The following is a 125,357-nucleotide window of genomic DNA, read 5'->3' as shown; positions in this document are numbered from 1 at the left end:
GTTGTCGAACTACCACCTGCTGGAGGTGGGTGCAGATCCAACATCCCAGTAATTCCCTTTCCTTGATCTTCTAGGCACTCCTGGTTTACTCACTCGAGCTTCTCTAGAACATGGAAATAAAGCAGCTACCCACCTAAACTACCAAAATCCAACACTGCTCTCTCTCTCTCTCCTTTAGTAAAGAAGAAACTGAGTAACACCTCACGTTTGTTTAGTGGCCCTTGGCACCCTTAAAGGTCCACGCTGCAGATGGGAGTACTGACCGCAATGAATGTGGTATGGCCTTTGCTGTGAGAACACCTCCTATGAGAAACAACAGTTTGGAAGGAAATGCGATTTAATTGAGAGCCCTAAAGTGAGACCACATGGGTCCATTGCCTGTGAGACTGACAAAAGGGGGACAGACTGGTTCTCCTGCTGGTGGCCGCAGCACAAAGGAAATGGGTAAAACCAGCCAAGCCCCTCCAGAGTTTGAGGCCCAGTCTGGTGGTCAAGTATGGTAAGAAGGGCTGCTGGCTTCTGTGCTGGCTGGTACACCGCAGTGATGGTCCCAGTTAAGAGCCAAGCACAGTTCACTGCAAGGCCCATGGTTTAGGGGCAAGAGTTGAAGGCCAGGACCTGCCAAACTAACAGCTAGCATTTGGGCACTGCAGCCTCACATTATTAAAAAGCACAGTTTTGATCAGCATACCGCCATTTTTCCGTAACAGCTCACATGCAAGATAACATCAGTAAAGGCCTTCTACAGCACAGTGGTGTTGTAATATCACCATGACATAAAGGTACCAAAGAACTACAAAAGTCCAGAAAAATTACATGTTTTTAGGCACAAAATGAAACATGCAGCACCCAGCATCATCTGCAGGGTCAGGATCTTCGCTTACCATCATTAATAGGAAGCACATTACATTGCACTATGGCCCCTGGGATTTTCCTGTGAAGTTAGAGGGTGAATGCTCGATGAAAGAACAGACTTCAGGCTACAATCACGATTCCCCAATTTAGATGAGATGTCCCATTCATGCCAGCAGGGAGGGAGGTTTGAACAGTGAGGAGTGGAACAACCCCCTCCCACCTGCCCAGGTTTAAGTAAGAGTGCGTATGTTTAAAGCTGTTCTACAGCCCAGGGTCTCCCCTGGGCTTACATGGTCCTCACATGAGCAAGCACCTCCATAACGGTGCACTACTCTTGGACTTGCAGGTGAAGAAGATAACAATCATAGAATCATAGAATAGTTAGGGTTGGAAAGGACCTCAAGATCATCTAGTTCCAACCCCCCTGCCATGGGCAGGGACACCCCACACTAAACCATGCCACCCAAGGCCTCATCTAACCTGGCCTTGAACACGGCCAAGGATGGAGCATTCACAACCTCCCTGGGCAACCCATCCCAGTGCCTCACCACCCTAACAGTAAACAATCCCACTGTGTAGTCTGTTTAAAACAAGTGCACCTACTTGCACAAGGGTCTAATCTTACTGGGTGTTGACTGACAGTTCCTGTCCCTTTATCCTGTATTTCCACACACAAGGTTTTTATTTTATGCTGCACACAACATTGTCTAAGTGGCATTATTCAGCCTGGCATTGTCTCAGGCTCAGCCTGTGTCCATTTTAGAGTGCACTGTGCTGCTGCAGCAGCTGCTGGTGGTGTAATGCTGAGTGTTCAGCAGTGCTGTGACAGCAAGCCACAGCATCTCTTCTGCTGGTGACTTAGCTCTTTCACAAGCTAAATCCCATGAATGTTTGAGAAGTGAGAAATACTGCAGGACTTGCCCTCACCATTAAAGTTTTTTTGTTCATATTCAGGACATTGTTGAAAGGAAATTAAAATCAGAAAAGGGGAAAGAGATAGCGAGGGGGCAAGGAAGGCAGAAACTGCACAGATCAGCTAGGTTACATGTTTGAAATTGCATGTAACAAATTTGCCCGTGATATTAAAACTGACAATTATTTGTACTACATCAGAATACAGGAGTGTTTCTGCATCAGCACAGAGCCTTCTGAGGAGAGGCTGCAAATGCAATCTTGCTCTTAAGGGAATAAGCACAGGATAGCACAAATTGCCAGTAGGGACTGCACTGACACATATAAATTGCAGTGCTTTTCTGAAAAGAAATGAACACAATCAAAACTAAGCTCTCAGTGAATATAAGATCACAAGGAACTGGCCACAGGTTGCCACTGGAAGAGTTTTATGTCAGTGGGAGGAGAAAGAAGAATTGACCTAAGTATTCTGGAGGAGCGAATGAATCCTGTCACAACCTGCAGTGGGATACAAGCAAGCAGCATAGACAGGCAGAGCAGGGCAGGCAAGTAGGGCAGGGTGGGCAGGCAGGGCAGGGCAGACAAGGGAAGAGGGCAGGCAGGAGAGGAGGCCAGGGGTGGGGAGTGGTAGGGCTGGCAGGATAAGCAGGGAAATCCTCTGGATCCACTGACTCTTTTTTGGCAATGCACCCAACCTCCTGTCCATCTCCAGCCACCCCAGCTTGCCTCACTTGTGCACTGTTTTCAAACAGTTCTGCTAAAGCAGAGGTTTCTGAGAATGCCTTTGTTCTATGAAAACAGTCTTGAAAGAACAGTTGGAAGCTAGCTGTGCAACAAAGGCAGCTGAACTGGACAGACTGCAGCTGTCTATTTTGATTCTCATTAGTTTTAAAAATATAACTTTTTACTCAATGCAGTTTTTTCCTTGCCTTGACATTTATTAGTTGACAATTTATTGACAAGTTATTCAGTGATACCTCCCGTGTGCTAGACTGACCAGGATCCTTACACTGTCCACTGCCTGCCCTCCAGAACCTGCTTGGCCTGCTCTCCTGGTGCTGTCACCTCCCCACACATGCTGGGGCCTCTTTTTTACACACAGTGCAGATTGTAACAGTGGAGATAATGATCTGCTGAGCTATGGCTATGGTGCATAACCTACCATATTGACTGCCCGTCAGATCAGGTATCTTTGTAAGAGTTCTGGTACAACCTCACAAGACAGCTCTGTGGCTGGGGAAGGACTCTGACTTGTGCAATGCATGAGGGCTGGAGTTAAATCCGAACACATTTTCATAATGATCCCTTTTGATCTCTCAGCAAATAAGAGAATAGCTTTCATTAGGCACGTTCAAGAACAGGTTAGACCACCATCTGTAACTGATGCTATCGACATAGCTAAAAGTGCCTCAGTGTAGATGATCTCTTCCAGCCCTGTATTTCTAGGGTAACTATATATTTTCATAGCTTTCTGAAAAATAGTTCAATTAATGGTTTGAACTCCAAGACACAAAGTCATTCATGTCCGATTTCACAACTATGTGCCCAGGGCACAGCAAGTATGTGGCAAGGCTGCAAATCAGGGATTCACCCATGAAAGTCTGTTGTGTTTCTCACTGAAAGCATTACAGTTCATTTAGCTTTACCTGGACACCTCCCTGCTTGTGCACTCCATAGCTTGCGCACCCAAGTTGCCTCAGACTGCACTCAGAAATGTGGGACTTCTGCTGGGGACTTCTGAGGAAGCCAGTTTACCTCTTATTGAAAAGAAACATTATGCCTGACATTTATTAAGCAGTTGGAAAGAAAAATATCTTTCCTGAGTGTCCTTGATGAAAATACAGCAGAAATACTTAAAATGTGATTATTTACATAAACCAGCAACTTCAATAGTCTTGGCCAAAGATACAAAAAAGTTACAAAAGCTATGGAAAGGTTTTAGTTTTTTGAGGTACGTCAGAAAAAGCCTCCTTTTCAAGGAGTGGCGGTCCTATTTGCCGTGTGGGAATTTAATGATGTTACCTAAGGGTACTTTTGTTGTTAATCAGTATGCAGATATTACTTCCTTAGAGTTATTTGGAGCTATTCATTGGTACAATGTTCCACCTCAGCTTGGGCTATTTTTTTTTGGTATTGTGACAATGACTTTTAGACTACCAGTGCTCCTAAACCAGAATCCAGTACTTTCCCATGGCCATTTTGAGGGCTGTTGGCCTGCTCAGATAATAGCTTGCTGAGCACAGCAGTCCACTTACTGCAAGAAAAGGGATGTGCCTGCATCTACAATCATGCAGGGTGAAACACTGTGGCTTCACAGGGATTTGAATGTTGAAGAGACAAAAGAAGAGCAGGCAGATGAAATTAGACAACTCCTTTTCCATTAACACCAAGTGGAAGGTGGATAGAGACACTTAATATTTTGGCTGAACAACTGCAAAGAATTTGAAGCCTATTATCAAGACATACCTTACATCCATTGTAAAGATACAGGGCATCAGCCGTAAAGCACCACTTTGCCATATCACATTTTGTTTCTGCAGATAAGGCTAAAAGTTGAAAAAGGCGAAATAAGACTGTGGTTTTAAGGAAATCTGTAGTTTTTGTCTCACTTCTCCCAAGGCTTGTGCTTTGTCAGTCTGCTGTGTACTGGTTTTTAACTACATAAGCCCCTGGACCCTGGCACCAGCTGAAATGGGCACTAAATGGCCATTATCAGCCAGGTCCTTACCTCTGTTTTGACTTTCTGTCTGATGCTGTATCCTAATGGGAGATCAAAATCCACAATTAGGCTAAAATACGCAGCTCAGTGACTCAGCTCATGTGGCTATAGTGAGAGGAAAACACCTGTAGGCGTGATGTGGTCACATAGCCTAGAATACAGTAGCAACAGGCCACAGGCTTTATGATGATTTTGTGAGGCCTCAGGGCTGAGGCTTGTCAGGATTGCTTTGTTTGAACTTGCCTTAACCTGCCTTGAGCTGTCACTTTGTTTAGCTGTGAAAGCAATTTTTACAATTTTTTTACAATGACTAGGAAATTCAGGTTTTTTTTTTTAGGAAATTGTAGGATTTGAAGGCCCATTACGAAAAACAAGATAGAAAGTTGATAGCAAACCTAAAAATGTCCCCAAGAAAAGAAAAAAATAAGGAAAAAGAAACCACCAACATCACTCATCCTAGTGAGGGATCTGGGATGTTGATGAGTGGCAGAATTTCCTCACTACCCCCATTGCAGCCTTTGACCATTAGACCTGGAGCATCAGTGCAAATGTGAGTATAACATTTAAAAAAAGAGGGGGTAAATAGTAGGAAGTGTGCATAGATTGATTTTACCTTGTTGGGATTTGTTTTTTTTTCCTGTAGTGATGTAGTTGTAGTGTCCTCTCTTCTTGTCTCTCCTCTCTTGTAATTAGATCTAGACTAATAATAATTCATATATTAGACTGTTAAAATCTGTTACACTAACAATAAATTCCTGAATTTTACATACAAGGTGTGTCTCCTTTTTGCTCATAACAAGCTTTTGAGTGTAATACTAGTTCAACTACAAGTGACTAGAAAGGACAGTGGTACAGAAGTGCTATGGTGGCACTGGCACTACTAGAAGGGACCCCAGCAATGTGTTCATGTGCTGCTGACACTGCAAAAACTCACCTCCTCCACAGCAAGTGCTCAGCTGCAAACTGGCTTTGCGTCAGCGGGTTCACTATCCACGACTCCCCTAATGGCACAGTCTCATGGATATTGCAGGCTTAATGAAATAATCCTTGGTCATGCATCCTGCCCATGTCCCTGTTTTCTGACAGGCCTTTCAGATAGTTGTGTTATTTGAATTTTTTATTTAGAAGGACAGATACACATTTTGCCAAAGATGATAGTCAAGCCCAGAACCTCAGAAATCATCCAAAGAAGCAGTATGGAGAAACCATACTTGGAAGGTTTCAATGGCTACTTTAATTCATTAATAATATGGAAAATGGACTTTCTTGGTTCTCAAGTATCAAAAGCCAATGTCTAAAATGGAAAGAGTGATTATGCAATAGCAAAGGCTTGTAAGAGCAATGTCAGGCTAGTCCCAGAATAATGCAACATAAAAAAAGTGTAACTCATGCAATCAGCTGGTATAGTTAAAAACCTGACTACTGAATATTACAATTTGGTGCCATGTTTAAAACATTTGCCTTGAAGGAGAGGGAAACATCTGTATTGCAAAAGCCACTATAAGGTGAACAAACTTGAATTACCCCAGTGCAATGCCTCTGTGCAGACACAGCCTTAGAGTACAGACTCTGTAGGCTTGACCTGCTTCAGTACAAGTCAAGCACACAATAAATCATGGTAAGTGGAAATCCCAGTGACACTTCTGTGGAGTCACCACATAGTAAGCAGTGGGAGGGATGCATCTTCCTCAAAGGCAGTATTAAACATGCTTCTTCAGAAATGCAAATTCTGTGCTTGCATCCTTTCAGTCAGTATTCAAGAAAGCATGTAACCAGACATGCAAATGTGTTGATCCCTATTCTGTCTAACATACTCCAAATCTGTCTTCTGTGTAAATACAGAGCCATAGAATCATAGAATAGTTAGGGTTGGAAAGGACCTCAAGATCATCTAGTTCCAACCCCCCTGCCATGGGCAGGGACACCCCACACTAAACCATGCCACCCAAGGCCTCATCCAACCTGGCCTTGAACACCGCCAAGGATGGAGCATTCACAACCTCCCTGGCCAACCCATTCCAGTGCCTCACCACCCTCTCAGTAAAGAATTTCTTCCTTTCATCCAATCTAAACTTCCCCTGTTTAAGTTTGAACCCGTTACCCCTTGTCCTGTCACTACAGTCCCTGAGGAATAGCCCCTCCCCAGCATCCTTGTAGGCCCCCTTCAGATCCTGGAAGGCTGCTATGAGGATAATATATTTAATAATATTTAAATATTATTAAAATGGCTGTACGTCTAAACTGCCAAAGTCAGTGTAGTTACTTCACATTTAATGGCAGAGAGGTTATAATTTCAGTTCATGCTATGCAAGAGCACAGAAAACATCCATGCCCTATGAAGTCACGACTGTATAAAGAACTTCATGGAAATTACTGGCAGATGTTAAAAAAGAAACTTTGCTTAGAAAATATTCAGCCCATGCACTGCTTAAGATGAAACAGGTAAGTGTGTTGATATTGCTATAGTGGAGAATTTGTACTGAATGCATTTCACATGTTTCTCATGTGTTTATAAGTATTTTTACACAAAGGAAGTAAATAAATACAAAGGTAAACTGTTTTTGCTTGAAATCTACGTGCTATCTGATAAATCTGTGATGTAAATGCTAAAAAATAACTGGTCAAACAGAGCACGGTTTAACACATGATTTATAAAGACAATGTAACAAGAGGTATGCAACACACTGTATTTCATTCCACAATGTATACTGCTTGTTTAGCGAAGTGCTGAAAAGCTGCATCCCTTTGTGTTTGTTAATGAATTAGTTTCTGGTGAGTGTGCAGGCAAACGATAAAAAGGCATTGGCAAACTGGAGGCTATTTTAACCACACATACAAAATGGCTATGTAGTTGCATACAATGGTAACACAGAAGTAAACATGGAAGTGAAACAATTTCAAATGTCATTCTCTTTTTACAAAATGTCAAGTTCCCTAAAGTTGAATAAAAGAGAGGCCCTTGTGGAAAGCACAATGTCAGCACTGTTCTGACAACAGTGAAACCAGGAAACCTGCTAATAAGACCAAGCTAGCAAAAATCCATAGTATGCAACAACGGAACTTTCAGAAATGTCTATGCAGTTACTGTGAACATTCAGGATGGTAACAGTACTCGAAGGTATCAGTATGGACAGAGGGTGAAAACACAACACAAACAACAAAAAGCTGATGCCATAAATGCATTTGTGGTGTCTTCCATCAATCTCTGCATTTCAAAATGCTGTAATAAGCATTATCAAGGGGGATGCTGAGACCTACATACTGTGGAGCTGATGATGGGAAAAAAAGAAATCCTATCTTTTCAAAATCTTGTAAGTCCTGACAGTTAACGACTTAAGCATAAAATTCTGACCAGCATTCCGTGCACAAGTTAACATGCCTTTAACTTTCTTGTCTGTTCAATGATATGCATCCCCTGGCACAGAGAGGTGCTGAATGTTTGGGAGAACAGAATTCCTAAAAGGTAAACAGGGAAGAATGAGACAAATAACATTACTTTATTATGAAGAGAACTATCAAAACCTAGTACTTAGAAAACCACTGTTGAAACAAGTGTGTTGGGAAACTAACTATAGATGGGGATTTTCAGGCTTAATCACTGAGGGACAGAAAACAGCTTCACTGCAGAGACTTTTTTTTCCCCTTTGACATTTGTTGATGAAATTTACTCAAGAAAATGTATGGAATTTCTATTTTCTTCTGAAAAATTCATTTTTTATTTAGGCTGACTGCTAGAAACTGTTCCTTATGTGTCGTCATAATGGAATTGCAAAGTCAAAGATGAATTTGTCACAGTAGATTTGCTTCAAACACATAAACTGGCTGCATTTCGATCCCTCCTCATCGGAACACCTTTCCTGGTTTAGTATGGTTTCCCTTGTAGGCCTTTAAAAAGGCCAGACTCTTACCCTACATGGACTTCGATTGTAATCCCATTTATACAAAACATTAATGCAGATCTTGGATTAATATTATTAAGATCTCTGTATACTTCATATACTTAAAATCTTCCTAAGAGCTTTGAAACAATGATCACCATTTTTCAACAGTTTAAGGCTGTCAGCATGCTCTGGGGTGGGGACAGATGTGATCCTGCAAGCAAGATGATACCACTAAGGTTTAAGGACAGGTCAAGAATATAACTGCACATGGCTTTCCAGGTCAGGTTTCTCCAAACACAGTTCTGCCTGGTTTAGTGGACGAAAATTGCTATGTTGTGCCTTTCTCAAAAAGCAGCTAAGAAGCATGAATGAAAGCATTAATGAAAGATGGGACTGCATAATTTTATCTTGCCTCCAACAATTTTGTTTTGATCTGAAAAACACAATAGCTACAAAGAAACCAGCTGCATAAGGGAGGATAAAAACTGGTTAAAAATTTGTTCAGTTTAAGAAGTCTTCTGATAAAAAAGAAGAAAAAGCCATTTTCTAAATTATTACATAATAATACTGTCCTTCTTCCAAGAGCTTTTATAAAGAGCTTTTCAGTAAATGAGCTTATGAGGGAGGCTGAAATGGAACAAAGATCGATCTATACTGTTGGCATCTGTGGTCTATGCCTACTTTTTCTCTGCTCCTGAGAGAACATCTCCCTTTCACCTGACCCACCAAGCATTTGTTTAAGAACACAGCATATATTTCAGTTTTAAAATGAAAAGAAACAAATACATACAAAATTCTTCTTTAGAAATTAATTTTAAAATCCGTAATTTGTTCAATTAGTCATGCTGCTTTGTTGACTGTTGGTGAAACAGGAGCCGTAAGCCATTTTAACATTCAGTTTCTGTCGATGCATTTTCTTGCCTAGCTTTCTGTTCTTCTGTTGCACTGCCAAATGCTACCACCAGATTAGTTACGCTGCTGGCATGTCCTGGTCTATTTAATTTGTCCTTTACAGACTTGGCTTTCCGAGAATGGCTGTGCAAACTCTTCGACCGTACTGAGGGGAACCCAGAAGTCCTCTCTGGCTTTACTGATAGTAAATTCTCTTTCTCAGCCTTGTAAGTGGCAGGCATAGAGGTGCAAGAGGCACTCACATCTGCCTCACCAACATTACCATCATCATCTGTGTCCATCTGTAACTGTTTCTGCTCTGCTTGCATTTCTGCTTCAGAGATAAACCCAGGGTATTCTGGAGGAGGCTCCTGAGAAAGCTGCTGCTCAACTTCATATTTCCACTCTGTGGCCCACTGTTCAATTGTAGAAGGGCACACCTGATCCATAATGGTACTGTATTCTGTGGTCCAGTTGCTAACTCCTCCAACCAGCTTCCCACCTTGTGCAAATATAAAGCTCCTTGATTTCATCATAGTGGTTTGACAAGCACTGAATGTTTCAGGAGGAAAATAGCGCATTGCTTTAGATTTGTCCAAGGGATAAGAGATGGTTGCTTCTAACTTGGTACGTTCTAGTTTTAACTGAGTGTTCTGAAAATCTGATCTTGGTACTGACTGTCTGTTTGTTACAGCATCCATCTGGTTTATACTTTGAGGAACCATTCCATCACTCCTGAAAATCCCCTGCTTTTCATCCCCAGAACCACCTGAACCAGAATGGGGTCTGGAAACATTCTGTGCAATTTCGCATGTAGATTTACTGTAATCTGCTGTAGTGACTGCATTAGCACTAGAGGTACAATGGAGACTGGTGTGGTGTTCTGGAACCAGCATCCTTGGGTCTACTCCATCTTCTCTGGTGCCAACCGAATGGGCTTTTTTACGCAATCCCATAGCTGGTGACATAGGAGTGGTATTCTCATCGTACGCTAGCTCATCACCTCCGACATGGTATCTGTACATGCTGTAGCCATCAGAGCTGTTAACACTGCTTTGCCGGAGGAGATAGGCAGCATCACACTCAGACGAAGCCCGTGAACGTGTATACGTGAGCTCAGATTTGTCAATACCTGCCAGCTTCTCAAGAGCATTCACCATCCGACCAGATAGTTCTTCCAACTGAGAGAGTCGAAGGTCAACTGTTTGAAGAGAAGCTTTCATAAAGTGTTCTCTTTCATTCACTTCTTCTAGCCTCATAGACATATTTTCAACTCTGTTGGGTATAAAAGAGGAAGCACAGAACAGAAGCTGTGGAATGGTACAGTAACCTTTCACAGGTACTCAGCTACTGATTTCTTTGTAAGGCAGAATTTTGTGCTGTGTATCATGTATCACGCTTTTTTCCTATGTGTAGCATACATGTGCATTTTCTTGTTACCTATACACCATGTCAGAGGGCTAGTTGAACTTTGCCCTTATTTACATGCCATAAGAGTATAAAAGTTGCAGCCCTTAGGGACAGCCTACTACTAACATTTCCATTTGCCACCTACTTCATGTTTAATTGTCCTCTTTCACTGTGAAGCATTGATTTATGATATGAAAAATACTTTCTAATGACATGCTCACAAGATGACTTAAAATAGCATCAAGGCATGTTGTAAAACAGATTTTGTAACTGTGTGAGAGGGAACATATGCTGGTGTGTATGGAATTACTTTAGCTCCTGAAATACCTTTCAATTATCTATCAGCAGAAGGGAGTGGAATTACTGTCTAGTTCAATTAAAATAATACTTTTTCCCATTTTCTTTTATCATTTATATCATAATGAAAGTGATGGTACCAGAAGAATGTATATAAAAGTAATGCATTAGAATGTGACTTAGAGAACATACATTAGTAAAGCAACTGTGGAAATGAAATTAAAATTCTTTCTCTCTCACACACAAAAGATGCCAAAGTATCTGGAGCAAGAAGCTGTGAGAAATAAGCAAATCTACTTTGTGCCCATAGACCATAGTGAATCAGTGAGGCTTACCAGCCCTGCTTTATTCTCCACCACAATACCTAGGATTTTGACAAATTGCCATGGATAAATAGTGCAATAGAAACTACTCAAATACACGTAGCATATTTCATTTACTTCTCTATTCTCAAATTTCACATATAATAACACAAAAAGATCAGGGTCTCCCTTCAAGAAAAAGATGTTTATCTATTAAAGAATTATATGGGTCACAGAGCTACTTCATAAGAAATATTGAAAGGAAGGTAAGTAGAAATAAGAATATTCTTCATAAGAATAAGAATATTCTTCATAAGAAATATTGAAGGAAGGTAGAGAAATTGATATGGAGTAGTTCATCATCAGAATACCACAAGGTAAATGAAGGTGAAAGTATTTAAACTATGTATCATTTTCTTCACAAGGAGAATTTTTCATTATTTCAAAGAAGTGACTAAAGACCCTATCTTTTGACTGAGAACTACTAACAGAATAGGCAGAGCTTTGGGAACAGTCCTGCCATGTGACCTGGTAAAAAACTGCTGCTACCGTTATCACTGTGCGCATACACAACAATAGGCAAACATTACCTAGTCCTCAGAACAGCTTAATGATTTACATGTGAATATTCTGCCTTTTAAATGGGAAAGTTCAGACTGAAAAACTAAATGCTTTGTTCAAATTTTCCAAGAGAATCTGTGGCAGAGAGTAAAATTCAGCAGTTGTGAGTGCTGGACCCTAACGTAAACCATAGGTCCAAGGGAAGAATACTCAGTGCTTTTGTCATTAAGTCTAACATGTTTCTCTTGGTTGGATGAGCTGCTGGAAGCTCAGCAAGCCATAATTTGCTCAAACAGAAAGCATAAATGCAATAGGCAGATGGGTGAGAGGTCAACAATTTACCAGGAATAAAAATGTTCTCATACCAAAGCCACCCAAACCAGCAGCCTTAGTGACTTAGTGTCATATCAGCAGGAACCACACAAAGCTTGCTCTCATGAGAGATGTACCCTCACAAGTATTTACTCAGGATTCAGATCAGCTTCTGAACTGGTGGTGATTTTCTTCAAGATCTAAATCTTTTGTACTTTACCTCAATTTTGGTTATAATGAAGACAAAAAACCCACTACTGTTCCAGTTAAGTGGTGTGGGTTTTTTCTTGTAATTTGTACCTTTCAGAAGTAACTCTAATGCGTTCATCATTAGATGACTGCTCCTCATCCTCTTTTTCCTGGAAGTATTCTTCTACACACTGCTCTTCAAACTCATACAGCTTTTTTAGCTCTTCATCATTCAGAAATAACTCTGTGCAAAACAGAAGAACAAAATACGAGTTTTCTTTTTCTGAACTTCTGGCAGTCAATTTAAATCCAATTTAGCAGATTACCTTGGACATACAGATACTGCAGATTCTATTCCTGCACTAAAGGAACAGATGGTTTTGTAAATAGGGAATGAGCACTTAGCCAAAGAAGGCCACAGTCATGAAGACAACGTAATGCATTATGACCATCACTGCTTTTATGACATGTATTTTCTCAATGACCTGTGCACTTTCTAACAGCTGTGCTACATGTTGAACAACCTGACTAGATTTTACTTTATAAAGACTAGAGCAATCTCTGCCAGTTTGACTGTTCCTTCATTCAAATATTGTTCTTAAAATGATGCCAGTTACAGGCAGCAGATAATATAACAGATTGTTTCCCAGAGATTCTTTGGATAAGAGCTTCAGAAAATTATAATAATGTAAGGAAAACCAAAGGGAAATGTATGCTTTTAGGAACATTTCATCCTTCTTGGAATTTGTCTCTGTATTTGGAGTGTTACATTTACTTTTTTCCCCTTTTTAACTCAATCATATTGTGCAGCAATGTTCCTGTGAAATGTACAAATACAGGGATAATTGTGAGCATCTGATTATTTTAGCGAGGCATATAATGAACATAATAATCAACAATTAGAGAGTATGATAGAAGACATCCTCGCTGTTGCCCTGTGAGATGGCAGATAAATCTCTAACATGGAGAAACGGAAGCAGGGATACTCTTAGACATAGGTTGCTCACAATCACAGAGCTGACACTACAGGTGACATTTAAAACTGTGATCCCTTCTTCTCAATTTCCTGTTTGCCCCTCCCAACATACGAACTTCACTAGAACCTGGTAGAACTGCATTAAGTAGATGCCATCTCACTGTTTTAAGGAAACATGTTAAAGAAAGTCAGCAGCAGCGGCACAGCACTGTATTCTCAAGAGCCCTCAAAGCTCAAGAGCTGTGAATGTGATACAAATTTTTCCCATACTGTCTTCTGCAAATACTCTTGACCATTCAGCACTGGAACAGCTGCTGCTTTCTGCTAATACAATGGAAATTGCTCAACACAGTGATTTCATGCATACTCAGTCCCCTGTCACGCTCATCCTGGTCTCCTTCACCCTTCCTGCAGCGACAGCAGATTCGCTTGATGATTATGTAGATATGGCTGAAGATAATCATTGGTGGTGGGAGGACAGGTCTGTCATGGAATGTCATGATCAGCTGATACCGCTGGAACTTCCACACTTGGTTGGATATTGATTTTACCTCAAAGAAGGTATTGCTGAAAGGGAACAAAGGTTCTATTAGGCCCTTAAGTTTACTTAGCACCAAGCAAGTATTATGTTGAAAAAAGCAGCAGCTAAATAACAACATAAGGGGACACTGCTTGCTTTGGTTCAGCTCTCTGTTGATGCTGCTGAACTTGCTGAAGTCATAATTAGCTAGAAGTCACGATTTCAGTACTCTTAAGTGCTCTGCATCCCTTACACACCACCCAGAACAGTCCACCTCTAAGACTATTTGCTTCTACTGTACAAAGTCCTTTAGGTGTTAGTGAAAAGAAACTTGCATGATTTATCAATCACATAATTGTTATTTTGGGGTTTCGTTATAAACTATTTATTTGACACATACCAGTCTTTGATATTACAAAGTATTAAATCCATTAAAGGTATTTTGTATGCTAAACCCAGAAGCTTCATATAGTTTGCCTTTAAAATGCTAATCAGCTCGACCTACATAGAAAATTTCAAGTTTTCACAAAATGTCTTGATTTCAAACTTTATTCACTCACACCTCTGACTTGAAAACATGGTGCATATTCTTGTAAAGGAATTTGTTCTCGGAAGCCATGGCCTCATCATTTCTACACCAAAATAAGGTGTGGTAAAGCTGTTTCAGTTTTTAATTCAGTGGATACGAAGAAGTGTAAGTGACAGTATTCAATTCAGAGATAACAACAGTCATGGTTATGGAATACTAAGAGAAAGCAGACTTAGACAAAACTTTTTGAACTATTTTAAAGTACGCTCAGACAGCTCACTCCACTTCTCTGATAATTCTGATGATAGTGGCACTTCCTTTTTTACATTTTCCGCCCACTTCTTTTCTGACTTTCTGTGCTCTAGAGTATCTACATTCACAAAACCAGCTAAAGTATCTCTTTGAAACCAGAGAATTCTTGAGTACACAGGTTTTGGTTTCTTTTGGCTAAGCATACATGAGATAATATATTTAACAATACTAAATGACAATCTGCCTTCATTCTGTGTCTTATGCATAGCAGGAATTCCCCAGCTAGGTCTCACCCCCTTGCAGTCATGGTGGGATGGCAGGAGTTAATAGCATGACCTACTTCCCAAACTGCTGATTCCTTGGTCCTCCAGCCAATAATAGCTACCATTGTAAGATTCCTTCCCTTCTCCCTAGCAATCTGACTGGCATTTAAGCACTTGAAAATTCATGACCTTTAAAGCTACATACATTAAATGAAAGACAGGTTTTCTGAACTGTAGATTTCTGGGCACCAAATGAACTATTTTTGTGGTTGTGACACCAGCTACCTATGCCAAAAAGCCCTCCAACACTACATATTTATGGGCATCAAAAATGGATCACCTGCTTTTCTCAGGTGGACTGTTCAGAAAGTCTTACCAGTAGATATTTCAAGTCTTTTTTCTTTTCTTTTTTTTTTTTTATTCCAGATGATGAAGTGATAAGAGCAAATGCCTCCTGCTTTAGATGCTCAGATTTCATCCTGTCACTGAATCATGTTTGCTAGTGCCTACATGGGCTTCCCTATGTATGTAGGTTTCATGGATTCTGTTTCTGACCTTTGCAGAGCAACCTTGAGGCCTGTCACTAGCCACTAAATAGTGACTGGAAGCAGCCAGATTCTCTCACATGCATTACTGCAATTGCTGGCAAATTCAAAGCAACCTTTCCTCCACTCTTTCCCAGTGTATACACCATGCCAAGTATTTGCCAGTCATGTTCATAGAGTCATTAGATTCTGGGTGCAAATGCAAAGCCCTGCAAAACCAGTTAACAGGCTCTCAGAGAAACTCTCTCACATTAGGAAAGTAAAGATAATGTATGATTATTTACATACTTGAAGACAGCAATCAGCAGGTTTACCAACAGGATATTTGCTACCAAGAGGTAACAGGCCATAATAGCAGGAGTGAGCCAGGCTCCTGGTATACATGGAGGGAGGCGTTTACCATCATCATCATAAAGATTGTCCCCACAGGGAGCTGAAGAAAAAACAGAAAGGTTATTTTTCACAAGTTGCCTGATACTTACAAACAACATCCACATTTATTTAATGATGACAGAAGCATAAAATTTGCCAAGGTCAGTTTATTTCCAGTAGCAAGTATGTGTAATATCTACTTCAAATCCTGCTTCTAACTACAGCATACAAAAATAATTTCCCATAATAGTGAACAGAGAGGCAGCTCCAAGTTCGCTGTATAGTGTGGCTCTCTCCTCAAATTCAGATAGATTTTCTCACAGTAACAGTCTAGAACAAGATCTTAACATGCACATGTACACATTAATAGCAGAATTAAAAAAGAATTCTCATCCAAACTTGTGTGCATACCCTGCCAAAGATATAAAGAGATCCACTTAGTGATCCCAGATTGCTGAGCATAAGTTAAAACTTTTACTGGGGCCCTGAGCATACTAACAAGGCCTTAACGGTCCTGTCCAGCTTCACCTGGGGTCTGCAGGACACCCCTTCACATACCTGTCCCTGCCTGAGCCTTGCCAGTGTGCAGGTCTCAGCCCTGCCTCCTGGGTGGACCTGGGACCTGTGCTTGTTCCCTGGATGGACCCTTCTTGTGGTGGGCCCTGACTTCTTTTGCCCCTGCCTGGACTCCCTCAATGGACCCTGCACTGGCATTTGTCTTGTGCAGGGCTATGAAGTCACCCATGGGTGATCCTGCTGCCACTTCAGGGACAATTTCCATTTTCCTTATTTTTCACAGTAATTCTAAATTTTAGATGAAATTTTAAACCAAAGAGATAAACATATAAAATGAAAATGATACAGTGACAGCAAAACAGACTGGTGAGAATGATACAAAAATTGAGACTATTGATCAAACTGAGAGAAAACAATTGCCTGAAGTAATCCTGAGGATAAAGGTGGTCCTGGGGTGAGAGATGTCCTTGAGGTGGGTGAACACAGCCAACTTGTTCTAAGTGCAGTGCCAGCATGTCTGATTTCAAATACAAGGCCAACTTTTGGAACCACTTAGCAAGTGAAGTATATATCAACCACATGTTCTTTAGCAGAAACCTCAGGAAATACTAAGCCTGACAATGAGTTCATTACAGACTATGATTAATAAAATAGATTTTACTTGCTTGTCAATCATCAAACTTACATTTTTCCTGTTTAGCCTAAGCGTAACAGGAAAGGCAAGTGAATCAATGAAAGTACTGCCAAAGAACACAAACACTGTATCTAGGTAATCAAAGGGAATTAATTATACCATGACACTTGTACATCATGATTTAAGAGAACTGTCAATGAACTAGAAACAAGACATAGCAACCACAGACTTGCAATCTGGATTAAAATCTTTTTCCTCTGCTTCTTTTCAAATGAAACTGTTACAGTAGAAAAACAAGATTCACGCCTGAATATTGGATGAGCCCTATAATTAAAATGTTGGTATCTAGTGAAGATTAATGAACATATTCAGCTAAATGAGATGATTGGCTTTGCACAGAGACTTACGATTAATTTCCATGGCATAGACTGAAAAGCATTCCAAGGGAATGAAATAGAAGCGGAGGCAGGGAGAGAAAGAAAGAAAATAGAATAATATAGAAAAAAAAAAACCCAAACAAAAAAAAGATGATTGCAAATACAGTTTTGCCACCAAGCAAAGATAAGCAATTCAAGAGTCAGAACATTAGAGACATATGCTTAGAAACAATGTCTTGGTTAAAAATGCACTGCATTCTGCAATTCCCTTTTCATGTTGTTTTCCCCAAGTGTTATATATGGCAGTGAGTTCATACTAAAAATAAATCACAAAATGCTTCTGGCAGATGATCATTTAAATATACGCAATATTTTAGGCAAGCAAACAAAACTGGCAGCCACCACGAACACAAACCAACTCGAACCTATCACACAAAACCATTCCTTTAGCTATTATGGAAACATTTTCTCCTTTTTAAGAACCACCCTGGCTTTGGATTTGCCAGCTGCTGAATAGCTGTGTTTCCAGTAATAGTCACAGTAAGGGTATTCCAGTGAACAATATCATTAAACTCATTTTGACTACCGGCACAAACACTTGCTTGCCAACACCTAAACGGTGACTGTAAGAAAAATCACGCTACTGAAGGAAACTCAGCCAGGCTTCTCTAGTGTTAAGAATATGTTGCAGTTGAGTTCCAGGTGCCACAAACTTGCTCGTGGGCATCTAAACGGAGTAGCTAAGAGCATCCTGGGTTGCATTAGGAAAAGTATTACCAGCAAGTTAAGGGAGGCAATTAGTCACCTCTACTCAGCTTTGGTGAAACCACATCTGGACTTGTATGTCTAGTTCTCCATAGAAATCAGACACGGACATACTGGACAGACTCCAGTAAAGGGCCACAAAGATTTAGCTGATTGGAGCATCTGACAAATGAGACAAGGCTGAGAGTGCAGGGATAATTTAGCCTGGAAAAGAGAAGGTTCAAGGGAGATCTTACCAATGTTATAAATACCTGATGGGTGTGTGGGAGTAAAGTAGACAGAGCCAGACTTTTCTCAGTGGTACTCAGTGAAAGGAGAAGAGGCAGTGGGCAAAGATAGAAATACAGAAAATTCCATTTACACCAGGTTGTCCAGAGAGGCTGCACAGTCTTCATCCTTCAAGATATGAAACACCTGACAGGACGCTCCCTGAGCAACCTGCTCTATTTTACCCTACTTTGAGCAGGGAAGTTTGACTAGATCATCTCCAAAGGTGCCTTCCAAACTCAACAATTCTGTGATTTCTGATCTTCATCTTTAGGTGACATCTTATCCTCAATGAAGCTATGGACAAAAGTCCAACTACCTTCTTTCAGATGGAAAACTTGATGTAATACTTTGTCCATAAATTGTTTAAACTTGTGGGTCTTGGCAATACTACCTGTAAGCACTCGCCACAGAGTCAGGTTAGACTGCCCAAGCAATCATTCCCCCGTGACTTCTGAGGCTGCTTTTGTGGTGTGTTTACAGAGAACCACAGAAAGATCAGAGTAAAAATTTCTGATTGAAAGCAAAGAGATCTTCAGAAGTCATTCCATAGACTTCTAGATATAAGAAATGTACAGAATAATTGTAATGCAGTCTAGTTCTACCAATAGAACGCCCTGCATAGCCATTTCTATTTCAATATTAAAACAAGAAAACAACAAAACCACACATCTCCAAGTTAGCTTATGTTTAAGCTACTGACACAGCGAAGCTTCCAACATGGGAAGGTCAGTGGAACAAATATAGCTAGACTGAATTTGTGTTAGTGCAAAGCCTGAACTTTTCCCCTAAATCTTTCACACTGCTGAAGAAAGATTTCTAGCTCAAAGAATGCTGAGTATATAACTGAGAAACAACAGACTAATGACCCATTTTATTCCTTTCTAAGCAATTAAAGTACACTTGAATTACATTTGGTACTAAGGTTTTTCATGCTCACAGATTTTTATAGGTTTTGAACTTAGATGTAAGTTTCTTCAGCCTTCCACTCTACTAAGCCATATTTGTAGATGGTTGAAATAACACATACACAAAGCTGAAGGAACAGCTTGTATTATTTCAAATAAAGTGCAGACTATGTGATACACACTAGAGGAGGCCAGCTGCATGTTTGACTGTCCAAATTTCAGATATTAACACAAAACTAGCAGTAACGTGACAGTTTCCATCTTCTCTAAAATACAGTTATTGTTTAAACTGTTCAGCTTTTATAGAAGGAAGGTTACTTCCACACCCAAAGCTAATCAGGCAGAGTTTTCCTTTTTCATTTTGTTTTCTACAGCTGTAGAAAAAAAGAACACCACTGATTCATGAAATGGAAACATTTCTGGAAAATAGATAGATGTATCAATGGGAGTAAAAATGTATTAGCTCATTGCCTGTCCGTGGGTTGGAGATGAAAGGGTGCATGTATTTTCATCTCCTGGTCAAGGTATTTAATCTTTTTTTTTGAACCTATCAGTAAAACACTGGTTCAAAAGAATGTTTCAGAATGATCTCTGTTGATCCCTGCAAGTAAACAGAACACTCATGGACAGTAGAGTATTCCAGACTGTATCACTCTCAGTGTTAACTAATTTTGAATATAAACTGAGAGAGGACATGCAGGTGGGGAACAGAAAATTGTTCAGTCTACGGAGTCTGTCACAAGAAAACAACAACAACAAAATACTACTTCCAAATTAAAACCAACCATTAATTTGGATCTGATCATCTGCCTCAGAAACAGGAAACAGACTCTTACTATGAATTCTACTCTTACGGTCTATCTGGTCTGCGAACACCTCTCCATAGATCATCCAGTAGGGCATATAGAAGATGTTGCGAGCTAGTCTCCAAGATGGCTCTTCATCCGGGTGCAGGATAGCTTGTCGGGCTACTCCAAAACTCATCAGAACCACAAGCATGATGACCACAAAGTAGAGCATGTCAATCATCTGCCCGGAGAGACCATACAGGTATTGTCACCAGGTAGTACAGCAGCACCAGCATGCCAGTTTGCCAGCAGGCATTAAAGTAAACAAGAAAGTATGAAGAGAACAAACAAATTTCCCTGGATAATTTTCTTGGTATTATGCTTTAACTACTGCTCATGAATTGAGCATATGCAAAAATGCAGCTAAAACACTCATTTAAAGGAATACTAGATAGACGTTTACAAAGACTTAATGCTAAAGCCATTGCTATCCCTACTTTGTTTTGCATCGAGTGTGTGAGGCTGTATTTTCAGAACAGTCCTCTTCTGTGGTTGCAAAGAGGTGCTATTATCATTGCTGTATCATCTCCTGTCCACAACTGATGGTTTTGTGAATGATCCCAGTGTATCACCACTTGTTATTGCTATATGGCTTTGGGAGACAGCAGGCAGGCAAAGTGAACAGGTTTCCAAAGGCTGGCTCAAAAAAAAAAACCACCACCAAACAAACCAAAAAGGACAGAAAAAAGATTCCCTCTCAAATGAAGCTACTATTAGTAGGAATATTAGCAGTAGCATCTCGTGTGTGAGAAATTCACATGGCAACCTTGTCATAGCTTTTATTCATAGTCCTACTCAAATGGAAACCCTGTTTTTAAAATCAGAACTGAATTTAGTTTCCCATGAAGTTCTGAAATACACAATTTACAGCACTTTAGGCACTAACCATTTTTCCAATCATCATGACGTAAGGTCCCAGGTATTTGTTAACACCAAAGATATCCAGTACTCTAATGTACCAGAAAATGATATCTACACAGTAAATCACTCTTCCATAACCCATGTAAGGCTGGTTCTGCAGGCGAAGGATTGCTCCTATCATAAATACTGAAATAGCCACCAAGTCGGTAATATTCCAGTACTCCTGGAGCCAAACTTTCACTTTTTGGCTCAGCTTGCCAGGCTCCGACATCAGAATCTGAAACAAAAAATAAACAACAAAGAAATTATTAGGAAAAACACTAAGTTACATTTTTGAAGTAATGGTAATGAGAGAAGACCAATTTTGTTGCATTCAATAGGTGTCTGAGACCCCCTCTATTGCCAGCAAAATTTGTCTCAAGCCGCAATATTTTTAGTCATTGGTAGGCAGAATTTCCTTTTCACAGAAACATAGACTAGTTTGTGTTGGAAGGAACCTACAAAGCTCATTCAGTTCCAACCCCCTGCCACAGGCAGGGACACCTTCCACTAGACCAGGCTGCCCTGTCCAACCTAGCCTTGAACACTGCCAGGGATGGGGCATCCACAGCTTGTCTGGGCACCCTGTGCCAGTGTCTCACCATCCTTATAATAAAAAATTTCTTCCTTATGTCCAATCAAAACCTTTCTTCTTTCAGCTTAAAACAGGTAGCTGTCCTGACAGGGCTTGGTAAAAAGCCTCTCTCTTTCTTATAAGCCCTTATTGAAAGGCTTCAGTATGCTCTCCCTGGAGCCTTCTCCAGATTGAACAACCTCAACTCTCTCAGTCTTTCTTCACAGAAGAGCTGTTCCAGCCCTCTGATTATCTTTGTGGCCCTCCTCTTAGACCCCCTTTTCATCTCTGTTTCTATTTTGGCTTTATTAAGCTTTTTTTGTTGTAGGTTTTGATCAATAGCATTTAAACCAGGAGAACTGGTTTACTGACTTGGCATCCATATTTATCTCCAAATGCACTTAGTATGAGATGGGAGAGTTGTGAACCAGAGAAGGATAGGCTAAGTGCAAACCATGCTACAGCATGTGAACACAGAACAAGTTTTTATGTTGTCTTCCTCACACAAAAGTTATGAGGTCAGTCTGAGAGTACTCCTGGCTAATCTCCAAAACACCTCTCTGCCTGTAGTTCTCACCAAGAGCTGCATCAGTAATAAAAGGACAGTACCTATGGAGATGTCCTTCATGGTTTATGGCCCTGCCTTCCTTTGAAATACACATAAGAGAATGACTGACCTCAGGGCATTTTTGCCTCACTTTTTTGCTCAAGAAGAATTTTCCATTGTATGGAAAAGGGTTATAAATGAAACTCTCTCCAGTGAGGGGCATTTTGGGACTCTGTGGCTATTAGAATGTTCTCTGTCAAGTATGGCTTCTCAACACTCTGGCACAAGTCCATGCTATTATTACCTGTAAGAGTGAGCTTCGTTTTAAGGATTACGAGATGGTGGTATAATCAGACTTTACCTCTCTTACTTTCTCCAAAGCCAATGTCACGATGTAGGAGATGACAATCCATTCCTGGATTGATGGCCACCGTTCCATCCTCACCAAAATGATATAATTAAATAGCATCAAGTAACCGAGGTATGATATCTACCGAAAAAAGAATAAAATCATTTATGGACTTCAGGTGATGGAACCCAGGATCCTTAAACAGTTAGGCATTATTCCATTACTTGAGATGACTTAGACACACACACATGAAATCAGGCTCCACTAATTTCCATTAGGAAGTTCTGGACTAGTAGTGTAAGTCAACAGAGCTACCACTCTGTTCTCTGTAACAGCTGGTGAGAATGTCAGACTGGTGACGCTTGTGTCTCCATGCCTCACAGCAGTCTTTGATGACCAGCCATAGTAAAAACTTCAGCATTCTTGAAACTCTAGAGTTAAGAAACCGAAACAGATTGCAGGATAAAAAAAAAGGAAACAAGGCAGTAATAAACCAAAAGGTTTTCCAGGGAGAAAATTGAGTTGTCTAAAGAATGAGATAATCAATGTGAATTTTTTACCCACCATCCACCAATAGATGTAGAACAGAACAGGGAGGGATGGCTGGGAGTAGCACATGACTGGAGGGGTAGGGGTAATAAAGTCCCACACAGGCTACCTGCTTTTCTTCACCCTTTAATAATGTGAGTGAGACCCTCTAGGCCGAATGTCCTCTTTATGTGAAGCCAGAAGCATACAGACTTCGAAGACCAGTCACTACACCACCTCATCCTATACTTGTTACTTAAACTCATCTGCATGAACAGTATGTTTGCAGATAATTTGATTACTTTAAGTAGTCCCAACTCTCAGGAGCAAGTTTCTTGCTGAAGCCTAACCCACTAAAAGCAAAAAGGCTGTATTACTGTGTCAGAGAATAAACATCAAACAGAAGGTATTTAAAACCCTCTTAGCCTGAATAATGCATGAAAGTGAAGCCCACCCTAATTCTGACATTCACATGAGCATGTATGAACACACACACTGAGGCTATTCATGAAAGATTCAGCTGTTGAAGACCCTTCCTTGATCAGTTTCTCTGAAGGAAGCAGGCCTGCTGCAATGCCTGCTGCAATGCCCTCCCCATAGCTGCCATGCCCACCAGCAAAGGCCATGGCCTCCAGAGTGGAAGGAACGCACAGATGATCCAGGCTGCTGAAATGACCTCATTTGCTGGAAGAAGCAAACCACCAATTCCAAAGGACTCTAAATCAGGCCCTTTGCACCAGCTGTTTTTTTGATCTCATAAAATGTAATTTCTTTACACTGTGAAACCATGTTAAATGCTTTTCTTTGAGATTAAGTAAGAATTTTGCTTTTATATTATTAATACAAGCAGCAGAGAGGCATCAGTATAGTGTTGTGTGATTACAATATGCAAAAACTGAAAACCTACATCATAATCTGACATACTAGGTATCTGAAGTCCTAACTTTGAATAAAAAAGAAACCAGTATCCGTTTTATAGGGCACACAAAACTTATGAGTAATAGCATGAGTACTTTTTCTGTTTTATTAAAACAGAATTTAGAACCAGATAATTCCTGATGCACTGAAGAGAAAATCAGATATCTTTCAAAAATAAGTATTTTAGTTTAGATTGGTTTTAGTTATCTAAATATAAGTACCTATTAAATCTTAGCAGACTAGAATCTGTGCTTCCATGTAGGTTGCGCTCATCTGAGCCTAACTGTCAACAGAACAAACGGTTAGCACTGACACTATTGCATTAATTCTTGGAACCTAAAGTATATTTCAACATGGAACAGGAGCTGGAGACTTTAGAAAGCAAGAGAATCCAGCCTACTTTGGATTGAGTGACTGGTCTGTGGAGCTTGGCATGTGATTAGCCCAACATCGCCTCCTTCAAAGTGTGTAGCAGCTTTAGAGGCTGACAGCATAAGTGCCAGTTATTAATTCTGTTTCAATGCCTATGCATTTTTCTCTGAATAAAGGTAATGCTTTACTCATCAGATTCCATGAAAGTCAGTACTATTTACTTACTTATTACTTCGTTATTATTTTTACACTGAAACCCCTTAAGTTTCACGGGTGTGAAAAAAATAAATGTTATCAGTTTAATCATCACAACTTACTGTGTAGAACCAAAATTTGACAATAGGTGCATTATAGAATTCATAAATCTTTGTTCCAATTGGAAGGCTCTTTTGCTTTTTCTTTCCATTCTCTTCATCTCCTTTTCGGGAGCCTGTATCCACATTTGCATCCTGGAAGACCAAAGTAGTCAGTTTTCATCAATATAATAGTAAAAATAGTAATTTTCCTCAACTACAGCCCCAGTGAACTGTGAAATGCACAATGCTTCCTCTGAGTAACAGTTTCCTCTTTTGGAAAATGTAAAAATACAAAATCTGAGCAGCTACACAGGTAATTGACACATCCTGAGAATCCAGGCAAAACCCTTCCAAAACTCTTCAGATTTTCATCCTACAAAAACCATTGAGATTTTAACCAGGGTGACCTATAGCATTATCAGAGAAGTAACTACACTGAGCATTCCTGAGACAGTAGAACTTCTTAATGATTTCCATTACTGACCACATTTTCCTCCTCCTTTTCTCTGCTTTCATCATTTTCTTTTGATGTCTGGTAAGAATAATCATCGTAACTCCGAAACTCAAGGAAAAGGATGGTGGGAGGGAAGAGAATCCCCATTATAACCTGTACAACAAGAAAGAATTCAATACAGGTGACAATATTTGGTTACGTTAATAGCTACCTTAAGGCAAATCCCATAAACAACATTTTCTTTTGTACAGCATTCAAGATATTCTGCTATTGTCAAACCTACAAAAATTAGTAAGTAGTACCTATGAAGCACTGGCAATAAGGTCTTGTATGAAAGATGGCACCATAGAAGGCTTCCCATCTCCACAAATACACTGCAATTAAGAAATTCTGCTCTAAAATTAAAGGTATGCAGAGAAATTCCATGGAACGGACAAAGTGGTGGTTTGAAGAGGGCTTTGGGTTTGTTACTGGAGTTTATAGTACTTTAGTCACTTACTAAAATTAGTTTTAATAGTTAAAAATTGTTTACAAGCAATGTAAGAAGCAAGTGTCCATGTGTGGTTCATATTCTCTCTATTCCCCTTGTGTGGACCCCTAATAAAGATCTTTTTGCTTGTAGTCAACTGATTTTTAATCAAAGGTGTATGTTTTCAATGAACAGATCTCATAATTCATTGAAAGCCACAACTTCACTTCCAGATTCCAGCTATGAGAAGCCTTTTATAGATTTGTATTTTCCTTTGTCATATGGTAATGTTCCTTAGATATCCTGAATTTGGAAACCAAAAAAAATTAGCTTTAGAACAGGCATGTTCTTTAAACTTCTGTAATTAGTAAGCCAATTTGTTCTATGCATACAGTATGTATAATGGAGTATTATATGGAACAAACCATACATTTGAAAACAACTGCAGAACAGAAATACCTTAAGGCCTGGGTTTTTCCGCATGCGTAGTCGACCCATCCACATATCTGTTAGGAGCATCTGGCTGCATGTGTGAGCAATGAAGTCCCTGTGTTTAGCTGCCACAGCCAATTTCAGGCAAGTAGAATTACTCCAGTTTTTCAGCTCGTAGGTCAGAAGTTTCATGGCAATCTGCTCATCATGTTTATAGGACTGATCCAAGAGTTCAACAGCCAGCTGGCCAAAATCTCTGGAAAATGCAAGGTAAGTCCAGTGAAGTTTGATTTAGAAATCAGTGTCTGCTTGCATTTGGGGTTTTCATTCTGCTCACAGGGGATCATGTTTTTCCCACATACATGTACAAGAACAAGCACAGCTGAGTCTCAAGCTTGACTTGGGACAGCCTACAAAAGTTCCCAACAGGTTTTTATTGACCAGAAAGAATTAGCTTAGACTAATAACACCTTAAGGCCAGTTCATGTATATCATCAGATAGCCCTTTATGTGAGTAAACCCTGAAAATAACTGTGAAATAAAACTAGCTAGTTTTACAGAGAGAGAAACTGAAGAATGTGTTGTCAGAAAAAATGCAAGTTTTCTCATTGCTCATGTTGCCTTCAGATTCTGAGATGACATTTTAGCTCATTTACTCTTGATAAATTGACTCCAAATGGCATTCTGCAAACACACATTCTAGAAATCAATTGTACTTTACTAGAAGTAAAGCTTCTCAGCAGGTCAGACAACCCCCTATATCAAGTAGATACAAAGTCTGCTCTGCATCTACTAACTTTGAGTTGTTGTCCAGATCCTGAGAAATGTCATCCACCAGCTCACTCTCAGAAGACTCATGGGCCATAGACTTGTAGAGTTTGCAGGCCACCAGTGCCTTGGCCATGGTTTCCTCTCCTCGCTGCCAAAGGAAAAGTGCCATCTTTTGCCGTTTCATCAGCACAGCCCACACCATCAGCTCATGAAAGGGATACTGGAAGCGGCTGACTTCTGGGTCATCCACATCAATATCGATCTCTTCCTCCTTCTTCTTCTTTTTCTTCTTCCCTTTGGCGGGAGGCTCATCATCCTGGGGAGAAAAGGAGAAAAAAATGTTCCCATTAATTTTTTACAGCTTACCTGACAATGACACCATACACAGAACAAGTATTTAAAGGACGTATTAATAGTTAAATATCTAGTTTGTTTTTGCTGTTTGCTACAATGAATGCTAACAGCAATAAAACTATGAAGAACATGTAACAGAGCATGCAGTAGGCCAGTATACACACAGCTTACTATTTTATTCAGAGAACCATTTCTTGCATACTTAATTACAAGTCACCCATCTTGGATAAGTACAGTAGAACCCTATTGTACTGAAGACATCATTTTATACTGCATTGGAAATAGATCTCTTCCACATGTGTAACTGCAATTTCATTTGCAGTAAGTTGTTGCAAGTTCATTTGCAATAAATTAATATTTAATGAATTCCTTTGCAGTGCAAATGGAACTTCAACAAACCTGAATTCACTATGAATAGGTTCCACTGGAATTTCTGATTTGATATGTCTGCATCTATTCCTGAAGAACAGTGCTGCATATCTTACAGGTACCAAAGCAGTTTTCAGATGACATGCAGGTGGAGAGAGTGGTAACATGCAAATTGAGAAGACAAGCAGACAGCATCCTTAAGAACAGCAAGATACTAAAGGGAGTCTTCACCTTTGAATAGCAATCTCCTCTTATGTATGCAGTGGAAACGGAGGGTATAAGTATCCCATTTCTTAAAGGGATAGGGAGGATAGGCCATTACTACAGGAACCAACATGGAAGTAACTGAAGGGAAGTACTGACAATGAAGCAGGATCCTGAAGGGAGAAAAGCCAGGATTGGGAAAATTAGGGCTATAAATAATGTAGGAAGAACATTGCATATATAGGTGCAGACAGAGCTCATCATCACTGTACACCTTGATTCCAGACTCAGAAGAATATTGAAAGTAAAAGCAATTACCATTCTCCAAAATTAGTTCCTGTTCAAGCAAGTTCAGCATAATGCACTATTTTTCCCCAAAATAAAAACTGAAATGCAAACTGAGGGTTCAGCCTCACACCCCACGTTTCAAAGACAACTCTTCAGCTCAACAATGAAGAGCTCTCTCTTCCAGCAGTTTTAAGAACTGCAAGTGGTGACTTCTGTCTCTTATGGAAAATTCAGGAGTCTCTATTTGCATGCACATGAAGAGTGGTAAGCATCTCAAATGGAGGACCAAGGATTAGGTCCTCCTCAAACTAAAAAAAAAAAATCAAATCAAAACAATACCCTGGGTAAGAAAGACAAAGTTCTGAGGAGACTAAATTTCCTGGTTTAGGGCTGTAAATCAAAACAACCTCAACACTTTGAGTCATGTCAATTTACTGACCGCTTCAGCAAAAGAAATATCAATTTTTCTTTTCACTTTTTCGTTCTTTTGGAAGAAAGGAAAGGGCTACAGCCACTGACAAGTGGAGAAAACACTTTGGTTTGTGCCATGTAAGCCATTTCTCAATGAGAGAAATAGCAAAATCGACTTCTGGAGAAGCACTAAGCAACCTATATGTGATCAATGCTGATAAAAAAATGGTCACACCTCAAGGGCTGAGCTTTTGGCCTTGAGCCATTAGAAAATAGGAAGCTGATCAGAGAGTTTAAACATAATTTGGACTTCCTCCATAGAGAAGAAAGCTCATCTGCGTGGGGAAACAGAGGCTTTGTGGTGAGTTTAGTTCCCATCAAATGTGACTCAAGCAACAGGTACATACACTCTGTTCTAATACTATCACTGTGTTAATAAAAGCATACTTCATGAGAAATGTACTTAGCGTTTTTGTGTAAATGATCTATGATAAAACTTCATTTACACACACATTGTTACTTCATGGTTAAAGGGAGTATGACCATAAGCACTGCTGGATCACATTTTCTTTTCAATACCATAAATTTTCACATCTGAATGGTTAAATCTACAGCATGCTCCAACACGGAATGTGTTATTACATAATAGTGCTAAAAACTGCCTAAAGACTGTTGAGCAAAGCTTTAAGCAGCTCTCAAAACCCTACCCATTAAAAACAGTCCAAAGTATCTCATAGGCTGTTTTCAAAATAGATTTTGTCTAGTACAAATTTACTTTACAGTAATAGTGCAAAAGCTAACAGCAAGAGCAGAACTTCACCAAGAAATGCTCTGATAAAAACCAGTGTTTTCCCATAAATCCAACTTACCTCCATTCCTAGTAGTTTAAGAGCTTTTGGCTGAATATTAAAAATAAAAAAGAAAATTAGTTAGATGGGAAGGAAAATTCGAAGACCAAGGAAAAACATTTACAAATGTACAGTATTTATTATTAAATTTACTATTCTAAATAATTGTACCAATAGTGGTACATTTAATTAATCTCATTCTAAATTGTATTTTCAGGAAGCCAATGGGTTAGGAAATATTTTCCATCCTGCACGCAAAGACTTTGATTCACATGGAAGAGTTAACTGAATCATTCCAGAATATACTGCTTTGAGAATGAAAATCACCACTTGATCACAAAAGATTGATAAAAATAGTGCTTCTAAGCACACATGGGTTAAATATACCCATTGGGAACAGTAAAAAAATATAACAGATCTTGAAACCTCTCACAATCTCCGACTAAAAAAAAAAAATCCCTCTGTTCAATTGCAAAATCTCTGGTTTACATTTTCTCTAAAGGTTTATTTGTCTGTTCCATCAGATAATACTACACCATATATGTACTATACATCAGCTACATGAGTGGCCTTCTGATCATCTGTGGGACTTTCTGTAATTAGGAAGCTTCACTTGACCTTCAAAGCTGAACCAAACAAATAAATAAGCTAATGAAGAAAATTATTCTATTTGCTTAGAACAGACTTTTTATCAAAGCAAGGACTATGCTTGATAGTCTCAGTATTGGTACTAAATATACTAAAATTGGTACTAAAAATACTAAATATACTAAAAATACTAAAAATTGGTACTAAATATACTAAAAATACTAAATGCCCTACTGAGACTGCAGTGGCTTCCATACAGAACAGTTCTTTACATGACTTCGTGTAACAGCTCTTCTGTATTCTGATGAACACTCTGCCTCACCCAAGCTAAGATGCTGTTGGCTAAGATGACTTGATCAATAGGCCTGGCTTGATCAGCACAGTTTACAGGTATGAGAGCTACACCTTCAAGTAGGAGTAAGTAACTATGCAAACACCGCAGTTAGAAATGCTTGGATTGTAAACTACTGGAATGGGAGGAAATTCACCTCCAGATCAATGTATTTACCACCTTTTGGGTCCTCCCATCCTTTAACATGTTTTTACAGGTTCCTTGTACCACTTCGCTACCAGAGTTTCAACTTCGGTCTTGCAGCATTTGTTTAGAATTAACACGTAATGTTTCACAAAGACAAAGAACAGTGTTACTTAGTTTTTATCATCAGCACGATGGCCACATCCAGAATGAACTCATTCTTACCCTCTTTGGTCCAAATAAATTATTATAAAGAGTCCGAAAACTTTTTCGTGTATAGTTGCAGCGGTAAGCTCCACCCATGAGATATTCAAGTACAAGACCAATATCTATGAGGCTGATATGATAATCTGGTGGAAGATTTCCCTACCAAAAATTAAAAAAGAAAAAAAATAAGGACTTCGGATAAAAAAACATTAACATACATTAAAATGCAAGGCTAGACATATAAGTCATGCTCAAGTTGGTACATGGGTATTATTTACAGCCACTGGTTTCAGCCACTGAATGTTTGTGTGACAACTGATTCACATAATAGAATTGGAAGGGGCAGAGTTTTTTTGTTTTGCTGTTGGCAGAATTTATAGTTGAGGCCAAATTTTCATTTGGTTTACTTGTACAGTCTGTCAGCGTCCATACATGCTTGAGTTGTTTGCAAGGGTTATATTGATGAAATAAAATAACTTTGTATTGATTACCATTAATCCAGTATAAAAGCATAACTTAATTTCATGATGAATATCAGGCATACTTTACCTCTTACGGTAACTTATGTTTCACCATAATATTATCTACAGAGTTAAGATTACAACGCAGAATATGATTTACATTAATGTGCAAGCCAGAATCAAAGAAAAAGGGAGACTATAATTTCCATCGTTACACTTAAAAACTGGATAGTGGTACTGACTCTGCTAGAAACATGAGCTGAAAACTGCTCCATTGTTCAAGCTACATCCTACAACAATAACTGATTCTACAGCACCACCGAGCAGTTGCTATGATGAAAAAACTACATCCTAAGCAGACACATCACCTCCATGTTAACCCAACCGAATCCCCGAGACTGCCGCTGAATGAGTATGAATGCAATGAAAAGGAGACAGACAGAAAGCAGAACGCAGAAGAGCATTAGTAACACTCAAAAAGACAAACACTGAGTGAAGTATTGTGCTATGAAGCAGATGAATATGAATTATACATTAACTCAGTACTTTGCAATTCCCACATCTAAACCTCCCTGGAATAAATGGGAGTTTTCCTTGCAAAAAGGAATACAGGCTATTCATGTAGCTGAATTTTACTGAGTAAAAGCCCCAAACCCTCGAACAGAGCAAATATGACAACAAATCTTACAGCGACCCTATTCATGTATAATGAACAGATTTACATGCAAGGGAAACACATGTATAACAAATTTAGGATGTGTAGCATTGAGAAACAGAACAGATTTTCTCCCAGGAAAAAGTAGGTTTGATGGGAGAAAAGTAATTAAAAAACCCAAACCACAAAAGGACACAAACAAAAGGAAACAAATTCTGTGCTCATGAGTGGGGCTTCTAGTTAACCCAGCAGGCCTTTCATTCCACTCCTCCTTTGGCTTAAACCATGACAATGCTGCATTGGGAGCTTCTTGTAGAGAAGAAACAGTATCAACCTGCATCTCACATGACATATTACACTGATAGGAGCTAAACTTTCATTTTCTTTGTTTTTAAATTCCTTGCAGAGCAGGACAGCCATACCTGATTTAGACTGACATCACTGTTTGTCAGTGTGATGTCAATCACATTACGATTGACATCGTTGTCAATCTTTCCTTTTCATAACAGCTGCCATTTAATTTCAAATGTCTGCTTTCCCCCATACTACATTTGCTTTTGCTGTTGACTCACACGGTTAATGTAACCATGCAGATGTAATGCTAGGAGTCAAACTTACCTTTTTCACATCTCTGACTAGCAAATGTAGTGTATTTGGTGGACCCAATCTCTGAAACAAAAACCATTCACAGTCCATTAGATCTTCAATTCTTTAGATTTTTGGCATACACAAATGTAACTGCTGGGGGAGTGAGCGAGTGTCTGTGTGGTTCTCAGTTACTGCCTGGCTTAACACATGACAGGCTAGAAGGAATATTGATGATGAGTTCTGCAACATGCTAAAAACAAAAGTTGTCATGTAAATACTTTCCAAATTTACAGGCTTATTCAGTAATATTGCAACATATACATACAGAAAAAGGAATTGAGATTAAAAGTACATGGCCACTACGAGCTGGTATTAAACTTTTACTATCTACATTAGTTCTTTAAGTGTTCCAAAGGTGCATTTTAAATACATCACTATATTTACACAGCAAATCACAATAGCTTCTGAAAGTTGATGTATATGTGTATATGTAGAGATACAACAGAGCACTGTATGTAGTAGCAACATCTCCCATTACTGCTATCCAACAACTGTGTATTGTCAGGACTCGGAACTTTTTGGGGAAAAAAAGAAAGCGTGTCTCAGAAGGAGAAGAAGAAAAAGAGCAACCCTGTGAAATATAGTAGCAAAGATATCACAGTGCATTTTATTATTTCTGCTCACTTACAGTATTATAAAGTTCTTCCAGTCGAGGAATAGTGAGGAAGTGCTGCATGTTCACTCCATTCTCAATAAGGAGTTTCACAAAGTCCACCCGATCCAGAACCAGTGCATCCAGCATAGCCTGCTCCAAGGAGTTCACCTGCATTGCAGAATGGAGAATGTGAGACTATGTGAGCACAGAAGAGCTGGTTGGCTAACAACCACAAACATTTTCATTAGGATATTCCCAAGTTCCCAAATATGCTGATTAATCTGTAAGTGAAAACACCATTTGACCCATATGCAAGTCGATGCAGATGGTAGAGTTTTCCAACAAAGTCTTGGGCAAGAGGAAAGCAGTGAAATAAACCTTTAGCAACACAACTGTAGCTTTTAGTTTAGTATTTTTAACTAAATGAGACATACCATGTTTGATACATTACGTGGAAGAGATCTGCTTGCTCAACATGATAAAAACAAGTTAGAATGTAAGGAAAATGCACTGTATATGTTTAAAATTATGTTGACATAATTTCCCTGATAACTCACATATGTATCATCTACTCAAACTGCTGCCTCCCAGAGAAAAGACAGCATATAATGCCAAAATACTCAAATCATTTGGAAAGAAGCACTTCCTCTTCCTTCACCAACTTAGCTTTTCTTTTGGAAAATGTTGGTCAGGAAGCCTAATGGGTCTTCCCTTACTATATTCTAAGAGGTTAGAACTCAATAGGAGAGGAAAAAGCCCCTTGAGCAGCAGTCCCCTTGACAGATGAACTTCAGACAACAGACCAACCTAACCTACTGCAAATGGAAAACAAAGCACTTAAAAACAGAGATGTTTCAACTGCCTTCATTGGAGAAATAGCATGTACAAGACAGGATAAAGATGTTCACTGGTGTTCTTCCTTCGGGCAAGCGCAAGGAAGAAGATGAAGCAGACAAGCACTGAGTTGTACTGTTGTGATATGGCTGCATATGGTGCACATAGGATGAGAGAGGGTTTCCTGGCTCAGAGACTGAACAGTATCCTTTGCAGTATCTACTGCTGATCTTGTAAGAATGCGCAAATGATCATTCTATGGAAAGAAAATGTATATTTTCTGTCTCTCTTTGTACTCCAGGATGAAAAAACCCAACAAAGATTAAGGAATTCTTCAACAGTCTTAACACAAATACTTTCACCTCACCCAGTTCAGGAGCTCAAGCTTTCTTGGGTCTGTTTCTTCTTCTGGCTCTTCTTTTGTCTTTCCTCCCTTTTTCTTCCCTTTTCCTTTCCCTCTGGCTGCTTTAGTCTGAGCAACTGGAGATTTCTTTTCCTTCTCAGGAGCTGTACCATCAGGAGCTGTAAGGCTACCTATAGGCTGTATTTAATAATGCATTAGAAGTGACTCTTTCTTTGAATACACTCCTATTGAACTTGCTCCCCAGTCACCACTTCCTGCAGGCAGTCAACTAGAAATGGTAACTTTTTTCAGAATAAGGACCTTTTCACATAGTCACGGCTTTACAGCTTTTTAAGTCTGTTATGTCTAAGATAGTCACCAACACAGAAAGTCCCAGTAGAGAAGCAGGCAGGCTGCGGAGGATTTATCTCATAAAATCAGGGCAAGAGGACTAATACACAGGCAAAGACACTTCAGTTTTGTGACATTTCAGTTCCTTTGCTCTCAGTGAAAGCAAAAGAAGCAATAGTTGTCAAATAGCAACAAGCAGGATAGGAACTGGACAGAAAGAGCTTAAGACGAATGTTGCCAAATAGCATCCATGCTGTGGAGACAAAAAGGAGAGGAAAGAGAGCCGCTCTCTCTTCTCTCTTTTCTCAAAGGAAATGGTCCATTTACATTCTGCAAACAAGATTTCTGTTTATACCTCTTCAGACATGTTTACTCTTTGCAATGTTCTTCCCCCTTCCAACCTGTCTGCCCAAGACGGGCAGGCAAACATCAAATAACTTGACGCTACTTGTCTGTGATTTGGAGGCTTAACTTGCTCCAGCTAATGCTTAGGTTATATAACCTCCAGAAACACAAAGTGGATTATAACTACCCATGCTCTGCACAGAGAACCACAGAGCTGAGCCTTCAGCAAGGCTTGTTTTCTGTGGTTTTGTTTATCCTGAAAAAGTAATCTCTGCCTAGCTCCCATAAATCCATTTGCAAGCCTGGGCAAAACTGCAACTGCCAACTTGCACAGCACAGGCTAGTCTGAAAGCAATCATCATGGATTTGAATCCCAAGTGGCTGATACTGTTTCTACAAATTGCTGCAGAGTTTAAGTGTAAAACAGACCAAAGCAGTAGCTGGCTTCAGCTGCTAGGTGGTACCTCTGAATCTAACCACAATAATATAGAGATTAGAGTATTCTGTCAAAATAAATGTTATCTAGTAATAGTACGTCATCACTTTCAGGATAATTAAATCCTCTCTATATAAGCATTTTAATGAACCTTGTGTACCAGAAACACCACATTAAGTGAAAGACTGGAACAGCACATGCAGCAGTATTTGTTTAAATGTAATTATATGGGCTTCCAAATGAAATAAATCCCATTGTTATTTATTGCATGCATATGAACGTGAGAGAGGCGTATGTAAAGGATTTTAGTTATACAGATGAACAGAGGCACTGCAGTGTTTCACCACTGACTTCAGCTGCTGCACAATCAAACTCCAATAATTTGGAAAATAAAATCCAATTTCAGGACCTGCAGGTTTACTGAAGATCTGCTTCTTAGTTCATTTGGCACAGCTCTGCCTGTCAGAGGCCTATTTTTCTGCAATGGTTTCTTCTGGTCAGCAGGATTTTGCTCCATTAATCCAAATAGATATTTTCACAAGCTGTTTACTAAGCAAGCAACAGAATTCCTTCTCAGCAGCTCCATGAATTTCCAGGCCACATGTTTTTCTTGGTAGCTGGCGACCTTGCCAACTACTAGCATATGTCCATGACACCAAACCCTAGAAGGACTCTGAAATAAGGTTATTTTCCTGCTTGTCATGAAATTGCTTTTCTTTCTCTCACAGAGTTTAAATTATTGTTCAATATTTGCCAATGGCAGTATAAGGTAATTTCAAAACAAATAGGTCATTCTTAATTACTAAGGTATCCTACATCAGTTCAGCATAAACCAGAATGTAATATTGTTTCTCATGCCAACAAAATTCAAGCTGGGAATATTCTACCACTTGTTTTAAATGTCTAACAAACAATATGACTGGGAAAACTTTGTCTTACTGGCCAGTGGTGTCCAAAGACAAAGATCTGGCTGCGTGCAATGTCTACACGATTCCAGGCCAAAGCCAAGCTGAGCTGGTCTGGAGCAGATGCATTGGTACCTGAAGAGAAACATGCAGATGTCCAGTATTTCATGCCTGGATTCATCAAATCGATTTATAGCATCTTCCATTTAATCACATAATCCTAATTTCAAAAGGATTAATGAGATTCTCTCTCTTTTTTCCTTAAAACTCCACACTGACTTTATATTCTGATGCAAAGATAGACATCTAACTGTTCTAAAAGACTGCTTCTCCCAGCTCCTCTGGCTGATGCTGTGAATAGGAGTCCAGTAATTCCTTTATTTTTCAGCTTTGGGGACTCCAGTGATCCCATATTGAGCCCATATCAGCTACTATCTACCTGCAGACAAAAAACAGTTGTTTCAGCAAACATAACAAACTCAAAATAAATATGGAACCGATCATAAATTTTGCCCTAAGGCTTATAGAGCACAATCTGAGATCTGGGAGAGTCCAGATAGTCTTTTAATCTTCCCACCTGTTTTTCTAACTTTATTAATACAGGCTAGAAGTGCAATAAAGTGTGTTGAAATATGAGTGGTAAAGCTGTTGCAGCATTCCCATCCCAGGCTTTCAAGTGAGGAAAGCCACACAAAACTTTCAATACAGATTTTATGCCTCAAGCTAATCTGAGCCTTAAACCAAGCATGTTCAGGTTACTAGCTAGAATTCAAGTGAACAAATCAAAGACTTAAACATCAAGAGTGAACCTCAGAGTATAGGACTCTGAGGTTCTTAGGATCAGTCTGTGCATTCTTCCTAACTGATTCCAAAACCCACCTTTTAGGAGAGCAGTTAGGATAGACATCTCAATGTCCTGCTGCCCTTCAGACCCCATACGGAACACAGTAATCTAAAGGGTAGCATAAAACCAAAACCACACAATTACAACACATAAAAGAGAGAGACTAAACATGTAGGTAGAAAAAAAGAGAAAAATGGTGAAGGTTTATTTTTTTTTAAGACGAGATTTTTCAAAAAGCACAGCTCCATTCACTTTTTTTTTTTTTAATGAAATTTCATTGTCACAGGAACATTTAATTAAATTCTTCCAATAAACTTATCGTCAAGTGTCCCTGCACTGGTAAACATGACAAGTTTGACTGAATTCTTCACCATACCAGTGAACTTTGAAAGGTGGTGCTAAAACTGCCATGCCAAACTTTTCTCTGGCAGTTCCATTATTTTCCAGTAGTAATGGAAATGTCAGCTTGGAAATGGAAATGCTAGGTATCCAAGAGCACTATCATAGCATTAATTTTATTGACAGTAACACTCATATATGTTTAGTTGCAGGATACGCTACATATTGACAACAAAATAAGCAGAATCAACTAATAAAGAAAAGCAATTATTCTTTCTAGGCACATCTGCTGAATCTGTTACAATTCACTGATTTTAAAAACATTAGTTTGTATAAAGCTTAGCCAGCAGACTACATATTAAAAGATTAATAATTCAAAAGCAGAATAACCTCATATTCTGAGTTAATTAAGTCAATCCTGAAGACAGAAAAAATAACATTCTTCATTTCCCAAAAGCACCTCTTCAAAGCAGATGCTAGCGTTAAGTACTGGGAATAGCAATTTTCTGAACAGTTAGAATTAACCTTGTATGAACACAAGATGCATGACATTAGAAGAGACAAGAACTAAAGGAAAAAATATAATTACCAAGAAAGCAAAAAAAATTATCAACAAATGCAAACCATAAGCCTGTTTGAGATGCACAGTCTGAATTTTGCTGAGTAAATCAGGCCTGCATAGGAAGTGGAAAACTATGTGTTGAAATTGAATTATTTAGTTGTTATCTTGACATGTATAGATACGTAAGTAAGCACTTCCTTGGCAGCCGAGAGCAACACTTTAAAGAAAAGTCAGAGGCATGAGCCAATGCCCATCATAATCTCTGGGAGAAGGCCAGCTTTTTGGAGCGTGGAGAACATAAAAGTGGTAGAAAGTCTGCAGACAACCTGATGATTGCCTGACACAGATTGCCATCCCAATCCTACGTCATTTCAATTGTCACAGGACACCCTCCTGAAAGGTGTTGAGAATGCCTTTGTAGATTAATTCTAAGAGCCACTGATGTGTTTTCATGTGTTCCTTGACCCAGCCAAAATCCCCTAACCTTACTGAATATTTTGTACCAGCTTTACCTGAGAGAGACTGGGTTCTATGGGCATGTCTATGGCAGCAAATATGTAACAGTAGAGCTGGCACTAAACTTTGAGAAATAATTTTAATTAATGTTTGAAAATTTTCAAAACCTATTTTAGTGTCCATCTCTCCAGATCAAGAGAAGGAAAAAATAGCAAACATCATTAAACTTCATAATGTAACCTTCCTTATGTTCTGAATTCTTTGTTAGCCATCCTTCTTTTGATGTGAGACTTAAAGTTGTTGAAAAGTAGAACAGGACATCTCAGAGTTCATTCAGTGGATATGATGAATGAATTTCTGGAGGCTTTTGTACTCCTCTCTGTTCCTTGACTGGAACATCAGGCATAGTTCTAATCTGATAAAAGTGATGGCCTTATTTCCAGTGTCTAATTACTCAAGAGTAATGTAAAAATTATGCCTTGATTGGCACTTTGATTGCTGGGAGCAGCTTGTATAAAAAAAGAGGACTAGTACAAACCTTGATGCACAGATTTGAGGAAATTTCTTTGCATTATGCTTAGTACCCATGTGCTGAGTTCAGCTGTGTGTTCTATCACTCTAAGTGGGGATCAAGTGGTCTTTCTTGTGTTAACCCTTCACTCACTAATAAACATCAAGTCAGTATGAAACCACACACCACAAAAAGATGGAACCAGAAGCATGCCTGTGCATGGTAGTGCACACTTCTTTGGGTACCAGAGCAGGATTTATTATCTGTCATTGAACAAACAAGCAATTACTTCTACAAATCAAAGTTTTGCATCATCTGTTGGAAACAGTATTAAACTTGGGAAGACCAGAGTTCAGAGTTTGTCTCCAAGCAGATCAAAGACAGGAAGTCTTTGGAAGCTCTCTGGAAGTAAAACACATTTAGTTTTAAGGGAGCTTGAAACACCATTTTCCTATGAACTCAAAAAAACCCTCCCTCTTTTCTCAGCCTCATGACGCAAGTTTCATCTGTCATTCAAACAGTTACTTTACAGCTTCTGTTGCTCTAGATGTCACTTCGTTAGTGATACAATGAGGCATCTTGACGAGTGAAAATTCCCTGCATTTCGCACTGTAATTCAGTAGCAAGTTATTTGATTCCTTACACACAGTCTGAACATCAGGCTGTGGTAGTTCTCTTGTTTCTATCCAATAGAAATACACAACTCCATAAAAAAAGATAAAAATATCAGCCATGCCAGTTCCAGCTGTAATTAAAACAAACAAAAAAACCCCCACAACCCCCACAAAATTTCCACCAGACTGTTCATCTGCTATGGGAACAGCTGCTTAGGATTTGCATGAAAGAATGAAATTGAATTATACCAGGACTCCACGGGGAGGTCAGACTTACAAAAATTCACTAAGACAATCACTCAGAGGAAAACACTCAAAGATTCATTTTCCCTGCAAAAGCATAGGCACAGTGAACACAATACAAGATACTGTTCACAGACAACACATGAGAATGTTAGAGATTTTCCTTTCCTGAACACACTTTTCTCTGCAGCTGGGATATGGCAGACAGGCAGGAACCTGAATGAGTGGTACAGTACATACAGCAGGCCTGCAATAGTCCAGGATCAAGCATGGCTGGGATCTTTGAGAACACTTAATGTTTCGATTTTTTCTGAAAAACTTGAGTTGCCCATTTTAATTGAATTAAAGGTTGTTAAAGAGTAACTGCATCAGAAGACCAAAATTGTGCTGATGCCCTCTGAATGTGCACTGCACCAAGGAACCCTTTCCTCAATTATCTTTCCTCTACTTTCTGCAGTTGGTCCTGGTTTTAGTACATTCACCTCAGTGTCTTAGTCTGCCTTGCTGAAGCCCATGAAAAAAGACTCCTATCAACTCACATAAAAAAGAATCCTTAGAGGCTTTCCTTTCTTGTCCTGTCCTTATGAATGAATGATTGTGTACATTTATGGAGCTATAGGAAAGAAAAAGGTTCAACTGTAACCCTGGGAGAACAGCACTTAAAAGGACTCTATGAAGTTTGCTCACAGAAATTATCTTTGTGAACTACTTTTAGGAGACTTACAAGTTCTTTTTTTTTCATGCATTCCATAAGAATGATGAACAGCTGATGAGCTTGATTCCTGTTGTAGTTAAAGGTTTTCTGGATGGTAACTAGAAGCTGGTCCCTAAGGGATTCGCTTATTATCCTAAATGAAAAATGAGACATAAAAGAAGACATTGCCAGGATTAGTATCTATTCAGGCAGCTTGGTGTTTGAGAAACGAATTTTCACCCACCAGTGCAATGACTTTATTTTGAAATAAATAAATGAAAACACACAGCATTTTTGCATTCGATGCAGGTAAGAATGAAGAGTTAACAGCAACCAGGAAATTCAAATCCAGACTGGCTCTTGTGTATCTCAGTACTTCAACATCGAGTAAAAACCTGGCAGGGAACTTGAACTATCCTTTCACCCTGGAATAAATAAAGGTAGCTCTTACTCCTGTTATGTATTATAGATACACTTCTGTTAAGAAGTTCAGTCTTCAGGATTTCAGCAGTACACCTTACAGGACCCCTACCTATACCTCTAATATATTGCAAGGCCCTTTGCATACAGCTAAAACCCCCCAAAGTATTTCACATTACTGGTATGTCACCTTGGTTGTCTTGGTTATCTTCTTAAACAGAGGATTTAAATTGCTAGTGTATCTGAAACCTCATAATATCCATGTAATTAAAGAAATTAGATCAAAAACATTCTAGAAAGGTCAGAAATGTTTGATGTCTCAAAGCAAACTGAAACAGAGCCTTTCAGTCTTCATCCATTTCCTAATACAACACATGTATTTTCAGGTGATGGTGAACACAACCAGCAGGCATTCAAAGCAGTGGGCAGCTCAGCCTGTGAAGTGCAGTAAAATTAAAGCTCATTGTGAGAAAATTATTCATTTAGACAGCAAAGTTCACAAAAACTTCTCACTGCAGACTTGCCTTCCCAAATGAACATATTTATCTCATCAGAATTACTGGAAAGGGAAATTGGACACTGCATCAGATGTACTGGGAAAGGAGGAATGAGAAATCAAAAAAAAAAGTAGGAAAGTTTGATCTAAGCTAAGGAGCTTGGTCAGCAGAAAGGGAAACCAAATTGCTGAATAGTAAATACTGCTGGACGGATTACATATGTACTGTGTGTAAACATCAAAATAATCCAGCATTAGACTGCCCTCCCAATATATATTCAGCAAATAACATCCACACTGCTCAACAATAGTGGTTGTCTGCTTAATATTTAATCCAAGCTAAGCTCCAGCTTCAGTCAAGGAAGTAGGCTGTTTCTTCAGTGCAAGACAGGTGTGCTGTACCCTAATCAAGATAATACACTTGGGTTTTGCCTGAGTTTGGCAAATACTGATATTAACAATGACTTGTCTGAAAGAAGCAGCATTTTAAATTAAAAATGCGCTCCACTTAAGAGTACTGTTAGGCCAGATCTACTCTACAGAGCAGATGAGCTTAATGCTGCTAGTATAGGCTTTGTATCTTCTTTAAACTAACCATACTTCTATCAACCACAGGGGCAGACAACCAATCATACAAACAACAGGCTCCAGAAAACTGGATTAGAAGTGACTTTTACAGATTCATTTGGGCAATGGACAGGAGGGCTGTGGAGTAGAATGCTCCAGAAAACATACTCCATGTTCATGACATCAGGCAGCACTGCCCTGAAGAACCATCACAGACAAAAAATAGCAAGAGAATGGAAGGCAGCCCAACATTTTTCCAGCTGGTCTGGCACTCTTGGAGAATGAAGCTCATCCACACAACACTAGAATCAGCCAGCACAAACTTTGCAAATACATGCACTAATTAACCTCAGCCCTGGCCTGAGAAAAAGAGTAATTCTTGGCAACCGTTTGTTCCTTGCTTCTAACATGCCCAACCCAGCACCAAATACAGTGCAGCAAAAGGTGACAGAGCTTGTGTGACAGTGTGCTGCCCTGAGACCACGCTTATTTCACTGAGACCATGCTTTATTTCAATGGACTATCAAATACATTCCAAGTGGCAACAATTCCTACCCATTAATGCCAGGACTAAGATCAACAGGCAACAAAAGTTGACTGACAGCAGAATGCCTCTGCTAGCAGCATTTTTGAGCTGGTTTTCTAATGAAGCTTTAATGAAAGCAAGGCATCTAGTCCTACACTGTCCTCCTCAGCAAGACACAGCTTCGGTGAAGATCTCGAAATCTTACCCTCCTTCTTCTGAATACTTGTGTGCAAACGACAGAATATCGGATGCTCGTCCACTACCATCACATATCACGACAGGGAGAGGGGGTTCTTCTCGTAGGCACTCTAATACAATGGAGATCACATTGGGACCCCCTTCCACTATGAGCCCAACTACTGGAACACCTTGTCCCAGCCCTGCAAAAACAACAAGAACAGAAACAAAAAAAGTAGTGTCATTGAAACCGAGTTTAAGAGGTTGAGATATTATAAGGGGATGCGATTACTTTGTTACAGCATCACTTCAGACCAGAGCAGTCAGGAAAAATTATGCCATTTCACGGCCAACACCAGGAAAAATGTCCATATGCCATTTCATAGCCCCAAAGTAAAAAGGGAAGATGTCTCTCTGCCCTTGCTCTTCCGTTAGCTACATACTGATCATTTATTCACTGAACGTTGGTGAACCATTTGAAATCTCTTTTGACAGATAAAACAGCTAACACGATTCTCCTATTACTTCATTAGCTTCACTGTTCACTTCGATGGCTCCCAGCTACTGTGTCTTTGATACTTTAACTCTTCATTGGTTACCTACAGGAAGTCTTCATTAAGTTGACCCATAGCTATGCTTTCTCCCAAGATAAAACATATGAAATTAGTGCCTTTGTCATGAGGCTGCAATGGCTGGCTGATGGAAGAGACGACAGCTGAGCATCCCTTTGCTGTCCCTGCCTCACTGTCATCTCCAGGCATAGGATGACAAAGGGAAGCCCACAGGTCACATGGTCTCAGTAGCCTTGGTCACAAGATACTTGGGCAAATGAAGGACAAAACATTACCTGAAGACTGACTAATCCCACTAGTATAAGCATTTGAATTCAGTTCTTAACCTGTAAAATGAGCACTGCTTTATAAAGAACATGCACATTTTGTATGGCTGAAAACATATGAAAGAGTTTGTATTTTCAACCTTCATTCCTCTTTGAAGAACAGGAACATCATGCACAATAACAGCAGAAGCTTCCTGATATCCTCCTGTCAGTATACCCCAGCTCTGATAACGACGAGTCACAGAGCATGGGTTGACTTGTGTGTCCATGAAATCCTTAGTTATTCCTGATGAGATTTCCAGAAGAGGTGCCTGTGCTTGAAGTGATTAAAAATAAACAAAACAACTCCCTGTATGTTGTTACTAGTAGGTGTACTGCAGCCCTTCATATAACTCTAAACTCCCACATGTATTCCAAACTTTGCCCTTCTCATGACAAAAATCACCAAACACTACTTAAATCAGAACCAACATCCTCAGCCCCAGAAGTATTAAAAGAAATGATAGAGAACATCTTGCCTCTGGGCTTGATTTCCTTATCTTCCAAGCCAGTGCTCCCTTTTACAATGCTAGAGCTCTTCCAGCACTTCCACAGAAGACCAAGATAAAAAAAAAAAATCATAGCTAAGGTTAGCTCTTTCTAATGTCTGTGGGCAACAGTGCGCAGCACTGTCTCCACACTAAAGGCAAGGGACATCACTTTGGCAAATACAGTTTCTTAAGCTTACTGTAGGCAAAAAGCAGTACTTTAATACTGTCCAGAATGGTGAGATGTCTTGTGGCTGATGGTAAAGCCTTCTGGATTTGATTGGTACTCTACTTCATTTTTCTGCTCTACCTATAAGAACACTTACACCCTATTAGAAACTTCTGTAGAGTTCAATACAACTCTCATTCTGAATGCTTGGTTTTTCTTACTTATACAGGCCTATGCAGGCTGCGTTAGAAGTCAGAAAGAAGTCAGAAAGGCAACTGGTAGAACTGATGTCTTTTCTCCAGCAATTCTTAACTGAAGTGTGGATTCAAAGACTATATAATTTTTATTGGACAATTTTTAATCAGATTGTTAGGTGGGGTTTTTTAAGCTGCAGCTCTTAAAAACATGTATTTATTTCATCTTCAAAAAAATTTTTTTTTTTCTACAAAGATGTTAACGAAAAAATGCCTTCTGAATTATATTTTTTTCTACATAATGACAAAAAGAATTCTAGAAAGTTGTTTTAGAGAGGCTGTAGCAACTGCACAGAACTCAAAATATGAAAGCACTGATGTGAAATTGTCTTGATAATGACTTCATTAAAAAATAAATCCCAGCTGAGTTTATCTGAAAGATCACAGAATTCTGAGTGTGATGTTTCGTTTGAAACAAATTTGTATCAAAGAGAAAATAAACTGTTTGTATTAACTTTTGGAATCGTGAAACACTGAGCTGCACAGAATTCCTGTAAACAGGAACTGTACAAATTTATCCATTCTGTTTACTGATGCTTACAAATTCTAGCTAGAACTGCACAAAACTCTTTACATTTCCATTTCCTTAAACTCTTATTGCTTTGAAGCTTCTCCTCGCTATTATCTGTCAACTTTTCTTCCTCCCTTCATGCAATCCTTACTTCTCTGGGTTTTCCATGTTAGATGTGGGCTCTTTCATCACTTACTAGACAACATATGTTCAAGTTTAGTCACGCAGTCCTGATCAAATTCGTGCTACAAAGATCTGGAAGAAGCATTTAATTTCAATACCTTTAAATACTACTTCATGCCCTTGTTCCCTCCCTTCCTAAGATGTAATGTTTACAGCTGTACTTACGTGTGTTAATTTTCTGGAGGGAAATGTGTTTTTCCAACTGACGTCGTAACTTTACTTCAGCTCCATATTTACCTAGTGTTCCATTGTCTGCCAGAATGAAGTGGGTATGGGAACTGTTGAGCACAGAGAGCTTACTGAGAGGGTTTGACATTGTTTGGTAAACCCGTGTTACCTGTGTGTCAAAAGAACAGATACACCCAGGTTAGAACTAGGAACTAAATGTGGTAATCCCACACACAGCCCAACAGAAGCACATGCCTTATGAGGAAACAAACCAACCAGACCTTTATAACCACAAATAGAAGAGAATTAGACATGGAGCTTGCTTTTCAGTCAACACTTGAACTCTTCATTGCAGTGCTTTTTTTGGAGGATGACAGTCACATCCCTGCAGTCTCCTGAGTGCTCCCCTAAGCTCATTAACATACTCTCCTTGATCACGCACTGTGTTACATGATCCTCTTACTGAATTAGAAAATACAGTCTCATTCAGAGTTTGTAGTAATTAATATGCAGCTGCAGAGTACCCAACTAAAATAAATGCCAGTCTTGTATGCATAAAGGCCCTTACATGATTTACAGAAGTCTCGGAATGCCATACTGAAGTTAGGACCTAAACCTCTGTCACCACAGAGAGTTCTCTACTACTGAAAGCAATGGAAACCTCACTAGCTTCATATTTAATTTGAAACCGTATATGACAACCTGACAACAGCTTTTCTTCAAGAAATTGTTCAATTTCAGTTCTTAGAGATGTTTTAGAAACAGTGAAAATATTAATACTCTGAAAAGATAAACACCTGTTACACAGCTGACATTGCTAATTACACAGGAGTTTCCTTAAAGACTTACATCTTTTCCTATCAGATCTTCCTTATTTTCTACAATGCCCCATGGTGCAATTCCTATGGCACATATTCGTCCTCTGGATTTGGAAGAATGATCTTTCAAGGCATCTCCCACATGACGAATAACACCTATAAGTACAATTAATTTAGTTCATTCTTAGCACTTTTGAGCAATCACTGAACAACACATTCTTTTTCTTGCCTCCTACAGAGCTACCTGCTTTTCTGGAATGCCCTCACTCCTGAACTGGTATCTCGGACAAACCATGCTTTCATTCTGTAACAGTTGCACGTAAATCCTATTGCCTTTTCACATCTTTGTTCTGAATTCAATGAAGTCTTTGAAAGATTTACCTGGTTCTTTAACTTGCGATGGTGTATCTGTACCATTGTTTGGAATGATGTTATTCATTGTACACAATCTGAACACATATGGAATGCTATCACTGAGGTGCAAGCAAGTAAAAACCCAACCCTAGAGTTACCCGAGAAATATTTTTTCCACTTAAAAATTATTCTGAACAGCAATCATCACCTCCCCTCAAAGAAATTAGACCTTTGCTAGTGTAAATAAAGGTCAAAGGAATCCATTCTTATATAGTTTTCCAAGAAATAACTTGATATATAAAGATTTATTTCAGCTAAATAAAGATATTGTTATAGAAATATTACAATGGAAATTTGCATCTGATGGTTTTTTGAAGATACTCAGAATTGATATTACCATAAATGAAATTAATTAGAAACCAACTGCTCTCAAAATGCAACAATATATAAGGAATCATCAAACCAGCTATTTTTCAACATGTCTTCCCAATTCTAGAAATCGTGTCAGACACCAGTTTTTTAGCAGAATTCAGAAACAGTGCCAAAAACCTCCTGGTGGAATTATGTGGAGCTGCCCTACAACAGATGGTTTAGATACAGCCAAAAAGGAAACACAGGAACATGAAACTGTTTCAGATGGCCAGAAGACCAGAGGAAAATGCAAACAGGAGGTTGCAATGTCTTCAGGAAGAAACATTTACAACTCACTTCAGGTTTGTGCTTCAAGACTGCTAATCTACAGTTATTCTGTTAAGAACAAATACCTGGTATAATTACATGACAGAGAGTGTGCATGTGTGGTGGTGGGTGGCCCCATGGGCATGGAGATACTGACTCAGGGGCATGGCATTTAAGGTGGTTTATCAGTTGTTCGCTCTCAGAGAGATTTCATATCTGAAAGACTAACTCAGTACATGTCTGCATGGACAGGGAAGTGTCAAATGGAAGTAGAAAGGCTGTTTAACCTCAGGGATTAAAAGCTTCATCAAGCATTGTCTCAAAAATGGCACTGTTCAAAATTCAAGGACACTGTTAAAAACAACAACACTCAAGGCAGAGGTGTGATGACGACTGAAGGGCTGGAAAACATGAATAGTGTGAGAGTTTTATGGAACTCGGCCTGTGCAGTCTGACAAAAGTGGTGTGCATGAAAACATGCTCAGAAAACATGCTTTTATAACAGAAAGATGTTTGTACAAAACAACAGTAAGAAGGTAAAGCCAGGCAAATTTGGAGCGGGAGATTTCTTGACTACAAGGATAATTAACCACTGAAAAAATGTATTACAACTAGTGGTAAATTCCTGGCTACTGAAACCAAGGCTGACAATTAGTTTTTTCAGAGTAAGCACTAAGCAATGCAAATCAATACTGACCCAGGAAAAGTTTATGGGCTGGGCAGGAGATTTACACAAATGATTACAATGCTCCTTTTTCGGTCTAATGGCTAATGACTCGTTCATGTAGACTTAAATCTGCCTGTGGGAAAGATTAGTGAAGAAACATCAATGAATTCTTAAGTAAAACAGAAGTGCTGGTAATTGCCTACCTGTACTAACACCTCCAGTGAAAATCCAAGCTCCTGTAGTCATGGCAGCCTTTATCAGACCTTTTCCAAACACTTGCTTTAATTTAGGTTGCATTTCAAAGTTTTGGAGGCCTCCATGGACAGAGATTAAGAGTTTGGGCAGTTCCAGTTGCCAGTCTTTCACCATGAGATGCAGCAGAGAATCTGGTTTAGTGTCATACGACACACGGATATACTGCAAAGAGCAATGTGTAACAGCCACATTGAGCACAGAATAGTTCTATTAAGCATTCTACCATGAAGAAAGTTTTACAATTTTTAAGCAACATATCAAATTTCTATGCTGCTCCTGATTAAAACAAACAGGTTGAAAACTTTCACTTTGCTATTGAGAATTCACTTTATGAATTTTCAAAGCACCACTTTCCTCTCTTCACCCACAAACCCGACTGCAACCAAGTGATCCTAAACTCTTATTACAAATCTGCATTGTAGGAAACCACCTACTTCAAATGACTGGAAGGTGTTTTGTATTGGCAGTCAAACCACAGGTTTTAGGAGCAAAGAGAAGCAATGACATTCACAAGAAATAGGAGGCTTATGCTACATTTTATCCCACCTGCTGTTGATGTATCTATTTCTGTCTCTATAGCGATTTGCATTCTTCTTAGTTTAGTTCCACCACTGTGATTTTTTCATTTCAAACTACTGCTCGAGCGAAGAAAATGATGAAATAAACTCATATATATAATTTCCACTTTAAAAACAAACAAACAAACCACCACCACCAAACCCCCCCAACCTCTCCCATACATTCTGGACAATTTTTTGCAGTGTGCTCATCTCAAGCGGCAGTCCCAGCAGAGAAACAAGAAAACAAATGGGCAAAGAAACAAATCCAGGTTTGGATTTGTTCAGAAAAGAAGCAAACCAGAATTTTTTTTTCAGAAGGTTGACTTGCTGTCACTTTTACTGCTAAGAAAACTCAGCAGTCCACTTCCCAGCTCTGTCAGGAAACCAAATTTCTACTAGTATTAGATTTCAAACCTTAGAAAAAAATTATCTGTGTCCATGCTGGGTTCTTTGCCCCACAAATCTAATACAAACAGATGGAATCTTGGGCACTAATACATGCAGGTGCCTCTTCAGCTGATATTTACTGACAGTAACTTCAATGAAACTGTTTCATCAAGACATTGTAAGGTGTTTCTAAGTAGGTAGCATTTTTTTCTTGCCTTTTCTCTCTTTTCCTTTCTTTGAGCATCTTGACTCTGAGTCAGCAAAAAGACCTCCTTTGATTTCAATGGAGCGAACCGAGTGAGCTGGAATCCTGACCCGTGTCTATTCAGCTAACATACCCAATGAATACCTTTGGATACAGTATGCTTCTTACCATGGCCTTATTTGAATGTCCTCCTCCCTGGAATTCAAGGTTTCCATAGGCATCAGTTGGGTATGTCTGGGTGTGTTTACTGACAGACCACTTCTCTGGCTGAGCTTCCACTTGCTTTGTTTCTTCTCCATTTTTATTAGCTGTTATACTTGGAGGAGGTGGAATATGTTGATTGATGAGCTGGCCACAGCAGCACCTGTAAGTTAATAAGACTTTGATTAGAGTATCTTCAATATTGAATGGTGACTTAAAACAAAACAAAACAGAAAGCAGATTTTCAACTGACCATCCCTTGCTCTGCATGAATCATAGAAACACCTCTTCTAAGTCGTATCTGTTGTATTTGCATACACACGTGCAGAATTACCAGGCCACTAGTGTTTCTTAACAAAGATTAAAAATTTCACTTCACTTCTGTTATACACTGGAAAGCTGAAGGACAGGGAAGGAGCAAGAATGATTAAAAATTTCACTTCACTTCTGTTATACACTGGAAAGCTGAAGGACAGGGAAGGAGCAAGAATGCAGAACAAGAGTGGTGACCATCTGTTTCTTACTTCAAGGTGACAGCTAGCATGTGATGTAAACTGTTAATGTCACCCAAACAAGCTGGATCACAATCTAGCTAGACAATGCAGTAGCAGTAATACTAATATTTGAACTAAGAATTGCACTCCCCTTGTATAGTATTGTTAGTGGTAGTGTCTTAGCAACTGTGAAGAATGGTACCACTTGCTTCACAGGGCATGTTATTGCACCCTTGATTTCAGAATTCAGTATGAATTTATGTTCTGGTTTGCAAAGCCAGGAACTAACAACTCACTGCTGCTCCTGTTGCTCAGCCTTACCATCTGTATTACATGTCCCATGGCTCTGCACAGATTTGAGTGCAAGCACATCTTGCACTTTTGTTACCCTGCCACCTCCCTTTAAGGGCAGTGAGTAAGCTGGGTCTCAGTTTCACATGTCTAATATCAAACCGAGTCCAGTTTCTTCAGTATTAACTTTTTCTGTAGGCCAAAACAAAAATTTCAAATGTTACCTGCTAGTGTCTTTGTTGTTGGCAATTACGTAGATGCATTCTCTTTTAGAAAAGGTCTTCTCTATCCAAGCCTTTTGACCCTTAAATGGGAGGAAAAAAAAGAAGGAACATACTGAAATATTTCTGTGTGGCAGGTACAGTAACATTTGCCTTCTAGTTTCAGCTACATTTTTTAAAAACAAGCACAGAATTCATTAGATCACATTTAAACACGAGGTATGATTACTCATGCAGCAAGTAGGTGATGTGAATTTTCCATGTCTTGGATAAAATTCAAATGTCAAACGTGTAAAAACCTTTATGCGCAAAGATGCTGTCTTGAAGTTCCAATGCTTACCTGAAATACAGCTGCTTCTTCCTATTTTAGTATACAGTAAATGAACCCAAAGTAATACAGAAAACCAGCATAAATTGTGACGTAAATAGATTAATAGTATTTACTATAAATAATACTTTAGTATTGTTCTGTGTACACAGAAATCACTTCCCAGAAACTTTCCCTGTTTGACTAAAAGTCTTCTCAAAATAACTTTTTCCGGTTGTGGATCAAGTTCCAGTCATTCCGAAGGCACCCTACTCTTAATGAGAGATGTTTCAGGATGAATCATTCCTTAAGTTTAAAGAACATTTGACAGAAAAAGTGCAAACTCTTTAGGCACGGTGTATCTGTGAAACAGGAGGAGGAAACCAACCTTGAAGACAACATAAAATTGCGTTGGCCTATTATTCTGTGATTACAAGCTGGAAATTAGAGCAAGCTCACAGCCATTTGAAAAACAACGATGTGTAGGCAAGCTAGAACAAAATCACAGATCTGTGCAATGCAGTTAGGAAGCCTGTTGCAGAACTGCAATCCAGCTGAGCTTGGGAATACTGAAGAAACAGAGTTCAGAAACGGCTGCAGGCCTGTTTCCCATAGCTTCTCACTTGCAGGCCCCATGCTTTCTCTGTCCCTGCAGCCATCAACAAGGCAAAGCATCATCATGAAGGCAATAATAAACCAACATTTAGTGGTGAATATAGAAAAGTTAAAGGAATTAATGAAAAATGTTAAAAACCACTCACAATTTTGATGACACTGGTAACTTCGACTTGCTGAGAAAAGCTGCTGCTTCTGAGTTTGCACTGGAATTGTGTCTTAATTCATTTTTCAAGTAGTAAGCAAACATATGTTTTGCTTTAGTTTTCTCTGTGGAAGTGAAATAAAATTTTTGCAAAGAGAAAAGCTAAAAACGACACGAGAACTTTCAGGGAGCCTTCAATGACAGGGAGGGGGCCTTTCCTCGAGAAAGAACTAAAAAACCTTGCTGATTTCCTGGCTTAAGAAGGTCAGCTGCAGAACTGGATGAGTGCTCTGTCAGGTTATGTGGTAATAGCTTCGAGACTGGACTAGCCCCTGAGTGCTGCCCAGTCTGCCGCATGCCAGACAGAGGGTGTGGTAGTTCATGGTTTTCTCTTGTGTAAAGCAAGAGCTGTCTCTGAAGTTCCTTTGTTGACTTGTTAGCTCCTGTCTAGCTTCTTAGTTTTCTCCATTATGTCTGAAATAACAGGAGACTACCTGAAGTTCCCTCATTGCAAGTAACTACAAATACGTTTCAAACCTAGGCTTCTACTGCATGAAAAAGCTGTCCCTGATCTGTCCAGGTATGAAAACGCTTGCCTCTTCCAGGTGCCACTTCGAGAGAATGCCTTGATAGTCCCAGCGCTCTGGGAGATCCTGCACTTCTGCTCTCACTCCAATCTATTTACTGATTCCCTCAGGGCAGAACCACCTCATTTCATTGTGAAAGGAGGCGTTTTGAGCCCATAGCACCACAGAGGGAGGAAGAGTTCAGAACTCATCAGACAAAGCTTCACAAAGCTTACACTGCTACTTGCTGCCTGAATGACAAGGCATGAATTTCAGGCATTTAGCATAAAGACCTTGATCATGTAGCAAAGTCTGAAGGAAGGGAATATTAAATTCAGTATCTAAAGGCCTTGTGACTTAGCTTTCCTGTCTTGACTCCATGCATTCCTTCTTCAGATGAACCTGAAGAGCCTTTATTCCTCAAAATATTTAGAAGGTTTTTTCTATATGCTCTCTGGCAAGGCTTTTACAAAATTACAAGTTCTAGCAATATTATTACTAGAAACAGAGCACAGAAAATGCTTTAGCATAACATCAGTATAGTTACTGAGGTGCAGCTCTAGAAACGTACAGAAGAAAACACTCAAGACAGGGAGATCTGTGAAGCACTGTGGTATGCAGAAGTGGGTGCTTATATCCAAGAGATGCCATTCACCTATTCAGAACCAGATTTTGCTAATTTAGAGGTATTCAGGCTATTCAGAATATTCAGAGAGAAAAAAATAGTCTATTTGATTGGAATTACACTGTTTTTTCAAAACTAAGCCAAAACCACTCAGTGACCAAATTCACTGCTGTTTGACAAACTGTGTCCAATGTCCTTACTTGTGCTTAAACACACCGTACCAGCTAATGACCTTTAATGTTATAAAATGAGCTTAACAGGAACCTGTTCTGGAGGTTACGTCACCTACTTCTTAATTTCTGTATTTTTATTTTTAACTAATTTTTAATTGATTTAGGTTTATTATTATTTTCTATATTTGAAACATATTCACTATTTTCCCCCAGATAAAACTTTAGACTTCTGCATGGCCTCTGGTAAGTCCTTGACCAAGTGACACCAATGCCCAAATCAATCCCACAGTGCAGGAAACACTTTCAAATATAAATGGTAACAGATGCTGCACTTTTAACTGCTTTACCTTATTCCTCATAGCTCACCAAAGGACACCTTTCTTTGCTATTTTGGGTGCTTCAAGTAAAATCAGTAAATTAACCCCTGGATGAAGTCAAAGACTTAGTATCTGTGCTTGGAGAGAAGCTTTTGCATCTTGGTATCTAAAATGAGCTCTACAATACCTAAAAACCCTGTTAGAAATCAGTCACTATAGGCACTACAGTTGCACAATACCTTATGTTCTACTGGCTTATTTTTCTGTGCTAATGGGAGGAAGGCAAAAGCAGGCATTACAGATCAAGGAAATAAAACCTCAGCACATTTGGGCAGCCTTTGAAGTTTCACTGCTTTGTCTATTTAATCTGCTTAACCAAAGCTTTGCTATAATCCAGTGCAAATACTTGAGCAGAAACATTCACTGTCAAAAAACAGGCACTTTCCCCACTTATTTGATACAGATTCTGTATCGTTCTCTCTCTGGATTAAAATCTATTTGTTTTCTTAAGGACAGATGTAAGCATGCACACTGACTCTTGTGAGTTGAAAAAAATAAGCCTTGCTGGAATGGATGAATTGTTAAAGGACTATGACAGAGCAGCTACAGAATTCAGACCAACAGCCAGTGGGAGTATTAGGCTGATGGACAAATAGCTGCTGGCAGCAAGATTATGGTACTAAAAACCACTGCACGTTTTCCATTTACATTGAAGAAACACAAAAAAAAGCAAGATCCTAACTTGTTGATTGTGGTCTAGTTCAACCCTCCTCATCACAGCAAATCCTGCATGCACTAATCAGAATCTACTCTTGAAAAAACACATTTCAGATGCTCAGTGTCGCATTTGTTCTCCTTTATGAAAACTAACAATGGGTCTCCTAAATTATGATAAAAACAAAACCACTGCTGATTCTTGGTCTTCAGCCCAGAAATCAGTATGTTGCCAAGAAGCAGCATTAATTAATACTGACTTTATGGATTTGTTAGTTCTCTTTAGCATTAAAAGAAGGTATCCTCCTGCAGAAAGGAATGGAAATCAGTAGTGTTGGTTTGTAAATCATAAGTTAACAAAATCGAGACCCTAAACAAATAGTTTCTAACACAGCCATTAATAAAAAACCAGTTGCCCTCTGACTATCACATACCACACAATTTGCTGAGAAACGTGTATCTAGGGCTGCAGACATGCAGTAACTGAAGAGAAAATTTTCTCTCACCTCCACACATAAAGAATTCCAGTTTGCTACTAAATTGCCATTACATTTTATGTATTTTACTTCATATATAACCAACAATTCCATGAACACATACTGGGCCCTAATTTCAGGCTGTATCAAAAGAAATCCCACATCTCTGAGCAGCAGGTGGGCTCTGGACCAATGCACCTGCAGTGAAAATCCAGGGTGGGCATCAACACAGGAGAGCAAAACTACTGGAAGTGTCATGCTACAAACTCTTACCTGCCATTGTGCCACCAGCAGCTGTGAATTTCAGTTGTCATACACCTCGGCAGGATATCGGCAGTATTTAGTGTCTGTGGATAGCCATGATAAAACTACCACCAAAGAAAGTGAAACAATTTGGGGGGTGACTAGGGGCAGGGATGAGAGTCATAGTGCCACTGGAGTACACCCAAAACCTCAACTCAACCAGACCTAAAGCCAATGCAGTCATCCCACTCAACTGCCATGATCCCCAAGGAGAGATGCTCCATGCAACAGGTACACGTCTTTACTGGATAGCTTGGCATGCTTGACTTGGTCGCAGGATGGGATGGGGCTTTGGCCTTACCTTGCATCTAGAGAGCACGCACTGCAGGACAGCTCTGAGGCACAGCTTCCCCCACTGCTGCACTCAATGAGGCTTTGCCAGTACCCAGCACAGCAGGTCAGCAAAGTATCACAGTATCACAGTATCACAGTATGTTAGAGATTGGAAGGGACCTCAAGAGATCATCTAGTCCAATCCCCCTGCCAGAGCAGGAACACCTAGATAAGGTTACACAGGAATGTGTCCAGGCGGGTTTTGAATGTCTCCAAAGAAGGAGACTCCACAACCTCCCTGGGCAGCCTGTTCCAGTGTTCTGTCACCCTCACTGAGAAGAAGTTTCTTCTCAAGTTTAAGTGGAACCTCTTGTGTTCCAGTTTATACCCATTACCCCTTGTCTTATCATAGTTTGCCATTGAGAAGAGCCTGGCTCCATCCTCATGACACTCCCCCTTTATATATTTATATACACTAATAAGGTCCCCCCGCAGTCTCCTCTTCTCCAAACTATAGAGACCCAGCTCCCTCAGCCTTTCCTCATAAGGGAGATGCTCCACTCCCTTAATCATCTTAGTCGCCCTGCGCTGGACTCTCTCCAGCAGGTCCCTGTCCTTCTTGAACTGAGGGGCCCAGAACTGGACACAATATTCCAGATGCGGTCTCACCAGGGCCGAGTAGAGGGGAAGGAGGACCTCTCTCGACCTACTGACCACCCCCCTTCTAATACACCCCAGGATGCCATTGGCCTTCCTGGCCACAAGGGCACAGTGTTGGCTCATGGTCATCCTGCTGTCCACTAGGACCCCCAGGTCCCTCTCCCCTACACTACTCTCTAACAGGTCGTTCCCCAACCTATACTGGAACCTGGGGTTGTTCCTGCCCAGATGCAGGACTCTACACTTTCCCTTGTTATATTTCATCAAGTTTCTCCCTGCCCAACTCTCCAGCCTGTCCAGGTCCCGCTGGATGGCAGCACAGCCTTCTGGTGTGTCAGCCACTCCTCCCAGCTTAGTGTCATCAGCAAACTTGCTGACAGTACACTCAATTCCCTCATCTAAATCATTGATGAATATATTAAATAATACTGGTCCCAATACTGACCCTTGAGGCACTCCACTAGATACAGGCCTCCAACTGGACTCCGCCCCATAGACTACAACTCTCTGGCTTCTGTCCTTCAGCCAGTTCGCAGTCCATCTCACTACCTGATCATCCAGGCCACACTTCCTCAATTTAGCTATGAGGATGCTGTGGGAGACTGTGTCAAATGCTTTGCTGAAGTCAAGGTAGACCACATCCACCGCTCTGCCATCATCCATCCACAATGTTATTTCCTCATAAAAGGCTAGGAGGTTGGTCAAGCATGACTTCCCCTTGGTAAAGCCATGTTGACTGCCCTTCATAACCCTCTTATCCTTGACATGCCTTAAGATGGCATCAAGGATAAGGTGTTCCATCACTTTCCCAGGGATGGAGGTGAGGCTGACCGGTCTATAGTTACCCGGGTCCTCCTTCTTGCCTTTTTTGAAGACTGGAGTGACATTTGCTTTCCTCCAGTCCTCAGGCACCTCTCCCGTTTCCCAAGACTTGGTAAAGATGATGGAGAGTGGTCTAGCAATGACTTCCGCCAGTTCCCTCAACACCCGCGGGTGCATCCCATCTGGACCCATGGATTTATGGATGTCCAGATTGCTCAACTGGTCCCTAACCCATTCCTCATGGACTAAGGCAAACCGCTCCAGTGACCTGACTTCATCTGAGGTCTCAGGAGTACAGGGTTCTTCAGGACTGCCTCCAACAGAGTAGACTGACACAAAGAAGGCATTCAATAACTCTGCCATCTCAGTATCTTCTGTCACCAGGGCACCCATCCCGTTCATCAGTGGGCCAACCTTGCCTCTGGTATTAGTTTTATCAGCTATGTATTTGAAAAAGCTCTTTCTGTTGTCCTTGACCCCTCTGGCCAGATTTAATTCTAAGGAGGCCTTAGCCATCCTAGCTGCCTTCCTACATCTTCTAGCAGCAGCCTTATATTCCTCCCGAGTGGCCAGCCCCTCCTTCCATGACCTATAAACTCTGCTCTTCCACTTGAGCATACCCAGCAGTTCCTTATTCAGCCACGCAGGTCTCCTGGTCCTCTTCCTTGACTTCCTACGTGTCGGGATGCTCAGCTCTTGAGCTTGGAATAAGCAATTCTTGAATGCCAACCAACTATCTTGGGCCCCTTTACCTTCAAGCAGCCTTGCCCATGGGACTTCCCCTAGCAATTGCCTGAAAAGGCCAAAGTTTGCCCTGCTGAAGTCCAGGGTTGCAATTCTACTTGCTATTGTACTGGTCCTACCACACAAGATCCTGAATTCCACCATCTCGTGGTCGCTGCAACCAAGGCAGCCCTCAACCCTTACTGCTTCGACCAGCCCCTCCTTGTTAGTGAGGATGAGATCCAGCAGCGCTCCTCTCCTGGTTGGCTGATCCACCATTTGCATGAGGAAGTTATCATCCATACACTGGAGGAACCTCCTGGACTGTGGCTGGGTTGCTGAGTAGTCCTTCCAGCAAACATCAGGGAAGTTAAAATCCCCCACGACGACCACGGCCTGTGACTGTGAGGCCGCTCTCAGCTGCTTGTAGAAGGCCTCATCAACTTCCTCACCCTGATCTGGTGGCCTGTAACAGACACCCACAACAGTATCGCCCCTGCCAGCCTGCCCCTTAATTCTCACCCACAGACTCTCAACTCGCTCATCCCCTGTTCCTGGACAGAGCTCAGTACATTGTAGCTGCTCTCGCACATAAAGAGCAACCCCACCACCCCGCCTGGCTGGCCTGTCTTTCCTGAAAAGGACATAGCCCTCCATGAGTATATTCCAGTCATGTGAGCTGTCCCATATGCGAATAGCAGTGCTTGCTGCATGGAGCCCCATACAGGGATCGGACACAGCAGCATCTGGCACACAGGTGCAACGGGGGAATAGGCAGGGGACCAAATGACTGTGCCTCATGCATAATACAAGGTTTGACAAAGCTGTTCAGGCTAAATCAAGCATAGAATAATGCAAAAGCGGAGTTAGCTGGGCAGCAGAGCTCCCATCTCTGGAATAATACACATTACTTTCACGAACAGCTTGTTACGCTGTGGTTTGATTACTGGTACTTATGGAGACATTCAGCTATAGCCCTGTTCACACCATCTCACTAACATTTCCTGGTAATACTCCCTTAGCTTGCAGTCTGCTGCAAAAGGTGGTATCACCAGGGAAGTCAGATCTCAACTGTGTTCTCAATTATTTAATTAGAATGCTTTACAGAATTAAACTGAGTAATTTATGCCAGATTGGAGCAAAGAGATGTTTGTTTTGGTAAGACAGTAACAAAAGTAATCTGGAAGGGGAACAGAATTCACACCATGAGCACGTGCATGGTGTGCGCACAAGTCCATTCACTGCGTAAACAAGTCCACAGACTTCTGTAAATGCCATGCAGGTAATCACATCCAGTTAATGTTACTTGAGAGAAAACAAAGAACTGCCCAATAAACAGTTGGAAAAAAAAAAGAAAAATCACTGCATCAGCAGAATCACTGTTACCTGAAACTTAAAAACTCATACTAGAAAGATTTCTATTTTGCGCTGCCTTTAAATGCAACATCCCAGTTACATTACCCATCACTCTTCACTCTGATGGAACAGTTTCTCCAGCTGATGAACCCTTCAGGTGATCAGTTCTACCCAGAACAACAGCCCTCCTAGTAACAGTGCCCTTGCTTGGAGAAAAATACTTTGAACTACGTGAGGGATGTTAACATCCAACTTTGCAGCCACTCATGTACTGGTAAGATTTTACTGAAAGGCTGTTCATTACTAAGAAATACAGGGCAAACCCCCGCAATGCTATTTTGAATGTGCGTTATGCCACTAGGGAGCCAGAGCCATGAACAATGTCCCCACCCAATGTGGTGAAATGCCTGGGAATCTAAATTTCCAAACCCCTTGTTTGCAAGAGTTGTATCAAAACCAGTTACTGTTCTATGATTCTATGATAATAGTTTCAGCAATTATTAGAATATAAAGTACCAAACAATACCAAACAGAAAGCGAATCTCTTATATTGTTTGCTAATATAGCATCAAGAAGGGATGTGTAATATTCATCAGATTCTTTCAAATACAGATTATTTCCTCATGACAATTCTTATTCTCATCCCACTGTATTTTTCATACGGTTCAACTTGAACCTGTGCTCTTGTAGCAACGTTGTCAGGGAACCATCTACTCTGTGGCTAAGTCTAACACACAACAGGCAGGATGGCAGTAAGTAATGCTGTTATTTCAAACTGAGGCCAGAAATCACTCCTGCTGCTGCTGTGGAAACCAATAAGTAGTGCTACGGTGCACAGAGAGCTGTAATGAGTTTTCATGCCTTCATTATGCTTTGTGTTCCTGGCCTGCTGGTGAGGCACACAGCAAACATCCACTGAAACAAGAGGAGTAATTTTCTCTCCACACTCATTAACTTAGGGAGACAGTCTACAAAAGGAAGTTGCAAGCTCTTTTCAAAGTTAACACAATTGCGCTGCATCCCTTAAAGATACACAGCTCTTCCCCAGAGGCTCAGAGGTGTGAAAAATAGCTATAGCCTCTACACCCCAGCAGACCTGGCTTGCTCTGACATGACTGGATATTCCCAGCTTCAGCACAAAGTCGATGGAGGCACATCAGTGAGGTGTGCTGGACAAGCTCAGACACACTACTGAGAGGCAGGCACAGCTGCTTGGGCACTGCTCAGCAGCAGTGTAACTGTACAGCTAATGCACTAAAACAAAGAAACTAAACAACCGTCTAATACACACTGCAGGACAGCTTGGCTCAGTGCTGGCCTGGGAAGAACAGACATTGGATAGTTCTGCAATGGAGAATGTTTTGGGGTTTTTTGTGTGGAATGCAGGAATCAGCTCACTGCATGAGTTACACACCGCACCTACCACATTTTAAGGTAGCAAAAGCCATTCCTGCAATAGCTCTGCCCCAATTGGTACCAAATTTCAGGGAAAATGTTATTTAAGATAACAATAATGTATAATTCCTATTTGTTACCTATTCCAGTTCTGTTACTAACTTCCCACTTCCTTCTCTTGACTTTAGCCCTTCTGTTCCAATTGCTAGGGAGATGTGGAACACAAGTACATACCTGTACTTTCTGACATCTGTCTTTGGATTTTTTTCCCCATAAAACCCTTCAGCCTGTAGATGCTCCATGTGGCCAATTTTACTCCAAGTTCTTAAATCACGGCTGAATTCTAACAAACACAAACCAAGATAGTAGGAAGGAAGTGTTGAGCAACTTTATCTATTGCTTAGCGGGGTCATCTCTGCCCACAAGGAACCTATCTCAACAGGCCCAAGACAGCAGAGTGGATGAACAGGGAGACACAGAAAGCAGCCAAAGCAGGCTGGTAATTGCTCACTTCCTCCATGCACTAATTTGTTAATAAATCTTATTTGAAGATACAAGATGATTGTGGTATCTAGCTCTGACAAGGCTCAGGAATGATTTTTGTAATGTAACAATTGCCTACCCTGTCTAACATAAACACTCTGCTAGATATGGTTTTAAAGGAAGTCAGAATGCTTCCAGATAACATGCATGTGGGATGTTTCTCTTAAACTGCTCTTAACTATTACCCTTTAATACAGGCCATTCTGACACAAAATAGAAAGATGCTATTATCATGACACCCCATGTGATTCAACACCCTCAACAGCAGATCTTCCTGTGTGAAATTCATCAGTGCTATGAAATTGTAACCAACATAACAAAGTACTTCCTTCATTACAAAACCAGAAAATGGTGTCATTTTGTGTTAATTATACATGCAGACAAAGACCAACCTGCACTAAATGATGCAGATGCAAAAAACATTGATTTGGACTAGAATATTGCCTCTATCTGTGAGAGATCTGGGCCATTCGAGTCCACATTATTAAGAATAATGACTATTAGCATAGAAACGATCAAGAATGTGCTGTTTGGAAAAGAGGTTACAAATCTGATGAAGAGCTTACAAGTTTCTAGCTCAGCCAGAACATCTGTAAAACTTGGGATTGATTTTTCCTACAAGATGTGACAGTATGGAGTAAAGCCTCACAAACATTTTTCTGTACAAAATAGGGCAAACCATGAATGAAAAGCATCTTTAGGGGATGACTGCATGTTGTGTGAGATCTTATCTGTGAGAGTTGTTTCGAATTAGAACAACTTGAGGAGCAGAGCGCACTGAGCTGGTAGGCTTGAAGAACCTATTATACTGCCATTTTCAAAACCTGGTGAAAGCAAGCCACTATTTAAGGCACACTCCCAGGCATGTTAATTAAACACACTTTGAAATTACTACAAAGTAAAATGTCTATATTCACAATATAATACAATATAAGCATATATCTGAAGACTCTGAAGTCTGGAGATGCTGAACAAATATATATGTTGAGAAAAGACAGCATGAGTATTTAGTCTTTCTTCTGCCTTCTGTCACTATGAATACTTTTTGCAACTGTATCTGTGATATATGAGTCAGCCAATGTGTTCCTTAAGAAATTAACTCTAGTTTACAGTACATGCAGCTTTCCTGACAGGAAGATTCTCCAGGTAGAATTCTGTTAAATAGTTTGAATTGTTGAAAATGTGCAACTTGCCATGGATAATCTGAAACTCTGGAATGCAATTCTTTTCTGAGCACTGGCTAACATATAACCTTTAACAGAATACACCACAACCAGCCACATTTTTATACCCTGCTGCTTTCTGTCATTTTCAAAAAGAAACAATTTCCAACTAATTTAATTCTCAGGCTGCAAGGTTTGCACAAAATTATTCCTTATAATCTCTTAGAAATCATTATGAAAGCATTGGAACTGAAGGGTTAAATTATTTCCTGGAGACACCAAATATGTATGTTTAAAATATTGTATTATATATCTCAAAGTTGCCAACATTCATTCGGAACTTCATGAAAACTTGAGTCCTTCAGGACTGAAATAATTCCAAAGGGTGAGGGCAACCAGAGATTTCAAATGAGTTTGTAGATATGCACAGTTTTCAGACAATTTGGTTAATCTTCTTTTCAGTCCTTAGGCATCTAAAGCACTTGAAGCTGCCACTGAACAGAATGAATAGGCACCACAGAATCAGGCAACAGTCTCTCCAGCGATGTTCCTGAACTGTTTTTTGTGGTGTGCAACACATTGTTCTAGCTTCAACAGATCAGGAAACAGCACAGCAAACACTCTGCTTGTTCTAAGATACACTATCATTTAGAGGTGTCAAATATGATGTATAACCCATTAACATAAAATGTTAGCCACAGTCTGCCATTTGAATTAAAATGACAGTGGGGAGAAATTATGATAAAGGTTTCAGTTTGCTGGATTCAGACCACTATCAAATGTGGGGAAGAAAAATTTTAGAACCTGAATGATGGGAGTTAGAAAAGACTTGAGCAGGCCAGAAGCTGTGATCACGGCTGTCTCTTGCTTGACAGAGGAATACAGGGATATGCCCTCTTGGAGCTACTGTTACTGAGATGTCCATCCTCAAGACCCCAGCTGCACCACAGCAAGAGGGGAAGAAATGAGAGGAGTGTATGGAGCATCATTCTTTGGGAGTTGTGAGTTGAAAAGCTGGTGGTGGGTAGCAAGGGGCCAAACTGAGCTTTCTTGGCTTTCAGTCATTTGAAGAATGGGTATGTTAATACTCTGGGATCTTAGAGGTTGGATCTTGGTGAGGGAGTTCTCACAGAGATTTCTCATCTTGGAGCCCCGCGTGCATTATAGCAGAATTGCAGTACTCCAAATGACAACAGCAGCATTGCCGATACAAATGCGATGAGGCAGTTGTTAGACTTTCAGTGGGAAACCCCTGTTACTGGCAAGCCTCACTGAGGTAAGGAAAGATTATCACCATAAATTATGCCCGTTTCTGTTCCAAGACTTCCCTAATTCCTGACCTACCATCAGACCTTGATAAACTTGATTGGGAACACATACACACAGAAAGAGACTTGCTTAGCAGAAGGCTTGTTGACAAAAGCAAACTCCAGAAAATATTACTGGCTGATTTTGAAAACTGAAAACAAAGCCAAAATAAAGCCAAGTCCTAACTTGCAGAACAAAAAATAACCCCAGAACTCCATCCCTATTTGCTACAGGTAGGTCTAAATCAGCATTCAAAACACTGAAATACATAAGATGTATCACCTCATCTCTCTGCCAGCATTTCTTCATCTTATCAGATGTCTTACCCAAGCAATATCCTAATTTTGAAATGCTTTGAGACACCTTTTTTGGCCTTGAAAACTCAATTTGACTTTTTACAATTAGCATCTCAGATTTCACCTCTTTCAAAATAAATGAGAAGCCTAGGAAGTAGTCTAATCACAACATTGTCATTTCAACTGCATTACCTTTCTCCAATCAACTGCAGGTCACTATACAGCTCTCCAGTACAAATTTCAGTTATGCATATCGATGCAAAAGAAGGCAGCAAAGCAGAAGATGATCAGGAGTGAAATGAAAAATAGTTTAAAATAATGTCCTACCTGCTTGTCACTGGAAGGGTTTCAGAGTTTGGGAGGATGAATTACATCTAGAATAAATAAACTGCATTTAACTCTGAGCTTCTGTCCCATCTTTCTGTTTATTGTTCAGACTTCTCATTCATCTTACTGTGAGGACTTCCAGTCTCTCTGAAGTTCATGAGAATTCCCAAGGAGATGGGTTTTCACCACTTTAAGAAGAGAATCTCATATGATAAGCATGTGAGCAGCTTCTTTGTTCAAACCAATCTCATGACTCCCTTTGAAGGTAATCCTTTAGAAGTCTCATGACCCATCTCCCTGCCCAGAGGGTATTTTCGTTTCATGGTGGAACAAGGCACAACAAATCTACTTTGATAGTGCCCAAATCTCCAATTTGTTAAACCTCCTTTCCTCTTTTCAAACAGTGGATGTACTTGCTGTAAAAGTGCTGGCACTGCAGAAAGGCTGGAGCAGGAGCTCAAACTTTTAATTTGAAGTATTCCCTCCCTTCTGCTAAAATATCAACGTTATTTGCATAATTGAGACAATTGGACATAATAGTCCTTTCAGGGGTCCTCATTAGATGTACAGCTCTACATTCTTTGAAAACAAGGAAAAAGCAGGTCATACAGCATTAATTATATCTAATCCTTTTCAGAACAATTTGAAGTTGGGCAAAATGCTGTACTAAACCAGCTGAAGTCGTAAATAAGCCATTCATTTTGAACTTTGCATATCACATGCATTTTCATAGCCTGTTGCTTTTGTCGATTTAATTAATTCCTTTGCTGCAAAGGGTTTCTTTGGCATCTTCTCATAGTTTAAAAGTACCAATAGCAAAAGTTACATTTTGTTGCAGGTAGTTCTTTTTTCTGCTCTAATTTTCAAACATCTACCTTTTCTTGCTGTGCCGCCTGCCAACACAACACAATAGATAAGGATGACATCTAGAGTCATATCTAAGGATTGTACTGTCTTGAGCTAAAGGCAGTCTGACTCCCTTCTTCCACTGCCCTGCACTGTGCAGGCAAGTAGCCTCCTAGATTCTGACCTTGTTTCACTGTTCCTGTACCTGATCTCCACTGTAGTAAACACATAACCGTCTGTGATTGGCAAAGAAATATTTTACAGACACATTTCAACTTCTGTCCTGCCTTAAACGCCAAAGCATGTAGCTGAATGCTTTGGTTTAGAACCAGACCCTGCTCTTCCTAATGACACGAACTTCCTGCTGACTTCATAAGAAACAGCAATGGGGCATGGAAGACTTGTACAAGCCTCTGGAAAACTACAATGCCAAACAAATTTAGGACTCCACTTCAGTTTGAGGAAATGGCAAATTCTGAAGAGAGTAAGACACTAGTAAGAGACCACAAAAATCAAAGAAAGTGAACAACTAAGTCTATTGTGGGGCACACTGCTCCATTAATAATGGAAATACAGGGCACTCCATTTCAGGATTTTTTTTACTTGAAGCCTTCATCCAAAGTTCACTAAATTTAATGAGATACTTCCTATCAATGTATTAAACAAGCACTGAAACACAGACATACTCTACAGATGCGTAAATTTTCCATGCTTTCAAAATCATGTTGCTAGTTCTGATCCCTGAAATCACATGAAGCTTAAGTTCCAGTTGTTGCAGAAGCTGTCTGATATCCGGTTCAAGCAAACGGATTGTCTCAAAGCCACTACATCCACCGTTCTTGAAAGCCGAGAATAGAAATGGAGGACATATGATAAAGTTAACAGATGTGCCTTTTTCCAAAGAAAATAAATTTCAGACAGAAGAGGCATCCATAAAGATCATTATATCTGGAACGTGATGTACTCTGAGCTAGAAAAAGTTAACCTGTTGAACAACCTAAGAAATATTATCAAAGATATATAAGGCATCAAATCTATAAAAACTGCAGTGATTTGGGCATTCAACTCCCTTGTGAAAATGGCACTCAGACATGCAGTGTGGTACGTTTCTTTGGCTAGGCTTTCTATAGCAACAAAGTTAAAACGAAATTAATTCCTCTTTGCTTGTAAATGAGTTCTCCTTGGCCAGCGAACAAGAACATGGGTTGTAGCTACGGTGGAGGACAGAAAGGTCCATTTGAAAAAGTACAGTATTCTTTAAAATAAAAGGCAAATTTTGCTGACTCTTCTTTGACAGAACTCTGACAGGCCTGCAAGCCTGCCAGCATATCCCAGCCCTTCTGCATCACCATGGCTGCTCTGGCATCTCAGTTTAAGTAATGAGGCTGATGCAAGATAACCATGCCATGTGCATCTACCCAAAAGGAAAAAACTGTAGCTGTTAAAAAGTGTTCATTTTGAGCTGCCTGAGAGCAAAGCTTCCCTCTACAAGCAATAAGAAGATTTTCCTCACTTGCTATTGCAAATAAAAAACAAGTTTTGAAAATTTTAAAAGCCACAGATTTCAAACTGGATGTTTTAAGCTTGTCAGGATGCCTACACGCTGATGAGAATGTCCTGCATATTAAGTCAGATAGCACTTAATTCCATATATATAAAAATATACTGATAATCATAATAATTATATAATACAGTAAGAATTAATTAGCATGTTCCCAGGGTGGGAACAGCCATGTAAAAGCAAAGGGACTTGTACACAGTGTATGTAAAACAAGCCTTGACCAAGTTGGCTAAAACCCTAATAAATGTGCACTCCTGTTGTCCAGGGCAAACAGCCTACTGTCTGCTGCGCTCATTATCTGAAATGCCTATGGCCAAATCCTGCATGGGAAGAAGAAGAAATCACTGGCATTTAATTCCAAATATATAATTCTGTCAAGTTCAGCCAAAGTGCTCATTCAGAGTTCAAAGGAATAACACAAGTGAAAAAAAATTACATGCTCAGAGAAAATGCCACCACACAAAAGATAGTTTTCATGGATGCCTGCACTCGTACTATGGAAAGGCTCACTGCACTCAGGAGTTTGGTTTGTGACATGGCTTGACACAAATGCACTGTGAAGGCAAGGGATAAAGATACACATCTCTGCTGCCCTCACTGTGACTGTCTCAGTCCCTTGGATTCTGATGGTGCTCAGTACCCACATGCTTGCAGGGAGTAAGCAGGAATGAGGCACTCATGAATTTGGTTTTAACAATTTTAACATGGCCTTCACAAACAAAACAGAAACATCAGTCCATATTCAAAAAAGCCTTATTGACATCCTTCACTGTCAACATGTGCCCTTATTACTCCCACACCACACTGAAATGCACTTCTTTCACTGATAGCAACAGCTTATCTTCAGAAGGTAGCAAATTCTTATGGTTTTATTACAACTGCTACAAATCTCATACCTGGGTAATCAGTTATATTTATGTATGAATAATTGAAAACACAGTAAACATAAATGGTTTTCCAAGTGATAAGTTTCGGGTGGCATGTTTGACAGCTCACTGAATGCAGCTAATAGCATTTCCTTAACAAAAAGATAAAATACATTGCACTGTGATCTGATGCATTTGCTGGTCTCTCCCAAAATGTGTCCACATCAATGAAATCAGGACAAAGTAAAAAACCATAACATTTCTTTTCAGATACTGACTGGTCTTGATAATAAAAGCAAGTAATTCACATAGAATCATAGAATGGTCTGGGTTGGAAAGGACCTTAAGGTCATCTAGTTACAGCCCCCCTATCATGAGCAAGGATGTCTCTCCCCAGATCGTGTCTCCCAGGGCTCTGTTCAACCTGGCCTTGAACATAGTACGAAGGAAATATTTTTCCTCTCGTTTTCTTCTGCACTGTTCATGTAGCATTCTGTAAGATCTAAACCAGTCCTGTCATGTGGAGACTAGCACATTCATAAATCGAAAGTAAAGTCTGTGGACAACAAATGTGGGAGCTGACCTTCAGAATGCCAAAATGCAGTAAGAAGATGCAGTGGTTTAGATTTTGTCTGCAAAATTAAAAATAAAATAGTACCTGAGTAGGAACTGAGCCAGGCTACATGAAAGCCGCCTGGGAAGTATATTGTAATCTTCCTCACAGTCATTATCAGACCAAATCCAAATCTGAAGTGTCCCAGTAAACTATAAATGTGAAGTCATAGAGGAGTGAACAATAACTACACTATCACATAATTAAAAAAATGTTGAAAAAGGGGGTGGTGGCAGTAGGACAAAAGCCAGTACCAAAATCCCCTTAGGACCTGAGATTTGCCATTTGAGAGGAACCGAATGCTACTTACAAGCCAAGTCTGTTAACATCACTGAGACAAACTGAAGCTCAAAGAATCCCGTATTTTTTCATAGCTGAATGAAATCTTGAACCAATCGCAAGTACCTCACAGAATGCAACAGTATTGAACTACTGAAACTTGTGAAGAGCCCTAATATAGATGTCACAGATATGGATGCCAGTATAAATGAGAAATAACACAACAGCCATCTGCCTGTAAGGAAAAATGAGCTAGCTGATACTCAGTCAGGAATGGACAAAGGTGAAAGGCTGGACTGCTCATGATGAGCCTGTTCATGTGAAAAACGAATAGGTTTTTTTATTCATAACCATCCTAATAATACTGTTTTGTAGTGGCAAAATTCGCAACCATTCACTGCAATGCTTTGATTGGCCACAACAAACTCATGAAGCAGCAGCACTTTTGAAAAGACAAAAGCTATCCTTGAACCACAGGCCTCAACTATTAAAAAGAGTAATCATTTTAAAAGTGCAAGTCCCAGCAGGGTCTGGTACACATGTACCACCTGGTACTACCACCAAATCTGCAATCAAGTGGACTATTTGAAAAACTCGAAGACAAAACATATGACGAGTATGTTAGTGTCTTGGGCTATGATCCCTGTGCAAGACTGAATGGGTGAACTAGATTCAAAGTGTCTCTGGCTCTCGTTATCCTGATTTTTGCTTGGAGGCAGCAGTTAGCATTTGGTCCTTATATAGGCTACCTGAGCCCAAATGAAAGGCTTACATGAAATGATTTGATAAGATTAAAAAAAAATGCACTCAAGTCAGTGACAAAACACCAAAGGCAGAACATTCTCACCAAAAGCAGCTGTATTTTTTGCTCAGGAGTAATAACACTTGAGTTTTTTCTCCTTCTGAGCCCAAGGTCTCACTGCAATAAAGAATATGCTGCTGGGGAGGCTGTGGTACAAAGGAGGTAGGGCTGTCACCTACCTTACTGCAATGTGGGCTTAAACAAAGCACAGACTGTAGCCTCTACAGTTCCAGTAAAACCTGAGTTCGTAAAAGCCAAGAAGTAGCCTGTCCTGGCTGATAAAAAAATGATTATAAATCCTCTTAATACCAGTGAAGAATTAGGTATTCTGGGTGTTGAACAGCTAATACAAATAACAACTCAACCACCTCAAAGTACAATCGATTAACAGTATATCCCCTCAACAGAAGTGGTGAGAAATGGCTTAGTTCACAATCTGATTCCTATAAAGCAAGCTACATTTATTGAAATGTGATAATCTCTGCACAAAATAGGTTTGAATGTGCAATGGAATTATCTGCCTGGTTTGAAGTACAGGCTATTATCCCCAGCAAATTTATTATGACCTTGATTTAAGTGGGATCTGATGAAACCATGCAGTGCAGCAGCAGCAAGAACGATGTTCCCCTCTCCCCCTCCTTTGTATAAGTTCCCTGTCTGCAATTCACTGAAAACATCAAGTTCCTGTAAAAAGGAATTAGTGCTTCTTATGGAGGGAATGAGTGCTTTCAGGTGGACAGGACTGTCAAATAAATTGATAGTTTCTTTCAACTGCCATATATTATCACTGCATTTTTTCTCTGGATGACATACATATAAAACTAAGTGAAGTAATTGCCTTTTTTACTGCCCAGGTTCACCTCTGGACTATCTGTGGCATTCCTCTGGAGTTTTATCAAGTGGTTAGAATTTGAAAGAGTATTTTTAAAGCAGAACAAAGGAAAACTGACCCAGCTTTTTTCAATCTGGTGCTAATGCAAGAAAGGTTGTTCCATCCTGTGAGAAGTGCGAGGGAAATGAGTTATTTTTGGCAAGATTTTGCCCACTGATAAGTATTTTTGTAATTCTATCAAGTGCCATAAGTACTACTCCTTCCTCTTGGAAAGCTTTTAAACTTCACATAGCAACAGTGGCAATTGTACAGTTTCACAGTTCTCCCTTCCTTCCCCCTTTTCTTTGTGTCTGAAGAGGCTTTGTACAGAAAAAACAGCAACGAAACTGTGTGTTCTGCTTAAGCACAACTGACATCAAAGATGAGCTGTAACAAAGACGACAGAAAGTATTGATCACTCAGGGCAGCAACATACCAACACCACCCCACCACAAGCAACTGAACATTTGAATCTCTTTCCTACCTGCACAGCTCACATCCAGGTTTTAATACAAAGGCACCTGCTTAACTTTGGATTCTGTAAATGCTGACGCACATGCTTGATTTGATAGCCATGAAGAGCCTCCCTGACTTTTGAAAAACCATGCCATACACAGAAAGCTGTTCAAACAAAGCAGATGGGACAATTCAGGAGCTTAAAGCTAAGGCTGTGTCTAAGTATGCTCAGATCAAGAGTTTTAAAATGGCATCAAAACAGTGTCTTCTACAATAAAGGGAATACTCTGTGATTCATTAGCAGTGTTCATCTGAATAGTTTAATGCATAAACATGGATTGTCCAGTATAGTCTTACACAGTAAAGAGCTATTTACCTGCTCATAAAAGTTTGTGCAGTTAGTATTACTCCCAAGACATACAGCTTGTAGATGTTCTAAAGTCATGGAACATTGGAAGAGAAATCTGCTGCCATAAATGCAGATCCTGCTGATCAATACATGGGTTAAGATAAATTAAAACCACAGGAAGTTGCTGAAACAGGATGTGGCGCTGCAGCTTTCAGCTTTGTCAAGCACATTATGTTCCCCCAGTAATTAAACCAGAAATGCCAGCAAGCAGCAAATACTCTTAAGCAGTATCTGAAGTGAATAATTCTTCTAAGAATGCCTGGAGTGTGGGGGCATCTCTAAATCTTAGTTTCAGTAATCTTCAGCTGTACAACTGCTAACTGTTCTGGTGTACTAATATAGCACTGATTCTGGGAATTTACTAACTAGAATTGATATTGAACAAATGTACAATTTGCAATAAATCCAATTATTGTCAATGGAAAACTAATTCATTACTTTAGATGTTTCTCTTAGCAAAAAAAAAAAAAAAAAAGGAGCTAGCTCAAAAAACATTTTTTTTTTCATTCTCCCAGGCAGTGCTACTGACATACCCATCACAAGACTGCTTTGCTGACTTGTCTGGCGTGTGAGGAAGGTTCATTAAACATAGAACCAGTTTCAGAGTAAAGCAGCAGCTCTATAATAGGTGTTACATAGGAATACATCAACATATCCCAGTGCCTATTTTCATGACAACTCTCATAATTTCATGAGATTATTCATTTTGAAGATATTATAAAGGTCCAGATTCCCTACAAAAGGTCTGCTGCTCTCTTGGATCTAATGTGAGGATGTGAACACTGAAGACTTGGAAGCACAAAATACACACTCAAAACCATTGATCTGAGCTTCCAATCGCACCCTACTACTGAGCCTGAGAACTTGCCAAGGCGGAGACAGACTTTTTTCTGTTTGTAAAGCACAAAGCATAAATATAGGCCTCATATTTAGGAATTAAAGTACATATGCAATTTATTATCCAGACCTTTAAAAAACATTTTGAAACCCTCTGGTAATTTAGTTGCAGCAATCACATCTACACTGCTTTCATGTGCCAGACTGAAGTCTGGGGCATTATCTTGTTTCCAAGACCTGTTCTGTAATAATCCTGCTGGAATGTCCAGTGTGTGTCAACCTTCTTAGAGGGCCTTTTCAGAGTGAATGTTTCTCATATTTCATCAAATTCATACTACGAGTTACACTCATAGAACTGCAGTGCTCTGGTTAAACAAGTTATCTGGAGCATGATTCTTTCAGATAACTATATTCTTTGGCTGAAACTATGAGATCTCTTAGATGGCTTTTCTGATTGCTACCCCTTTCATTTCGGAGCTTGTGGGTGCCCTTTGGACCTTAAACTTGCCAGTTTTCCTTAACACAGTTATATGAACTCTGTTCATACAGGGAAGGTTTGTAGCATTCCTGTTCGTAGTTTTTCTTTCCTTTTCTGAGGGAAAAGGCAGGGGAGGTGGGAGCGGGGGGCGAGAAGAGAGAGGAAAACAAGCCCAATGTAGATCTAAACTTCCTGCTACATAAGCCTGCTTAAGATGTTCTTCTCCAGTACGACACTGACTCTCTTTTACTGAAAGTCAAGTAATTTGCACACTGACTTCTTCCTATATCTGATAAATGCAGGTAACCTGAACAAGAGCTCTCTTAGCCTACAGCTGTGAAAAACAAGACGATTTCAAAGTGTACTTCTATACATCCCACTTCATTTAACTCAATGCCCTCAGAATCGCTTGCCATTTATTATCTCGCTCACACTTCTGAGAGAGGCATCTATACAAATTATACGAGTATACTTAAATTATGCCAAAAAAATAAAAAAAGCCCTGTGAGGGAGCAGGAGAAAGCATCAGTGTGCTTCTTTCGTTGGTTTTGCAGACTGGAAGTTCCCATGAAAGATAAGGAAAGATGATCTGCACCTTTTAGTTGCAAAGCTACAGCTAAGCTGGATGCTCTCAGGATGTGTTCTCAGCCCTGCTGGACTTTGCTGTGTGCAGTTCCACAGAACTCTGATTCCTACAGAAGCACAGCTCACTGGCATAAACCATCAGCATAAGATTTCACTTCTCCACCAGCACTCATTCAAGAAGGGTACAGAGGAAAGAAAATACCATTCTGAAACGAGTGTCACATAGGAAATAGACACGTTATTTAAAATGCCACCAGTAACCTTAATTTTTACTTTATCATAATGCTATTTCAGGCCTATCAGTGAATAAACTGTGCACAACAGTGTGGGTTTGTTTTGTCAGTGAAAAGACTAATGAAACATTCAGGACTTTGCCTCTTCTTTTGAACAAGAAAGCAATATGCCTGAGTTACAATTACAGGCTGGAGCTTAAATGAATCCTTCAAAGAGGAAAGGATTATGATCAATGCTCTCGAGCATCAAAAAGAGAAAGAAGCAGAAAGCAAAGCTACAAGCAAGAGAAGATGAAAGCGCATTGTAATTCACCATGCTGTGCTGCACAGCTAACGAGAGACCAAATGCTTCCTTCACCTTTCCAACACAGAAAGGTGGGATTTGTAACATCTCTCCCCAGTCTTTTCTTGTGAATAGCTTTAAATATATAAGCTGTTACATGCTTTTCCACCAAAGAGCTGTTTTGTATCAGTAACAGCAACAGTGTAAAAATGTCACTCAAGAGCTTCTTGACAGTAAATGCATATACTTTTCACTTTAAATGAATTCAGTCAGGAGGCCAAGCAACTCAGCATCATACTGAAATTTTCATGGAGCATATATACACAGAGAACTAGGTTTAGATTACCTTGTAATGTATTTACTAGGTATTTCAGCAGTTACTTGCTAGCAATTAGGAGCATTTTTCCATCATCCATCCCATCTATTTAAGTGCAAAAATGGTCATTATTATTAATAATCATGTTTGTCCTTCACAGAACAGAGAATTCGGATGACACTTGCCACAACAGATATTTGCTGATGTGCTCATTGCTGCAGCTGTGGGCTGCTTTTACACACATGGAGCACTCACCATTTCTAAATGAAAGATATCCCATTGCCAATTGCATAGGCTCTGTATTAAAACTGGCATTAGGTCTCCTTTAGGAGCCAAGACCAGCACACATCAGTAAGAAATACCCAGATGTGTTCTTCCTGTTCCTGGCTGAGGCACACTGCTGGAATTAACAGGGAAGGTTCTGCCCAGTCATTGCCTCTACCTGCTGACAGCTACAGGTTATCACCAATACCTGCTTTGGTGGCTGCGGCGTGGTGGTCTGCTGTTAGAGGGAAGTTGGTTCTGCCGTTTTCTTACAGTGGTATTCACTGCCAGCAGAGACTGTCACATTTCCAACTCCCCTACAACTTCTGCGCACCTTCCAGTCTGAATTACAGAGTATTCTGCAGATTCATGCATTTAGTGTGGCTTTTGTATCAGCTCAGTACAACTTTGGCAAACAAAATCCTAAACACAGGCAAAAGTCTAAACCCATCATTAGCTGTTTGCTAAAGAGCTCTTATAATAAACACATATGAAAACTAAAAGCTTAGTACTACAAATTCCACACGTTAGAAAAAAAAATACAGAAATTATTAAATAGAGCAATCTTATGCTGGTTCAGAGCTGCATTAGATAATATTATAATTTCTTTTTGTCATGTTTCTGACCCTTTTATCACTATATGAGCATTTCCCAGCACCAGAAGGGGGAGGGAGGGAGAGAGAGAGAAGGGGAGCACGATGAATGAAAAAAGGAAAGGTAACACAACCTTTGCTTTCAAGGCTCCTGTCCACAGTCATGATAAAATAGTTCTGTGATGACTGCTTGTGTAAAAATCAATTGCTGTGGTAAAGATATGCCTTATTTAACAGTTAAAGTATGGGAATTAAATTGGACTACTCACTGACGACTTATTATAAGAAAAAGAATCTCAGAAAAATACCTATGATCTTAATTGTATTATTAAGGGGAGGAGAGATTTAATTTTATCTTGGAGAGAGAATTCTTCCTGTCTCCTCCCTCTTGCGCAACAATTGGTCCTTATTTTGGCTCACTACTAGTGAAAATATGGATTTTAGAGTTAGACTTCATAATGAGGTCCTTTCCATATAGCATAGCTCTATCTAGTGGTGGATTAGTCCAAGTGCATCTGACTGATTAAAGAAGATTAACTCATAAATTTTATGAAGGCCAGGAAGGTTTTAGGAAGGTGACCCTTTCTTGTTCTCATTTACTGTCATCCATTTACCTTGCCTAAGTCTGGAAATACACCCGGAACAGCTGTATTACTACCTAAATCCTATCTTAACATACATTGATGAATGTGATTCCATGGACAGTTCTCCTTGTAATGAACACTTTTCCCCTATACAGTCTGCAAGATCAAACCAGGAGCTCCGTATTGGAGCAGGACCTCCATATTATTCAAGCAGGGTACCTAAACATTGCCCTGACAGATAAACCCATCGAAGTCAGGGAGACAGTTCCCATGCTTAATCATATACAGATGCTTTTCCCTGTAAATTGGGATTTAAAGTTGTCAGAATTGTTAGGAGCATGTTTGAGCAATGTGGAAAGATGGCTGGGAAGCTTCTGTTTAACCACTTAGGTGCTGCTGTGGGAGCCAGGAGGCTTGCAGCTCTTCCTCAGCCTCAGCTGAGAGCATAAACTCTGCCTTGTTCATCTGAGAAGCAGGATGATCTGACTGCATTGGCTGCAGTGTACTGTGGGTAAGATAGCCTTCGTTAGCAGGATCCAGCTGGGTACCTCTCTGCTCTGCAGCAGACACACTATGGGAGAAATGAGTTGGTGCAGAAGACCTACCCAATCAACATAACATTTTGAATACAAAGATACAAAGCTGATTCAGAACATGGAAATGCCTGCTACATTTTTTACCTGATCTCATCATCTGTCTAGGAGATAATACCGGACTCTAGGAGATATACTGGACACTAATCTGTGCCAGCTTCTAATCAAATATAGCAGGGGGAGAGCTGGTAAGTTTTGTCCAGCGTAACTGCGTAATGGACTCCATCAGCCCAGGGGAAAGGTCTCTAGTTTTTGCTGGCAGTTACAGAAGCTCCACAGAAGTATTCCTACAGTTCTCCCAGGCTCAACGGCTGTTTATCCAATGGAGGCTTAAGGAAATAATGGACACTCAGATGGCAGTTACTTGATTAATGTTTAATAATAATTTTTGTTAGTAACTGCATAAATCACTACAGTTTAATTGAAACTATAACAATCCTGCTACACATCCCAGTGTGGCACAATTAAAACAGCAATGTAAAAGCACGGTGTTTGGTGAAAAAAAGTCCCATCCACTGCATATAGCTAATGCCAAAACATAATATATCATTTTAAACACTGATTAAGCCCACAGAATAGTTCCATGAAATTAGCTTTGAATGTTGTATAACTATTTCCTAGAGAGCCTGGAAATTACACATGAACTGGGGGCCTGTCAATACTCCTGCACTGGGATTAGGTCATTTTGATCACTGAAAGCTTCAGCTGTAAACTGATGCGTCTCGCATTCAAGCTGCATCTATTTCTCTGCACCTGTTTCTCTACATGCTGCTCCAGAAAGGAACTTGAACATAGCTTCATTATTTTGTGCACAAGAATTGAATAGGTTTACAGCCCAGTTTCCATGTCCTTTTCAATTCATGTTTGATCTAGCATTTCTGCAACATTGACACAGGTGACACTAGTTATATTGTAAACTACTAGTTCAGGGGTTTTTTCACTAGTTATATTGTAAATTACACAAATCTGCTCTAAATTAACTTGTATTCTAGCAAAACAGTAAAATGCATTTGATGCTTTGTATGCCTACACATAGAAAACAAAACCCACCCGTTTCTACACTCTGAAGAACAGTAATAAGTTTTATACTGACTTTTATAAACTACTGAAAATAGTAGCAGAATGCTTAACTTTATCAACATAATTATTTGAAAATCAAAGCAAAGTGATTTGACCAAGCTAAATACACCCCCAGTCTTCATTCCATGAAAATTCCATAGCTTCTGTTCTCCTTTCAGAGAAAAAATTCAATATGACAGCCAGGTTTACTGACTTGCCCTTGTACTTGATTCAAGCAGAGTTCGCTAATAAGCCATAAGATTAAGGGAAGTTCACATGGACCATTTCACATTTTTCTACCAAATAAAGTATGAAATTGCTCAGTTTTCTAAATGCTCAGTCAGGTGCCTGAACACAAGTACCTGGCACCAATTCAGATGCACAGTGTATCAAAGGCATTTTCTCAAGACTGGCATTCCACAGGGTCTAATGAAGACCTAGACAGCTAGAGGCCAGAGAGGATGGGAAATGGCACTAACTGCTTAAGTTCAAGTGTCTCCATTGTGCCCTTGTGCATTCTTCCTAATGCTGCTTGGTTGCAGAAAATAAAATTAACATGGCACTCCCTCAGTGCTACCTTCAGAACTGTAACTTAAATGAAAAACTATTTCAAAATCCTACTGAGTGACACAGATAGGTGGCCAATGTCAGAAAGGTCAGAGATTGCATTAGTAATTTTATTTATTCCAACTACTAAAGCTTTATCAACAGCAAAACAATACCAGAGGATTTACTATGGGAGAGGCAAGTAATGACTACAATTAAACTAGGCTATAGGCTGGAGTTGGACACTAATGATGAATGCACTGGACTAGCCGTTTTTCACACACCAGTTACTTCCCTTCCCATTATTTCCTGAGTATGACACATAACTGCAACACTAACCCAGAGCTCCTGGAAGACAGCCACCGCCTGGCTCTGCGCCTCAGGCTGGCTCCCAGCACTGGTTCATGTTTCCAAAGGCCCAAACAGATCAGGACCCCCAGACACCTAAGGCTAAATCACCATTAAGAACTTGCCTCAGCTGCTCTCGTTCCCCATCAGTCAAGCAGGTATCAGGAGGCAAGACAAAGTGCCAAGAAGCAAAGATAGGGCACCATGGGCCATGGGGAGCATCACTGTGGTTGTATGGTTGTGTGTGTGTGTGAAACCAAAACCAAAAACTACTTTCCCATGCAATTAATGTGGCACAGAGCCTGGCTGCTTCTGCATCCTACAAGGATTCTGCATCTCCCAGCCTTTTGGTTTACCAGACGGAGATCTACATGCAGCAACTAGTTAACAGCAGAGCTACCATTAAAACAGAATAAAAAGTACTGCTGCTTGATGCCAAGATCCTTCTGAGAAGGTGGAGGCATTTCTCTGGTAAATTCACTGTTCTGAAGGCAGAGAATTGATACAAGAGGTCATGATTCTCTAGGATGAAAGACGCTGCTCAGCAGCCAGACGTATTGGTGTTTGGTGAAGGCATGTCATGTCACATCAGCATTTCAACGCTCAGAGCTAGTAACTTAGGAAAACACACAGACTTTTTGCCTTTTAAGCCCTCTGTTTAAACCCAGACCTGACAAATACAAATAAAACCAAGTCTGATGCACTTCTGGAAATAAGGATTTTGTAAGAAAGGCTCAACAAAATTGTCAAGAGAAATCAGAACTAAATACCAAAACAGGTACAAAATCCAACAGCAAAATTAAAAGATTCTCAACTTGGGATACCAAGTATCAGGTTAAAGAAATCTTACCCAAATATAAAAGACTGTTTTCCTAAAATACTGAGCTCAAGCTGGCTTCCATGCTTTCATACAACTTGCAGCTAAGCTGTAGAACTCCTTGTTGAAAGATGCCATGGAAGCTAAAAGGCAACATAATTTCACATAAAATCCCTCCAATATTACCTCTGGACCAGACAATCCCCAACTTAAGTATCACTGCAAAGGAGCAAACACTGAGGAAGAACAGCTATATCTTCCCCCACCTTCCTACAGCACCCCTCAGACCAAGCTGTTACAGCAGCGGGCAACACAGATTGCTGGTCTGACCCAGTACTGCTGCTCTTACATCCTCACACCTTACCTCTTAATCTACTAGGACACTGCATGGGAAAAGCTTGTCAGCTCCTGAGCAGTACACCTGGATTTTCAATCTTCAGTTTTATGAGCAAATTCATTTCCATAATTGAAAATACTGAGTGGAATCAGACCTCAGTAAAACCCAGGTAAATCATTAAGTGGTTAAGATGTAATTAACAAAACAGCACACCCCGGGCTATAAGCACTGAGCCAGCTAATCACATGCTGATTAAATCTTTTTAAAAGCTTTGGAATTTACCCTTTGCTCTTCAGTTCCAAACTGACAAAGATTTTGCTTTTGTAAAAATGTTATATAAAAAAAAACACCTACCAACAATGTAGAACTAGACCAAGATATTACTATTTCATGTGAACATCAAGACAAAAACTTAATGCACTCCTCTTCACCTGTCAATCTCTGTAAAACACATTAATAAATAAACCAATATAGAAGTTAATGATTCACTGCTGAATTGTATTAGGAATAGTCTTGGAAACAAGAGAGGATGAACCCTTGAGCAACTTCTTTCTCCCTTTTAAAGTCAAGTAGGAGCTCTGGAAATACAAAAAAAAAAAAAAAAAGAAAAAGAAAAACATTTAAATGTCTATTCTGTTAAAAAAATTACAAACAGTCCATTTAGTAGAGCTTAGTGACCACTGCTTGCCTTCCACTGGTAGAGGCTTAAGCCATTCAGCTATTAATCACATGAAAGTAGATATTAAGGAATATTAATCCATACCAGCTGTTACATCTTTTACTGTGCTATTATTAGAGATTTATCTTTATAGAACAAGGCTGCCTTTTCATGTCATTTCAAGAGGACATCATGCAAGCTCATACTCTTTTACCACACACCTTTGTAAAGGCGTTGAAGAAAGCAGGGGATAATGACTACATGATGAAATTACATTCAACTCCACCCTTCAGATTTAAGGCACTTCTGTTTAGAAGAGACACTGTCATTGAAATCAGTTGATTAGTTACTTTTTATTGTGACTATTAATAATCACTTTTATAGCTTGCTATTTACATCAGAAGAACAAGGATATTCTCTTAGTGGTACTGTATGTTCTCTCATGGAAAACTCAAAGCCATGTATTTTCAGTAGCAGGGTATGAATCCAGTTAAAAACATCTAATATGAACCAGCTGATGGAGCCATAACAAGGAATATTTAGAACTCTATCTGAATTGTAACAAAACAGAATCAACACTGTGAGCCCAGTATTACCTTATGTAGTATTAAACCCTGTGAGGCGAGTCAGGCTTTTAGAGGAGCAATTGCTTTTATTATTGGGTACACTTCATACACAACTGCAGACTCTAGAGAACTCCTATTGGATCACATGTTGGTGGAATGCTATTAAAATCACAAAAAGCATCACGCTGTACCAAAAAAGGAAAATTACTGGAAGAAAAGGACAGCATTATCCATTAAAGATTATGAGATTACCATTCAAAATGAGCTTCTAATCAGTTTCTTGAGTGTTGGTTGAGACTGCTGCACTGGGGAAATTAGTTGCCATAGTTACAGAAAATCTACATTCTCTATACCTGCAGTCTCCTCGCTCTGTTAAATGTAAGACACTTCTCTAATTAGGTCACAGTTATTCATCAGGGTACCTTTGGTTTTTACTCACTTGGACTTTAGACTGATCTCATAGATTACATGTGTATTAGTTTTGTAGCACAGCCTAAATGGCGAGGAAGAAACTTTAGATGAGAGTTGTATAGTCTCTTCCTTGCAACTTGAAGTGTTTCCTCAGCAGCCACTGTCCTTTCCAAGTCCTTCAGTGGCTCCCTTTGCTCAGTTTGACCATATTTTGTCTAGGCAACCTGATCTGCTTCAGCAGGTCAGTGGCTCCCTCCACAGCACTGCCAGAACCTGCCTCTTTGGCAATTTAGCTCCTACAACTGCCTTCTGATTGTCTCTGCTACCTGTCTTTAATTCTGTCCACCCTCATCTTCATCTGCTGTTGAACCAGCTGTTACACATGTAACATTGGGTTCAATGCCTTTTCCTCTCCTCCCAAGTAAGTAACTTAAAATTCTGCTGTTTCACTCTCCTGTTCATGCCACTTCCCAGGACAAACTGGCTTTCCCATTCCACCCAGTTAATACTCATCTACAGGACCTCTTCCATCTCCACACAAGAGGGGTGGCCAGCCCTACAATGAGGCTTCCGCTGCTCAATGTCAATAATTTGCCTGCTAACAACTGGCAAAAGCACAGGGCAGATAGAGGTACTCACAACACAAAAGATAACATACATAAGAAGAGGTAACACTGAGGTCCAAATGTAAGTCTTTAGGCATTTGCCACACGCAGAGTTGTGGTCAATGGCTCGATGTCTGGCTGGAGACTGGTAACGAGTGGTGTCCCTCAGGGATTGGTGTTGGGACCGGTCTTGTTCAACATCTTTGTTGGTGACATGGATTGAGTGCACCCTCAGCAAGTTTGCCGATGGCACCAAGCTGTGTGGTTCGGTTGATACGCCAGAGGGAAGGGATGCCATCCAGAGGGACCTCGACACGCTTGTGAGGTGGGCTGATGCCAACCTGATGAAGTTTAACCATGCCAAATGCAAGGTCCTACACCTGGGTCGGAGCAATCCCAGGCACAGCTACAGGTTGGGCAGAGAAGAGATTCAGAGCAGCCCTGCAGAGAAGGACTTGGGGTGTTGGTTGATGAAAAAATGAACATGAGCCGGCAGTGTGTGCTCGCAGCCCAGAAAGCCAACCGTACCCTGGGCTGCATCAAAAGGAGCGTGACCAGCAGGTCGAAGGAGGTGATCCTGCCCCTCTACTCTGCTCTCGTGACACCTCACTTGGAGTATTGTGTGCAGTTCTGGTGTCCTCAACATAAAAAGGACATGGAACTGTTGGAACAAGTCCAGAGGAGGCCACGAGGATGATCAGGGGACTGGAGCACCTCCCGTATGAAGAGAGGCTGAGAAAGTTGGGGCTGTTCAGCCTGGAGAAGAGAAGGCTGCGTGGAGACCTCATAGCAGCCTTCCAGTATCTGAAGGGGGGCTATAGGGATGCTGGGGAGGGACTCTTCATCAGGGACCGTAGTGACAGGACAAGGGGTAACGGGTTCAAACTTAAACAGGGGAAGTTTAGATTGGATATAAGGAAGAAATTCTTTACTGAGAGGGTGGTGAGGCACTGGGATGGGTTGCCCAGGGAGGTTGTGAATGCTCCATCCTTGGCGGTGTTCAAGGCCAGGTTGGATGAGGCCTTGGGTGACATGGTTTAGTGTGGGGTGTCCCTGCCCATGGCAGGGGGGTTGGAACTAGATGATCTCAAGGTCCTTTCCAACCCTAACTATTCTATGATTCTATGATTTTATCTCATTGCTTACTTTTTATTTAAAATAACAGGGTTTGGTTTTTTTCTCCTCGTTTCTCTCCTTCACCCCATTTCCAGCTCTGAAATCATAAGGGATAACATATGAGAACAACCAACCCTTTTTACAGTTAATTAGGAATCAGCCAGTTTTATAGCAGATATGAATCTACATAAATCCCTTCCATTCAGCCCTTATACACCTCTGTCACCCAGCTGTGAAAGGCTGTTGCAGTGAATCCTTGAGCTGTACACATTCTGACTGTACTTTAACAACCCTGTCCTGGGTTCAGCAGTAACAGTCATTTTTTTCTCCTTCTTAGTAGCTAGTGCAGCGTTGTGTTTTTGACTTTTGGCCTGGGAACAGCACTGATAACACCGATGTTTTTAGTTGCTGGTCAGAATGTTTAGTCTGACCAAGGACTTTGTGGGTCTCATGCGCTGCCAGGGAGGAAGGGAAGCCAGGAGGAAGCAGAGACAGGACACTTGACCCAAACTGGCCAAACAGGTATTCCATACCACAGCACGTCATGCCCGGGATGTAACTCGGAGTTACCCGGAAGGGCTGGCTCACTGCTGGGTGGGAGCAGGTTGTGAGGTGTTGTATTCTCTTCATTTGTTATTTCCTCTATTATTATTACTATTGGTGGTAGCAGCAGTGGTTTGTGTTATACCTTAGTTACTGGACTGTTCTTATCTCAACCCGTGGGAGTTACATTCTTTTGATTCTCCTTTCCATCTCTCCAGGAGTGGGTGGAGGAAGGGAGGGAATGAGTGAACGAGCTGCCTGGTTAGGTTTAAACCATGACAAACCCTCAATTACATTTCTCTTTATTTTATACATTAGCAAATTACTTGGAAAAACATCAGTTCATCTCTTCTTGGGTAATTCACATCTATTTAGAGTTTTTGATAGTATTTACTCACTTTTCCTGAATACTTGAAAAAGCTATAAAAATAAGAGATGCCCCATGTACCTCCTCAACACATGTAAGTTTGCTGTTTTGCAAGCTGCATTCTAGGAATTAATGGCTTTCTTCTCCTTGCTGATATTGGTAGATTTTCTCTTTCACTGCTTGTCTGCCCCTCATGGATTTTGACTCTTCATTTACAATCCTTTGGATAGCCAAGATTCGGTTTATTTTCTGTTATTCAAAGTGACTGTCCCTATTGCAGGCATCTTCACCAAGAGCAAAGTGACGTCTGGCAACCCTACGGAGGTTTGCATGGGCAATTTCTACTTCACAGGTTAGTTAAATGGAGGCTTGAAGGGGGGATACATACACATACAACAGAAAACTATTTCTGTGAAGTCAACAAGACGTAACAGAAAGGGAAACAGAGGGAAAGTGAGTTGCTCGAATTCACAAAGTAGGAACAGCACAGCTAGTAAGAAAACTGGGAAGTTAAACCGCTCATCCAATCCACCACATTGTCTAAAAAATGGCTCCATCCCATCCACCACATTGTCTATAAAATGGCTCCATCCAATCCACCACATTGTCTATAAAATGGCTCTTTTTTCAATTCTTTCTGACTCTTTCCTTACTCTGCCCACCTATGTTTTTCACCTCATTTTTAAGGACTATATTAAAAGAATCTTCATCACCTGTGGCAGGTTCTACAAATGCAGTGTGTGAATTTAAAAAGCACCACAAAGGTTCTATCCCTCAAGGCAATGGTAGATTCATCAAACTGAGCAGTTCTGGGGAAGGACTGTGTTCTCTCCATGTCTGCTGCAGCGCCACTCATGGCTTCATCATTATCACAGGCCCAAGTTGAGCATTTCAAATATATTATCTCTTAAAACTGAAGGTTCTGCTCATGTACAGTATGACAAAGGACAGTTCTGCTGTTACTTTTGTCAGCTTCATCTTTTTCTAATGCTAATCTTGGTACTAAAGCAATGCTTTCACTGACATGGCTGGCACAAGGGAATCCAGAAATGCATCCTATTACCCCTGCTACTACAAGCTGTGAACCTGCAATGGCTGAGCAATTTTATCTGGAGAGAAGCCCTACCTCCTTGTAGCCACAGACTCCTATAATAGGTTATTAAGATGCTGCATTTCAAAGTAGCATCTCTGTATACACAATCTGTATGCCGTTGAAATTTAGAAAGGGGATGAAAGGTGTTGGGTATGTCAATGACTTATGTGCTGGACACCAGGCCAAGCCTGCCATGACACTTGTAACACATAATACATGTACTTACCCTGCTGGACAGGCTGTTCTTACTGTCAATTGTGATGTTTATGCAGTATTTGCCCAGACATATAGATGTTCTGAATTACATACATGTTTCCTATGAGTAACAGTTACCATCAGTTTGTAAATTTTGCCAAACATCTGAGCTTAAACACACTAAGGAAGTAAAAAAATTCCTACAAAACTCCTGACATTCTCACTGCTGGAAGCCATCATGACATAGCAGCTATACATAGGCAGCGTTTGGTCAGAGCTACGAGAGGCTTTAACAACTATATAGTGCAACAAGTCTTGTCTCCAATTCTGTTCTTACACCCTGTCTTGAACAGTAAGCTTTTGTAACCTTTCCTGCATGCCACACATCACACATAACTTGCCATATGCACACACCATCTGCTCCTGTTGGATGTCTGCAGTGTATCGACTTGGAGAGAAGGGACTAAGTGCAATGCCACATGCCTAGCTGAGTGACTCATACCTGCAGAACAGAGACTCAACTCCTTATGAACAATTCCCAACAACAAAAAGATTCTTAAAGCCATATCGTACAATGTCTGTCTTAAGAAGAAACTTACAGATGTCAAGATTGTCATGGACAGGCCAAGGAGATCCATTTAGTTCTACATTTCAAACTGAATACATCCTCTATACTACCAGTATTCTTTTTTGGGTGGTGTGCCATAGCAAAACAAAAGCCTTATAATTCACTTGGCCAATTGTGCATCCGGCTTAGGGTTAAACGATTTGTTTCCAATTCCTATTCAGATCAGCTGGCACTGTCTAATATACACGTTATTATGGACTGTCTTCCACAATGCTCTTATCCAGTTCATGGAAGGACATTAAGATGCCAAATCAACACTAAACTGATTCAGCGTTGATTCAACAAGGCAGTTCAGTAAAAGAGCCTGTAGAATGCTCATCGCAAACAGCATACACAAGTAGAGAATATTAGTCAAAAGCAGACAAATTTATATAACCAACTACACAACCATAACATATTTCAGTATCTTTTAAGAATGCAGCTACAGTACTGATTCTGCTGCGACAGCCATAGATTATTCTAATTTGACATTCCCTGCTTTCATTAAACAGAAGAATACAGGCTGTACCAGATATCACGTGTTGCTAAGCACAGGTTTTGTTTGTTTGAGATGGAGCAACTGGTAACCTGTTGACCTAATCTCTAGCCAGAAGTTTGCCTCCGTTTTTCTTTAGGGCCAGGAAATTCTACCTGTGATGACAGTTTGCTTATTGTCTCAATATTTCTCGAGCATTAAGGAAGAACCAGCTCTGATGTACTTAGAAATAAATTCTTATACCAAAATTATTTTCTCACTTCCATCACTCAACTAAGTCCCCAAACTGGAAAAACCACAGCAGTGTTATCTCCTGAGCCACTGAGACAATGGCCAAAATACTTCCACAAAGAATTTCTTAATCACAGCAGGATTTTTTTTGGGAAAAAAACCCCAACAAACTAAACCAAGCCTATTTGAAACTCTCAAAAGGAATGTGGATGAAAATTATTCCACTGTTACCAAGTGATCTATCTCATCAGAACTGTAATATTAACCAGTTGCAGATAACTTCCAAATAAACCTATGAACTGATTTTTTATAAATGATCAAAAGGTAATTCGAAGGAAATCACAGCTTCTTGACAAATAGCTTAGGAGAAGAAAGTAAAAGCATCCTGTTAAACTTTTTTTTTCCCTGTTAAAAGTTCAGTATTTACTATACCCATAAGCAAGCACACAAAGCACACAATTTAAGATTAACAAATGCAACTAACTTCAAGGGATTTTACAATAATTTTCAAGCTTCTTTAACAAATGGTAAGGGTAGATCAAAACAGGGAGACAGATCAAAAGGGGAGACAAAATCACTTTTCCATCTAAAAGACAAAATTCTCAAGACAAAATCACTTTTCCATCTAAAAGATAAAGTTCTCTCAAAAAAAATTAGAGATAATTCCTTTCCCATCTTTTTTCTGGTTTGTGTGGTTATTTGCAAAACACAGGACAAAAGGCAAGCTTATGATAACAACAAAGTAAGCTCACGCATTATAAAGCAATTGCCTCATGGCTTCATTCATATCCTGCACAGCACACAATCTAACCACAAACTGTATTTCTCATAAAATGTCTGCTCAGTGAATCACATCAAAATCATTTATACATCCTATCAGTCCTCTCATTGATTGCATCTAAATTAGGCATGAAAGCCAAGTATCAAAAGACAGGAATAATTACAGGCTAGGTCTACTAGGTAACATTTAACCCAAACATCCTTAAGACAGTGAGCTTGTGAAAGAACTGCCACAACAGGAGTGAGACACATTGCCAGAACCAGCGCAATGAACATGACTGATGCCTCCGAGACTTAAAAGAGCACAAGGAGAATTGTTCTCATTTACCAGCTATTCAATAAAAAATAAAATGAATTAAAGAAAGGGGAAAACAGTGTCTCCAGCTGTCTCCCTCAGACTGTATTATTTGGGTAATTGCAGGCTTACCTTTTGCGATCCAGATGCTGAGCCCTTAAATGAAGTGCGTTTGAAGGAGCCACTCATCCTCCGTAAGGAACCTGTGAACTTTCCTCCTCTTCCCTTCTTACTCCCCTGGCCCTTACCCTCCATAAAGGACCTAGTACCACAGCACCAAAGAGAACTCTGGTTTTAGTCATGTAGTCTGAGCAGCTTTTTTCCTGAAGCCAACAATCATTAAGTTACAGCTTAAATAAAAAGAGAGACATATGCATAAAACAAAATCAAAGCCAAATAGAAAGACTCCTGGTATGCACCCTGTTACAAGTGTTACCAGACAGCTAGACAAGTAGAAAAACAAGGCAATACACTGATACAAACTGCTGTCTCCCTCCCTCTTCTCTACTGACTCTATAATCAGGCTTAATGCACACAGCTTCTGCAAGCTATGGTTTTTAATGGACCGAGATTTAATAAATGGTGATTGAAGGTAAATCTACTTTAGAAGCAGCAGCCCAAAAGGTTTTTATTCGTGCAAAGCACAGGGCAGTCAGATGGAAATTATTTTGGTATCAGTAGAAAGGCACATGAAAAGAGCAGATGGTCCTCAGCAGACTATGGACCAGAGGCCTGGTGGAATTCTACAAGGTAACTGCTGCTACTGAGTGTGTCTACAGCAAGTCTCAGGATGCAAGAAACAAGGTTTTAAATGCAAACAACCCATTAGATCACAGGTTAGATTTTAATTAATTATGAAATACGGTTGTGGCAAATAATGTGTGGTGTGTATCATCTTCATGAATTCTTATTAACATCTCAATTCATCAATTGTGCTCTACTTTGCCTAAATATGCAGAGTGAAAAAGCAAAAGGATGCAGGAGAGGATAAACCAGAAATGAAGAAGAGACAAGGTGCTTTAAAAGAACAATAAAAGTATTATTGACCAGGAAATACTGAGTTGGCTCTGGAAAATGCCTTTTCAGTCATGAGCTAGGACTCTGGCTTTAGAAAAGAAGGTTTAGAAGAAGAAGACTTCTGGTTTAGAAAAGAAGATGGGTGAAAGCACAGAGAAACCAGAGCTATGTTTCAGAAATACCCACTGGGACTGTTGATGTGTGACTGTGAGGTACATCAGAAACACCACTCATTTCCAGGATTTAGTTATAGTCATACCTTTTATTAATTTGCCTTTTTTTTAGGTTCCCCCTTTATTTCTTAGTACAGATGGCACAGGTCCCTGCTTGCAGCTGGCTAGAGAAGGCACAGAAAAATGTGTTGAAAATGTAAAACAAAACAAAACGAAAGTGGAAGAGGCCGATTGCCAGAGATGCAACAGTTCTGTAGTTCTGGTCAGCACAGCCATAATCAAGAAAATGAAATTCCCCAGGCTGGCAAGGATAAATGGCTGACAACATAATGACACACTTAAAGTTGCTGGGAAATGGGAGAGTACAAGTTCCATGCTCTACAGGAGTATCACTTCTATTATGTTACTGCAAAAATACATGTAGGAGCAGGTTAACAGAATGCAGAGAGGAGGGCACAGACACTGAAGGCTCACAAAAGAGGACTTCCTCTCTAAACATTTATTACACCTAAACAAAACTAAACCAGGAAAAACTAGCATTTTTGACAAGACTTTTTACAGCAGCTGTTGTATGATGTTGATTTAAGACATGGCTTGGCTTATATGAATAAGGCTGAGGGAGAAGCTAGCAAATGGAATATAAAATTCTGGCGAGGACAGTAAGCTGATAGAGCATGGACAAAATAATCTTAAAGGGAGGTGTGATCAGACAAGCTACTGTACAAAGTGCCTCATAAATTCAATATAAACCTGATCTCCAAAAGGGTGTCTCCAATATAGCTGGTCAGTAAGCAGCAAAACATTGCAATTGCTGCATGATATTCTGTACTGTATTACTGAATTAGAATCACAGAATCATAGAATGATTAGGGTTGGAAAGGACCTTAAGATCATCTAGTTAGCAGCAGAAGATAAAATATCTTTATGAAAAACTACCCTGTTGTGAGTTTAAACTGCTGTGATCTTTGAAACAAACCAAATTACTTCTGTTTATGCCAGAACTTCATTTGCCAAATCCCGACTTCTTCACCTATAAAAGTAATTGTTACAGTCTAGGACATACTCTCAAATGGTGGCAGCTATTACACTAGTCACCTTCATCAACACGGACAGATTTCATGAGCTAAAAGTATGTTCTCCTGATCCAGCATCTTATGATAATAATGAGAAAAGATGAAAGGCATACAGATAATAGCATATGCTGAACATTTTTGTTTTACATACTAAAAAAATCCAACACGAATGCTGTCAAGAAACAAAAAAATATTCAAGGCTTATTTGCACAGTTCCTCTTCCTCAGATGCACCATGCGCCTGAATGCAGTGGATGAACAGAGGTCCATCCTGGGGACTTATTGTGACACCATCTCACAAAGAGGCATCATGTTATGACTGCATTCCCTGAAGTGATGTTGGGCTGCACTACTCAGAAAGGATGCCTAAAGGTACTTCAGTAAAGGACAAAAATGGGGACATGCTTTCCAGAAAGCAGAAATTCAGAATACGGATTAGTTCTCCAACACACAATATAGAACATGAATAAGGAACTGACTCTCTCCTTTTGGATCTGTGATTCTAGGGCTTCTGTCTGAGCTCCTGTCCTAGGTTCAGCAGTAGCAGTCATTTTTTCTCCTTCTTAGTAGCTGGTGCAGTGCTGTGTTTTTGACTTTTGGCCTGGGAACAGCGCTGATAACACTGGTGTTTTTAGTTGCTGGTCAGAATGTTTAGTCTGACCAAGGACTCTGTGGGTCTCATGCTCTGCCAGGGAGGAGGGGAAGCCAGGAGGAAGCAGAGACAGGATACCTGACCCAAACTAGCCAAACAGGTATTCCATACCACAGCATGTCATGCCCAGGATGTAACTGGGAGTTACCTGGAAGGGCTGGCTCACTGCTCGGTAGGGCTAGATATTATCGGTCAGCGGGTGGTATTGTATTTTCTTCCCTTGTTATTTCCTTCATCATTATTATTATCGGTGGTGGTAGCAGTAGTGATTTGTGTTATACCTTAGTTACTGGACTGTTCTTATCTCAACCCGTGGGAGTTGCATTCTTTCGATTCGCCTCCCCATCCCTCTGGGAGCGGGGGGGAGGAAAGAAGGGGGGGGGAGTGAGCGAGTGAGACTGCATGGCTCACAGAGTTTGAACCACGACAGCTCCCTGTAACTGTTTTCTGGTATATTTTAAGGACCACAGTGATTTTCACAAGTCATCAGTGCCCAGGAGATGTTCACATTTGAGATCTGGACAAAAGCCTTCTAGCAATCAATGCACCAGAAGCTGCTGAATACTAGCCCCAGTTAAAAAAAAAAGGCATATGTTCTGCTGATGTTCCTGCTCCCACTGCGTTTAAGCAACACTTCATGGGCTGTTTCCACCATCCCAGGGGAAAAGAAGCCTGCACCATGCTGGCACTTTGAATAGCTCTGAGATACAGAAGCACAAGTTCATTGATTTTCCAAGACAGCTTGTGGTTTTACAAGTGCAGTCTCACATTAGGAAGCCTTTTAAACTGTTGCTTTTAAATTGTTTCTGAAGGTTCCTGTCTTACTTTGGAGTTTTCTATTTCACCAGTTGAGCTTATTCAATGGTTTGTGTGGTCTACATCAAATCTGTGTAACTATTTGGTTTGAATCAGTGCTGGGGGAAGAAAGGGTAGTAATGTCTTGCTACAGGATGTGGTTGACAACAAATTAGTATCTGGCACAGTACAGGAGTGAAAGACCCTTAAACTGGTTCTGAAGCTGAACAGTGGATGACAGGAAACGACAGATCTGTCCATCACCTTCCATTTTTTTGCAGTAAAACCAAATTGGTCAGACTTGGATTATGAAAAACCCAAGACCAAGCTAGTGGAGTGCAGGCACGCTCCATTTGCAAGATCATCTTCACGATCCTTGACAGCCTGCTCCTTAGAAGAGCAGGATGTATCCATTTCAAAGTACACAGAAGCAACATACTATGCAAGACATAAGTACCTCTATATCCTGAAAGTACCACATCACAGTGATGTAACATCTCCAGTCATGAAAAGATCAGTGCCTTAAAGGTCCTTTGACACAAAACACTTGCTTTTAAAACAAGTGAATAGTTTGGTTAAAGACAGATGTATTTGATTCAGCCTATGGGAAATCTAAAATTTCTAAGAAGTTCTTGCTTAAAAATTCTTTCTTAAAATTAAAATTTCTAAAAAGCTCTCAATGTCTGTGGTCAGAGCTGTTCCATTACATCACATCAGAGATGTCTACTGTCAGTTTAAAAACAAAGTGATAGATTTAAAGCTCTGATCTATAGCCCTCCATGTCAGCTCCAATGTGTCCACCCTCTTCGGCAGTCAGAGTAAATATGGAAAGCAGGAGTGTGTAATCTGATGAACTGTGTTTACATGGACAGATAGGTAAGAGAGGCTTAATACCTGTAGGCAGACATCAGTAGAAAAGGCATGCAGAATTACACCTTCCTTCACTTTGCATTTAATATGAGTATTAAACTACATGTTTCTTACACAGGCAATGGATTATGAAACAAAAACTAAAAGCACTTTTTTTTTTTTTATGGGATGTCTTAAAAGACTATTTTCTCTAAAAAAGTATATCTGTGTCCCTTCACATTTCTGATACAGTAATGAAATTTAAACAGTCATGTTTAACTTGAAAAAACCCTACTTTGCATTAAGGGTATTCATTAACTAGGCTAAGAACAGGAGCTGCTGGTATTGTGCTTGGTGCTGCATAAATGCTTTTCCAAAAAGGCTTATTCCAAGATTTGTAACATTTAAAAAACAAAACTAGGAAGGGATAGAAGAAGGAAGGGAGAATCTAATCACAGTAAGCACAGCACTTAAGAACATAAATGCAAAAGAGGCAGTGATAACGCTCAGTAGGGGGTACAGTAACTTAGTACCAAACTAGAGAGAAGATCAGGCAGACACTGGGGTGTCAAAAACTATACAAACATCAAACAATTGGTTTTATCACAAGCTCTACTACAACAAGTGCCAGTCAGCTTCCAAACCACTTTTCCTTCTTTGGGCAGTTGATGACAGATGATGAATCTAGGTGCAGATTAAAGAGCTGGTTTTACACATTATATTCAGGACTACAATTTCTGGCCTTATTATTAACATGAATGAAGATAGGCAAGCTTATGGAGTTATCAGGAGGAACAGAAATCAAACAGTCAAACAAAAAATTTCAAAGCTCTATGTCCCTAAAGACAAGGGGAAAATAAAAAATATCAAAGTTTTCCATTTGCAAGTTCTGAAGAAGTTTAAACATTTCTGAAATCACAGTGTTTTGTAGTACAATATTTTTTCACGCAAAGTGCATTTCTTAAACGCAAAAAAACCATCAATGCTTTTATGATTTTGCAATACAGAGCTTGGCATCTTTCTTACATCTTAACAGCTGCAACTCAAATAATGAAGAGCATTGGGAAAATTTTACACCATTTTTACAGACCTTTCTTTAAAACCTCTTGTGCACAACAGAACTGATAGTGGGAGCACCATGTTTTCAATTCCCTTTGACAGTTCACACCTGTTACACACTGCAGTACATTACTGTTTTATCTCAGTTATAGGTCTTAGCCATTAGGTACTTCAGCAGTTTTTGTTTATTGAGTTTCTGTCGCTGAAACAAACTGCAGACAGAATACTGTTCAGTGCTGGTTACCTACCATGAGAATCAGCACTCTGTGGGTCACCGGGAACCGTTGTCTGCTGGGTGAAGAAAGTTGGCCTCTTTTTCTGTAAACTACATATCCTCAAAGCAATGCTGTAGTAACCTAGAGAAAAGCATATTTGGATTAAAAATGTAACAGCTTACACAACAAAACTCAGACAGCATTTAATTTGCAGGTGACATCGACAGAAACGAAGTTCCATTTAGTCAGTTCCACACTTAAAGGCCACTGTGTGGTACTTCAGCATTGTGGAATGGACAGACAGACAATCTTTGTCATTTAGCAACTGTCTGTCCCCTCTCTCCTTCTCTTGCAAATAATAAAAAGTAGCTTTAAAGTGAAATTGAGTAGAAATGTCCTGTTTTCAGCTCTACTTTGTTGAGAACAGCAGTAAGATGTCTCCAGCTCTCTAATTATATAAGTAGGCCAATTTGCAAGTGAAGCACATTACTATACGTGGGATGTGGCATACAATATGCCATCAAGGCTTGAATTCTCAAAATGATCTATTAAGCAGGGTCTAGATCCTCATAAATGCCCACTGATTAGATAGTCTTATACACTGGATAAGAGCTTTTATCCGCTTCAGTTTTTAGAAAGTCATTTGAGGCAACACAAACCTGAACTGAAGAAATGTGGCAGCTCCCATTCACTATTGCAGGAGATGTTGCTTGCTCAGCATTTTTTAGAATTAGGTCAGGAACTGTCTGAGCTTGAGCAATTAAAATTAGTGAGTTTCTTATCAATACTTGAACCTTTAACCAGTTATACTGTTCCTTATCTGTAAAACGATGAGTTGGATTTCTGTTATTAGTTAGCTGGGTAATATATATGGAAAAAAAAAACCCAAAACCAAAACAGAGCCCAAGAAGAAAACTATAGTGATGTATGAAGTATGAGTCTATTATCCTTTTCATGGAAGACATTATCTAATTCCTCTTTGACATACTGCATATCCACTACTACCAGTATGTGTGTAGTTAATGGTTAAGGAAATGTGCAGTCCAGCCAGGCTGAGAGCTGTGGCTGGTCTTCTCCTGGTAATCCACACTGTCATCAGTGATACATGGAGGAGGGAAACACAAAAAACCCAACCACAAAAGAAGGTGATGTGTCACCCCTGGATATCCTTTGTATTTTTTACATAACACAGACATAAACAAATAATTCATCTTTACTGTACCTCAGCTGCTCCCTTATTTGTTGGAGATGAGAATGCTTCCTTGCTTTCCAAAGATATTGAAGTTTAGGTTTTTAATGGTCAAGTCACTTGACTCTTAAGATGGAAAGTAAGTTCTAGGCAATACAATCTAAGTATAATACACTGTATATGAAGCTAGCCCTGTTCTTACAACAACAAACTGGAATGAGACGGGACCACCAAGAGTCTGTTGTGCTGGGCAGACTGAAGAGATGCTGTGGGGGCCATGTTGGTCTGAGCAGGGCGACCCTAGATCCTAAATTCAAAAAGACTGATTTCAGAAGTAAAAAACCACTGCCACTGGTGCTGCCCCCCCAGTGTAACTGAGATTCATGCCAGGTGACTTTAATGTGCACTATATAAACACAGACAGCAATCAGTTTCAGCCTCACAGTCTCAAAAGCAAAGGGAGTTTTCACATAGATTTCAGTGATGATAGGATCTCATGACAGTAATAACTTTCCTTTCATTTTAGCTGAGTAAAAAAACCATCATCATTTCGGTATTCAGTACACCACTTTTTTCTATGCAATCCCATGGTTTCAAACAAAGCTAGTTAAATACATTTCTGTATTTACCAGCAATGAAAAAAAGGCTGAAACAATGTCTCTTACCTAGCTAATAATGAAGGATATGAAAGGATAGTGAAGGGAAAGAGAGAGATGAAGAACTATATCACAAATAAAATGAGTAATTTAATGACAAGCAAGCACTGAAGTCTTGAACCTGCACCACTAGATAGCAGCCCAGAAAACTCCGCTGACCTCAGAACTGAAAGAATGAACCTGTAACTCTGGAAGAAAGCAGCTTGTTTCTGCTTTCCACCACAAGACAACATCTACAGCTGGTGACAAAAGGCCACTCCCTGCTTGGGAAAAAAGAGAAGGTCTGAGCAGCAGTGCACTGGAACTCTGCTCATATTCAACATAGTGAGTGAGGAACAAGGCTCCCTACTGTACTCCATCATCCCTGAGATAAAAGAAGCAGGTGCTTCTTTTTGGAAGATAATTGAATTGCTATCAGTTCTAAAAAGGGGAAAGGACAGATGCCTTTGATGCTTTGTTAATGTGTCAGTTCTCTTATTCACAGCATTGAGTTCCATTGTGAAATTTCAAATACATGGTTACTAGTGCCATTTCCATTTGTAATCTTCAACGGTAAATACTTCTTACCTTCATCATTTGGCATATGGGGCTTGCTCACTCACCAGTAACACTTTTTTCACTGCCACCTGCTCCATCTGGTGGATATTCTGCACCATCTACCTTCTTGAAGGGAGAGAACAGAATTTTCTAATAGTTTTGCTGTCATTTCTTTAGAAATATAAGCATTAAAATGTGTAATATTCGACTCCTTTGATATTATATTAGCATGTGGGAACTGTCAAATATCTGAAATGTCTATCCTGATTTGAATTAATTGTCCAGGAGAGGTTAAAAACCTCTCTTCAAGAAAAGGAATTTAATGGGCCAGTAACCTTTCCTAAACCATAACGTACTGGGTACTGTACATAATCATGTTGCTCTGATTGTGAAAACGGCTTTTTTAAAGAGGAAAGTAAATAAAATACATTAATTTGGACTAGTTAGCAATAATGGCAACTGTAACCTACAGAAGACCTAGAAATGCACACATATATTTTGATGCAAGAACAACAAGACAAGATGAAGTATGAGTTAGCTGCAAGATAAACATGAAGTGTAGAACAGGTTTAGAAGTAAAGAAAGGAACTGAGAATCAGACAGAATCTTCCTGACCCTGATTTCCTATGCGACCATGTGCAAGCCACCCTGTATCTTGAATACCTTGGTTTCTCTATTTGAATAAAAGAAGGAATTATATAAACCTATGCAAAGACTCCTAATTCCCTGATCCCTGTAAAATCATTTGGAGTCCCTGGACAGATGCAACCATGATTACTGTTTGCTAAGTGCTTGAGCAAACAGTTGTTGCATTTTTACATGAACATTCTCCACTGTATTGACAAGCTCAGAGTTCTTCACAGAAATGAGTTCGAAAGTTTTGCAAGATGTTTGAAGTACTTTGCCAAGACTAAAGAAACTTCTCAAAAGAGAAAGAAAGGGAAACCTCAGCTGAACTTCCAAGGGTGTTAATTCAAAAGGTTTGGCTATGCAAACCAAACATCTCATTTCAGAGTTGACACAGCACCAGAACTAAGAAAAGTCAAAGGTGGAGAAACACAAATATAACAGCATTGATGCCCCTTCTCTGCATTATAACTCTAGTGCTTAAAATGCTCTGTATCTCAGTTTAATTTATCTATCTCTGTTGATACAGTCAGGAAACACAGCTCTAATCTGGCACACAGCAGTGAGCAATGAATCAGCATCTCCTAGATGGTCTCATCTGGCAGAGCTTAGCACCTCTCAGTGTGTTACTGGTCCCTAGTTATTCTCAGAGAATTCCCACCTCTATCAGTTACAGGTTCTCCATTTCTGCTAGGAACATTTGTTATAGTAACACATTCCACCTGACCAACTCATGTCACATCCATCTCCACAGATGTGACAGATGATGGTGGATTTCTTTGCTACTTCCTAAATTTCAGCAAGTGACATTGATAAGGGGATACATAACAGGGCAAGGACTTACTTTTTGTCTCTTTCATAGGCAATCTCCTAACATTTTTGCAGTGGGGATCACATGAGTTAGATATATCTCTCAGGACTATAAAGTCTCAGAAACACTAATAAAGACTGCTCCAAAACACACATGCAGGAGTCGAAAGAGCAAAGCAAGACTATCAAAAACTACAATCCCCCACCTGACCTTGCAGTAATAGGATCACATCAAGATTAGTCTATGTCATAGATTAAGCCTACAAAAGTAAACTAATCTTACTGCAGACAAGACTATATGTTTACTTGCTGAGGCTGGGAAAAACTCAGGAGTGTAAAATGCCTGTCTGCTGGAACAGACTACCTAGACTGCAGCTACATAGATGTTCAGCACAGTTACTGCTGCGCCACTGATCTTAAAGTGGCTTCAGAAAGGAAAAGCTCTGTGAAGAGCTTTTTAAACTATATTGTGTGATTGATGAAAAAAAAAAAAAAGCATAGTCAAGTCAGCAGAGCACTGTTATACTAAAAGGCTCTTACAGACTCTACCAATTCACATTTGAGCAGTCAACTTTTTGTGTGAGCAAAGCAGCGCAGGCAACTTCAGAACAGGCAAGTTCTGCACCCCAGCACAAAGATGCCTTGCAGGCAGCAGGGCAGCCTCCTCTGGCTGCCAGAAAAATATTCCATTCAGGCTGCAAGCAACAGGAAGCTCTGAGAAGTAACAGAATAACCACTGTGCTTATCTGCCGGTGCATACAGCAGCTGCCTAACTGTAAATGTCCTACAGCCCACCACTGCCCTGCCACCAGTCCCTTTGCACAGCAGTCACCAGACTCATTACAAACACAAAATGAGTCTTTGTTCCGTGTTGAGTACCATCAAACTACTACTTGCCCAGTCAGTAAGAGTGACAGCATTCGTCCCTCTGCATCTAGGGAATAAGGTGCATCTAGGGGCATTCTCTTTCTCATAGGAAGTTCCTTTCTGGTGCATACATCACACTTCTCTAGAAAACGTATTTACCAGTCTGCATATCTTTAGAAGTTGTCCATTCTGCCATCTCAGTCCAAGCTGCTCACAATCCTTCTGTACACTTCCTTCTCTCCTTCACCTCTATTAATTAAAATGTGTTCCAGATTCTTTAATTTTCATCACAATACCAACATCTGACTGAAAGAGAAAGACTGGAGGAATTAACGCATAAATAAAACATTTTTTGGCTGTTTCCTCAGATGCTTTGGTTTTCTATCCATGGAAACAATCACAGCCCAAAGCCTCTGGATAACACAGCTAACAGTTGTGTCTGTCAAAACACAATAACCAAGATGCTGAGCTGACATTAAAGATCCTGTTTTACTGAAGGCATAGTATAAGCAGGACCGAAAACCAGGCTGTGCAAACCTCTGGACAGTCACCACTTACACCAGAACAGCAAGGTCCCTTCAGAGGAGAGTAACTGTGTGTCACCATCACACTACTGCTACCTAACCACGCTTGTCTATTCTGAAACTCATTTTTTTAAAGAGCTTCTGGCTTAACAGGGATAAAAGTACCAAATTTAAACAAAAATTTTAACACATCCACTTAGTGTTTGTGCAGACATACATACGCATATATCCAGACAATATATTCCTGCTTCTTAGTCTACTTAAAGCAGTTTTCCCCACCTGTCCTCAAAAAAATTTCATCTTCATGTTTTACAGGACAACAGAAGTGAGTGAAATGAATTCTTAAAGAAACATTTTATAAATAGGTAGTGTCTTAAGAGCAAATTCATAAATAATGAATGAAGTCCATGACTAATTTGACAGAAGATGAAGAAAACTTCTTGCCTACCAGAAGAAATTTTAGTTCACCGAGAATTACTGTCTTTTGCAATAGGACATTTTGCTTTTTTCCTTTTTTTTTTCTTCTTAGCAATCACTACAGCTTTGTGGGCTCAGTCTTACATACTTTATAGGTGTTGAACTCTCCACATAAAATTTACCACAGTTCAGAAACAAAAGCAGTGCATACTTTAGGACTTAGGGGAGAGTTAAGCACAAACTGGCTTTATGCCAGCTCTCACCAGTAGGCTGAATTCCACCCTTAATGAACTTGGTATGAACTAGGCTTTTCCAGCAGCATAGGCCTACTGTCAGATTAGAAAACTGTCGTTGTTTCACTGCAGCCAAGTAATTCTCAACATACGCACATTTGGATCTGAATTTTGACATTTGCTTTAGTAGGAAATAAGCAGAAAAAACACGAATCAACCAAAAGGGCAAAATAATGCAATTATTGCATGGCTATATACCTGTGAAGTAGATCGAGCCAGATGACTTCATTTAGCTGTTTGCATGTGCTGGCTCTAATCACTTCTTTGTTCTGTGTTTGTACGGCATCTGGCTCAACAGGGTCCATGCCTTAGCTTTCTAGGATCACACCAAAAATAATTCAATCAGTACCTCCACACGCTCAAGGTTTTTGGTTTTGATCAAATCCAGTGGGAAAACAAGTGAGCACTGCCTTCTTACTGTCCACTACTCCCACAAGATTCCATTATAAATATTAGTATTAAAAGGAGAAAACACATTCAAGGCAGTAATGTTTTTTTACTTCATTAACAGAATTATTATTCCCTAATAAAATTCAGGAAGCTCACCACCAAAGGCCTATTTCATCAGGCCACATCCAGTTGTAACTGTGAATGAAAAAAAAAATAAATCCCAAACTGAAGAAGGAAGAAACACAGTGATACGGCAACCATTGAACATTGAACAATTGAACCACTGGCATTTTTAAGATGAAAACTTGGCCTGAGCTTGATGCAAAAGGCTTTAAATCAGTTGTGCTGGAAGGCTGACAACTGGCTTGAAATGGGAATAAGACTGAGATCAACCATTTGTAGCTCTGAACGCATACATATGCAATTACTCCTGATGACTATATCCCTGATTGACTCCATTTGCAGACATTTATACTGACCACATGCAACTCTTGCTTCTATAGTTTAACCTACATTTTAAATATAGATTCTTCTAAGAACTATGTTTGCCCACAATTAACTTTCGAACTTTTAATGTCCAAACTTGCGCAATCTAACGATGAAGGCACATACTGATCTCATTCAGATCAGTATTACTAGCAGAAAACTGTATCAAGCAAGATTTCTGCAGCAAAATTAACAAGAAGTTTCAAGTAGAAAGGTGCCCTGCCCGTATTCACCAGTGGTTCCTGGCTGCTGTGTTCTGATTCAGTCCCAAGCTCTCACCTCAGTAATGATGAGGTGCAGGCAGTTTCTCATCTGAGCCACTTGAGGCCCAGCTAGCGACTAAGTCCATCACCAAGCTCTGTTTCAGCTGTCGCATAATCAATAAGGACACAAGGAAAGCTACTTATTGATCTGATTTAATCTTCTATTATGTGTTCATCTCAAAGTGTGACCATGTAAATGTGGGTGGTAAAGTGAGATGAACTGCAAGTGTTCAGAAATGCATCCCTTTGCCAAGGAGGACTGAAGAGATAATCATGACAGAGCAACAAAAAATAACACCCATTAGATAATATTGGTTCATTTCAAATCTTTGCCTTGCACCCTGTTTACAGCATCTGCCATTTTTCATTCATCATCTATTTCTTTTACTGTTCTATGTATCAGCAATGTTTTATTCTACAAGAGTATAAAGAAAACTGAACTTTGATAAAGCACTTACCAAATACATATCAAAAGATATGTATGTACCTCTGTACTTTATCTTCAAGCACATTTCAGATGGCAAAAAAATTTTGCTTTCATTAATAATTTTGAAGATATAAAAAAAAAAAAAATCCATCTCTTAAATACAAGAAAGATAGATGATGTCTTTGCTTAGATAGTATATTCCAAGTCTATTAAAATGTTATTGTATTAAAAGAACAGCTCAGATTTAAGCTACTTAGGATGAATTCAAGTTAAGTGTCAGAAGACATACCAATGGAGATAACTACCACTTGGGAGAAAAACCCAGGCAGTTCTCATCTTACTAAAGATAGAGGGAGCCTTTTCAGCATCCTGCTTTGCAAAAGACCTTTGACCCAAGCAAATGGTCACTCAAAACAACGGCGTACAAGACGACCATATTTCTTTTCTCAGTGGCACCCAATCTGTTCATTTACCTCACCATCTTCATTAAAATAGAAAAATTAGAAGCACCTACCTTGTCAGCCTGGAAGAAAGCACCATATCCATGGGATGGATATTAAACACAGTAAGATAATGTTTAGTTTAAAATCTAAGTATTCCCCATAGCCCTTAGCACGCAGAGGTTCTTTCAGCTCCGCTGGAGGATGTGCAAACATCTACTCAAGGATTTAGAAAAGGCTAATTCCTAATTCCGTCGACTAAGCCTGCTTGCTGCTATGGACTACTACAAGCTTTATTCCTTTTAGAGACTTACTGGTTGCCCAAGGTGACAGTGCTGTGTCACAACTAATCATGAAAGTGATATGGTAAAGGCTTTCTAAAAATTCAGCTTTGAGTAAAAAGATCAAATTAGTCAGTCTCTCACCTTTTAAGCCTAAAAACCAAGCAGGTGGTTATGTTTTACTTTTCCTGTATTAGCTGATATACAATAAAGTTACATATGCTTTCCATTCACAAGCCAAACTGTCACTCCAAGAATCAGTGACAGCAGACTGGCGCAGGCTGATACAACTCCCCAGATGGCAGCAATTCTAAGAAAGAGAAGGTCAAGCCATGCCAGCAAAAGGAGTGTGTGTGTGTGTGTGTGTGTGTGTGTGTGTGTGTGTGTGTGTGTTCATTTTTCAATTTTGGGTGTAGGCCAATTCACCTTTTCTAACCAGGCTGATTACCAAACAACTGAGCAAATCCTAGGAGAGGTTAACACCTGTAACTGCCATCTACAGCAGGAACAAGAACAATGGTATTGATTGGAGACATGTTGTTTGATGTTCCTTGCTACTTTGAAAAGAAACAAATACCTAGTAACTTAGCTGTGATCCTAATGAAACTCTCGAGAAACAGCTGAAAATGGCATTACTCATTAAGGCATTATCCAAGGAATATGTAAGCAGAGACATGGAATTTATCAAGATTTGTGTATCACAAGTTTTTTGTATTTCTGTAAGTGAAATTCTGCATTTTAAGTCAATACTGACAAAAATCTAAATGAGGCATTTTTGGTTTAGGTTGATTTCTACATCCTGGAATATAGTTTGTTCTTTGAACAAACTATATTGTGGCATTTAGCTTTGAATAATCTGTGCTCACCTGGACTACTGCATTTCATCAGGGGATGTGCAGCTGGCTGCCTATCTTCCTCGGTGGCCTGTGCCCAGTACCTCACATAATGCAATATCTCATCTGACTGGATGGATAGGATTCCTTCTGGAAGCCAGAAGAACATAACATGACAGTGAGTTACTCACTAAACTAGCCCTGGATAGAAGCAGCATCTAAAGCTTTCCACTTCTTGACTAACTTCACTATTTTAACTTTGAGCTCAAAACGATTTCTTGAATTGTGCATTTACAGGGCTTTACATTACTTCTTAAGCTCAAATCTTATTAGGCTTCTTGGGGATCATAATACTTCCAGCTAGTCCAAGTCTTAACAGTTCTTTGGTGATTTCCCACATCCTTTCATAATAGTCTGATCAGCTGCTATTTACATTCTCTAACATACAGCCCAGACAGATTGTCTTTGATATTTAACAAGACTTTTGTCTCTGCCTGATGCTTTAGGCTAATATTTCATTTCAAATGAGAGATTAAAATATTGCAACTTGACATAACTGCACCAGAGACTGCAGACAAAGAATTCCATTTAGAAAACACATACATGAACTAGTAATCCCATTTTCATCAACCTGAAATTTCTCCTTAACCTCAGTAAATCTGGTGTATGAACATATTCCAGAAAATTAAAAGATTTATGAGAGCTCATACAACAAAATCTGTCACTTGCAATTAGCCACCTTCAGCTAGTCTGTAGCATCCAACTGTCTTCTTTACAAAGTTCAGACTATTACACTGTAAAACAATTTTGTGTACTGAGGTCTATCTTCAGATAATCCCCTGATATTCAAATTCCTTATGGTCCCATTAGGGAATACAACATGTATCACAGAGAACCCTCTAATCACAAAAAAAAATCTTTGGAAGTTTTCTTCCAAGCAGGAATCTGTGTTAACAATGACAGAAGAGAGAAAGGGAAGAAAATCTGTTCTCATCTTAGCCATTCTTTTCATGGTTTCTCACTTGCTCCTTTCTGCTTTTAGAGCATGGAATTGCTCTCAGATTCAGAGACACTTGTGTCATAACAGCAGCTAAGGCTTTTCCTAGTGGGAAATACCACCTCACCCATGAGCCACAGTCCCTTTTTCTGCTTCTTTTCATCGAAGGATGTTTCATGAGAATTTAGCCAAGAACAAAAGCCTTTCTTAAACACATTGAGCACCTGCACCAGAAAAATCCCATTCTTATGTATGTGATTACTTAAACAAAGCATCTTTGCGGGACGGAGTGCTAGATAATAAGCTGCCCCGTGGGTAAACCTTTCTTTTTGCTCACCCTCCCCTCCTCATTTACTGGGCAGATGATTTTCCACAGAGGTGATAAGTCAGTTGTAGGAGAAGTTCTCAATGTCTGACAGGTGTTACTCTGCCAGAAATGCAGAGTTCTTGCCTGAAATGCACAGAACAGCACACTTCCCATAACTGAAATTACTCTGTGGTCTGCTACTTCTGAAACAACGCTGCAGTTTCCATAAATGGGAAACCATTTACAATTATCTGCTTTGTAATTATCAGTCTTGAATAAACAACCTCTGAGTTGCATTTTCTGCACAGCAGCACATGCCAAAGTAAAAGCATTATACAGGTTTGTATGCGCTTCTAAATTGAATTAAGTTGTTTTGTGTGTCCTAAAGAAATTAGAAAAGTCGTAATTAATGCAGCCACAGACGAACCTTTAACTATGTTTTGCGCGTCCCGGAGATGGACGTTCCCATCTGGTTTCTCAGTCTCGATGGCACACAGCGACTCCTTCTGGTTTAGGTTCGTTTCTTTCTCTTTTTTACCTCTCTCCTGTGCGTCCAGCCAAGCTTCCCTACATCATCCACACCGTCAAGTTCCAGCAGATGGAGCTAACAAGCCACCTGCTTGGCTTAGCTAGACAGGAAACACAAACTGGCGTCTAGACCAGACCGCTATTAACAGTACTAGCTGATAAGAACTTGTCTTATGCAAATCAAATATCCCCCTGCGACTTGTTATTCCTGAAGCAAAGTGATGGGCAGCTTCTTCTCTACCCTCTTAATTTAAACCATTGATCTCATATCAGTACTTTGCTTATCCCTCCTTCAGAGAACCATGGAAGGTAAAGGCAGACATGGAGAAGGCACGGTGGCTCTATACTTGAGCAGTTTTTTATTTTCATGGTCAAAGTCACAGTTTACCATGGATATGAACTTCCTAGTTAAGAAATTACCAGTCCCAGATGTTACTAAACTGCAAAACCATGGATCTATCTTCACTTAAAAGGAGGGTGAAAGGACACATTTAATATAGACTAATCTGGCAGCAACTCAAGACAAAGAAACAGGTCAGACACTCTTACTGGCACGCCAGAACAAGACCCAGGAAGGACAGGAAGATTATGGGATAAAGAAGCAGATTAATAAACTGAATTCGCAAGAATTCCTGATCTTTCTATTGCAGAATGAGACAAAGCTTCCAACACTGGAGACAAAGTCCTTGTTCCTTGGATGCATCTTCAGCCATAGTAATCACATTCTTAGGATGCTGGCTAACAGTGCACTACATCCTAAATGTAATTATGATATTTAGTCTGATCTTCCACACAGCCTTCATTAAAGATCATAAACTGAAAAAAATTCCCACTGGAACATTGGCCTATGAAGTGAGTCTCTCAAAATGGGAACTACCAGCATTCAAAAATGTTATTTCTATGTAACTGAAGTTCAGCCTGTGTAGCAGGTTCAGTCAGATAACACAATCGAAAAACATGGATTTCCATCTCCCTACATAGAACTGACTATAATCCTACTCTTCATACTGTTTAATTTTACTCTCCTCTTGATCTACTTGGCAGTACACCCAGACAGAAAAAAACTGCCAAAGTGCAATTATACCAACAAAGACTGGCAGGTCCAGAACAAAAATATATGGCAAACAGACCACACGTTACTTGCCCCAGTAACCTTACGGCTACATAAAGGCAGATTCTGACATATAAGTTTACTTTTCACAGAAGCAGACAGTGAAAGAGACTCCTGGAGACATTTTTTCACATTAATTTTAAGGTAATACAATGTTTTGAGAATTTTATTTTTAATACAATCTAAATTTTATCAGCTGGTAAAGTAAATGAAATGAGATTAATGTAAATACGATCAGTCAAGATAGGCTGTGGATACTGACCTGTTTAAACTGTATGCTGTTAGGCTATCAGCAATGTAAGTGTAATTGATGTAGCAAAATCTAGACAACAATAAATGAAGAAAGCATGTGAGTATTATTAAGAGTAAGCTACTGTTACAGCAGAACTACATTTTATGTGACCAAAATGAGAATTCTGGCTCAGAAACCACTGCCCCTCTAATGTGCTCTGAGACAAAGAAAACTGCTGAAGCCAGAATAATACCATTAGCAGAATCCTGTTAGAAAATTAGACTTACAGCTGGTAATAAGAGATTCTTAAAACTATTATTACATTAACTTCTGGAAAATACATAAGGAGATTTATAGCTACCACAAAAGACGATTGCTTCACTGCTATTGTAAGCAGTATCAAACCCAGGCATTAAACAATGTTGAACTAGAACTTACCTAAGAATTTCAAGATTTTGACTGAGGCTCTGCTTTTAACTAGCTCAATTTGAGGGAGAGGGAGATTAATGTTCATTTTTGGTTTAGGTTAATGTTCATAGATTCAGAGAACAGCTGCTGCTGAGGATGCTGGACAAAAAGGTTGTTAAATAGGCTAAGATCCCGAGGCTCTCAGACTTCTCCCAGACCTTTCGACAATTCTCAGGAAGACATTCAGCATGTTCCAGCTCTCACCCTGGCCCAATCTCCCCCCAGCTATTCCTCCTCCTTACCAGAAGGGAAGCAGGCACTTCACTGCATTTGAATGCAGACTGAGGAGAGATCAGACAACTCCTAAGCCAAAGACATCTCTGTGAGCAAACCTTACTGGCACAACCACATGATCTTATATCTGAAACCCAATTAGGCAGCTACCCCACATACCTGGGGCTTTACTAATCAGTGCTTTTGTTCTTCAGCAAAGAACAATACAGGAGAATTTAAGTCACTGTCTTCCTCATCTGCAAGGACAGTTTGTCTTCAATCTGCTGTAAACAGACCCTTCTGTGGTCTGCACACGTCCTTGGTGTTCCAAGTAGAAGACAGTCAGAGCACAGTGTTCGTAACACTTCCACTGTGGCCCATGTTACAGCACAGTCTGGCAGATACACTGGCACAGAGCCACCATCTTTTCTAGAAGGGTCTGAGGAGCAATCAGACAAAAGAAAATACATGCTTTCCTTCCAGAAAGGGTCTTCCTAAGGGCCAGCTTTCACTTGCCTTATCTTTTTGTGCTATCAACATAGTACAGTGGGACCACATACCAAAGGAAAGCTGATCTCACAGGCATTTACAACCATGTGACTCCTTTGCTGGAAATCGGGTTGAGTGAGGATTCTGAGATGTCTTACAGTGTTTTGGGGGGCTTAGGCAATGACTTAGGCATTTCGCATAAGCTCTGAGAGTAATTTCGTAACACTGAATTTGAATAGTGCCAATAGGGCCCCCACTGCAGTGAGGCAGCTAGGCCATCTAGAATAGCTGACACAAGAAACAGGGACACAGTCAATGCACTAACAGTGCTCCTTTTCTTCCCTAAGAGATCCCTCCCAATTACCCTGTGTGGCACTGCTGCAGGGCAGCTCTTCCTCCCAGCCAGAGCACAGTGCAGTGATGCAGGTAAGTCACATTCGGGATGTACGATGCAACACTTGTGCTCATTCCCTCTAGTAGACAGCTCACGGCTGAGCTCAACAGTAGTAGTATAAAGCAGAGAGGAAAAAATAGCTCTGCCTCCTACACATTAATGAGCTTTCAAATCTCTGCAGGGCGTCTGTTCGGACATCTCCAGAGGTCTTAATCTATGTTAGGAACTAATTAAAGTTATGAGGAAAGATTCTCACCCATACCTTAGCACATTTACCTAAGCAAAAGGGGCCTGAGAAGCCTGCAGTCAGGTAGAACACAATATGCTGGCAGCTTCTGAGGACCCCAGTGACACCTCAGGTATGAGAAGTTTGCCAGGGACAGGACCATTGGGCACAATGTTGCTGACCTATGCCAGAGATGAGATACTGTCTACATACTATACATCCTCCTAGCTGCCAAAGCTGTCTAGAATCCCAGAAGTGGAAAAGTAATTTGTCTTCCCCCTTGCTAGGTTGCAGGTCTTGTCCTCTGCTTCTTCCTCTGCTTCTTCTGTCCTCTTCTTCCCACATTATGGGCCCAAACCAACATTCTATCAATTGAAAGGCAAGCTGATTCAGAAAGCAAGCAAGCAAATACTGACAGTTGTACTCACAAGCTGACACTTACCTTCAAAGGTGATAAACAGAAACTATTGCAATAAAAAGTTTTACTGTGACTATTACTGGAATTACTTAAATTAGAACAAGAGGGGGAGAAGGCATCCTCATTTGAAGTGGTCAGTCTCCCTGTTTATGATCTCAGCTACACAACTAGCTACTGTGACTTCAGCCATCAGCTGTGGCTTAAATGGGGTATTACGCATGCTGGCAGGCCCACTTACATAGAGGAAACAGACTTCTGCACCTTCTTAGATATAGTTTGTAATCCAGAAATGAACAGACGACTGTGTGCAAAGTCTGATTCTCCTGATCTCACATGGATATCAGCTCCAAACCCAACATTTCCTTCATTCAAATTCCACATACACTGGCCTACTTTCTGTATTTGTATTCAGAACTAAAACACTGCAATAAACGCAGCAATACTGTACAGCAGGTGTTATGCAGATCAAGATCTTTGTTCCTACAGGGATAGGTGGGTGAGGCTTTGTACTTTAATTGTGCTGTTAAGAAGCTTACATGAGTCATTGGGTCTCCTCTTTTTTGCCTCTCTAATGGCCTCGTACTATACCAACAGGCATGTGTGTGATGGTATCATGGATGTAGTAAGAACCTTGAAGAGTCCCTGCAGAGATACCAATGCAGCTGGTGATGTTTCTAGTCTTAATTTGGAATGACAATACATAAGAAGTTGCATTGCTAATAAGAAGAAAAACAGATCATACTAACAAATCACAGAGAATCCAAATTATGAACTAAACAAAAGTAGCCCAGCTAATCTCTTCTGAATGCTGGCACTCCAGCAGGTATTTGATAGTCACGGCAGAATAAATATCAAGACAAAATTATTAATTAATCCCTTGGGAGGGGCAAGCGGGAAACAGGAAGGGAATGTAAGTTGTCTTTGTGGAATGTTGTCAGATGAGAATTAAAATTCCAGTCTTTACTGAGGCTTCTGCTGGAATGTGAGAAACACTGGGCACATTCCCCTCATGCACATACACACTTAGTGTTTTATTTTTCTATGGCATGCTGGTTAAAGGCTCACAGCTGCATTCTTACTTGGTTTCTCAGTAATCTTGGTACATAAACACAGTGACACCCAAAGCTGCATTCCTCAGCCCTGGTGCCTTGTCTGAAATCGAAGCCATTTTACCCAGGAGTGAGATACATCTGAAGGTCCCTGCTGTGACTAGGAGCAAAGTGCTTCTGTACAGGATCATCCTAGGGTTTTGTCTCCTGCCTTCACAAAAAGCTCGTCAAACATGCTACCAAAAATTACTTAGGAAATCTTAAGTGGCCAGCAGAAACCTAATTTCACTTTCAAGTTGATGGAATTTAGCTTATGCTCTATACCACTACTTAATTTTCATTAGCTATCACACTGTTGATTTGAGCTGTTACCCAAAGCACTTACAGGGAGAGGAGGAGGAGAGGGAGATGTGATTTTTCTTCCTATGGTAGTTTCCCAGAAAATGCAGTCTAACTGCCTGTACAAGGGACAGACACATCCATTCACCACAGGGCCAGTTCCACAATTTGTAACAGAAAAATACAAATGTTCTTCCTAATACCAAAAAAACAAACTACACAGGCCACTTATTGTAGGCAACTATTCAATAAATCACAAAATAACATCATGCGATAATAAAGTCAGATGCCAATTACTATTTACAGTCCATTCCCACTAAGTCAAAGGCAAACTTCCAAGACAAGTATAAATGGAGCGAGATTTGTTCCGGTAGCTTTTCAACAGATGCCTTATGATGCAGACAATACTTCAAAAAAAGTCACTGTAAAACCTTACTCATTTGCTTTGCTGAAGATGAGTGAGATTTGCAACTCTGAGAATCCCAGTAAATATTACCTGAATTTCTAGGAGTTTAAACAGTTTGAAGAAATGCACTCATCATGAAATCCATCCTGTACTGGGGCCAGAGGAGGATTTTACCAAATTTATTTGGAGCTAAGGTATTACCTGTGATGTAATGAGCAGGGAATCTCATGCCCACCACACTCCTGAAGGTTGCAAATGCCATGTTAGAAAGTACTGTTAAAACTCAGACGCTAGAATGTAACTCCTACATGCAAGAGGAATATAACAGATCACAGTATAGTGGTAGGCTGTACATAACAAACAGCAATTCCTCACAGATTCAAGCAATAATTATGTTCCTAGAAGCCCCACAGTGCCAAAGGAGACTCCCCTTCTATGGAAACTTTCCAGAGACTACAAGTACTGTCCAGTTAGCAAGGGCTGGTGCCAGAGTCCTGCCCACTTGCCTTATCACTAATTAGAGTGAGTCATTAGTCACTAACTGCAGTTTCTGTTGGACTCACTGAGGGCAACTGGGGCAACAGTGAAGTTAAAATTTAAACCTGTAGATACAAAACATTGCTTTTCTAAGAGTAGTTCAAATACACTTCAAATACACAAGAAAATCTATTTCCCATGGTAGAAAAGCTTCCTATTTCCTGCAGCACCAAGCATATGTGCTCCAGATGACTGACACCAAATAACACCTAAATCCACCAATGAATTCCACAAGCACAGACAGTCAGGGTTTTGTGGGTTTGTGTCTTATGGCCTCACTGCTGCATAATAATACACAAGGTGATGATACAGCCTCCCTCTCATACAATTATTTGGTCTCTTCCATTCTATTAATCTACTTAGCCTAGTTTCAGACACTGCTCTGCTGTTAAAGCTACCCAAAATCAGCCAGGGGAATCTGCAATAAGCAGACAACCAGTAAGGTTGCATTAGGTTCTCCCTGGTTTTGGAATCTAGGCTAAATATAATCTACCCTCTGCACAGCTACTGTTAAACTATACTGTTGGGAAAGATCAGGAAGAGAAAATACTTAAAATTCTGAGCATGTCTGCTCTTACTCTCTGAATCCAGAAATCAGAGTAAACTCTTTCCTGCAGGCCAAACTTCAGTTAGCCTAGGAAAATATAGGATTCCCCAGATCTATTACTGCCTAGTGCCAACAGAACATTGCCTGGGTCATTTCCAGAGTGCAGTTGCCAAGACTGTGTTCCCAAATACAAACACGCCTACCCTTTTACTTGGAAAGTTAATATTTAACAGTTCTGACCTCAGGTACTGGGACAGTTTGTGCTTCCTTGACACAGCATGCAGAAAAGCAACTTGCTTCATTAGAAGACACAGTGGAGTGATGACCTTTTTATGTTCACAAAATTCACCCAGGTTTGATCTGGCTGTAGTTCCATTTAAAAAAAAACAGGAAGATGATAATCTTTAAGTGTCTAAAAGAACATACAGTCTGTTGTCCAAGACATGCCCACTTACAAAGACAGTACTACTACTAAATTATTTTAGACCTGGGCAAAATCATTTTACTTCTCCGTCATAATTTCCTTGTTAAATGAGGCAACCGTAGATACCATTTTTCCCCTGCAATGTATTTTTTCAAAGATTGTTATCTATAGAATTTCAAACATGCAAGTGGCCAGAGTAAACCAAACATTAGTATATCTTCAACAACAGAAAACTGAGCATATTTGAGAGGTAGTGGGGTATGCACCATATCTGAAGTGCATGTGGGCAGATATTTTGTAGCCCACATATTCACTTTTCATCAGTTATTTATTTTTCTTAAGGGTCTCAACAAAACTACTTACATTTTTCTTTAACAAATCTGACATTTTAAAAGCCATTTATTTAATGACTTCATGGGAACCTTAAGCTATTGAAGTACTTATTTGGACAATCCTTTTTTGTCACAACTTGTAAGCTTGATTTGTCACTTTCTCATTACATGACCACTTGTTCATTACCCTCTGAAAACAGTAGAAGCCTTTTCAGTTATTTTAGATCAGAACTTGCAACAATGTAAGACCTCAGCTTACATTTACATTAGGAAAAGCCAAGGAACACTTACAGACTAAACCCGACCTAAAGAATGGAAATCCCACCAAACACAAGAAGGAACTTTAACTACACTCACAGCTATACCTATTACCATTATGCCCTAAAGCTGCATTGTTCAATACACTGATCAACAGGCACATCTGTTTGGTTTGGGTTTTGGTTGGTTGGTTTTGGGTTTGTTGTTGGTTGTTTGTTTTTTTTAAAGCCAATATAATTGATAACCTCACACATTCTGTTACTTTCACACTAATACTTAAAGGAATGCAACATTCACTTTAATTACAGCAGCACAGAGAATCCACAAATGCAACCGCAGACTTCTGGTGAAAGTGAGATTTAGATGGGTGCCTGGAGCACGATTAGAAGTGAAAGAACATATGGCCCATTTTACCATCAGCTGTGAGATTCTGACCTTTTATTGCTTTCTCCCATCCATAACCTTCTCCTTATGTTTTGTTTTGGTTTTTTTGGTGTTTTTTGGTGGTGTTTTTTTTTTTTTTTTGGTAGATACAGACTCTGAGAAATTTCTGCAGTTTCTAAGGCTTCTAAATTGTTACCTTCAAAGACATAAATACATTATGAAGAGTAAATATTTGTAGTAAAATATGCACTTAAAGTTTGATCAACACAAATGAACTTAGATGTGCACTCCTATCAAATTCGGTGGGCCTGAATTAAGTAAGGGCCACTACAATACAGGAACATTTGAGCAATGATATCTTGAAGTCATCTTTTATATGAGGTGCGGAACTCAGATAAGTGACATCTAAAGTATTTTTTAGAGCATGCAAAATAATAATCGATCGAACAGTCCAAATGCAAAGAACACAAAATTAGCCCAAGAACAAAACATCAGGGTGGAAGCTTCTGAAGTATTACAAAAATTGCTGCCTTTCAAAGAATTGCAATTTGGTTTACTGTGTTTCCTCTGTCCTATGCTGCAATTTGGTGTGATGGCAGAATGACACCAAGTCTGTAGTTGGTGTGGGCAACCACACAGGATTGCTCACACCAACAGGCTAGTCTCCACAACAGGCACTAACACCATCAAGAGCCAGCAGTTAAGCCTAAAAATCTCCAAACTTCCTGGCTATCAGTTGAAACATTCTGACTGAACACAAATTACTACAGGTCTCCCTTACTGTGTGGCACCAACAGACAGCTAGCGTCAGTCAAAAGAATATATTGCAAATAGTAAGCAAAACTATTAGTAAGTAGGAGAAAACAAATGTAATCTGCAATAGCTTCCAACAGTATGATTTTCGGGAAGGCTTAGTGAAAGATACTGTTATTGAACTAAAAGCAAAGACAGCAAAAGCTGAAGAGCTGAAGCCTGGGAGATCTACCAGGCCTACAACACAGGTATTCTTATTGTCACACGAAGCTGAGCTGAGCTAAACTCTTTCTACACTCAGAAACATAACTTCATATTTTCAGCTTTTCAACAGAAAGACCATAATCTCTGGACCAAAATCCCCCATGCTTCACAACAAACCTCAGCAGATATATCACCTCTGGCAACATACTGAGATGACCAGTCTCAGCACAGTGACTGATACTAACACAGCAGAATAAAGGTCTGAGGATATGTAGCCCTCAATTTATTGGCTCAGCTATGTTCAATCTGTCAACTATTCACAGACACTCCAGAACACACATATACAAACAAGGCTACCCTTGAATGCCTTCCTCATTTTGTCTGTTTATTTAAGCACGCATGGGGCACTCTACCCTCTCACCACCTTCAAACAACATTGATCTCTCTATCCACTGTCAGAACTATGCAACTCATTTTGTGTGCATGGGTCTAACAACTTGCATTTACCAGAACAAATCCTCTCATGAGATACTATCTGTCTGTGATTATTTAACATGTTGTGACAGAAGCCCATGCTGTAAGGCAGTGGGAATTTACTAGCGGACACTCTTGAAGAATAACACAGTGCCACAGTCTCAAGAGGTTCATAAAGTATTTGTAGAGCAAATCACCCCTCAAAAGAGCAAACAGCAAAAGCATTACTAATGCACACTTGACGATCTTGTTCTAATGCTGTGGTTTAAAGTGCTGAGGGTGTTCTGCACTTAAGAGATTACTTTTGCTCTCTTCACCCCAGACACCACTAGCGTAAACTCTCTGCCACTGGCTGATTTGTTATATATTAAAGAAGCTGGTAGCAAAGGGTATAGGGATGAACACAGCATCTGTCCTGAAAAGCCAGCAGATCCCCTAACACCCAAGAAAGCTGTAAAATGAGTGTCTCAAAGACACTCCCAAACCACTCTAACTCAGTGACTCAGGCTCATTTGCTGTAACACTGCTTTGCTGGCAGAGGCATTAAAACAACTGGCCTTCTTTTCAGTGTATGTCACACTCGAGCAGTTGCTGATCAAACAGATACCACTAGTGCCAACAGAGGCTGGGTGGCAGCGTTGCACGCAACTGTGCTCCAGGGTGAAGAAGGGAAGCTGCTCTAGACAGTGGAAACAGCCTGCTGCTCTTCAGATGCAGTTTGTAGGAGAGATACAAGATTGAAGGCATCAGATGTGGTCATCCGCTCTCCCCATCTCCTTTACTAATGACAGAGCTGGGGCACTGCTTACTAAACTCGTTGGTTAAAAAAGACTGACAATATGTAAATAACTTGGGGAGGGGGTATTGTTTCTACACTCCCATGTACTTGGACTGAAATAATGTAATTTTTTATGACTAACAGGAGTCTTTCTCATTGTATTGAAATAAAAAGCATATAGAAATTAAGGTTCCAAGGTGTGGGCTAAGTACTGAAGTAGTATTTGTAACACGTAGCAACACACTGCAGTACTTTTGAACAGAAGCAATGGAAAAGAGTAGATACACATTCCCTTCTGCAATGTCTTTTTCTGGCTAGGTTCACATAGGATACTGAAGAAGATGGCTCTAATCCAGTACGGCAAGTTCTATTTCTCACGCAGCGCAGCCTATTTTACTCTTTGATTACAGGGGATATCCAAATACACTGTTACACTGCCTTTACAGTGAGACAAAGGCTCTTCGCTGTTTTTACAAAGTGCAGTTTGAGTGTAGTAAACGATACCGCCTCTAGAAGGGAAGCATTCCATTCCTTTCTCCCCAGATCAGAGCGTGGGTGGACTGCTGAAAGAACACACGTCGGCGGCGTTTCACACGCATGTTCCCATTTACCAGAACGGACAAATCTTGCCTTTGCAGTCAGAGCAGGTGGAGATTTCAGTGCCTGTCTCTAAACCCGTGGGAGGAAGACCCTCAGAAGAGAGGGGACAGACAGAAATCTCACCCGAGGGCACAGCAGCACTGTTTCCTCCTCCCCTCCCTCCCCAGCGGGAGCTGCACAAGTGTTGGTGTCTCTACGGCAGGGAAGGCAGGACCGTTTCTCCCCCCACTGCACGGAAAAAGGGCTCGCTCAACGCGCAGGTGCCCCAGGCTCAGGGAAGCCCGGCCACGGCTCTGCCTCGGCACACAGGCTCCTCCGCCCACAGTCCCCCAGCAGAGGCAGGCTGCGGGGAGAGGGGCCGAGCGCGGCGGGCGGGGAGCGGCGGGGAGCGGAGCAGAGCGCGGTGGGCGAGGAGCGGCGAGGAGCGGCGGGGAGCGGGGCAGAGGCGCGGTCCCGATCCCTGCTGGCGGCGGGTGCGCGCAGAACCCGGCGGAGGCGCGGGGCGGTGTGAGGAGAGCCCATCGCGTGTCCCGGGACGCCCCGCCCCGTCCCGCTATTAATAGCGCCGTAGCGCCTGCGGGCGAGGCTCGTGAGGGGCACCCGAGGACAGCGGCGGAGCCTGCTTAAACGGGCAACGGCAGCCGCACCACCGCAGCCCAGGCCGCCTCGGGCCCCCACCACTCCGCGCGCCTCTCGCTGCGGCGGTGGCCCCCGCCGCGCTCTGCTCGGGCACATTAGAAAGCTCCGGCTATCCGGGAGCCTCCCGGCTGCGCTGCTGGCTGGGGCTTCTGCGCGTCTTCCACTGCTCTGCCCCGGAGTCTGGGGCGGTTCTGCTGGGCTCCCCTGGGGGCCTCGTGTTTTAGCAGCTGTAATATTAAATATACTCCAGGCAATCTGCTGAGACTGAGCACAGTAAACACGGATAGACTGGAAATGGGTATCAAAAGCACCCGTATTTCACGTACTCCCTCATTTCTGGCAGTAAGAAATGTAAAAAGGAATGTATCTGGAGACCAAGCAGCAAAGAAGTTTCTGTAGCTTGATCTCTTCTACACCAGTGCCTAGAGTGAGGCCTGACAGAATACTACTTGCAGTCAGGTATGTACATCAGCAGTGGAAATTTCCATTTGGCGGGGTGTTGATTTTCTCAGGAGTAAAGTGTCTGAAGAGGAGAGCCTGCCCCTCTCATGTGATCCTCACTGTAATATAGAAAGTCGGGATAACCTAAACAAATAAAGACCTTCAAAGCCCTCAGTGTTCAAGCTTCTTTGTCCTCAAAAGTGAACAAATCTCCTAACACCCAAGAAAGCTGTAGCATGTGCAATATAATTCAGAAGTACTACCTTGTACTTCTGAACACAGACCACACGCTCTAATGTCAAACCCCACCAGACAGAAGGGCTTCAATCTTCCCAGCCACTGTCCTCACAACAGTTAGCATCCAGTACACCTTTAATGTACTGGATGAATTTGCAGTTCCACATGATTTTCTCCAGAGGGTCACTCAGAGGAGGAAAGGACTGCAGAGTTGCAGTTAGCTATGCACCTACTTTACCGGGATCCTACATTAGCTGTCCCTTTCCACCTCTCCCTCACTCTTAGCAAGCCACAAAATTTGTTACTCTACATTTAATCTTTAGGGCTTTGCTAGCCTTGACCTTGCCTAACTGAATTAAGTCAACCTTAAACATTGCTAGATGACTTTATTTATAACATAGCAACATTTGCATTTCTGTAAGTCCTCACTTTGTGGCCTGGACACAGCGTTTTGACATGAGCTGCTGACTACAACCCTTCTTCCTACTTATTCCAGCCCCATCAGAATTAGAAGCCAAAATGAGAACAAAATTAACTCAATGTGCCCACTAACTGAAATCTTGCACTTGCCTCAGGAGTGTTTAGCTGACTTACACCTCGCAGGGTTATTGTTATTTTTTGGAGAAATTAACTTAATTGCAGCAGCAATAAAACTTTCTGCCCTCTCACATCCAATAGCCTAATCTGTCTGCAGTAACTGTGCTGCCTTTTGCTCCACTTTCTTACTGCTGCTTATCACCATGCTTCTCACAGACCGACATCTAAACATGCCTTGTTTTGACTAAGCTGAAGGGAGCAGACTCAATTCTGCACCTCTTTGGCTACCTAGCCCCACAGCACCCTCCGGGTAACTAAGCCTTAAACACCCTCCCCCTGGCTACACAGATAGCATTTTGGCTAGACTGTTAGAGAAGGCCTTCGAGGCTTCTATGGGAAACTGTATATGCTGACCATCTGAACCAATGAGCATGCATTTATTCACCTGATTACCTGTACAACCCTGCAATACATCTGTTGTAGTGCCAGGTTATTTCAAGGAGAACCTATTCACTGATTACAACTAAACAGTGGAAAATGGTGCCATTGAAAAGACAAAAGCCAGAATACATGCCTAAGACATGAAAAAATAAATAAATAAAAAGGGCAGTCTTCCTTCTTTTCACCTTGACACCCATGCAAATACTGGAGATACAGGGGGGAGCTTTACAGCACTGAACTTCCCTTGCTAGACTTTCTAGTAAAATAGAAAGCACTGCACTTTCAGGATCTTCCATCACCTTTCCTCTAGCTCAACTTCAGCTGCTATTACTGCTGATGTTTTGATACCATATGATACATACATCCAACATTCCTAAATTTCATGTATTTAAGGAAGGAAGGATTCTACTCTCTGGATGTAGCCACATCTTGCACCAGTCCTTGTGACCTTTGGGATGTGCAAAAGACATGCCTTACTCTATTACAAGAGTTGGTTTCCCTCCTTAAATTCATAGATTTACATGTCAAGAAAGTCAACATGCTTGCTTTGTCCACGGTGGGTCTCTTCCAAGACCAAGACCATCAAGAGGTTTCTAAGGTAACAATCTGCAATCTATTTAATTATGTGACATTTTCCACAACATCAAAAGTAAATCTCACAAGTTGACAAGTGACATACAAAACCATAGCTTAAGTGCTAAAGGACTCTGAGTTCAGTCATGCTGTGTGACTGTTCTCCCACAATTTCAGTGAAACAAATAGTAACATACTCAGCAATTACCTGCAAACAGCAAGGGGTTAAATAGCAGCAGCAAAGACTTATCCAGCATGATTTATGGTGGGGCTTTGAATCCTCCTCAGCACACAACTTCCACAGATTTGAGTGAGAGCATAAAAAAAGAGCACACAAGTTGCACTAGTTATACTATCAGGAAAACATACAAAGCAGGCTGAGCACAGCAAGTTCCATGCCTGTAAGAGGAAGGTAACACATGCAAAAAATGCAACTAAAAAGAAGACAGTATTCTACAAGATGAACTCCACCAAATGGCAGGATAGGAGACTGGGTGTTATGATTGGCAAGAAGCATTCAGGATTTCTGCAAAAACCTTTCTAAACACAGAAATGATGCCTAAGGTAATAGGACCAGTGGAAGACAACTCTGAATGAGAGATCAATAGGTAAAAAAAAAAATAAATAAAAGAAAAAAAAAGAGAGAACTAGCGAACTAAAAAAAGCCAAGTCAGTTTAGTGAGAAGAGACAAGATCTGTGTCTCTGTGGGTGTTTATATATATAAAAATAAGTGAGCTATGTGAGCTGCTTGGAGCCTGTCAAACTGATAAGAAATGGCCAACAGTGAACTAAAATCTAGCAAGAGAATGTAATTCCTTACAATATTAAAGAATGTGTGCAACATTCTTTGTTCTCCAGGTTTTTGATGCCTATAACTAGTAGTTTGTACTGCAGTACCAGCAGATTCAAAGAAAGATCAGCACTCAAGATGGTATGACATGACATTGCAGCATGGTTAGAAATGATGATGTTACCCTCTTGTTGTAAGTGAGGCTGGGAAGGCAGGAACAGAAAACCCAACATTTACCACAATGGCCTTTAGCTTTAGATTTTGCAGTTTTGGGAATGCTAAACACTGGATATACAGACCACCTCAGGTCCAGCAGGAACCCATGAAACTTTTGTATTGGATTTATCAGCCTTCAACTGGGCATCCAAAAAAAAGGTCCAGAATGAACAGAAAAGTTTTAAATAGTTGAGATGAATGACTTACCCCAGGCCACACACAAGACTGGGCACCTACTGGCTTTACTACCACCTTACTCACAGAAGTACGTATGCAGGTACAATCTTCAGTGGGACTTCAGTGTTTTAATAGCACATTTACTAGATTCAAGTAACATAATGAGCAAATATGTCCATAAGCAAACAGAAGAATGGAAATGATATTTTAAACTTGCATGCTTTTAAACATGTTTCTTAAGAAAGAAATAGTTTTCACCATTCCGAAAACATTATCCATCAGGCACCATAAAGACATGCTGCTGAATGCAAGAGTTTCACAGCTTTAAACCTGAGCAATTTTGGCCCAAAGCAGTCTGTTAATCTTCCAATATTAAGATCATTTAAAACAGAAATTGATCACCCAAACCCAAAATTGCAATGTCATTACTGTTGATAGCACTGTCACAGTCTTCATCCCATGCAAGAGGGCTGGCCACTTCTTCCTGAACTACACCAAAGCTGCAAGCAAATGGTGACAGACCCTGCAGTGAGAAATCATGGTTTGAAACACAGGAAGTCACTCATTAATATAATTCCTACTTGCACCCCAAAACTTAATTCCAAAGAAAAGTAAAATGTCACTTGGAGCTAATGAAAGCACTTGGAAGACATTTTTGCTGTGAATGCTAATTCCCAGCTCCCACAGATGAGATGTGTAGTTAGGATTCTGCATAGCAGAGAGGTTAAGCCACTAGAGAGCTATCTAGTTGCTAAATTTAAAATAGAATTGGGTTGTTTTATTTGCAACTTTTTGTTTGCTGTCTTGTACCTCAAAAGTCTGACTTAATTCTTATTAAATACCTCTCCAGCTTTGTGTGGGATTTGGATAAAAGTGAATCAAGGTGAAATAAAAGGTAAGATGACAAGTTCAAGCAGTCCATAGGAATCTCTGGGGGATCCTTAGCATAAAACATATTGAAGAAATCCAAGGCCTGAAAATTGTTTACTTTTGCACTGCACAAAGACATTGCATAGACTGATAGACTGAGGGAAGAGAATTCACTTAACAAGCCCAAACCAGTACATGTCCTGTGAGTAAAACACTTCAGAGCTGTGGGCAAACACTGAATCATAGGCATTAACTCAAGTTATGTATTTTGCCCAGGCTTTAGCACAGGTAGAGTGATCAGACAGCCACAGTATGACGCCCTTACTGAGTATTTCTTAATCAGTTCATATTACATCTGCTGACAAACAAATACATAATACTCAGATGTGACCTTTGTTGGGGTTTCTGCATGTCCTGTGCCATGAAACCTTTAGAGAGGTATGTAGATTAACCAATTTTTTTTTTTCTTTTTTAATATGCTGCTTCTTTCCCACAAACTCCATATCCCACAGGGGTTAAATGGTACAGCAACAGAGTTAAAATAGGCTCAGGAAAAAGCATGAGACTTAAAAATAGATGAGGAATCCAGGAGGCAAAGATACAGGAAGAGGTCGTTGAGACAGGCTCCAACAAGCCTGTGGAGGGCAACTTGAAATCCTTTGCCTCACTTAAGTCAGTGTGGGTTTTACCAGTGCCCTTTTACTGAGGCAGTACTTCATCCAGAGAGGTCAAACTTGGATTTGATCAGCAAGTGAATGAAAAGCCACTGTAGTGGGAAACAGTGACAGTCACAAACATTTCACTGTTTATGTGGAATACAGAGTGCAGTGGCCCTTGAAAGACAGACCGGTTTCATGTCTGCCTTTACACAAGCAAGACTGATAGGTTTTAAATGAAAGTATTAGAACAAGATATGCTTTTGTTCTGCAAGGATATGAACCTCCTACCTCTTGTGTTTTTAAGGAAGATCAAGGCTGGAGGAAGCCTTACTGGGTTTGAAACTATGAAAGCTATTCATTTACAAATCTTCAGTCTTAACGCAAAACCACAACACAAACGGAGGGCTAAGGCAGTAAAATGCATGCTTAGCGACAAAGAACAAGAAGACTAACTACACCGCTGAGTTTGCACACATCTTGCAGTCAAATTTTTCAGGCTTTTTAGCCTTCAACATACAAGTGACTGAACTCAAAATTAAAAAACAGAAGTGTAACTGTCCTGGGTTCAGCAGTAGCAGTTCAGCAGTAGTGCATGGTTCTGAGTTAGTGGCTGGGCTTAAACCACGACAGTAACCAGCCATTAGGTATGGTACCAGCAATTCCTCAAACACTTATTTGCACGTGTTGACACTTCTGAAAGGAAGGCTGTTGAGAAGTTATGCTGGGAAATAAACATTGCCTAACCCTGAAGAGTAACCACAAGAACAGAAAAATAAGTGTTACTGTAGCTGCTGTCTTCCTCTCACAGCACCAGTCTCTGACAACTGAAATAAAGATACTAAAAGTCACTTGAGGGTCTGCCTGGTATTTATGTAACTTTCTTACAGCTATATGAAGCTTGCAGTTCAAAAGTCTAGCAAACACTTCCACCCTATTACCCTCCATCCTCCAAATGTTTGGCTACTGGGAAAACAAAATATGCTCTCTCTCAGAAACTTTCTACTAGGTGTATTTAAATTTTGGCTCTGCAAGTTTAGCCATGGTCTTGGCTGATGGGGATATTAGCAACAGCACAACCTACTTGTTCCCAAGCAAAGTAGTAACTTTTTGGTAATTCGGTCAAGGAAGGAGACTAGGATATCTATTGAAAGAGATAGTCTGCCTCGTCATGCCCCTGTTTGCGTCAAGTACTAGGACATATACACGCAAGAGGCTGAATTACTATGCTGCTGGTGCCTATCCCCTTCATGAGCAAAGCCAGTTTACCCTACTCTCCATTACAGTTGCTACCTCTACACTAAATAAAGAGATACTTATGCAGACTGTATCTGCAAACACCAAGTGGTCACTGCCCATTTGAAACTCCAATACTTGGTCAGCTGAATTAGAAAGTTAGTCTAGCCCAGTGAATCTCAAAGTATAGGTATTATCTCATCAGAGCCAAGCGGAAATAACTGCTTATTCTAATATTTGGGTTCATGAGTCTGGTAGACACAAGTGTGTGGCCCAAAGTGGACAGCAGCTGAAGTCAGTCTGGGAAACTCTGACGGAAGATCATGGAATTCTGAAATTTTTTCTCAGAGAAAATCACCAAGTCTTCTACTAGTTGGCATCCTTTACCATTAAGATGTTATGCTGGAGGATACACGGTGTTTGCCTCAGAGAAGTAGAGAAGGCCAGAAATCAACAGAATCTCTCTCTGTCCTGATTCTTTTTCAAGGGTTGGGCTCAGTTTATCTTTTCACTTTGAATTTGGTGAATAATCTTGAAAGAATCACCTTCCTTGGGAAAACAACATGGTGTGACACATCCTGAAAGGATCCAATCTGCAATACGATCCATGAAGCACATGATGATTTGTAAAAACACTGGACTTACAGCACATGTGTGAGAGTGCCTCAGAACATTTCTGTTTGAAATTACCAACTGAAAATAAACAGCAAACCCAACAAAAGAACCTCCCAGGAACTCACTTTGTAGCTGAGTATTATGCAAGCTCTTCAGAGTTTAAGATTTTCTTTCCCTCAAGCCATAGAATGAGATGGCAAGAATGAGATTCACCAGCAGATCTAGTGTTTGGCAATAAAAAAGGAAGTGAAAACACATCACGAGTTGAGCAGCCCTTCTTGCATTTGTGGCTTTATATTGCAGATTGGGAAGAAGAATCACTTCCCAAATACTACCCACAATTTAAATCCCAAGCACCTTCTGGCCAAGCAAAAGTCCCTGAACATCTCTATCCAAGTTCTCAGAGGTCAGATTCACTAAACCCACCCTTGTATTGTAGTGGTGGAACACAAGTTTCTATAGTGGTTAATAAAGTACCACATTCCATATGCCCCTCCACTCATAGAAAGCCTCACACAACAGCAACAGCTCCAAGCTGACAATTTATGCTTTCCACTGTGTATAGCTCATCTACACGTAAGATATAAGCATCATGAGTGCAACTGACTACGATACTTTCAAAATTCAGCACAACAAAAAATTACCTGATGCCAGTCCAAAGGTGAATATGAACCTGCATAAGGAGACTGTCCCATGGGAGAGAAAGAAATGTAAAAAAACCCTGTGCTGTATATTCAGATTTCAGACAAGAGTAAAACTGAAGCAAATGGCAGGAATTATATGCTTGCTATGAGGCATGAAACCAGAGCTAAAAGAATTGCCTCTATTCAGCATCTCAGCTTTAGAAACAAGGAGTGGATAAACAATTAGACAATGGGTTTGGTGTACAATTTCACTGCACTGAGTCAGAAGCAGCGGAGATGGATACACTAGCACTCTTGGAGAACTGATGCTTGCATGAGGATGAGCTGCACCATCATTTCTGATCCATGAGAAACAAAGAGACCTGGCAGAGATTGAAAAGCACCCTCTTCCCATGCCACAGATACCATTTACTCCCCAAGCATTCAAATAGTGCACTAAGTATTCAGGGCTTTCTCCAATGCTAGTGCATTGCACTATGCTAGTGCATAGTGTAGAAAACACAGGGAGAACACATTACACAGCTGGGGAATTGAAGGGGGAGACTTCCATATTTAAAGGCCTTGGCAAGAACAATCTTCAGCCAGACTTGACTGCAATTGTGACTGGCTACTTTATTCACCTATTTCTGCAGACACTGGCCTTCCTACAGGTACTGCTAGTGCTTTTCAAGCATAGTGTGCTTTCCAGCAATACCCATCATATGCCTCCATCCTCTGCAACAGCACACTGCCTTGGCCATGAATGCACTTGCTGCCCTGCCTGTCACCGCACTGACAGCTGAGCACTCATTTTGTCAGAATGCTAGGGCTTCGGCCACGTTTTTAGCGGCTCCTTAAACAAACCCTCAGATCCAAGTTTCACATACCCAACAGCACATGCTATAGAATATAACGTTCCTTAAAGCTGGGGTTTGCACCACCTGTGAGTTGTGTTTTCATTCTCCAGTTTCTAGCTGTGCCAGAATACATGTAATGGGAAAAGGCTTACGTAGGTACCATCCACCTCCTAACGTCAGCACCCCTTGGAAGAACACACCCTGGTTTGAAGCTGCTTCTTACCAGCAGACAACTGGCAATAATGGATATCTACTGCACGATCTAATTCCACCTTCCAGTTACTAAGGTCAGCCTACAATTTCTTTCCACTGGCTAAGTGTCCTTAAAATGAGACACAAATACTCATATATAATCTAGAGCTTACTTGAGATGCTGTTGCTATAGTCTTGCTGTGCAATGTTACACAAGCGGATTTCACACAAGATTTCACAATTTCCTAGATTAGACTGTACTGGGAGTGGAAGTGGGAGATGAGGGAGAAGAATGCAAATACTTGATAGAATTAATTCAGTGTGACACAGACAGAGCCATGCATCTGAACATCTGATGCAATTACAAACTTGAAACCAAGGATTTGAAGCCTATTTTGCTTACTTTACACTCCCATTATATATTTGCCACCTACCGCAGAAGGAGAAAGAAAGGACAATATATTCTGTGAATGCTGCAAAACTCCAGCAATAATCTCCCAAATTCTTCACTTTGCATTTGATTTCCTTATCTCTTGCCTTTGCTCTGTTACATGTACTCAGTTCTTCATTCACTTTTACTTTATTCCTTGAACCTCCTCCACCCTGAAAGCCCTTCACTGAACAGTAACCTGGCAAGCTCCACTCATACTGGCTTTATTTGCACCTAAACCACTAGAAAATGACCCTCTGCTGTTTACATTGAAGACCAAAACATACAAGTATTTTGAGTATACGGACAGGACAGTGCCTTAGGAAAAAGAGCAAAGGCATTCTGCAATGTAGCACCACTGCCCTGGCACCTCCATCAATCCTGTACATAAATTCATTTAACAGAAGTTGCTCTTTAAGTTTACGTGTGTCCTCAAGATCACCAATTGTGGCTGTATCCCTTTTGCTCTAAGGGAGAAAATAGTCTGCAAAAAGAAAACAATAATCCCTTGTAAGCCTCTATTGGTGTAGGAATTGAAACCATTTCTGAACATAACTGACAACTTGAGGGTTTGAATTTGTGGAAAGTGTTAAAACATCTACATCTCAGTGGAAGCCCCCAAATCTTCTGTCACTTTTGAAAAGGAAAGTAAATACTTAAATTATTTGGAAGGTTTTGAAATCTCTACCCTACAAACAAAAAGAAGAAAAAGGCCTAATTACGTAAGTGTTGTGCTCTCAGCCTTCCTAAAGGGCAAGGAAGACAGCCCCTGCAGAGACAAGCACAAAATACCGGTCAAGATTGCACTTTTTAGCAAGCTGCATAATTTAGCTGAGTAAGATGCAGATGAAAAGAGGCCAGCCAGCCAGCCTTCCTGCTTCACTCGCTTATTTCAACATCACATCCCAAGGCTATTTCACTACAAGCACTTTTTACACAATGACAGTGATCTCCTAAAGGGGCATTTCTTCACCCTGGGAAAAATATTCAGAACTACATACAGACTAAGGAGCACAGTAGCCTTACCTTTACCTACTTTCCTCAGTTACAGCCATCTGTTTTAATCTGTATTTACTGCCACAGGTACTGTTATACATTCGACTGACTGCAAAAGATCACCCAGGATCCCAGACTCTAAGGATCTGCACTCATACACACACCTTACTGCAGGAGCAAAGGCTCAACTGATTGTCATTACTGAATTCCAAATTCTAGCAAATGTATTCAAAACCGTATCAAGTCTACACAACAAGAAATCATAGAAGCCTTCTAGTATCTGAAGGGGGCCTACAAGGACACCAGAGAGGGACTCTTCATCAGGGACTGTAGTAATAGGAGAAGGGGTAATGGATTTAAACTAAAACAGGGGAAGTTCAGGTTAGATATAAGCAAGAAGTTCTTCACTGTGAGGGTGGTGAGGCACTGGAACAGGTTGCCCAAAGAAGTGGTAAACGCTCCATCCCTGGCAGTGTTCAAGGCCAGGTTGGACAGAGCCTTGTGTGACATGGTCTAATGTGAGGAGTCACTGCCCAAGGCATTTGGGTTCAAACTAGATGATCTTATTGTCCTCTCCAACCTTAACCATTCTATGATTTAGTAAAGGGAAGCAGCAAGCTTCTACCTAAAGGTGATAGGTTTTGCCTCTCACCACTCAGTTCTTTATTCGTTTCAACATTTTAATGTTTGTTTCCTAAAATACTCTGGGGGAGGCGTCATGGCAACAAGCACAACATGATTTCCTCTTCCACTGCCCTGAAAAATGGTCACTGACAGAGCTACCAGCTAAATTCACTAACAGGCAAGGTTTGGCTTTTTCTATATCCTTGATAAAACAGATGCAGTTTCTCATTGAAAGAGAAATCAGGGATGCAGCTCAGCTCTGTCCTTACTCTGAAGGCATTCATGTCTTGTTGCTTGATCAGAAGCTATCAGATGCTGAACCTTGACTCCTCGCACAAAGAAAACCAGAGCTCACCTGCCCTTTCAGTAAGGGTCAACTGCTGTTAACTGTCTCTGCCCCACCATGCCTGTTGCTTCTTGATCTGCAGGGTTTCTCATCTGGGAAATCCTTTAGCCCAAAGAAAATCTGTTGTTCAGTGATGAGCTAGGGAGTCAACCCTCTCTTTCAAATACAAAGACATCTTTCCCACTCCTGTGGGTGCTGCAAACTCCAGGCAGAAGGTGTGTGTGTTCTGACTCATCATACACACATTAACACCTTTCACCTAAACAATGGCATTGTCTTATTTAATAATTCTACCATATAATCACTAAAGCATTTCCATGTGTTATTAAGCATCACCACATTCTAATCTGAACTGTCTGTACAGGCTTATTTTTGAAAGGTATTGCAAGTTACAACATTCAAACACACAGAAAGAAAATATAACCTAACTTGGTTATTAAATGCAGGTTTTCCAATTTACAAACAAGTGCTGTCATGGCAGTGTACTAATTGGCACAACAACTAATTAAGCCTGCACACTCATTTTGTCTGTATAAGATTTCTGTTGCAAGCATCAGACTTCATAGGGCAAGTGAAAAGCTAGGCAGCTAAGGGAGGAGAAGGGAGTGGAACATCT

General features: G+C 40.3%; 1 protein-coding gene across 1 annotated transcript; it reads right to left on the bottom strand.

The window, feature by feature from the left end:
• Positions 1-9,254: 9,254 nt before the first annotated feature.
• Positions 9,255-86,093, bottom strand: TRPM1 (transient receptor potential cation channel subfamily M member 1; the record flags this gene model as incomplete). The annotated part of the gene is made up of 26 exons (XM_080626432.1): positions 9,255-10,533; positions 12,441-12,573; positions 13,673-13,872; positions 15,703-15,847; positions 20,108-20,282; positions 20,988-21,239; positions 22,484-22,612; positions 24,607-24,738; positions 25,070-25,192; positions 25,968-26,196; positions 26,738-27,027; positions 29,207-29,236; positions 30,474-30,614; positions 32,190-32,240; positions 32,848-32,982; positions 34,016-34,189; positions 36,063-36,163; positions 36,908-36,980; positions 40,322-40,445; positions 42,506-42,680; positions 45,125-45,296; positions 45,977-46,101; positions 47,848-48,061; positions 49,220-49,415; positions 50,262-50,341; positions 86,037-86,093. 26 exons carry the CDS (start codon positions 86,091-86,093, stop codon positions 9,255-9,257), a joined length of 4,935 nt encoding a protein of 1,644 aa, XP_080482558.1.
• Between the last annotated feature and the right edge of the window lie 39,264 nt (positions 86,094-125,357).

This window comes from Psittacula echo (assembly GCF_963264785.1).
Source record: "Psittacula echo genome assembly, chromosome: 10".
NCBI lineage: Eukaryota > Metazoa > Chordata > Aves > Psittaciformes > Psittacidae > Psittacula > Psittacula echo.
The sequence above is the reverse complement of the archived record's forward strand: the minus strand, read 5'-3'. Positions and strand labels throughout refer to the sequence as shown.